This window comes from Panicum virgatum, chromosome 3N (assembly GCF_016808335.1).
Source record: "Panicum virgatum strain AP13 chromosome 3N, P.virgatum_v5, whole genome shotgun sequence".
In the NCBI taxonomy this organism is placed as follows: Eukaryota; Viridiplantae; Streptophyta; class Magnoliopsida; order Poales; family Poaceae; genus Panicum; species Panicum virgatum.
In genome coordinates this window covers 21,968,137-22,096,709 of record NC_053147.1, presented here as the reverse complement: position 1 = coordinate 22,096,709, position 128,573 = coordinate 21,968,137, and the positions used below count along the sequence as shown (strand labels likewise).

Here is a 128,573-nt window from a genome sequence, read left to right as displayed (position 1 = left end):
CTTTGGACGTCGTTATCTTAGAGATATCTTCGAGGAAAAGATAGGATAGGGAATCCATGCTTAAATCTTCATTTGCTTTGCTTAATTCCGAAGTATCTTGATCTCATCTTCGTGGGCTCGGTCCTTTGGGCTCTCTTTGAGGATGGATGTGCGTGAATGGGCTTCGAATCAACATGGGCTTTGGTCCTCCCTTTGGGCTTTGGCCTTCATCTTTCTCCGTATCAGCGCTCGATCACAGGCCTCGTCATTTCATGCTCCAAAATAGGCCAAAAACCTGCAAAAATGAAGTTCCTCCAAAATATATGTGCAAGTGTGAAAATGACCAATAATTAGGCCGGGGTTAGGACGGTTAGTGATTTTGATATTAAATTCATGCCATTATCAAGGATCAACAAAGGGATAAAAGGGGTACTTAAGGAGCGCCAACATAGGTGAACTACAAAGCCGGTGGCAAGCATTGGGTGCTTGATAGCGGATGTACACAATACATGACCGGCTATGTAAAGATGTTCACCTTACTAGATGAAGATGTGGGCGATCATGAACATGTCACCTTTGGTGATAACTCAAAAAAAAAAGTGGTAGGTTTGGGTAAGGTAGCCATTACCAAGGATCTTTCTATCTCTAATGTGTTGCTTGTTGAGTCGGTTAGTTTCAATTTGTTATCTATTGCTCAACTTTGTGATTTAGGACTAATATGCACCTTTAGTGATAGTGAGGTTGTAGTGACAAGCAAGGAGGACAAGAGCTTAATATTCAAAGGATTTCGACATGGTAACATTTATCTTGTTGATTTCTCATCTAATGATGCAACCTTGGCGACATGTCTCTTCTCCAAGAACTCCATGGGTTGGCTTTGGCATCGCCGCATTGCTCATATTGGCATGAGCCAACTCAAGAAGGCTTTCAAACAAGGTATGGTGGTTGGTGTCAAAGATGTTACTTTTGACAAAAACAAATTGTGTGGTGCTTGTCAAGCCGGGAAGCAATTTGCATCATCACATCCCATGAAGGCTTATTTGTCAACATCAAGAAGCTTGGAGCTACTACACATGGATCTCTTTGGGCCAACCACCTACAAAAGTCTTGGCGGTAATCTCTACTGTCTTGTAATTGTTGATGATTACTCTAGATATACTTAGACTTTCTTTTTAGAGGACAAGAGCAAGACTATGGGGATCTTCAAGATTTTTGTTAAGCAATCTCAAAATGAATTTGAGTCCAGTGTTGTGAAGGTCCGGAGTGACAATGGCACGGAGTTTAGAAACACTCAAGTTGAAGAGCTTTGTAACGACATGTGGATCAAGCATGAGTTTTCATCAACATATACACCCCAACAAAATGGAGTGGTGGAGAGGAAGTACAAGACATTAATCACTCTTGCAAGAGTAATGTTGGATGACTATGGCATCTCACAAAGATTTTGGGCGGAAGCCATCAACACCGCATGCCATGCATCCAACTGAGTTTATCTCCACCGCTTCTTGGGAAAGACACCCTATGAGCTTCTCATTGGGAGGAAGCCCAACATCTCCTACTTTCGGGTGTTTGGTTGCAAATGCTACATATTCAAGAAAAGGAAGCACCTAGGCAAGTTTGAAAGTAGATGTGATGTTGGTTTTCTTGTTGGTTATTCATCAAACTCCAAAGCATATCGAGCATTCAATAGTGCTACTAGCAAGATTGAAGAAACTTGTGATATGGAGTTTGATGAGACTAATGGCTCCCAAGGGGAAGTTTTCTCTTGTGATGATGTAGGTGATGAACCACTTCGAGAAGTCATGAAGAACATTATTATTGGGCAAGTCAAGCCAAAGGAGGAGGTAGAAGAGCTACAAGTCTCATCCACTCAAGTTGAAGTCACCTCTAAGGATGACTCAAAGGATGAAGACAAGTCTACACCACCACATCACCATGATGAGTCATCCGATGAAGAAGATGATGCCTCACCTCCTTTGCATGATGCCCAAGATGAACAAGTGGTTGAAGAACAACTTACATTTGATGACATGCACATCACAAGTGAACGAGCCCAAGCTCAAGATCAAGATGGCGAACCACTAGAAGAATCAACGCCTCAATCACAAGAGAGGCTTACAAGAACTTCAAGAAATCATCCCATTGACTTGGTCATGGGTGACCCCTCCGGTGGAGTAAAAACTCGTAGACGTCAATATGCCTCTTTTTGTGAACATTGCTCGCTTGTTTCTTGCTTGGAACCCACAAATGTAGATGAAGCTCTTGAGGACCCGGATTGGGTGATGGCCATGCAAGAAGAGCTCAACAACTTCACCCACAATGAAGTTTGGGTTCTTGAAGAACGTCCTCAAGACAAGAATATCATTGGTACTAAGTGGGTCTTCCGCAACAAACAAGATGAGCATGGTGTAGTGGTTCGCAACAAGGCAAGACTTGTGGCAAAGGGCTTTGCACAAGTTGAAGGGTTGGATTTTGGTGAAACATTTGCCCCCGTTGCAAGACTTGAAGCCATCCGTATCCTTTTAGCATACGCTTCACATCACAACCTGAAACTTTTTCAAATGGATGTGAAGAGTGCGTTCTTAAATGGCTTTATTAATGAGTTGGTGTTTGTTGAACAACCTCCCGGATTTGAGGAGCCTAGATATCCTAATCATGTGTATAGGTTGCACAAGGCGCTCTACGGGCTCAAGCAAGCGCCAAGGGCTTGGTATGAACGCCTTCGTGACTTCCTTCTCAACAAGGGTTTCAAGATCGGGAGGGTGGATACAACTCTATTCACAAGAATCATCAATGAAGAGCTATTCGTATGTCAAATCTATGTTGATGATATCATTTTTGGTTCAACTAACCCCACTCTTTGCAAAGAATTTGGAGAAATGATGGCTAGGGAATTCGAGATGTCCCTGATTGGTGAGCTCAATTTCTTCCTTGGGTTTCAAATCAAGCAATTGAAGGAAGAGACTTTCATCCATCAAGAAAAGTATACAAAGGATATTCTCAAGAAATTCAAGATGGATGATTGCAAGCCGATCAAGACTCCAATGCCAACAAATGGACATCTTGACTTGGATGAGGGAGGTAAATCGGTTGACCAAACTCTTATTGTTCCTTGATTGGGTCGCTTCTTTACCTAACCGCATCTAGGCCCGATATCATGTTTAGCGTATGCATGTGTGCCCGCTTTCAAGCTAATCCTAAGGAATCACACCTTAGTGCCGTTAAGAGGATCCTTAGATATCTCAAGCATACGCCTAGCATAGGCTTGTGGTACCCCAAAGGCGCTAGTTTTACACTTTTGGGATACTCGGATTCGGACTTTGTTGGATGTCGTGTGGATTGCAAGAGTACATTGGGTGGGTGCCACTTGCTAGGGCGTTCCTTGGTCTCTTGGTCGTCAAAGAAACAAAATTCCGTGGCCTTGTCAACCGCGGAGGCGGAATATATTGCCGCGGGGGCTTGTTGTGCTCAAATCCTCTACATGAAGCAAAGCCTCTTGGACTATGGTGTAGTATTATATAGGATCCCGCTCCTTTGTGATAACGAGAGTGCCGTTAAAACACTCTCGCACCAAGCACATAGATATTCGCCATCACTTTCTAAGAGATCATGTGGCAAGGAATGATATACTACTTTGTGGTGTTCGTTCTGAAGATCAATTGTCGGATATCTTCACAAAACCTCTAGATGAGAGCACCTTTTGTAGGTTGCGAAGTGAGCTTAACATTCTAGATGCTTCTAACGTCATGTAATTGCCTTGTCATATAGATGCATTTCATATGTACAATTGCTAGGGGCTTGTCTAACCTTGTCAAGATAGTGATGAACATGGGTCTTGCATGAGCCGGTGGTCTTGGTTTCGCTCATGGCATGAAGAATGGTTCATCATGAAGAAACTTGCCAAGGGTTCAAACTTGACAAGATAGATTTAAATTCTTGCAATGCATGTGCTTGTCATATAGAATGCATCCATGTTTAATTTCTAGCCTTGCATTGGCATTGCATCACGTTAGTAGCATCACAAGGGAGCAAATCACACTTCGAGAAAGATATTCATGCTAAATATGATATATCAACTCTACAAGAGTGATAAGATCAATATTGCACTTTTATGCCTATTGAGCCACGTCCTATCGAACTTAAAGTTTCAATCTCTAAGTTCATAGGCAAAGTGGCTCATACATTTGGTTTTTTTGTGTTTAAACCCTCGCTTGGATCTTAATTTGCCTATGTTTATGTAAAAGCTTGTGAGCACTATAAGTATGAGTTTTTGAGGGGTGAGGTTGTCTCTCGAAAATGGTCCAAATTGAGCATTTATGGCCTTGGTTTTGGATATTTGGATCAGAAGTAGAGTTTGTAGTTCAGCAGAAAAATTTCCTTAACCACCGGTCAAACCGACGACTTGTTTTCCCTGCATCGGTTCAACCGGTGCTTAACTCATGGCATGGTTTGTGCATCGTCTCTGGAACAACCTCCGACCGTTACACCGACAGTCACCGGTGCATCCGATGGTTAGCGGATGAACCGACGCCACAGCATCGGTTCTTCCGGCGCTACTGCGTGGAGTTTTGGCCCTTGCAACGTCTCTGGACCTTCCTCCTGCAGTTGCACAGACGCCCATCGGATACTCCGATGACCCAGTGGCGGTTCTTCCAGTGCCTTCAGTTGACCGCGTTCAAACTCTCTCAGATCTGGTCAAACTCAAACTGACGCTTACACCGATGCTTAAATCTCTGCACCATCAGTCTTTCCGATGCCTAGGGTTTGCGGGCCCGCACGCACCTTTTCTCTTTTTTTTTCTCACGGGCCCCACACGTCAGCGTCATGATCGTCTTTCTCTCTCCAAATCAAACCGCCACCGCCCCGCTGCACCCCGCGCCCGTGCTCCATGTCTCCACCCGCATCGCCGCCGCCGCCCGCATCCGCTCCGCACCACCAGCTACGCTCGCACTGCCGCCGCTCCACGCGCGCCGACACCGTTGTCGCGCACGCCCTAGTGCCGCCACCAAAACCCTAGCGATGCTGCCCTAGCGCCGCCGCCGTGCCGCAGCTGCCTCGCGCCGCCACCGCCGCATTCCTCCGACCGCCATCTCCATCTGCCCCCCGCGCAAGCAGTGCCCAGGCACCCCAGGCTCGAGCTCCACCAGGGCTCTGTTCCACCCCGAGCTCTATACATCGGGTGCTCGACAAATTGCTCCTGATACACTCTTCTCCATTCTTCTTCCGGATCCTCATGGTATGTTTTTAGTTCTACAGTTTGTTGCACTCACTCTAAATCATCTCTCACACACTTATCTCACACATAGAGCTTCATCTTGTCACATCTTGCTATCACTTGTGCACATTTTCTCTCACATTTAGGAGTATCTCTGCACTTGTTTCACTCTAAGAGCATATACTAGAAGCAAAATCATTTGAGACACGATGTCATCCCCTATAAGCACATATTTAGGCTTAATCAAATCCCTGCTTTGCTTAGGATTTCTCTCCTCTAGATAATGTTCTAGTACTATTATATACTTCCCACCTTAATTCCATTATATTCTATCGATTCTCTATGACAGATGGCAGGAGACAAGAAGGGCAAGGGCAAGCAGGTTGTACAGCAGAAGAAGAAGCGCACTCGTGAGGACCGAGAGCGAGAGAGAGCAGAGGCAGTTGCAGATGCAGCAGACAGGCAGGGTTCGCTTCGGATCAGGGATCCACAGGCTAAGGGGGAGTCACAGCAGCAGTTACGTCGCTCAGGACGTACTCGTCAGCCAGAGACAGCTCAGACCACACCCGAGTCCCGCTCTCGTCCACGGACTCGAGGTGGTAGTACTCACAGGGCAGCAGGCCGTGACAGTGAGAGAGAGGCAGCTGGACAGGATAGTGATGCAGAGTCAGAGCCACCTCAGGTCGAGCTGTTGGATCTCAGGGGGATACCAGGGCCTCGAGTGAAGAGATTGAGATACGTCACCCCTGAGACGTGGTTTCCTGAGCAGAGGGATATTGGAGTTGATCGTCGCTTTCACACTCTGCTCCAAGAGTCCTTTTACCACGCTTATTGCCAGATGGACATTAAGATCAGTGAGCACAAGATGCTTCACTGGGTGGCTATGCGTGTGGCAGCCGGTGGAGTTCCAGTACTCCCTTTCTTCGACACTATGATGGGCTGCCAGCACTACTCTATTTGTTGAGGAGGACCGACAGTTCATTGACTTCATGTTCCAGGAGAGGCACTATCATTTGACTCGCGCCAGATTGGCTACCCTGCTTGGAGTTCGGATTGCTGAGGAGCCCCACTATGTGCACTATCAGGCTTATGACAACACGGTGCCCCCTCGTCGCCCTCACGAGACCCACTTCCCGTCTGACGAGGAGGTCAGTGTGCTTTTCCGGCAGCCATTCTTGCCTGGCACTCCTAGGACTCCGGACAGGCTGACTCCCGTGGCACACACTATCCATCTTGCTCTGAGGAAGAGTTTGCTGTTCAGAATAGGCTATAATGAGGGGAACACAGCTCTGCAGCAGTGGCTATTACTGTACATCATGACAGGTCGAGACTTTGACCTTGTCGACTTCTTCATCTGCGAGCTAGAGGACGTGATCATGGATGGGATGACAGTTCACCGTCGCCACCCCTTCGCTCACTGGATCTGCTGGATTCTTGCCCAGCTCAGTCAGAATGCTCATATGGATGAGCTGGTACAGTCGAGGATGCACTTCGCAGTTTACTCACCTACTACTCCTCGAGATGGCCGTCGCGGCCCGAGAGGCCAGCGCAGAGCACAGCAGGTTTTGGATGAGCGAGCCTTGGCTGAGGGCCGAGTTGCAGATGATCCCACGGCAGCTGAGGACGCGTCACTCGCCGCTGCAGAGGCCCAGCTCCCGTACTACCTGGTCACTGATTCAAAGGATTCGGAGGATGACGAGGACTACATACCCACTGTTACCGTCCCTCGAGGTGCTCATGATGATGAGGCAGGATCCTCTGGTGCAGCCCGCACCCCTGCTCCTCCAGTTACCACTGCTCAGGTCACTCAGCCTGATTCACTCGCTGCTATTCTTCAGAGGCTATTTGACCAGCAGGACAGATTTGCTGCAGCTCAGCTGAGCATGCAAGCCGAGCAGGCTCGCCAGTAGGAGGCCCAGACACTTGTACTTGAGGGGATCCGACAGCAGCAGGAGGCCATGAGGTTACAGCTTCATCAGCAGTCCCAGATTCAGCAGCAGATGTTCACATTCTTCTCGGGATGCTTTGGTCAGCTGTACCGTCACACTGGACTGCCTGAGCATCAGCTCCCCACACCCCAGCAGCTCCAGTTCGACCCCATTGCTCCTGCTCCACCTATTGGCGGCTTTGTGCAGACACCCTTGGCGTCCTTCCCGGTGTCACCTCTTCTTCAGACCAGGTTGTTTGCCAGCCCTGCTCCTACTTCCACTCCTGCTCCAGCTCCTGCTCCACAGCCTAGTGTCTGGACTGCCGAGCAGCGTGCAGAGTTCCTCAGGCAGCAGTAGGTTCTGCATCAGCTACAGCACCCCTCAGCTCAGTCCCTCACGTTCGAGTCACCCTCACAGCCTGAGGTGCTCCATCCGTCCGTTGTTCGCCCTACTCAGCCAGACACGACTCCTATCACGTCTGCTCCTCCGACGGACTCCACGATCGTCACCGCGCTAGCTGCTACCTCTACTCCAGCTACTTCTGCTGTTCCGACGACTCCGGTCGAGCAGAAGTCTTCTTCGGCCGATGAAGACAAGACGGACGACGACGCCGACGACTCCGCCACTCAGTTCTCCACCGGACCGAGCATGAAGACCCCGCCTTCTCCAGCTCAGGACTAGATCGCCTTCCTTTTTGGTGCTTTGTTGCCAAAGGGGGAGATAGATAGGGAGAGCTTGGTGGTTTGTGGCGTGATTGGATCTTCATGGATTTTGTGTATAGACGTGTTATTTGGATATTGTGTATGCTCTGTGTTAACATGTTCCTACATGTGCTTATTTCTAGCAATGCATGCTTGTTTATCGCGTTTCATTTTTATATCTTTGTATCTCTACTTTGTATAGTCATCAATCACCAAAAAGGGGGAGATTAAAGCGCATCTAGGCTGATAGATGCAAATGGTAAGTTTCAGTGATTAATGACAACCGTATGCGACTAACATGTGTTTTGAAGGAAAAATCAATGATTGGATTAGTCTCATATGAAATATGAAAGGAGACCCTTCAATTCAAAACAATCATGCGTGCCAAGGACTAAATTTGAAAGATTAAGGATCTTTTTAGTCTAAGTGTCACAAGTAGATGAAGGACACTTGATTTAGCTAGGTTTTATAGTTTTTAGTTCTTGACCGTACTATTAAGAGGGGTTCGTGAGTTAGTAGCTTGACCAAAATTGAGTTGGCCTTAGATATCTTGCACACTTGCTCAAAAACAGCCCAATATGGTCAGTAGAAGTCAACACAACACTTGGAAGAAGAAACAATCGAAGTTACATTCAAATCCAAGTCAATTCAGTTGAAAATGAAGAAAAACAGCAACACCGGTTTAACCGATGCCCCTATCATCGGAACATCCGATGCTTGGCGGAACTTTCGATGCTCTGTCTGTCTATCTCTCTTGAAAGCAAGCTGAAATCAAGTCAAGTCACTCTGTATCACCGGTTGAACCGATGGTCCCAAGTAAAGCACCAGTGCATTAGATGTACTTTGTTCCAGAGAGCATGTTTGGTGGACCTCAACTCATCTTCAGCACCGGTTGAACCGACGCTTCAGAATTAACCACCGGTGCATTGGATGTACTATGTTCCAGAAAGCTTGTTTGAATTGATCAGTGAACCTCTTCAGCACCGGTTGAACCGACGCCCCTACGGATCATGCACCGGTGCAATGACGCAAGCCTAGATACTGTGTCAGAACCCCCAACGGCTATTATTTGGACACAGAGAGACCGATTGAACCGATGCCTTCAATTTCTCACCCGTCGGTTCTTCCGATGGTCACGATTTTTCTACAGTGGACTTTCAACGGCTATGTGACCCTCTCCACTCTATATAAGGGCACCCCCTGGCTCATTTGAACTGCCTTTGACACCTTGAATACCTGAGGCCACCCTTGAGAAGAAGAGAAAGTGCTTTGAGCAAAAGAGTGAAGATCTAGTACATTGATTGTGCTTCAACCTTGAAGAATTCAACCTTTGCAAGTGTAGCAAGTGTGTTTGAGCTAGGGCCAACTGAGTGTAGGTCAAGTGAAGGCTTAGGAGCTTGTTACTCTTGGTGTTTGACGGCACCTAGCCGGTCTCGGTGATCGGGAGGTTCTTGGTGAGCTCTTAGAGTTTGTGGGAGCCCCAAGACAAGAAACTTGTACACGGTGTGAAGCTCGTTGTTCCGAAGATGGAGAAGGAGCATTCTGAGTGATCACTTGCTCCTTGGTGAAGTAAGAGAGCTATACCCTTTGTGTGGGTGCTCCAACGTGGATTAGGGAGGAGCGTCAACTCCTCGATACCACGGAAAAAATACGGTTGTCTCGTGTCTCTTACTTTTATTTCAAGCAATTAAATCCATTTGTTATTGTTCTTGCTTTTGATTGCTTGTAGATTGACTAGGACAACTTGCATGGTAGTGTGATCTCTTGCTTAGGTTTTGATCTTGCTAGTGTGCCTCCATCTAGATAAAATGATCATGATAGTGTGTTTACCTACCTAAAGACTTTTTGCTAGCATGCTCTAGTGACTAGGTTTCAAATTTGTAGATTGGTCAATACTAGTCTAGGTTAAGGACTAGTTAGAATATTGAAAAAATCTCAATTCAACCCCCCTTCTTGGGCCTCGATCCTTTCATTGCAGCTTGTTCTTCCTCCGGCGTCAGCTTTGTGGAGTCACTGATGTATGGTGTCTCTAGACATTTGAAGGTATAATCAGCTATGACTCTGCATATTCTACTGCCCACAACCTTCCTATTATTTGGGTATGAAATAAACACATACACGAAACCTAGTTTCTTTAGATTTTTTATATCTTAAATCATCACTCGTGGCAGTATTTATATGAAGCAGGACAAAAATTCTTAAACATCAGCAAATTCCAGGCCACTCTAAGTCATAATTGTTGTTGATGTATGCCCATTTTATTGAATTTTTCACTAAATTACTAGAATTTTTGCCACTTCAAAAAAGATCTAAATCAGATCAGACACAAGCACAGACATTATAAGAGAATAGTGTAATACACATTTCCAATTAGCGTAACAAGTACTATGGAGAAAGCGTTCATCCAGTGATAACTTACAAAAGTGGCAAATTGATTCACCAGACTCATTCACCGCAAACTGATGCACCGACTACTCATACAGGGATACCAAGTGATTCACTGCTGCCTGCACATGGAGGGGAAGAAAAAAGGAATAAACGACTCTAAAAATGCTTTTTCACTCTTTCTTTAGTAAAGAAAAATGAAGCCAATTTTGGCTTGTGATACAGAGAAGATGGCATTACCCGCAAGAGGCGCCCAAAGCAAGTTTACACAAATTTCTTGATTGCAGGGACGTTTTCTAGTTCATTAGTCACAGTTACAGGTAACTCATCCCCATTTATCTATTAAGCACCGCATTCCAAATCACCAGTGGGGTTTAACAGTATAGTTAAGTGCGACATGGTCTTATTTTAACAGTATAGTTAACTTGCACCAAGCAGGTCACCTCCAAACAAATCAAAGGATAAGTAATCAATTTCTTATACCACCATTCTGGAATTCTATCCTAAGGGAAAGGACTTAAACACAGATTTGATCCATACAAAAATTTACATCGAAATTCGAACACTGACCTCATGCAAAGGTAGGAGCGCTTCACGCGATAACCGCTTGGGCAGCAGTCAGCGACCTGAAAGCAGACTTTCATGAAAGGTCTGCATTCTAAATCTTTCTGTAGACAAGATAAGAATGAGAGCAGCACCCACCAGACGAGCAAAATGCAAATATGGGATATGCATGCTTGCAGTTATATGAACTGCCGCAATATGCCCCAGTGGTATTTTTCCTTCCCGGGATCCGTGTGTTGGCCTCTGATGTTCTTCCTCGTCATACTCTGAGCCCAGCACCCCCTGTAATTTTTTTCTTTCCGAAAACACAATTAAGAAATGGAAAGAACGTAAAACCTGAAGATGGCACAATGGCACCTTGAACAAAGACGACCTGTCTCACATACTATTGTTTTCTAATCAACAAGACCTGACCTCCCTACAAGAGATGGAAAGGCAACTCACTAGCATGAATCTTTTTCTCTTGCAATACTCTCCCTTGAATCCTCCAAGAAAATCTAAGAATGGAAGAGAGGGAGTAAGAGAGCTTTTTCTAAGCTTGTTGGACTGTTTAGTTCGAAAATGGGTAAGAAAGTTCTGGATAGGGTATGGGGGGTATTTATAGGGTTTAGGGTTGGTGATGTGGTCCCCACTCTTAGAAAACTAGCCGTTGGTGAAGAGGTACCCGGATACTCCAGGTATATGTCTGGATACTCCGGATATTGTGTCCAGATATTCTGGACTGATGCCCAAAGTCTCCGGGCTCTGCAGAGACACTCTCAAAAGGACTTGAGGAAATTTTGAGTGGTATATGTGGTTCTCATGGATTTATATAGGTTCTCCAAGTCAAAATATGCAAATCGAACTCCCTCTTGATAATACTCCTATACTCAAATATAGAATAAGAGTATACTCTTTGAGTAAATTTTAACCACCATTTTTTATTTTTCCTTTTGATAGGATATGTTTCATCATATGTTTTGCATGTTCAACTTTAGCACTTGCACACATATTAGATAATGAGATTAAACGTAAATGTGTGTGTTCTGGTTGGTGTACGTGCGTTCATAATCATAAACAAATACTGAAGCTGTATTAGGATAAGTGAAACAAAAAGCATGTCCTCTTGTCCATTACAGAAGTATATGCTCCCTTCAAGTTGGTAAGGCCGATGCTAACCCAAAACACCACTAGTAGTTCTATACTTGCCATGTCATATAGACACTACTCATAGAAACTATAATTTTTAATAGATAGTTTCTTCAAAATAAATTACCATCCAATCATATCGCTTCTCTCTTATCCCTCTCCAATCGCCTCTCTTTTTGTCTTTGTTTTCGCGTAGACATGGTTTCTTGCATGAGACCTGATTTCTTCTTATTTTATCTTCTCTCATCATTAACTTTCCTATCATCTCAGATAACACATTTAATGCTATGGAAACTAACTGAGTTGGAGGGTTGTTACTGCTTTAAAGAAAATCGTTTTGGATATCGACACGGTCTTCAAAAACAACTTTGACCACTATTTTTTTCTAACAAAATATATCCAATACATACTTTTACAAAACTACATTTCAAGATGAATTTATTTACATCATTTTTATATTTTCAAATTTAATCTAAAAGAATTTATCTATAATAAAAAATTAAAATATTTAACTTAAAATAAAATAAAAACGACTTTTTTTTTACCAACACGAAGAAAGAGAAGGGAGTATCGACTTCCATGGACTGCTCAGCCGTTGCGCCGCGCGGTCTAGTAAAGGGAGTCATTTGCGTGGTCCAGGACGACTGGACGAGGGGCCCGTGTTGTCGCGCGAGGCGCAGAGAGGCAAGCTGAGCCGCATAGCAGAGATACCGCGGCCGGCCTGCACGTCCTCGCCGCCGGCCGCGCGCGGTGCGCCACTGCCGTCCTCGCCACCCGGCGATCCAGCCAAGAACGATGCCGTCCGCTGACAGCACTGCAGCAGCTGGTGTCTGGGGAACGGACCGAACCGTGTGGACGACCAAACAAACACCGTAGTATCTGGCTGCTTGTACGTGGCCGAAATAACGCGTGCGGCTTCAGAAACAGAAACAAAAAAGAAGAGGTGCCAACGCGGCAAGCAAGGCATCTGAGGACCAAGTCTGAGCGCGTTTCCTAACCAACCAACACAGCCGCCCGGGAGGGACACAAAAGTTCAGACAGAATAGCACGGCGTCAAAAAGTGTTCTGTTTCTCCAAGAAGAACAAAAAGAAAGACGAATCCCCGATGATCTACGGCGCCGGCCGCAGGGAGGAGAGGACGACGTCCTGGAGGGAGCTGTCCTTCTGCATCGCCGCCTTGAACTCGTCGAAGGTCACCTTGCCGTCGCTGTTGGCGTCCATCTCGTCGAACATCTCGTCCAGCTTCCCCGGCTCCGTGATGTCCCCCGGGAGGCAGTCCTCCGGCAGTGCCTGGGCAGCAGCATTTGCGTCGTCAGAACAAAAAAATAAATCCGAGCAGCAGAGGAAAGCAAACGTTTGGCTGGATTTTTAGCCCTTACTCGCAGCATTGACGCCAGCTCTTCCTTGCTGATGCAGCCTGACCGATCGGTGTCATACATCTGTGATATCATTTCACGTGTTCATGATCAGACATTTCTTTCTTTCCTTTTTTTTTGGCCAAAGATGTCGTGTTCAGACATTGATGACAAGGCAACACTGCCACATCCGTGTACCTGGAAGCAGAGCCGGAGGGCGTCGTCGCCTCGGGAGTTCCTGAGGCTGGAGAACCCGCAGAGGATCTCCCTCATGTCCACGGTGCCGTCGCGGTTGTTGTCGAAGAGGTCGAACACGCGCGGGGCCAGAGGGATCAGCGGGTCCATCTTCATCGCCTTCAGGACCTGCTCGAACTCCGCCAGCGTCGCGTTCTCCCCGTCTGCGCATCTGCACCATGATCACGTCCCTCAGCACACACTCAAACACACACATCCATCTCAGGTGTCCCAAAGGAATTCAGGTAGCAAAGACAATGAGGGTCAAGATCCTTATGCTCACATTCGGGCAAAATGAACCCGTAGATTGTCCAGCTCCTCTGAGCTGAGGTCATGGGTTCCTAAAAGGTTCCTCAGCCTCTTTGTCCTCAATGCCACCTTGCTGCTAAGGACGCTGGCTATCGCCGCCGCCCGCAGTTTCCTTCTAGCGTTGAACCTCTGCAGTTTTGATACCACTTCTGCATCCATGAGGTCTTGCTTTGCGCAGTCCCCTATTACCCAAGGATGCCTCAGAAGCTGGATCATAATGAGGTACATGGTATCCAAGTTAAGTGCAGTTATATATAGGTCAAGATGGCCAAGATGGAGAAAAGGAGCATTGAGACAGACATCACTTGCTGTCGGCCTCTTGTAAGGCTCCACAGAAAGAAGACTGGAAATCAATTCTTTGGCTGGTGAAGATATTGTTTTCCATGTATGGTCCTGAAAACTGAACTCCCCCTGAAAATGATAAGCACAGAATGTTAGAGCAAGACATCGCGTTATTGAAAGTCATTCTGTTGATTTTTGAGCCCTCGGCTTTTGAAGAACAAATGGCCGAGTTTCTTTTTGACAGGCCTTTGGCACAGTCTTCATCTAAACCTCATGTACTCCAACCTAACTCACCTTTTGGAATTTTTCTCAGCAATTTGATTGGAACGTTGTGAGGCTTGTACTGAGGAGAAAATATTTTACACCCAGGGGAAGGAACTAAGGAAGGCCCGTTAGGCACTGATGTTGAGAACTTAGCCATTGAAACGGGACCAATGATAGGACACATTAAAATTCAAGTGCCAACAGCTACCACAAGAAGACAATTCAGCACTGATTGACAGGCCTGCTACCATGCCTAATTGCCTATGCAGCAGTTGCTCCAAACCAGCAGATGGAAGGTTCAGAGTCATGCTTAAATTACCTAGTTCCTCCTAGGTGACCTCGTCTTCAAAATGCACTTTAGGTGGATCTACTGAGACAGCAGTGAAGTGATTCTGGTTTTGTTAGCAAATGAAGAGAGATTTCAAAAGAAATCGTTCTAACTCCCATTTCCATTACAAGTGAGCCAACGTGTTCCTTATTGTTACAGCAGGTTAGTTATATAAATAAATGATGGAAAAAATGTGAATTTATCGAAATACGGGTCACAAGATAATTCCAAACACCACGAAATCAAATTGAACAGCATTATATTCAGGGGTTAGCTACAAAAAGGGACTTACATGCAGGATCCTTTGCTGCTTTTCCCGATTCGTTGCGGCATGAAATGGTGGGCATCTGAAATACACGAAGTATAAAAAAAATCCTTCAAACCATGAACAGGAAATCAAACCAAGAGAGAATCACAAGCAAGTGTGGCCAAACATACCCAGATAAAAGAATATACAGGATCACCCCAACAGACCACATATCACTTGCAGCTGAAACATCTTGCCTTGAGAGAGCTTCCGGCGAGACGTAATCTATGGACCCGAACAGAGTCACAATCGGGTCGCTGAAATCCTCAACAGAGCTCAGCCCGAAATCCATGATCTTCAACGTGGAATCCTCATTTGCGTCAGAGAACAGGCAGTTCTCCGGCTTCAAGTCCCTGTGGATGATGTTCGCCTTGTGGAGAGCCTCCAGGCCTCTAGCAATCTGACGAACCACGGCCGCCGCGTCGAACTCCGAGTACCGGTCGCGCCCCACGATCCTGTCGAACAGCTCGCCGCCGGAGCACAGCTCGAGGACCAGGTGCACGCCGTGCGCGTCCTCGTACACGTCGTGCAGGCCGATGACGTTGGGGTGCGGCGCGACGTTCTCGACGATCCTCCGCATGACGAGGATCTCGTTGGTGAGCAGCGCGTCGGAGATGGACGCCTGCTTCCACATAGGGAGGCCACCCTTGAGCCCTTGCTTCGTCCCCATCGTCGCCGGACCGAGCCTGCGCAGGGTCTTGATGGCAACCTGGGCCTTCCCTTCCGACTTGCTCACCCCCCTTCTCACTATCGAGAACCCACCTCGGCCAAGAACATCCACGACTTCATAGTCGTCGGACAGCTTTCTGCTCTCGGTCTTGGACATCGGCCCAGCAAAGTTTATGCAAGGAACAGGAGCTGAATACTGGAAAATTGGTAGTAAACCTGCAACAATCGGAGTGTTTTGTGCAAGAAGAAACTAGAGCGGCATGTGCTTGAGGAACAACAACTAGACCATGTAGCTCTCTGGGAACAAGAAGAAGGAAGATTGGGAAACAGCAGGACAGAAACTCGGAGCAGCAGCTGGTACTAGAAAGGGACGTACCACATATCATATAAGTAGCTTGCCTATATATGATCAATGTAGGAGCATACTGAGAGAGGAGAGGGCTTATAAATAGAGTAAAGTGGGGTGCTGAAGATGGTGACGATAGAAGAAAGTGACATGCGCAACAACCAACACAATGGAATAAACTCATTGAGGATTTGTTTTGTGCTAACGGCAAAATGACAAGAATATAGAAATGGGGGTGATTGGCAGTGGGCGTCAGGCCGCAATGGTTTTTGTTGACCTGGTTGCTACTGCTCAGGGGCTGCTTTGAATCGGTCTTCACTCGGTGAGGCAAAATATTGTCAGTTTTGCGGTTGTCTTGCATCAGTGTAAAATTCCAGTGTGTATGACAGCATCACAATTCACAAACGTGCAGGGTTCCCTCTTTTGGGGGTAAGGAGCCCAAATCTGTAAATTTTCAAGTCAGATGTATGGATAAATTAATACTGTTTTCAACTTATTGGAGCTGGAGGATAGTTACAAACTTACAATAGTTGTTGAATTAATGACTCAATTTGGCCTGTGTGAGACATCTGATCCTGGTCACTTGCAAACTCACTATCAAACCTATTGTTTTGAAAGTGGGGGCGAAGAGAACAACCTTTGTCGGATGCAAAGCTGTGTTGAGCTGTTCGAGACACTCAACCCGATTGCAGCAAACTGAGCTCTGGAGCTGGCGGCCGGCGGACCATCACTGCTGGTTCTCAGCTTGGACATCCTGGAGGCTGGAGCTCTCTCCACTCAGGGAATGTTGAAACGCAAGGCTGAAAGAAATAGCATCTCTTCTGCTGCATAAGAATGGTCACGCCTCTTCAGTTGCAGGGGAGAGCACCAGCAACAAAGGAATTTGACTTTGTACACTGCATGGAGAGAGATACTAAGGCCTCAGCTCCATGAGGAGCTCACACAATTGCTGGTAAACAAATCTGATGGGATAAAAGTGCAACTTTTCCCTTAAGGTCAGCCTTTTCAATCAGAAATAAAAGAGTTGAATACTCTTCTCGATGCTTTAAGCCATGTTAAATGTGGGTTTTAGGTAGCGTGAAAAAAAATGTGAGTTTTAGGCTCTTTGCAAACCTTCTCATTTTACTTCATGTTCAACTATTAACAAAGGGATAGGCATGTGAAATAATCAATAAAAAGGTATATTGTTCAGTGGAATTCATCTCATCCATCGCTGGTAAAGGTACAATGTGATATATCCATTAACATACATAAGTGAGACGTAAATGACATGCAGATGGGCATGGCCAAGGCATCATACCATTAAAATTTGACAATAATAATAACATTAGTACGAGGCAAGTGTAATAGGCATATATGAGTTCATATGCCAATCGATCACCAGGATAGTTTGATAATTCAAGCAAATTAGAGAAGGAAATGACAGTAACACACAATGTAGTAGCAGCAAACAAGGCAATTAAATTATATGGTTCACGAAAGGAGGTGCAAACACTGTCTGCAAAACTCAGAGAAATGATTCTACTAGGATGACACTGGTTTGCAACTCCCAAAGAAGAAGCAAAGCCTCTGCTCAGATAAGATTCACCCCTTCCAAAATGCATAAAATGAAAAACAAAATTCCCTAGATGTACTTTGATGAACCTCCAAAGCTCAATTGCTCTTGTGACGCTTTGAATTTATCTTTCCATATGCCCCTAGACGACCACTGGATAGCTTCAGATCCTCTTTACGGCGCTTCCTTCGTCTGCTTCTGGTAGACTTTTCCTTGTCATCAGTTAACTCTTGTTCAACTGGCAGCTTGTCTTTCTCTTGTTTTGAAGAACTAGGGCCCCCTTCCGCAGACTTAGATTTCTTGCCAGATTTGTCCTTCCCTTCTTTCTTCTGGCCTCCAAGGATCAAGTCCTTGCTCAACTTCTTATGATGTGTTACCTTCCATTCACTCTCCCTGTAAGGAGCTAGCTTCTTCATGGAAACATACTGGTTCAGATCCTTGTCATCAGATGCCAATATATCGTAGGTACCCAGACCAAAACTGTTAGGATTAACCTTCTTATACTTGAACCGAGTCTTCAGATCTCCAATAGTGTCCTCATAGTCCAACTTGTAGTACTCTTCCATCTCTTTCTCAAGCTCGACCTTGTCCTTGAGAGAGATCTTCCCTTTTGTAGCTTTCCCATCTGTGGCAGTAGACTCTTCTTTATCCTTTTCACTAGCCCAGCCTTTAGGAAGCCCAAGTAATTCATCCTCCTTGTCAAAATCTGGCTTGTCCAAATCCATCTCCTCACCACTTCCAAACTCAGGATCAACATCATCAGCCTCATAATAACTGTCATCAAACATCTCTTGCATTTTCTTGTCATAATCCTCTGGATCAAAATCCTCCTCCAGGTCATCAGCACCAAGCTTACATGCAGCATCGCCTTCAATCCCGGCAATCATCCGGATCCTCTCAAGCTTCTCGGCAATCTCTTTCTTCTTCAGATTTTTGAGATGCTTCAGCTCCTCAGCCTGCTCTTGCTTAGCTCGGGCGATCCTCTCCTCCTTGCTCTTCCGCTGCTGCTTCCTGCTGCTCTCCTTCTTCCTCACAGACCCTTCAACAACCCTTGAATGTCCCATTACCCTGTCCGCCACCACTGCCCCTGATGCCTCAGCCTCCTCATGCCGGAAATTGTAAACATACTCATATATTTCCTGTTCAGTGACATCTTCTACGTCCGACAATTCCTGCATATCATCCAGATAGGACTTCTTCTTCCCCGACTCAAGGTACGGCCTCTTAAGGAAAAATTCCTTCAAGAACCTCTCGTTCTCGTCCAGCTCCTCATCTTTCCCAAAAACCTCACCAGCTAGCTTCTTCGTCTCGTTTTCCTCTTCATCCTCCTCGTCATCAGCGCCTGCTCCAGCCTTCGGCTTCTCATGGAACAAATCATCATCGTCGTCGTCATCACCTAAAACCTCCTTCTCTGCCTCAAGGAATGCCTGCAGACCTTTCTTCTGCTGCTCATTGTAGGCGATCCTATCGTACCTGCTACTCCGGCTGGTCTGAGATGTGAACTCAGGGCCCTCCTCGAGCAGGTGTCGGGCGTTAACGTCCTTGAGGTATAGAGGCTTCTCCTTCTTAGCCTTCTTTTTCTGCTTGGGCTCTTCTTTCTTCTCCTCTTCGCCCTCCTCCTCCTCCGAGTAAACCTTGGCGTCTTTGTCGAGGATGCGGGGGTCGCCGCTGCGGATACGGCGGATCACCTCGAACACGCGGCGGTCGACGCGGCGCGAGGCAATGGCGTCCTCGTCCTCCTCTTCGGACGACTCCTCGTTCTCCTCGCTTTCGTCGTCAGACGCCGAGACGATGCCCTTCTTCTTGAGCTCCTCGTAGCGCTGGAGCGCCTCCCGCCGCTTGTTGTGCTCGAAGCGGCGAGCGTACTCCTCGTTGATCTGGATCTTCGAGAGGTCCTCTCCGCCGCTGTCGGAGTCCTCATCGGACCCCGCGAGGATGTCCAGCGACTTCTTCTCCTTCTTCCATTTCCCCATCTTTAGCAATGTATTCACGGCGGAGCAGTAGGCGGCGGCTCGGCGGCAGCGGCGGCGGCGGGCTAGGTGCTCAGGTTAGGGTTTTCCGACTGGACATTGGAGGCGAGCCCATAAGCTAACCGTGATATGACCCCACCACCCCTGACAAAATGTTGGACGTATAGGCCCATCTAGAAATTTTGGGCTTGCCGAAGCCCAGCAAGGTCCAACCCTATCTAGGGCCAAGGACAACTCTGTAATTTCGGCCTACGGGGCCGCCCATTATATACTCCCTCTGATGCTAAACCCTAACGAGCCGCCCATTCGCGCCGCCGCCGCTCGCCGCCGCCCTTGCTTGTCGCCGCCCGCGGCCGCTCGATCCGATGGCTCCCACGAAGAAGTCGGTAAGATCCCTAACCGATCTTCTCGTACACTATTCCTCCCATTTCCTGGTCAGTTTTTCGCCCGTGTTATTGTTTTCCTGATGGTTTTCGATCTGTGCAGAAGAAGAGCACGGAGAGCATCAACAACAAGCTGCAGCTGGTGATGAAGAGCGGCAAGTACACGCTCGGCTACAAGACCGTCCTCAAGACGCTGCGCAACTCCAAGGGTATCGATCCCATTTCTTTTCCGAGCATAGCTCTTCATTTGTTCCATCGGAATGATACCGTAGTCTCCGAGGCGCTCTATGGATTTGTAGGCGTGAGAACATCTGAACCCTAGGAGTCTACCTGTTGAATTTCAAGTTTAATTTGTAATAGATTAGCTTATATTCGTGTCAAATCGTTTTGTGATGCATTTAGCAATCTGTTAAGGTGATTGATGGTTTAGGAATGGCAGCTGCTGTTTGCTTCCTACCAAATATGCTTTATTTATTTGTCGATAGTTGAATGTTTAGTAGGTTTACAAGTTTTTGAGTCACATTGCCCACTTGTTCCATTCATTGTAGGTCTTAAGGTTTTGTAGTTTTGAAGTGTAGAATGGGACTGAAGTTTGGCTCTTTGGCTTCCTTGTACCTGCCTTAGAGATGAATGCAGTACCCTAGAACGATTCCAACCTTTTGATTAATAGTTCTCTTTATTTCTTCTTATCTGGAGAACATATCGGGGTTGAAATATTTGACTATTGAGGTTATTTTCTTAATCTAGTTGGTTGTTTCAAGTGGTTTGACGATGTCTGAAAAGTGAGCTTTGATTTTTGTGATTTATCAATGATTTTTCTAGCAGGGTGTAACCATTGTATACAGGTGGTCTGTTTTGTTCCATAGCTTATAACTGGGACTGGAGTTTGGCTCTTTGGCTTAACTTTGCTGTGCCTTTGAGATGAATGCAGCGCCCTAGAATGATTCCAGCCTCTTGATTAAAGCTTCCATGATTTCTTTTAAATATGGAAGACAATTGTAGGTTGGGATATTTATTTACTTACATTCTTAGTTGTGTTTTGCTCATCTCAATGGACTGTACCATGTGGTTCTAGTATGTTCAAGTGATGGGCTTAGCTTGGTATAGGGTTGATCTATTTAGATGTAATGTTAAATGTAGTTTCTGTGATCTCTACTTCATTGGAGTTCATAATTTTTTAAAAACGCATTGTTGTTGAATGATGTTGTTTAATGGGATCTTGAGTTTGAACTGCAAAAGTGACACCTGAAATCCTTCTGATTTGCCTGCTTAACTATTACTCACTTTTCTTGTGCTATTGAATGTCTCTCATGTAACATTTTGCAAACAATATTGTTTTGACATCTAGGGTAACTTAAATTAGGTTCTAGTGTTGGTTTTCTAGTTCTTATTATTTTGAACTCTATCTAACTGTTGAATCTATCTATTCTATCGTTGCTTCTCTATTTCATATTATTTTGAACTCTATCTGACAGTTGAATTTGTCTTCGTTCAGGGAAGCTGATCATCCTTGCGAACAACTGCCCTCCGCTTAGGAAGTCTGAGATTGAGTACTATGCCATGCTTGCCAAAGTTAGCGTGCATCATTTCCATGGAAGTAAGATCATTGTCATTCGGTCTGAATAATATTTTTCAAGTTCTCTCCCCTCACTAGACTATTTGATGATGATTGGTATTATGTGCATTTACACATGCTGTTGCCCTTCTGTTTTCCAGACAATGTTGATCTCGGCACTGCCTGCGGCAAGTACTACAGAGTGTGCTGCCTCAGTATCATTGACCCAGGTTTGTTTCCCTTGTTCAGGCGAGACTTGGAATGCCTAACTTCAAACAAACATCTGCTAACTCTTTTGTGCTTCAGGTGACTCGGACATTATCAGCACCACCCCTGGCGCCCAGTGAGCAAAGAAGAGGAGCGAGCTTTGCCTATCCCTAGTTGAGATGAGATATAGGGCTCAGACCTTTGTTGCAGGGCCAATGGCCATTTCTTGTTTGTCTTTAGTCTATGATGAGTTGATCTTGCATACAGATTATACCTCATATGGTTGTTATGTAAGGCATATCTATGGTTTTGTTTGATGAGATCATCATAATTATTCCGTTGTCTCATAGATGTGGGTCACATCATATGAGATCAGTATGTCATGATCTTGCTTGGTGACGCTGGTTTGCTGTGGTTGCGTTGGCCAGTAAGCTTGGCATGATTCATTGATCGCCTGGTTTGTTTTTGCATCTTGTGATGGCGAGGTGTCATTTGTAGTTACAAGCACGCGTCCTTTTCATTTCTGCCAACATTTCTCCACCTGCTGTCTATTGTTTCGCTACTATTTTATCTGTCGCTATGACGTGTACGGTATGCTACCAGCATCTCGACAACGATGTCCTGTAAGCAAAGCCTTTCTTCTGAGTCCTGTGGTCTAAAAACAGACTAAATATTGAAGTGGATGAGAGAGAGAGATAAGACATTTTGTGAGATAGACAAATATGCTATGTATTTATAGTGGAGGGCTAAACCATTATACTAGTGAACTGAGATGATCTGCAAAAATTCTTACAGCCAGCGGCAGGCTAAATGATTAGCCTTTCTTATGATAGGAGTCGCTCGCTTTTGAAGCTCGCACATGAGCACATGCCGGGGACGCGAGAACAGGTCTCGGAACCGTGAACCGTCCGGCGCGCAGATGAGAATAGATCAACTTTGAAGGTGCTCTTTGCGTTGGAAAAAAGAAATTGCATGCTTTTGACGCGCTGTGGACTGCACCTGAAACGGGAGCTGACCTTTCCGAACCTTCTAGCAGCCCGGCACAGATCCACAGATGACAGGTCCACACCTAGCACGCCACAAACTGTTACAGGAGCCTGGTTAGCTCACCAACCAAAATCTCTCACCCGGAGTCCCAAAAAAACAAACATACCACCAGCTAACTGCCCAATAAGGCTAAGCTGCCTCATGAGCAGGAGTACAATTTGTTATATTCAAGTGAAAAAAACGGTATAAATTTGAATCTCTCCAACACCCAAACTTGGGCAGCCTATATTCTTCACACGAGCAAACAAACAAAAAAAAAGTTTCCGACAAACAAAACCACCACCCGTTAATCCCGTGTGCCAGCATGAATTCTCAGGGGGCGTTTAGTTCCCAAAAATTTTCACCTCGAAATTTGTGCATTACTCTTTGAATACATGTATTGAGCACTAAATATAGTTAAACAATAAAACTAATTACACAGTTTGGATGTACACGACGAGACGAATCTTTTGAGCCTAATTAGCGTATGATTAGCCATAAGTGCTACAGTAACCCACACGTGCTAATGATGCGGTTAAAGGCCTCAAAAGATTCGGCTCGCGGTTTTCAGATGAGTTCTAAAATTAATTTTTTAATTAGTGTCCGAAAAACCCTCCTGATATCTGATCAAAACGTTGATATTGACTACCAAAAAATTTTAGTTTGGGAACTAAAGCCCCTCAGTTTCCCCCGAAACCCGTCCGGCCGAGCGTCCCAACCGAACCGGGCCTGCCACGTCGGCGGAGACCAACGCATTCCCGCTGCCGCCGGCCAATCGCCTCCCGCCGCGTGGCACGCGTGCGTGGAAATTGTCCTAAATCCCACCATTACCGCGCCCGCGTAATCAATCTATTGACCGCCCAGAACCGAGCCCGACCCCGGCGGCATCGAGCGGAATCGCGGCGGTCAAAGCCCCCCGCGTCGCCGCGGTTTGCACGGGCTGGGCTGCCTGCTGCTGTCGGGAGCTCGGATCAGGGGCGCGGTGGCGAGCTAGGGTTCCACTGTTCCAGAGCGTGAGCTAGCGGGAGCGCGCTGCCGTCCTGCGCCGGCGGCGGCGGGTGGAGTCGGGGAGATTAGGAGAGATGGAGTCGTTCCTGCAGAAGCTCAAGCGGCTGGACGCGTACCCCAAGGTGAACGAGGACTTCTACAAGCGGACGCTCTCCGGCGGCGTCGTCACGCTCGTCGCCGCCGTCGTCATGCTGCTGCTCTTCATCTCCGAGACCAGTAAGTGCCCCTTCCGCGGCCGGCGCTGGTCCGAGTTGTCTTGTTTTTTTCCCTTCTAGCGTTTCATGGTTTCATTGCCTGGCATGGTTGTGGAATTCGGATTGCAAGTTTTTTTTTTCAAAAAGAAAAGTAGAAGTCTGAGGCGTGCTTTGTTTGGGCGGATTGCCTGTCTTCTGATTTTGGGGTAAGATTCAGTTTCAATGACGATCGTGATGATTGTGTTGGAAGAAAATAGGTTTGATTTCGAGAAGCTTCTGAGCGTGCGCATGCACTTCTAGATGAAAGCGGCCTTTTGGGCTTAGCTCTACTGCTTTTGGTGGGTGAGATCCGAGTTTTGGCAGACAGAAATTACATTTGGGCATTGCCACAGATCCTAATAATGTGTAATTGGAGTAATTCTTCTCTCTAGTTCGGGCGTGATACATTAGATGCTAAAGGTTGGATTTTCAGTTGCATTCGGTTTCGTTCCTGCGGTTGTGCCAGTTTGGTGGGGGACAATACTCAAAATTTCCGGTTGACACCTGGATTTATGTGCTGACGTATGAACTTTGGGTTTATATTTCTTTTCGTGTTCAAAATCACGCGTGCAAGCAATTAGGTTCTGAGGGTTAGCTCTACATTGCAGTTACTATTTGTGTCTCAGTAAACTCTAGCGGAGAGAAAGGTTCTATTTTTAGTCTGCAAGTTTGGACTGTCACGGACTCGCAACACCTTTTTGTGAACCTGAGGCAGTAGTACCTGTTTCACGTTTTGCCTTTTGTGGGTATCACAACAACAGTCAGTGCTTTTCTTAAAAAAAAAAAGGGTCAGTGTTGTGATGGCATCTGTCTGTATATGACATTTCACGCAATACTTTTTTTTTTTGCTAGTTGTTTCCCTCAAAGTGCTAGCTAATTTATCACTATGTCTTGTGGCATAATATTGTTCTGGCAAAGCTGCAAAGTTTAGGCCAAATTGACAATAAAAGTGAGGAATACGCCCATCATCCTAAAATAAGAACATCTTACTGCACTTGGTGTTTGTCCAAACCAAAATGGCCCAAGTAAGTTTTATGCCTAGCACTAGCATTAATGCAATTTGGATATTACGCCTTGTAGTTTTATGTGTCGTTTCCAAATTTCAGCATCCTGCCCCCCCCCCCCCCCCCCCCCAACCACCACCACACACACACAACACACTTCTTTATGTCTCTTTGAGACTTCACATCAACTTGTTGCCACCTCTGAAATATATCTACTGCCGATGCTGTTCCTCTTACTAACATGTCATTTTTTTAAGGAAATGTTGTTATGTTAAATATTTTGCTTAAATATAAGCAGAGTGAAGCAGCTACTAATGACTTTTCTGTGTGCATCATATTATCTTAGGGTCATATTTTTATTCGGCAACAGAGACTAAGTTAGTGGTTGACACATCAAGAGGCGAAAGGCTACGAGTAAATGTTAGTACTTCTTTTGTGCCAATTGGCAATTAGATGTACAGTTTATCAGTTGTTTCTATTTTGAATAGACATACACATACATTGTAGTGTAGTGTGTGCCTGGCAATTGTTAGTTATTACTATCTTTTGTAATGCTAGCTCTGTTTTGCAGTTTGATATTACTTTTCCAAGCATTCCTTGCACTCTCCTCAGCGTTGATACGACGGATATTAGTGGAGAGCAGCATCATGATATTGTACGTTCTGAAGTCATCTAACTATGTGATAATCTTTTAATTTATTTGTTGATCTCACATATAATGGTTCCATTGTTCTTTTCCCTGCAGAGACATGACATTGAGAAAAAAAGATTAGATTCACACGGTAATGTTATTGAAGCAAGAAAAGAAGGCATTGGTGGAACAAAGGTTAGTGATGTCTGTTTCAGACTTGCAGAAACATAAGGACTTGAGTGCCCTGGTCAGGCGATGAATACTGTATGTGCATGTTTCTGTGACTATTGTAGCAATTGTGGTTGATGAAGTACGAGTACAATTTCTACCCTTTCTTTCAAAAGTTGAGACAACCAACTGATATTGCTATTTCATTGCGCGTTTAGCTATTTCATGTGGCTTCATTGTGCGTTTAACTATTTCATGCATATCCTTGATTAAATCTTTGTATAGATCGAGAGACCATTGCAAAAACATGGAGGAAGGCTTGACAAAGGGGAACAATATTGTGGCACATGTTATGGTGCTGAGGAGGTATGCACACCTTTTTGTAAATTTTGTTTCTTTGCGCCATTTTGTTCGATTATAACTTCTATTTCAGCATTCCTTATCCATCTTTTGCTTTCTTACCTTTTAACATTGTGTTGCTTGCACCTATTTGGAGTTCAGTCAGATGAGCAATGCTGTAATTCTTGCGAAGAAGTCAGGGAGGCATATAAGAAGAAAGGATGGGCCCTTACAAATCCTGACCTAATTGACCAGGTATACCAGCTATATTTACCAGGATTTATTCATCAGTAGTTTTACATGCAGCTTTTCTTTGGGAGAATCTTACTTTATCAACTGTACAGTGCTCAATTTGTGCACTGCTTAAGAAATCACCATCTCCACGATGTCCCTTGCCAATATTTTGTTCCTTGATTCATCATCTGCCCTGAATAACAGAAATTGGTGCCTACAATGACATTTTGCATACTTGAACTATTTGTTTTTTTTTTCATTTGCCTGATACTAGCTCTAGTTCAGAATGAGCCTTAGAATCGTATACTTCATGTGTTGGTTTCTAATTAGCAAGCAACTACCTTTTGTGCTTTTGAGCTTTCCTGCACTTTCTTTATTCCTGAGATTCAATGGTGTTTGTGATTGTTATAGTGCACAAGAGAGGATTTTGTTGAAAGAGTTAAAACTCAGCAAGGTGAAGGCTGCAGTGTCCACGGCTTTTTAGATGTCAGTAAGGTTGCTGGAAATTTCCACTTTGCCCCAGGAAAAGGATTTTATGAATCAAACATAGATGTGCCGGAGCTATCGTTACTTGAAGGTGGTTTCAACGTAAGTCGATCACGAGAATGTTTTCCCCCTTATTTTTTGTGTTTCCATTCACTGTTTCTAATACATTAGCTTGTAACTTCACCAGATCAATCACAAAATAAACAAACTGTCCTTTGGGACAGAATTCCCTGGTGTTGTTAATCCACTTGATGGGTAAGTATTTACATTTAGCTCTTTCAGCACAAAATGGTGTTATTTTTTCCCAAGAATTCCTGTTATCCTAAATATGTCGTTTTCTTACCCACTTCACGATTCATGAACACAGTGCTCAATGGACACAGCCAGCATCAGACGGGACATACCAGTATTTCATAAAAGTGAGTCTTTCTTCATCCATGTTTGTTCCAGTTCAACGACTAAATGCTGCTCTTGGTCGAAGCATTTACTGGTCATCGTTGCATAAAAAACTTATGAGTTTCGTACCCAGGTTGTGCCTACAATATACACTGATATAAGAGGGCACAAGATTCATTCAAACCAGGTTTGTGGAATTAAGATTATATAGTTCCCCTCAACCAATAAATATCCTGATGTTACTTTCATTCCCAGTTCTCGGTGACAGAGCACTTCACAGATGGAAATATTCGTTCTAAAATCCAACCTGGTGTATTTTTCTTCTATGATTTTTCACCCATAAAGGTAACAATATGGAGAGGATAAAGATGCATATACGGTTTTCTGTATAGCATAAGCATTTTTATACTTGCATCGTTCTTCCTTGGCTTTGTCTTTTTTTCACGCTTTTAGTCTGTTAGTTCCAATTTTTCACCTATGTGCAGCTGTGCATAATAACTTCACATTCATGTACAATTTGTGGCTTTGCGCTTTCGGTTATTATCCAATTACACATGGGACGATGCTAAAGGCAATAGCTTTCTTTACCCTCTTTAATATTCTATAGTTGCATGCATGTGAAGTTGCATGCGATACTTGAAAAGGTCAAAGGTCAACAAAGTTTGTATTACTGGTCTGTGCATGAAAAAAAAATGAAGAGCAGCAGGACATGGTCCTAAGAACCTGTTTTGCTAATAAATTTCCAGACATACTTGTGCATGACCATCAGGAATCCTAATATTCTATGAGATAAATCACATGGGCAGTGTACAAGCAAACCTATGATTGTAATAATTGGTTCTGAAATTGATTTAATTAGTCTGGTTAGTATTTTTGTAGTCTTCTCAGATTGAAAGATACTCATTTCAGTTCTTCAGGTCAGTGACCCTATAAAACTGAACTGCCTGTTGTTTGTAGGTGATATTCACAGAAGAAAATAGATCCCTACTCCACTACCTGACGAACCTCTGTGCTATTGTGGGAGGTATGAGCATCAACTCTCGTTTATGCACAAACTTGTTAATTCTGTTTTGTTTTATTATGAACTCTAGTATCACTTGTCGAAAGATTGCTACCTTTTCAGTCTTCACTCCAACATAAATGAAGCTTTACAGTAATTCTTAGATAGTACTTTTGGCAAAACTTTTGTGGAATTAACTGCCCAAAGTTAATCTGTAGTAGTTCTGCATAAATCCCTGATAAAATAGTTTAAGCTGAGCTTTTGCCTGCAGTACACACTAAAGCTGAGATTTTGTGGAACCGGATTTTCGCATTCATAATCAATTGCAGTTCTGTATAAATAGCTTTAACTAAGATGTTTGGTGTGTTACACACTATACGAATGCAACTAACTAATTTTGGTCTGCATGATCCTCAGGCGTGTTTACTGTCTCTGGCATCATCGATTCATTCATATACCATGGACAGAAGGCACTCAAGAAGAAAATGGAGCTAGGCAAGTATAGATGATCAGCATCACCCTTATGCCGGCCCTCATGGTTTCCAAGTTCGGTGGCATGTAAGGAGGGATGACGAGAAGCCACTTACATTGCGGAGGTTGCAAGCCCAACAAACTGATCTTATTGCACGTTTGCTGATCAGATGTTACCTGTAAAAAATACAAGGAATAGCCTGATCCTGGAGAAGTGCTTTGATGTCTATCATCTTTGACTGTCCTTGATTGAATGGCCAGAACTGGGAGGTGGGGTAATTTTGAGGTGGATAGATCATAGATCGCACAGAATGTTTCTCGTGAAAGTCTGTTGAAGGAAACAGCTTCATTCATGGTGTCGCGCATAACTTTGTCCGCTGGTTGCTACTGCTTTTCAGGACGAACTATAACGATTCCATTTGATTATATTGCTTTGCCCTAATGGCCTTACACGATTAACTTTTTTCATTTTGTTTCCATATGAGCTCTCCAATAAACATATGATATATTCCGGTTAGTGATTATCAGATAGTTTCAATTAATAGAACAGTGAATTCATTCTATTGTTATCACGACGTTGATTGTATTTTCCAACATATGATCTTCGCGATGAACTGAGCATAAATGAGGGATTGCTCTCTAGTCAACTATGGGGTTGACTTACGATCTTGGTATAGTACATTCTCCATTGTCCTTTTTTTCTTTTGTTCTTGAGAGGCAATATCCATCGTTTTGATCCGATCATATTTCGATCTGAAGAGCTGAATGGATAAGAACAAATAAAAATAACTTCAGAGTTGGATGGTTTGATTACTTGTCAGACTTCTCATTGACTGATCTCTTCATTATGCGGGTCAACCCATATCATCCAGTACGGATTTCGCTGCAAGTGGCATCACTAAACTCCAGAGAAGGTTCCTCTGGAGAGTAAAACCAACTTAATGTGCCAAAAATTGTGCCCGCTAAATTCCTCACTGCCTTACCAAGTGACAAATGAGCAATCATGGCTGTGTCTTTTAGGTTAGTGCTTCTTGAAGTCACCGCTGCAGTCTGAGAAGAGAAACCTTTGGAAGCCCTTTCTTGAGGTGGGCTACCCTACATAATGAAATCTGCAAGGTGATGCAATCAGGCAAACAAAATCAGTCCCAGCTGGTGGGCAGTTTTTTTCTGGAAGCTCGCAGATTTGCAGGAAGAACATTCTAAAGAAGAGACAAGATGGTAGATTGGTAGCACCGTAGCAGCAAAGTAGCTACACAACTCTTTTTATGCCAAAGGTAACTTCATGATCGCAACAACAGAAACTAATATCACGCACCAGTTGTTCAGTTTATATTAAAATATAATATCTCTTAATCCATACATGTCAACCAGTATTAGCGAGAGAATATTCCCATCAAGCAAAATATTCGCAACTTGATATGAAGTTTACGCGTGAATGTACGATCCATTTTGTTTACCAGGAATACAAACGTCAAACTTAGGCACTATCCAAATATTTTCCAAGCTCTTCAATAATTATAGCTTGAAAAAAGTGCTCATGGCACTAAATACTAATACTAGTAGTGCAGAGGGATTTCTTTTGGGGCCAAGCTTATGTGTTACCCTTTCAAAGATCTGAAAGAAGTGTTCTCTTAAGAAGTGTTATCTCATAAGAATGGATATGAGAAGTGGGCACCATCCAAAGAACTTTTATAAGAATCTCCATTACCAAATTACCAATGCGCTTTAATGATCTAGATCATGATCCAAATCACATGGGGGTGATATTAACAAACTGATTTTTTTTTTGTTATGAAGTCTTCGACGTATCATTGAAATTGATGGTAGAGGTCATTGACCAATGATAACTAATTTGGAGTTGCAGGTTCTTTTGCCAAGCAGTAGGATAGACAAGATAACCCATTAGTGAAGTCAACTTCAGGAAAGCATCTCACAACTGTAACCTGCAATGACTAAGCATTAAAAACATTCGAAGAAGCGTGGGAATCTAACCGAGCGGAAGTTGTCCTCCTGCATGAATCGGTCAGTATCAGACCGGTCTTTTTCATTTCACAGTCCCAAAATGAATGTCATGTACCTGCAGGCATAATCTGGCTCCCCCTTTTGTCAAGGCTACTTTCAACTTCCACCAGACCACCAACAAAAACTGGGCGTGCAGCAAAATGTACACAAGAGACACACAAGGCTGCTTCATCACTGGAAAGAGTTGACAGAAGGATACATTACAGTATCACACATGGCATCAGGATGCAGAATGGTGAGCAAAAAAGGGATACACTAACTTATGTGATTTTCATATAGCCAAACGTCACCACTGTACAAAGAGCTAAAAAGCAGATAGGCACAATCTAGAGATCTAGAGATGGCGCCATCTTGGATATTACACAGATGGAAAGGTCAACTAAAGGTGCCATGCCTGGCACCACCATGCTAGATACCCCCAGAAAACTAGGGACACCTAGAAGCCATTCATCTCGAGAAGGTAAGTACGTCTCTTCATCAGCGCCTTCACAGCAACCTTGAATGGCCCATCAAATGCTCCAGAGATGAAAGCATCAGTTTCCTTACGGCAGGTATGGCCTCCATTGCTTCCCTCAGTTGATGGCTTGATAGCCACCAACGTAGCACCTTGCAACGCTATACCACCAGGCAGCTCGAGATATGGGGCATACTTAAGCTTCATGTTGCAGGCTGGGACCTGAGTCCTGTTGGAGCATGCTGAGGCTGATAACTGGTTCTCCCTGAACTCCTTCAGCTGTTCCGCCCCCATGCATAATGTGCCTTGGCCATCGGCGTCAGTTAGTACCAGGCTTGTAAGTGTGGGATGGTCCTTGATAATTGACCGGAGAAGATAGTGTCTCGTTGATGCCGCAATCAGAGAGCTGATTGTCCAGACGACACGGAGTTTCAGCCCACCATTGGTATAGAAAGACTCTGGCATGCTTCCATTATCCTCCAAAGATGGTTCTTGCTCTCCACCAACAGGCCTGCGATCAACTCGGGTACCGCCCAGAATCACGCAACTCTGAAGTGTACTCCCATACTCTGCCCGCCATTTCAGGAGCACTCCCTCCTCGGTACCCACATCCCCAGAGGGGAGCTCAACCCGAAGATTCCGGATGTGCGTGAAGTTCCAGAGCACCTGGGCTGGGGAGTGCTGTGAGAGCTGCGCGAACAGTGGCCTCCCATTACCATTCGGGTTGCGCATGTTGTGGAACGGCTTGATGATTGTGAAGAGCATCAGCTTCAGGAAGTGCGAGAAGATGTTCCGAGGCTTCGGCGAGGACAGGTTGAGCGTGTCCTCGGCGTCGCCATCGACCGCCACGACGCGGTCAATCTTGACATACACATCGTGGACGAGGGAGACAAGCCCGCAGAACCGCTTCGAGACGGCGAAGCACCGGCCCAGCGACCGCACGTCCTCCACCTTGTTCAGGATGTGCAGGACGAGCGAATCCGGCAGGCAGTCGAACTGGTCGACCTCGAGCACAGGGTCCGCGTGGATTCGAGCCTTGGGGTGCATCGCACGGCACAAAGGTCACGCCTTTCAGCCACGCAAATGGCCCAGGATTATCAAGAAACGCTGCTGCCTTGCGGCGAACCCTTCGGTCCCCCGAATGGCTCGCCAAAATGGCAAGAAGCACCCGTCAAATCGACGCGACTACCTGAAGAGAACGAAAACATCGGCGGTAAGAACAGGGGCAAAACAAAAACGGCAAGTGGTTAATCAAACCCACATGGCCACATGCACCACACGTACCATAAGAAATCAACAGGGCCTCTCAAATCAAGAGTTGCAGCAAGCAAATCCGAGAATGGTATACCTCAATCACCGCCACGGCAGCCGCGACCCAACTCAAGCGGGCGAATCGAGCTCGAAGCGGAACCGACCCCACGCGAAACCCGACCTCTCGCCGGAACACGCACGGATCCAGCGCCGGCGAGCACCGGAGAACCCGAAGCGCTCCGACGCGGCTCTGAGCGCGGAAAAACCTGGATTTTTCCACCAGATCGAGCACGGCTCAACTCCTGCAGGCAGCTGGAGCGCCGGAGGGGGCTTCGATTCGGGGGGCTTCTGGTGCGAATCCAAGGATATTAGGGTTTATGTGGGGAGGAGTTGGGGATTTTCCCCTTCTCTTTTCAGTTTTTTCAAGGATGCGATGCGGAAGCTTTCCCTTCCTTCTCTCTCAACACCGCCGTCCGACGCGGCTTTAATATTGGGCTCGAAGGTGGCGGCGCCGTTAAGTAACTAACGGCTCCGTGCCGTCCGTCCACGTCAGCGGCGGAGCCGTGATGGGGTTAAACACTCTGCTGCTGCAGTACAGTGTGTCCTTTCCCTCTAATCCAGTGCGTTTATTAATTTCGTATTCGAGAGCAGAGGACAACAGTTCAGCTTAAAGCAGCACGTTCTCCCGAGTTGTGTAGGCAACATGCCTAATCCCCATTCAGCTTATTGTGGTTGGTAGCTGATGCTGATTTGTTATAAAAAAAATATTACTAATTGGTTGGTGATTGATACTGATTTGATATGATAAAAAATTACTAACTACTCCCTCCGTCCCGATATGTTAGCATTTGAAGCATTCAAATGCAAGAAATAGTAGTCTATTAAAATGACGCATGTACCCCTAAAATATTCTATGGTCCACCGCATGTAAGAGTAAAGTATTCCATTGCACTGACAAAAGTACAACACACACTGTGGACCAGCAGTTCATCCATTCACTGGAGCGATGTACAGAGCGCCAAAAGGCATTCACAATTTATTGATGCGCCAAAACAGGTGGGTGCATGCGCCAAAAAAGCTGGCGGCAAGTTCAAACAACCAAAAAGCAAAATGACAGCGCAGGAGTACATAAGGCCTCTGGACCACCAACATTCTAGCATCACCACACAAACTCCATGCCCCCATGGCGGTGGACCTCAACATTCTAGCAACAGCAGATGAAGAAGATGGCCCTTTTGAGGGTTTACCTCACGTCCTGGAGCACCCACCCCTTGCTGGAGCCCACCCTATGGAAGATGGAGATGGAGCACATTCTTTTGACCTCAACCTGGCAGCATATGAATCAGGTTAGAAACTTTGGAAGACCACAAGACATATTTGTCATGCATGCATACACTTGGTTTGCTTTGGTTTCGGATTTTACCTCAGAGTTTTCTCACTCTTCCATGTAGAAGAAGTGGATGGGTTGTATGCAGCAGCAGCAAACTTTGATTCAAACATTGATTTGGAGGAAGAGGAGGCAGGTAGAGTAAATGCAAGGTTAAGAGTAATTTTCAACTAATTGATGCCATACAGTTCTTACATTTCTTGTTACTGCTACCATGTAGATGAAGATGCTGCTGTGTATGCATATGATTTTCATGTTACTTTCGAGGAAGAGGAGCGCAAGGGTCCAGCGATCAAGGTACATGCAAAGAATGAAAAATTTTAGTTTCAGCAAATTTAGAATTTGAGGCTTTATGTAAATGTTGTACCTCTGAAATTTTGATTGATTTGTCAATGTAGATGATGCGTTCAATGCCGCCGATGAAACAACCAGCTTTGATGTGAACAATGATTTGGAAGAAGTGGGTCTCGATGGGTTCAGTGATGAAGAACATGTTGAACAAGGTTAAACCAATATTGCAAAATAGTGTATTTTCAGCAATTATCACGTAATAACTTTGAAATGAAATTAATCTCATAGGCAACCAACCTCAACCTGCAAACATGGTGAATAAAAGGAAGAATCTGTCGGACAGAGAAAGACAAGAGATTTATGAAGCATTACTTTCTTGGAGTGTGAATGGCAAATTGAAAAGAATGACCACCACAATAGTAGCCAATTTGTTTGATGTTAATAGGTGTTATGTGCAATCTATATGGAGGACAGCAAAGGAGTGCCTTGCTGCAGGTGTATCAGTTGATATAACACGCAAAAGTAAAAAAAATTGTGGTCGCAAGAAGGTTGGCATTGATTTGGCTAGAATTGCAACAATACCTTTGAATAAAAGGACCACTCTTAGGGCTCTAGCTCATGAACTAGGTGTGACAAGGTCCACTCTGCACCGCTGCTTGAAAAAAGGCAAGATACGTCGACACTCTAACACTCTCAAGCCATATTTGAGAGATGACAATAAGAAGGCACGGCTGCAACATTGTGTAGCTATGCTAGACGGTGGTACTTTGCGGTTTATTGATATGAAAAATATTATTCACACAGATGAGAAATGGTTCAACACCACAAAAAAGCAAAAAAGTTCTACATGCTGCCCGAGGAAGAGGATCCGTTGAGAACAATCCATAATAAGAATTCTATTCCTAAATGCATTCTCCTATGTGCAGTAACTACTCCAAAATATGATGCTGAAGGGACATGCTACTTTGATGGCAAACTAGGCATATGGCCCTTTGTGAGACAGGTGTAGTCATAATGTTGATTGCAGACTTTCTTTGTTTTAGTTTAACCAAGGTTGACAATTTGATTCTGTTGTCCCATGTTTCAGGAACCAGCACAAAGAAGGAGAAAAAATAGAGAAAAGGGTACTCCAATCACCAAGCCAATCAATGTGACAAGGGATGTTAGTAGAAGCTTCCTTATCACAAAGAGAGTTCAGTAGTTATGATGAATCCAAAATTAGAAATGTCTTCTTGACTCTACAAGGGTGCATGATAGAAGTCATGAAAAAATGAGGAGGAAATGGTTACAAGATCCCCCATATGAACAAGGATGCGCTAGAGGCTGCAGGAATGCTTCCCAACAGTCTTAGTGTCGATCCAGAGCTATATCATGTTGTCCTACAACAACCGGCTATTGCATGATCAAGGAAGAGTGTTTTTTGCTGTAGATATATCTTTTGTTGTAGATATCGCTGGGACAAGGTGGGCTAGGAGTAGGTCTTTTGTTGGATATATTTTGTACATTGCAGCCTAGGCATTTTGGAAGTGGCTGCACAACTCATTTTGTAAATGACTAAACTATTCCGGCACAATTACCATGAATTATGTCAACTAAACCATTCCATCATGCATTTGAAAGAATTGAAATGAAGTCGCAGTTGATTGTATTGGCATACACATGAGTTAACACCATAGTCACTTAAACATATCAACATATATATAGACAAAAGCATGATCCAATCGGCTACAACATTCAACTATTCTTTCTACTAGTACTAGCACCATCCATATACAGAGCATCATCCGTTGCACAGAGCATCATTCAAAAGAGGTCACATTGCTTTGCAAGCTATGGCCATGAAGGATAGATGTAGTCGATTACCCATTTGATGAAGGCGCTCAGGCAGAACCGTCGTCGCAGCTTGGCCGGTTGCACACCGAGTCCCTGGAGGTCTTCTTCTTAGGCACGATATCGAGCTAGTGGCGGCCTCCAAGATGGAACTCCATGGCGTCGTGCATACTGAGCGCATCCTCAAAAGGAATCACTCGAGCACAATCCGAGGCCGGAGAAACTCCCATCGACTCTGCAGCAGCCGGGGCCGCCGCGCCTCCCGCCCCAGCCGCAGCAGCTACCGACGCCATGCCTCCCGCCGCCATTGCAGCTGCTCCCACACACCACCCGTCCTCTAGTCCCGATGCCACCGCGCCAGCACCGGTAACTCCCGCCGACGCATCCGCAGCAGCAACATCCGTGGACTCTGTTGCCGCTCCCACCGACGCCGCATCAGCTACTGGGGATGCAACCATCTCACCGGCCGCCACTAGCGGCGCTTCCAGATCCGGCGCTGATGGCACCTCCACGTCCTCGTCAGGGAGCCACGCCAACGCCGCTATAGCACGACGCATCGCCGCCTCATAACCTCCCCTCCGTCGCGACACAGCTTTGGTCCGCGCGCGCCAAAGGAATGCTCCGCCGCCGCCGCTCAAAAATTTGCCGCTGGTGTCTCTCAGCTCGCTGGCGCCTGCGCTGTTCAACACTCGTCTCTTCCATGGGGAGGGAGGGGAGGTGACTGGAGGGAAGGTGAGAGGCCAATAATGGAGCGGCGGAGGGTGGGGAGCTCCCGGGGACACCAGCGCTGAGCGGCTCTCGCCGCCGCCGTCAAGGAGGGCAGCACGGCGGGCCCCCGCGCGGAAGGGGAGGAGCGCGGGGCGGGCGTGCCTCGGCCGGCTGGAGCAGGGAAAGAAGGGGGCCGGCTAGAGCAGGGAAAGGAGGCACCCCCGCGCGGCTGACGGAGCAGGGGGAGGAGGCCGCCGCCGCCGCTCCCGCCTTCAGTGCGCGCAGCGCCTCCCGCCGCGCCCCTGGCCTCCTTCCATCCCCGTCACACAGATCTCAGAGGGCCGGCGGGGGCTGAGGAAGGAGACGAGTAGGAAATCGGGCCGGTCGGGGACTGAGGAAGGAGAGAAGGAGAAGATTGGGGATTTTTTTTCACTCGATGGATCAGCACGGCAGTGGAATCTATAGCTAGTGGGACCCACAATAGTCTAGGAATGCTTATATTGTGACACAAATTTTGAATGCTTGGAATGCCAGTATTGTGGGACGGAGGAAGTATCTAGCTGACAAGTCAATTGAATAGAGCGAATTTGGAACACCCAACCTCGGGCAATTCCATCCTCGTCTCTAACGGCTGACGCCGCGACAGAAACTAGAAACTTTTCACGAGCAATAAAATCCCAGCCGTCGTCCTCAACTAGAGCATCCCGACCAGTCAAGAGACAGAAAAAAAAAAGACAAGCAACTCGGGAGGACCATATCGGTATCGGCATGCTGAGACCGGCAGCCGTGGCGTGGCGGCGTCGCGAGAGGCCGCCATGCCGGAGGCGGGAGGCCCCAATCGGATGCGGCTCCTCTGCGCGAACCGGGGGCACCACGGCACGGCAGCGGCCAGCGCGTCGTTGCCCGCCATGGCGTCGTTTCTTTTTTTTTGAAAAAAAAAGTAGCAGGAGCACTGCCTTGTTATTCCACGGCGTCGTTTTCGACCGGCGATTCGCGCGGCAAGTGCGCCCAGGGGGTGCCTTCCAAAAGATCTACCGAGCCGGCGGGTGATTAGCAGCTGGGATCGGGCTAAACATTGTGCCATGGTACGTCTTCCTTCGACCCGTCTGACTACCTGCATTAAAAATAGAGTTGATGGAGGGCGTTGTCAGGCATGCTGGCTGTCAGTTGATGGGTAGGCTAAGAGCAAGTATTATGGCTATGCCGGCAAGCAGCGAGAACGAGCGCCGCGATGGTGGCCGGGCCCGCAAGATTTAATGCCCAGCAGCGGGGGAGGCCAATAAACAACGCACACGGTGACTCTCAGCCGGCGGGAGCGGGCACGTCGTGAGACACCCTCTCTCTCCTCCACGTCGGACTCAGCCGGTATACAGCCGCCCATAAAACTTCTCTAATTGAAACGGCACCGCAACCGCTGTCGCATGCCGATCGAGCAGCTGGTTCCAAAAAGGAAAGAAAACAAAATCTGAATTACTAGGCTACGATCTTGCTAGTTCCTCCTCCTATCAAGTGCCAACGCGACGCAAACCATTTCTGCCGCCGCCGGGCGCCGCGCGCTATCCGGCGGTGGTCGGCTTCGGATCTATCGATCGGTCGTCGATCGGTCTCGAAGCTGCCAAACTTTTGGGGGAAAAAAAGGTCGTGTCGTGGGCTCGCGGTGCCAGCACTGCTCGCGTCAGCATGTGCTCACTCTTTCCTGGCCGTTTTCCCTATATTGAATTCGGCTGTAAAAATTTAGCTGATTTCAGCTGATTTAATACTGTTTTGTAAGTAAGTATAAATTGGAATAAGCTGAAAGAAAATAAGTTGAACTGCAAAACTCTGATGATGACTTGACGAGGTCAGGTCGGTCAGCCAGTGATCCGCCACGGGTGAGGGCCGGGACCCGGGAGGCCTGCAGGGGCAGGTGGTGAAGGTTTCCGTCTACCGCCGAATTGAAGCCGGGGGGTTGGTGCCCTTGTCTAGCCGAATTGAGTTTCGGTTTCAAGTTAAAAAAAATTACTGCAAAAGTTGTGGCACACTGCACTGCTCTCGGCACACTGCTCTGCTCTCGGGCTTGCAGTAGTGTGCAGGCTGTAGCTAAGATTGGATAAAAAATTCCTAACGCGCTAGCTCGCTCGAATCGTTTGTTAATAGTTTGGCTCAAACTTGACTCATTTTATAATGAGTCAGCTCGAGCGGCTCACGAGCCATAACGAGCCGAGTTAATTTTCAAGTCTGCAACTGAAATTGGCTCGGCCAATATGACCATACGCTGAGTTCGGCCCAACTCAGTCGTGAAACTCTAACCTTATACACCACATCAATAGTCAGTTGACTCTACTTATTTTGTTTTGTTCTTGAATTCTGTTTGGACTGATGATGTGTAAACTACCGTAGACTCATCGTCATGGTTGTGGTGAGCTGGCCGGACAAAAACTTTGTGGAATCGTGGATCAATCGATGGATGGATTTTATTCTCCATTGCTAAGATTATAAATACTTTGTATTTGTTGCTTATTTGCTTCTAATTTCGTGTACCGTGGTTTTATGATTTGGCTGCAAGGCGGCAGGACCTGCTAGGGCTGTGGCCCCAGAGCTGGAGATATTTGTGAATACCGTTCATGACATCCCGGTCCCACATCCTTGGTCTGGCGGCAGGCCAGGGTAACCTGCCTTTGCCCTTGGATTACTTTCGAGTCACCGAACGGATTAGAGGATCCTACAAAGCTTAATCCCATTCGCCAGCGTAACGATGACAGGAGTCTCATGAACACACACATCCCCGATCAAAGCCTAAACACACCTCACGCGCTGCGGCTCCTGCTGCTGCGGTGCCGCCGAAAGAAAGACGCCAGGTCGCCACTGTCCAGCTCTGCCGCGGCATCCCACGTTGGTTCTCGGCTTGGGAGCAAACCAAACCGGCCGCAGCGGCATGTGTGGCCAGTGGCTCCGCTTCGCTTAAGATTCCGATTCCACGGCGCCTCGGCGGAAGCTATCAAGCTTATCCCAAAACAAAGTTCAGAGCAATCTCTGATCATGAAACGGGCCAGCCATCGGTCAAATCAGGCATGAATCTGGCCGGACCTGCACGCACGCAACCTGTGTAAGCACGGGATCCGCCAATGGTTCTGGCCGTTTCACCGTTCCTCCTTGAACCGTGTGGCTTGTTCAGGGAAAGCTTTTGGCATCTACAGCAAGGCTGTGCAGCGGCTGGAATCTGATGCGGAAGCTACTGAAATGCCTAGCCTTTTTCGTTGGCCCCACGCACGCTATGCTTCTAATCCAGCTTGGGAAAATAATCCTCCTCACACAAGACAAGAGTTTCAGTAACTGTAAGTCTGTAATGGATAGCTGCTGAGCTGGAACTTGGTCACTGGGAAACTGCCGGCAGGGCATGCCCAGGTAATTCAGAACTGAAAAGGAAAGTACAAGTGAACACACTGGGTGCAAGTATTCAGCACTCTAGGGGTGTGCTTAGATCCGCGAAAATCTGGTAGAAAAGGTCACACCGGACACTGTAGTATACTATAGCATTGCGGTAAATATTGTCTTATTATAGGCTAACTAGGCTCAAAAGATTCGTTTCGTAATGTATATCAAAACTATGCAATTAGTTTTTTTATTTACTTACATTTAGTACTCCATATATAGATTATTTGTTATATTTAATGTTTCGATGTGATTGAAAGTTTGGAAAGTTTGGAGGAATGAGAGGGGAGTGAACACAGCCTAGCACCTCATCTTTACACGCTATTACACGCAAGAGGCCTGTGCTTTTTCAACTGCGCAAATGTACAGGAAGAATGCAAACCCTGTCAGAACGGGTGAAGGAAGACGCACACGAAAAAAGTATGCGTCGTGAGCAAGGGCTACATCAAAAGCTCCTCCGCTCTTCAGTCGCATTATGGTTTTTGCTCCAGTGTAATGTTCTCCAAGAGACCAAGACTCCAGTGCCTCGTATCCATTCAGCAGATCACAGCATTCACAGTTTCGTTGTCCACAAAGCTGATCCCATCCGATCACTCGTTCCCAGCAAGCACAAGATCGCCATCCTGGCTTGGCAGGCTAGGCGATTCGCGCACGCCGCGGATGTAGTTCCTTATGAGGTCGTTGTGCTCCGGATCGCCGATCGAAGAGGCCGTGTCGCATTCGGAGACGACGCTCAATCTCGACACGCTCCTGTCGCTGAACTGCCTCTGGAAACTGCTCGCGCCTGCTTCCTCAGAGTAGAACTCCTCCAGACCAGAACATGGCTTGAATCTGGAGCCATGTCTCAAAGGCGGTCTGGCACAGTTGAAGCTTTTGTGCCTTGTGAAGAGGGTGTCTTGATGCGAAACCGCCATGGATTCCTGGGGCTCCAGATCGTGAAGTGCAGTGACACCAGTTTCAGTTGATTGTTCAGTGAGGAAATCGAAGAGGCTCTTTTGTGGATGCAGAATAGGAGGAGCCGAGCCAGGGGTTTCCGCATCATCAGCAAATGGGTTCATCTGCCGTTCTGAAATTGAAATAGGCTGAAGTTGTGGACGGAAACGCGATAAATCATCATCCATGCTGTCAGGATCAAATGTTATGCTTTTCCTTGATTTTCTCCTCACCATCATACTCTCCAACCTACGGAAGCGCTCCACCTCGGAGTACCCAAGATCCATGACATTCTTCTCGTCGTCAGCTGTCCACAGAAGTGCAGACTCAGGTCGAGCATCCTTCTCCTCACCATCATCTTTGGCCTTGCGATTGTCAGTCACACCATTGCTATCACTTTCGACTTGAGGATCATGAGGGGTGACGATGGAATGATTATCCGACTCATCGTTAGTGATGCGATGAGGACGAGAGCAATCAGCACCAAAAAGAGGTTCGGTCTCATCGAGCACGGCACCAGTGTCGGTCATAGAAACACCAGGAGAGTGGTGAGCATTATCAGGGTCAAAACCTGGTGAAACATCATGGCTGCCAACTCCAGTGAGTGGTGAGCATAGAGAATGATCTAATTGATTGTCCACAACAGAATTAATAGCCTCTATCTTTATATCAGCAAGCTTCTTCCTCCGACGCACAGAAAAAGCACGACCCCATCTGCATTTACCTGCTGCTCCATCAGCAGTCCTGTGTTCTGAAACATCTACCACCTCACCACTTTGTGAATCTGTACATACTCTCCCTTCATAGTTTGGACTTGCCACCATTTCAGCATCTTCCCTAACATTCTCACTTGAAGAATATACACCTAAGGCTGCTTCTTTCCCATCAACTCTACTCCGATGTACATCCTCGGACAAGTTGGCATACTCATTGCCATTATCCTTGCTCAAACATGCATTGTTGGACTCTTTCTCTGCATAAGAAGTGAGAACTTTCACGGGTCTACCACCTGCAGCTTCAACTCTCTCATCTCGTTGATCATGTCCCTTCAGAAGAGGAGCATTTTCATCCAGATCAATACACTTGTTACTGTCTCTTCTGCCAACACTTGCCTCCCTGATTATGTCCTCCTTCATTGCAGGCACCGAAAATCTCTGGTCTCCTTTAATATTTACATCTTCACGGATCTCCGGACGATGTGCGCCCCCATAGTTTAGCAGTACACCAAGGAGAAGGGCCGTGCATATAATGACAGGAGAATTGGAGAGAAGGAAAGCGAAGAAACCCGGTGAATACTTGTACAGCAGATAGGGCAGTAGCAATAGACTGAACAGAGCCCAATTTTCAGAGGCGCATCTACAGGTCGTTCTGACAGCAGACCTTAGAGTTTTCTTGATACTGCACAGAGCATCCTGCTTTGCCTCGACGCCCATGGCCTGCCCTCTCCCGGTTGTCTACACAAATCTAGCAGAAGAAAACACAAGCAACGTTAGCTCCGTGAATTTGATATGCTTGGCTAGCCCACAAATGAAGTGAACAATAACCAGGCTGTAGGTTCGCTGATGCCCAGATCACACCAGGCCGAGGCTAGACCAAGGCATGTTCAGGCAATCAGGCATAATAAACTAACAATAAATGCCAAAGCACAACAAAGAATACAACCCACATGAACCCCCTTGCAATCTTTGATGATTTATGGGTGCATCTAGTGTGCGTGCCCAGCAACAAATGCCAACCCCCACGTTGTTAAAAAGAAACAATAACGACATCGCCTACAGGCTGCAGATGCTGTGTGATAGATCGTACCTTGAGGCAGCCGGCGATCGGATCCGCGCCCTCGGGATCTGAGAAGCCGAAGCGCGCAGCGCCCCCGTGGAACGCAGCAAGGGGAGGCGTCACCGGCGGGCAGCGGCGGAAACCAGAGGCAGGCCAGGAAGGAGGCGGTAAATAACACCAAGGGATCGCCTCGCCCGGTCGTAATCGCCGTCGGCGGTGCCAGCCAGGGGCAGCCACCGCAGCAGGAGGGGGAAGGCAGGCTTAGGGCGCCGCGCACCGCTGGCGCGCGCCTCCAGTGCGGCGGGGCGGCAATGGCGGTGGCGGGGCGGGTGGTCGAGGTGAAAGGAACTAAAAGAAGGCGACAGCAGGGCAGGAACACGGCGCCACGGGGCGGGCACCAGAGTACCAGACAGGCACAGGCTCGAGATGGAGTGAGCGGGCGCAACGCACCGGCAAGGCGGATGGCATGGCATTGGCATGGCGGCACGGTGCACGGTAGTGGGGCGGGCGGCCCCCGGGTGGCGGTGGCACGTGCGTCCACGCCGCGGCCGCGGGACGGGGACGCGAGGGGACAGGGGAGGGGATGGGCGGGTGGGGTATTTTCCCGCGTGTCTGGTCTGGTTCTGGTATTGGAGGGAAGCGTGTGGCGATGGGTGTGGTGTGGGTGGTGGCCGTGGTGGCCGGTGGGGTTGGGGGATCCGCCGACCTGCACCTGATCATCTGAGAGGATGTTTAATTGGTGAAAAAATTGGGATTTGGTTACTGTAGTATATTTTATTGTTATTTAATAATTAATGTTTAATTATGAATTAACTAGTGTCATTAGATTTATCTCGTAGGAATCAGTTAGACTGTGTAATTAGTTATTTCTTTCAACTGCATTTAATGGTCCATGCATATGCATGTGTCAAGCTTTTTTTTGGAACTTCGTTGCGGCTTTTTCCTCAGGGCTATGTTTAGTTCCGCGAAAAGTTTCCAAAATTTTTCACTGACGCATATCACATCGAATTTTACGATACATGCATGAAGTATTAAATGTAGTTAAAAAATATAATTAATTGCACAGTTTGATTGTAAATGACGAGACAAATCTTTTGAGACTAATTACTTCATGGTTGGACAATACTCCCTCCTTCCCTGTTTATAAGGCATACACGTATATCAAGATTCAAATCTTGTCATCTTTGACCAATAATTTGACTATTAAATTTTTATTTTTATAATGCAAATTTCATATGATTGGATTCATAATCAAATATATTTTACAATGATTATAAGTTTATAATCAAAAGTGATATAATATATAATAAATAAATGGTCAAAGTGTTGTTTAGAAGACCGTGTCATGTTCCACCATGCCTTATAAACGGGGAAGGAGGGAGTAGTTACCAAATAAAATCGAAACGTGCTACAATAATTTTTTTCGCAAACTTTTCTCCAACTAAACACACCCCAGTATGGATGATGGGATGGGTCTGGTCCTGGACGGCGCCGAAAAGCGTCTTTCGGGGGGCGGGGGGGGGCTCTCCTCTTTCGCCGCCGGGAGCCTGTGGGCGCCAATGATGGCCACAGCTCAGATCAGGTGTTGGTGCGCCGGCTTTAGGAAGGCAGATCAAAAAACCCCGCCTTTTCTGGAGCGAGCGAACTATAGAGGCTGTGTTTAGATGCCTGGAAAAAGTGGGAAAAATTATATCGGATACTGTAGCACACTGTAACATTTTTCATTTATTTGTTGTAAATATTATACTACCATGACCTAACTAGACTCAAAAGATTCGTCTCGCAACATACATCAAAAATATGCAATTAGTTTTTTATTTAACTACATTTAGTACTCCATGCATATATCATTTGCTATATTTAATGTTTCGATGTGATGGAAAGTTTGGAGTTTTTGTGGGATCTGAACACACATTTTTGCCGTGCTGCCTCTTCGGCACAGCGCCGGATCAGTGCCGTGCTTCCGGCTCAAGAATGCCAGGTCGGAAAAGCCATGGCCCTCGGGAGGTTTTTCTGGATATTATTGCTCGTCCTGTGATGAGAACCGTGCTGAAATTGAAACCATGAGGTGGCGTGTCGGTCAGGCGACCTCAACGGCAAGTTCATGATGATGCTTGCACAAAATGTCTGGTCTGCCTGGGCTGGGACAACTGGGAGAGAAACCAGAAGCGCACATGTAGATGCCGAGGCGCATGTGACGCCACTCATGTACTCCGTAATAATGAAATACCATTCCATTTCATGCCTATTTTTCCCGCGCATACAAAAACCTGGCGCAGCGAAACAGGCCAAAAATCACACCAAAGAATTGACAGAGGGAGAGAAAAAAACACCTACTTGCATCTGTATGGCACCTCTCTACAGCATAAGCACTACAGAACCACGTGGACCGAATCCATCCATCCATCATCTGTACACATACTCATCGGACAGTACGATCCTTAGAAGCTCTCGCAGGTTACCAAATACGTGCCTCCCAGAGCTCTCTGCTCCAATGTAGTTGAGAAGCTGCTCCGTATCCTAATCATCCGCATGCAAATGAACACACAAGTCTCAGTTTGCAGGTGAAAACTAGATCAAACAAGCATTGCAGGAAAAAAAAAGAGCAGCAGCTATTATACAGGATTCAGAGGAAAGTGCAAACCTTGTGCAACAGATAAATGGCATAGGAGGCCCTAGCGGCGTCGTCTTCTTGGCATTCCAGGAAAAGGGGGTATTCTGTCAGTTCAGACTCGGCGCAGTGCGTGCTTGCCTGTTCTGCTGAAGCAGAGCATGCTGTTTCAGCTGCTGAAGGCAAGCAATCACTCACATAAGATCGGGATCCTCCAAAGCGTAAAGGGTATCGGAGGGGAACATCGAGATACGAGGCAATGAGCAAGACTGCCTACAACAAATAAAAAGAGATAAGCAACTTCTGATGGCATCAGGTACCAAACCAGACGTACATGCAGGTAGATTGTTTTTAAAATTTGAGATAAACTGAAAATTTGAAAGGACCATAGTGCCTTGTATCATTCCAAACTGAAACTATGAAAACTCAAATGTTCTTCAACTGATCTTCTCCAAAATTAGTATGCCGTGGTGCAATTTTTATATTTATTTTTTGGGTAATTATCTCCCTTGTGTGGGACAATAATCCCAGTTGGGTTGGGATACTTATGCTGCTCAGAGGACATCACATTATTATAATGAGTAAAAAAATAGCTAATACACAGACTTACATGTGCTGCATACCCCAGAACAGTTGCAGACCTCTGAAGCTCCTTGTCACTGTAATTCTTTTGCTTTCTTTTAGGCTTTAGAATTTGCCAGCCAAAAAGCGTCAAACCACGCACTTGAGGAGATTTAATGACGCTGGGTACATGAGTTCCATATGCTCCTGGAAGTGTTCTATTTTCCTCTGAAAGTGCTCCACACTCCCCTGAAAGTGTTCTGTCATCTCATCATAAATGGTTTCAAAAGGTGATTCTGGAATGTTTTTTTTTCCTTCAATTTTGTTGTAGGAAAAAGGCAAAAACACATAATGCAGATGTTTACCTATGATCCTTAAACAAGAATATCCTAAGCAAGCTGCATTAAAACTCAGATGGAAAAAATCAATGAATGTGGATTCTTTTTAAGCAGTGATGGTTGCAACCACTCGGTTCCCCTGGTCCCTGGAGCACAGAGAGTGATGCTCCAACTAGACTAGCATATCCAACACTGAACTGGATTACCACCAATGGCATGGATACCAAAATTTGTCCAGGGTGGAAAAATAATCATAGAGATGAGGTAAATTCAGCATTAAGTCATGGACTAAAATCTAAATGAAAACACTGCATTTCCATCATAACACCAAACATATAAGTCAGCACTAGCGTACAAGGAAAGTTTCTTGCTAACTTCATAGAGCTAACAGAGGGACTACTGAACAAACCAAGCAAAAGTGCAAAACTCATTCTTTTCTAAAACGATTTTTCTTGAATGAACAGGCAAATTCATTTAAGAATGTATGTTTCCTAAGAGAGATATCAAGAGAGACATATGAGTAATGGATTCTCACCATTAGTATCGGCAAGAGGGTTTTCTGCATGTCGTGGCAGATCATGGAAAACCCTGACAGGGTACAAAGCAGCAACCTGGCCAACCATGCACTGCTGCCTCGTCCTAAGCAGCCTCTGCAGATCCTCAAGCCTCGCCTTGTCCCCAGATAACGCCTGCTTCGCTGCCTGCAATCAGCGGGGGAATATTAGATTCCCGTACACAGGCGCAGACAATCCAAGTCCGAATCCAACATAGCTGCACTTGGCATTGACGCGAATCCGCAGAAGGATCGGTTCGAGTACCTGCACGCGCTGGTACGCGGCGGTGAGGGCCCTGGACAGCGGCAGCACCCGTTCGATCTGCTCCTGCACCCGCTCCTTCCCCCGCTCGACGGCCTCGGCCGCCCGCCTCCTGCCGACGACGGCCTCCTCCTCGCGCGCGCGCTGGAGGTCCAGCCTCCGCCTCAGGTCGCCCAGCGCCTCCGCCTGCCGCAGCGCCTCCCTCCTCACCTGCGGCACACCACATCGAAAATAATTTTCTAAACCAAAATTCAAACCACTCGGTGCCAGAATTGGGGGGGGGGGGGGGGGGGGGGGGGATTAGGGTCATCAGGCCATTCGCGGTCGTGGCAGGGCGGGCACGGACGCACCTCGAGCGCGGCCTCAATGCGGCGGGCCAGGGCCGACCGCTCCTCGGCCGCGGCTGCGAGCGCCGCGGCCCGGCCCCGCAGCTCCCGCCACGCGACCACCGCCTCCTCCGCCGCCGCCGCCGCCGCCACCCTGGCGCCCCGACCGGGCGCGGACGGAGCGGCCCCCACCCGGACCGCCGGGCTCATCGCGGCCGTACGGCCGCGGCGGACGATGACAGAGAGCCCGCTGCGGCGGCCATGGCGCGCTCCCGGCGACGGAGGCGTCGAGATCGAGGCTCGCTCAACAACTCCTGAGCCCCAAAAGGCGGTACCAGCCGTCGGAAAATCGAAAGGCTCGCCTCAAAAAAAAGAACGGAAGGCAACGGAGGTTGGAGGGGAGGGAATCGAATCCGCGGTGTCGTCACGCTGCGTTGCGGGGGGCGCAAGCCAGCGGTTGGATGTGAGCGCGACGCCGAGGCGTTTGCCGGCTGGTTTGAGATCGAGAGTTTGTCTTGGCGACGCGTCGCGACGCGTGGGGGGGGGGGGGGGGGGGGGGAGGGGGAATCAGACTCTCGTGCTGCACGCGAGGCCTGGGGGCTGCGGGTCTCGCTCGCCGCCACGGCGCGCCAGCCACGTCCGGGGCGCTCCTCCTGGCTCCCGTGGCCGTGGTCGGTCGAGACGCATCAGCTTACCATGATGACCATGATGACTACGATGCCAGGTCGCTACGCCAGGTGGGTGATGCGAGACGGGCGGGCCGTCGGCGCGCCCTGCCGCGACGACGACGGCAGCGGCGGCGGCGCCGGAGATGCTGCGAGGATGCGGATTCCTTCTCGTACATTCGGCTCGGCCCATCGCTTTTAGCGAACAATAGCAAGCGCACGCAAGCAACAGCGTCCCGGCGCCAGAGTCAAGACACCGGCACGCCGCTCCAGCCTCCCTCCATCTGTAGAACGAGAGAAGGGAGCCGAAACAGGACCCGGTCAGCGGCTCAGCGCAACACAACAACAGCATCAGGAACAGGTCGGGCTCACAGACTCCCTTGCTCCTCGAACATTCAGCATAAACCTGAACCAGACGGAAGTCAAGCCACAACGCTGCGCAAGACGAACGGCAAGGGAGACGACGAAATCAAGTCAAAAGCAACATGATCCTAGACCAGATAACTTCACATGACAGAATCTAAGGAGTCACGGCCAACAGCCAGGCGTCCGGCGCAAACAGGGCCAAGGACTACTAAAGCAGGTACGACTGCTAGACACGATTTAGCTGCAGCAGTAGCAGCAGCAGCAGCAGCAGCACATCAATCCATGCCCCTATGTATGAACATCGGAGCAAACGGCAGGGCAGCCGACACCAAGCAGTGCGAGTGTGCGGCACATGACAAAGGAAATGGAAATTCTACGGTTCGGCGATGATTTTCTGTCTTCACAGTTCACATTCGCAAACGACGGCATCTTCCGGTGCATCATCCTTGGGGCACAATACCTTATAGTAGCTCAAACTTGGGTCTGGTGGAATTGATCTACAAAGGAAATAACAGTGAAACAGAATATGTCAGGCAGATTTCACCCACCAACAAAGGATACAAGGCTAAAACCAAAACGTAGTAGTCCAATGCTGGGCGAAGAACAGGTAATTTGTGCAGCATTTTAGGGCCTGTTTGGATGGGCTAAAGTTGAGTGCTAAACTTTAGCGCCTATTAGCACTTACACTTTTGCTAAAGTTTTTGAATCTTAGCTAAAGTTTAGCCCACCCATAGCACTCCCGTTTGGATAGAATAGTGCTAAACTTTAGCACTTTGGGGCATTAGCGCTTGGATCCGAACATCTACTTACACTGAACAAAGAAAGGTCCCCCTACATGTGCAGCTCCAAAATTAGCTTGCACAATGTAAATAAAATAAAATTAACTGGTACTGAGGGAAGATAAATGCTTGATTCTGATACATATAATGAGCCAGAAAACTAGGAACTTAGGGAGCAACACGTCACAAATAATCTGAATTTGTTGTGTATAGTGCAAGGCGGCTTTGTTCTGTGCACTAGATGGACATGAAAAATAAAATGTTGTTCTTAGTTTACTCTACCTTGTACTCCTCAAACATGAAAATTAAAGATCCTGATAGATGATAAAGATATTGACAAATGTTACAGTTTGTAGAAAACTCTATTGTTTTTAAAAGGTGCTAAAAGCCTACAACACTCTTAGACTACATAACCATATTTCTCTTCCAGAATTTTCATGTCTACTGGTTTCCAGACAGAAGCCAGATTGCATGATCAGAAATATCCGCATGTATGATGAAACAAATAAACCAATCTGTAAAAGAACCTTACCTAGCAGAATCTGATTAGCCGCAACGCGTAAGTCTTGACAAATCAAAATAAACCCCGGCAGTTTCGTGATCCACACATGCAGTTCTTCGTCCTCCGAGAACCTGAACCACTAGACTCAGCTCCAGCAACACCATAGTCATAAGTCAGCTCTGTCATGGGAGGAATATGCTTCAGTGCAAAGAACATTATATGTGGATGCCTGTCATCTCCATGGTCATATTGAACGGGTTGCCAGAAGACATTCGGTGAGCAACTGTGGTTAATGAAACGTGAGACATTTCCCATGTTCTTTGCACTTATCTTGATGGGCAGTGGCTCAAATTCATCTGCTGTTACGTATGGGCTATCCTCACCTAACAGTTCAGGCCCACAATTCCATTTTAAAGTCTTATCACCAGGACATACAGTCTGAAAAATGTAATCATCTTCACTATCATTGAGATTAACTTTGAGCTCATCAATGACTTCACCGGCATACTCACATATAAACGCACCAGAACGAATAGGGTCCCAGCAGCGAAGACCCCAGCCTCGGTTGGTGGTCCTGAAGACCTCAAAATGTAACCTGGCTCCCTTTTGGGTCACTCTGTTCCGGCAATTTGTAGAACAGTTGCAAGAATCACCACATTCATAGATTATTGGTTTGCGGCATGACAACAATCCTGATGAACTGTAAGGTAAATCACCTCCATTATGTTGTCCACAAGCACAACTGGAATCACCAGGCAGGCAAACACTCTGGCACCCGCAGCCCTGCAACTTCTTCATAGAACTAAGGGGCCTCAAGTATTTGACCTGATTAGTATAGGTGAAATGTCCAGGTCCTTTATCATGGTCTACCTCATTGACAAGACAAACTGGCAACATTTCAGCCTTAGATGACAGATCGGCTAGTAGAACACTGCCTCTGGTAGCAGGATTAGTTATCCATTTCTGAGTCATCTTCCATATTGCAGCTCCATCACGCTGTCCAGGTTCACGCAGCAGCTTGTACTTGAAGCAATTGATACCAGACTTTGTTCTCTCCTTCCAGGACTCATGAATCTTGTAGAGGCCATCATATACGTAAATTTTCCCAGTTAAGCAAAATGGATCCTTGAAGCCCCGTACAACCCTTATCTCATTCTTCCTGTGCAAACTCCTCTCAAGAGCTAGGTTACCCCTCTCAAGCTTCTGATCATGCCTCTCTTCAGTATTCCTACTATTTCCCCCTTGACCACTGTACACCAGCACATCTGTGTCATCATCCACATTCTCATAACCGCCTGCAGAGACGATACATATCGCTACAGAATCCTCATCATTTCCAAACTTAGTAGTCATGTAATCAATGCCTCCCATACTAGGTGCATGCAACCCAATGACGCACAGCTCCATCCTGAAATAGAAAATATCACCTATCTCAACTCCAGGGACAGTTCCTACCCTCTTACCCGAATTGGCCCTGATGTTACTGGCCATCATGATGGCGCCAGCCTTCAGGTCTGCACGTCTGCTAGCATCCTGTGTTTCATCCATCTGCAGATGTCTTCGCCTGAGTGCCTCAAAGGTCATGTGAACTGCTTCCACAATCTCCCTGTTATCAGATGTCGATGGCAGAAAGGCAAGCTCCTTGCCAGCGACGAAATTCTTGTACGTTGGCTTAGGGCGCTTGAACTTACCATTTGAGCCATCTGCACGAGATGCACCAGAACCAGGAGGACGGCCTCTCCTCTTCCGTTCAGATGACAAAGTTTGGTTACCCGAGTAAGGATCGTCACCATCAACTGGCATGCCTGATCTCGTCTTGTATGCAGAGATAGGGGTGGCATCAATGGGGCCGTTGGCACTGGTGCCGGCATAGGAAACTCCATTTGCAGTGACACTGAAAGTAGCAAACGATCCAAAGGCAGGAAGGTTCCCCGCGCCAAACCCTGTTGGGAATTGGCCAACCGGAGTGACACAGACCAATGGCGGTGTACTTGACTGATTAACATTGACTCCCATGGGTGCTGGGAACATGGGAGCTAAAGACCTTAATGGCTTGGCATCTAGGAGCTCCTGATAAGGATCAGGTATGAAATTTGAGGCCCTGTACATCTCAGATGTATGAAAATTCCTGCCAAAGAAAGCAAAATATTAGTGCAGTATTAGAAAATGAAACTCCTTAAGAGCATTGCATTAGCAAAATAAATCGTTGAGCTGCACCCCAAAAAAAAATTAAAGCAGCTGTAATCAGCACATGAACTTCACGCACTATTCGACAGTCTGGCATACTTTTCTCATCCTACAAGTCACTTTGCATATTTTTTTTCTGAACAAATCGTGTTGTCAAAGTACTGTTAACAGAAATATTCACCAAACAAAAGACTTCACAATTCTATTATAAAGGTATTTTTTTGTTTTTCGAGGCACAGTTATTACAGTAGTTTTTCTTATATCATAAGTCACTCTGTACTACCCATTGACTGTCACAAACTCTATGTAACACAAATTAATTAGCCATTATGAGCGCATAATCGACGACGACGACTATGCCAAAACCAAATTCGTACAAGCAAGCCTCAGGCCCTTGTCGCCTTGTGCTATTCAATATGAATTATCGTGAATCCACCATCCAAACCAAATGGTTGACCACCATGCATTTGCCAATGATTGCAACAAATAAGGGGAGGAGCAAGGAGATTCAGAACAGAGAACTAGTAGTGAACTGGATATACATTTATGGACTGTGATCTGGTCTCCGACAGGCAACAGGGTGTCAATGATGTCAAGGAAGTTGGCTGGTGATCAGCTATGAAGTTGGAAAAAGGTGTATGAAGTGGGAGATAGAATGGCAGCAGCAGTGTATTGGCAAAATAGCTTGTACCAATCATTTGGATGGTTCCACTGCAAAGTTTCACCAGGGATTCTAACTTGCAGAAATCAATTGGGGGCGAGGAGCATCTCTCTTGTTATGCTTTTACTAATCACATTTCATACAGAAAGCTGAGAAGGTTCACCACACAGGTACCTTCATAAACAATTAAACACATTGGGTCTAACATGCATCAAGGCGCCAATCACCAGCGCAATCTCGCGGGACCTTATAGCAATGGTGTTTAAAGAAACGACCTTTTGAACTAGCCCCTGGTGCCACTGAGACGAGGCTTCTCCCCTCCGTCAAGCCCAACTCATATCAAAATGGGGGAGAAGTACCACAACCTAAGGAATCACAACCCCAAACGAACCTACACTAGAACAGCATGCCTGACTCCTAAAACATCAAGGCTAGTTTGGATAAATCACTCTGCTAGTGGCTTGGAGGGGAATGAACTAATTTCTCCCTCAATCCCCCACAGTCCCCTCCAGGGGCGGACCCAGTATAGGACATGGGTATACACATGTACACCCGATAATTTTTGCAAACGAAATCGAAGTTAGTAGGGAAAATATTGTAACTGGATTCAGATCCGAACACAGATAGTTTTGTTAGGGTTCGGGGTGCTCCGTCTCGCACAGCAGAAGGAAAGAGAAGGAGCGGGCATACCTGGTGGATGCTCGTCGCCGGCAAAGCGCTGAGCGAGGCGAGACGTGAGAAATGGCGCCGCCGCTCGCCCAGTCGTCGCCGCCAGGGAATGAAGAGCAAGGAGGAGAGAGCACGGGAGAAGGGAAAGGAGAGGAAGATGATGAACCCGAGGGCCTGAGCCGTGAGCCGTGAGCCCTGAGCGTGAGCGGGAGGGCTGTCAATGAGCCGAGCTTGAGCTAGCCTGCCACCTCGCATCCCGAGCCGAGGTTGATCTGAGTACGAGTTGTTTTTAATTTTTAATTGATTAAATTGCATTCACCATACAACAATTTGTTAGGTGGATGCAAATTGGTCCAACAATTTGTAAAATGCTTGATTTAGTGCAATAACTTGACAGGTGACTGCAGATCGGTCCAACAACTTGTAAAATGCCTAACTTGATGCAATAACTTGGCAAATAAGTGCATTCACAGTCCAAACATTACACGATAATGTAACTAATGCAGTCTCAATAAAGAGTATATTTATGTTAGGACAAATTATTAAGTATTATTTAACCATTGATTTTTGTGCTGCGCCTGCGTGGCAATGTATTTGACCAGGATAAAAACCCTCACTGTTTAGAAATTAATGTTATGTCTTTACATTAATTATTTTTTGTATAGTGATTTAATTTTAACTAAAACTAACTAATTTGATATTCAATATTGAAAAATTCACACTCACTGTTTTCGATATGTTTGATTATATGCACTGTTAAACTAAAAAAGCCAATACATTGATACAAACTATTGATACCTTTTAGGAGGTTGGTGCATATATTTTTAAAGCCTCATATATTCGTTAGAAAGGAAAAATGAGCTAAATAAATAGAAACAAACATGGGCATTGTTGAATACATGAGCAGAAGTGTAGAAGAAATCTAAGATTTCAGGGTCTCTATTATCAACTTCAGTGTTTGAGTGATAATAATAGTGTAATTCTAAAATTTGTTTGTATTTGAACTAATAAAAAATTGTACATAGTTGAAAAGCAACGACCAAATCACCATTAATAATTTTCATTTATAAAATTTAAGAATTATTGACGTTCATCTACTTTGCTTAGTATATTGCTATTATAATGGTGGTTAAATAATATATTATTTATAATAAATCATAATTAATTTATTCTGAGAATAAAATTATTGGTGTCCATTACGACACAAAAATCTACGGTCAAATAATACGTTCCGACATGAATATACTCTTTATTGTGACTTGACGTTAGCAAATATATAGTCGTGTAATGTTTAGACTGTGAATACACCAATTTACCAAGTTATTGCACTAAATTAAGTATTTTCTAAGTTGTTGGATCAATCTGCACTCAGCTATCAAGTTATTATTGTAATAAATTGAGCACTTTATAAGTTGTTGGACCAATTTGCACCCACCTGTCAAGTTGTTGTATGATGGGTGCAATTTACTCTTTTTAATTTTTACCAATGTTCCAAATTTACACCACGACAAAATGACTCGATACGACAAGGAGAGACGGATACCATGCAAGTAGAAAATTTTCTAAGAAAATACCATGTAAATAGAAATACTTGAGCTTTATCGAATAGCTCAATTTCGAATCGTATGCTAGCTTGATATTTAGTACATCGAGCTGGCAGCTTGAATTGAGATTTTAGCAAATTAAATTTAAATACCCGTGAGTCTCGAGCTTTTCTAATAGTTCTACTGAACAATAAGGATGAATCATGAATGCTCGGCTGGTAAACAGAATAGTCGTGACGCATTTTATTTTCTTACCTCTCTTTTTCTTTTTTTATACTACTATCTTTTCTTTTTAATATGATAGATAAAATAATAAAATCAGGTGACCATCTATTTAGTAATGCTCTACTTGGCAACATAAAATATGTTCTACCACTTAATAATTGGACTCTCCTATAATCATTATCATACTGGGACAATCTTTTCAACATTAGCTATTGATCCAAACCTTAGATAGGTACACACAACATCGAACTTTAGCAAATAAGATGAGAAAATAATATTCCATACAAATACTAATCAACAAAATTTCTACAAGTGAAAGGCTACATATACGCAGAACATAAATCTACAAACAAGTTAGGGAAGTGTCTATCTTCTCCAACTCGACTTTAGACGTGTTAACAAATGCAATCAAGAAAAATAATGGTAAGATGTTCAAAACAACAGTCTGATTTATAGTCTTATAATAGATGATGTTCCAATTGACGGTATGGAAAATGTTGAAACAATTGAGGTCTTATGATCCACTATTTGAAACATCTTGTTGGTATTGCTTTTTTTAGCATAGTGATTTGCAATGAAATGAATGTGTTCTTAAAATGGAGTATATAAAGTTATATTTTATTAACTTTTATCATATAATTTTATTAAGTACTATCTTCTAACATTTAATTAATATGCTTGAGGGGGGGGGGGGGGTCAGGGCCTCATGCAGCCCAAAGGCCTCTACCTATTTGTAAAGAGTAAATTGTTTTCTTAGTTCGTTATTAATTTTGATCATTATTTTTTTATCAGATACAAAACTGAAAGTGTATTGAGTCCATGTCCAGGTTGTAGTAACCTCCAACTTGGAATCGAGGCCAACATATCTTCTCTATAGACAGATAATTAGCAAGCAGGGAAAGGCAAGGTCATGAGTAGGATCAAGTACACTGCGCCATCAACATGGAGATGACCTTTGCAAGGTAACTATGCATTGCAAGGTAACCATGCATCCTATGGTAACCACGCAAGAAAACCGGTGGCAACATCGGCGAGCGAACAAATTGGCGAGAAAAAAGGGTTGACGAACAACTAACATAAGCTATAAATAAAATATTAGACAATCATACACAAGATATTTAAAATCTTTATTATTCGGTCTTGAGAATTTATCACCTAAAGAGGGATGAAATGTTGTGAACTGTAACTTTTCAGAAAGAATCAACATAAGGAAAACAACATAAAAAAAACTTCACAGAAGCAAAGATTCGAAAGAATAGTATACACTATATACAACATATATATTGACTTATACAAAATTTAAATGATCATATATGATTATAAATAACAATTATGTAATAATGCACAAAAGTCATAAGAAAAACAAGTATTTAATTTGTGAAATAATTTATATTTCAAACCGGTAATAATGACTTTTATTTAGAAGATGATGAAGTACAAAAATATTCTGAGAGATCATGCACACCTAATTTCTATAGTCTTGGTCGGCCACCGCCTCCAATGCACATGGAGAATTGCCACTGCCTCCAAGCACATGGAGAATGGCCAACAAGCCCAGCTATTCAGTAATCCTTAGGAGACGACCACAATAACTTAACCCCTAAATCTGCCCCAACTGCGGAGCCAATAGGAATGCAGCGGTCAAGTAAATCCTTGTTTTGTTCTCAACAAAATAAACTATACCCGCACCATGGTGTATTGATCTCGCATATAGGGGAGGACCAAAACCTAATCATGACGCGTCGATTAGCACGCGGGACCGCAAGTAGATTAACAGCTAAAACACTGGGGAACAGACGAAGATTTGGACTTGATTGTAGCAGTCGCAGCAATGACATGTTACCCCAAAAACACAAGCAACGCCTAGAGCAATACGCCTAGCAAGCTAGGGTTACTCACCAGCAAGAGGAGAGGTGGATCCAGGCTCAGAGTGGTCTCCGCTCCACCCAGCAAAGGGCGAGAATAGGAGCACGGGGTTGTCGGAGAGCGAGAGAGTAAGAGAGAGATCAGAGACACCACGAGAGAAAATACGAAAACCTCAGGTCCCCTCACTTGTGTAGTATTCACTATCCACGCCTAAAATCAGTGGCAATTCTTAAAGAACTTTGCCATTTTCAATTGAAGGTTCCCTACGCGAGGGCACAAAGCCACCCGGCTCAACCATAAAATCTGCACTGGTTCAGCAGGTTTAGTTCATCAAAACAAAAACCGTCCACTTTCAGACTCCGGCTAAAGAAAAGGTGGAGAGTGGAGACATGCACGGAACGGTGACAGAATGGTTTGGTTCAGTCTTATGTTCCCGTAGATCGAAGCACACAGACAATTTTATCATCTGCATATTTAACTAGAAAAAATAAAAAGGAAAAGACCATGTGGACAATGGATTTATAAAGTTTGGAGGGTTATATTCTTGGATAAAGGTAAAAACAAATAAATACAATTTTGCAAAATTCCCCAAGACACTATTCTTTTCATCAAGATTTATTGTATCCAAATAAAATTACTCATCTTCGATCGATTTATAGCTGATTATCCATCCGCCAAATTTTAGGAACTAGCAGTTTAGGTTAAGACAAGAAAATTTGGGGACTTACATGTGCTGGTGCTTGTAGTGGGAACACCAGGAGGCCACAGGATCAATGTCAGGTTGGATGGCAAGGCGGCGGATGGGTCGCTTGCCTTGGTTGTGGATGATCTCCGTTGGATGGATTTGCTGAAGAGGAACAGGAGCATCACACACCATTAGGGCTAGGGGGAGAGATGTTGGTGGGTCGTCAGCTCCAACGGGGTCCTCCGTGGTGGCGGCATCGCTTGCAATTGATCGGGTGTCGGATTGGGGTCCGGTGGCATCTGAGATGGAGGAGTGGGGATCCATCGGCACGGGGAAGAAGATTTGTGGAGCTGCGGCGGAGGTTCTCAGAGATGCGTGTGCTGGCGCAAGAGATGGTGGACACAAGGTAGTGGGGTGGCGGCGCATATGATGGAAACATTTGAGGGGTAGTGCGGCTAAGTATGGAAGGGTAGTTTAGGGTTGGGGTTAGGAAAGTTATATATGAAGCTAGGATCATTCTGAGGCGTTGGATCTAAATCATGTGTTGAGAAAAGATTGCTTGAATAGGAAATGTTAGGTGAACTAATCTGAATTGGTAAGGCGAGATATGACAACATTAATTCTAATTCATGACGTTGGAGAGTAAGACCCTATTTGTTTCTGCCTTTCTTTTGGCTTTTGATCAAAGCCCAGCTTTTGAAATTGGCTTCTCAAAGCTTATTAGTATGAGAAAAACCAAAAGTATGTCCCAAGGTGCTCTTGTTGGTTTCCATAGGATGTTGTTTTGAGAGGTATTACATTTATATATTTTTAAGGCAATGCGTAAACACAGCTTTTCCCGCACCCATAAAATCTAGACTAGATGTGAAAAGCAAACTCCTAAATGTACCCTTTTACAAATGTAAAAAAATCTCATAGACATGCTGGCCCTTATCAAAATGTTGTAAGCTCCCAATGTCACTGCACAAAAGTGTTCGATATCGTGCTTCATTGCCAACCGAGAAGTGCTTTGTATATTTGTAATTGTAGTCGCTCGCCATGGATCCATGCAGAGGTGGATCTAGCGTGAGGGCAGAGAATGAGGGAGAAAAGGAAAGAAAGGAGAGAAGAAAAAAAAAGAGGAGCTTGGAGGAAGAACAAGGAAGATGAACCCACTAAAATGCAAATTTTGGATCCGGCACTGGACCCATGGTGTATCCGATCTTCCCATCATGGCCTACCCACGATGACTCCAGCCCGGTCCTTGTGTGTGAGTGGTAACATCAAAAGGTGTCCTCTCTACCCGCCAAAAAAAAAAAATGTCCTCTCTGCTCGGGGGCGCGGGCGCAGGCGCGGAGGCCGAGCGGAAACGCTGTTGTTTGTTGCTATGGTATTAGCCCGTGCACGACCACCAACGGTCCTGGTGTCGAAAGTGACGGTGAGTCAGTGACACTGCAATCAGACACCAGACGCACTCACCTGAACTGAACCCAATGGCAAGGGGCAAGGGGCAAGGGGCAAGGAGCACGAGGCAGCCCTTAGCCGGTCTCCAACGAGCCGGCGCTGCAGCAGCGCTGCTGAGCCAGTTGAGCCAGCGGCTCCTGCGCCGGGGGTGCTCGTGGGCTCCCAGGTGAATTTGGGCTGCTCTACCAGGAGGACGCTGGCCTTTAGAGGAAGGCTAATGATTTAGACTGCTACTGACTGATTTAGACTGCTACTGACTGGACTGCTGCTCACTGTAAAAATCTTTACAGCTCATTTCTCAGCTCATTTGTATAATGATTTAACTCTCCACCATAAATATATGGTTCATTTATCTATCTCACAAAATATATTAGTTCTTGTGTCGAAGCTAGTTGTAAGATAACAACCCACTTCCCCTCTCTCTTCTCCACCTCTGCTTTTAGCCTACCATAATTGCTCCTAGACAGCAAAGGCGCCCTTCTCAACTTGGCTCTTCTCGATTCATCGCACTTCACACACCCACTCCAGCTCTCAGAAGCTTTGCCCGTGGCGTCGTCATGTACTCATGTCATGTATACCTTAGATTCAGAAAGAAGGAATAAGGTTCCAGAGCAATAGAGGAGTAGAGAAATCTCACCTAGTCGCGCTAATTGTGAATGATGCTGTCGGTTCTGGGGTAATTCTAACATGCCTGCCACTTTAATTAAGGTCAGTTGTCAACTGAAGCATACTCTCTGGGATGGAATGGAATCTCTCAAACAGGGCTGCCACTGGCTGACTGGCACCAGCACCTCGATATAACAAACCTACATCACAAGAATGCGTGCCAAGAAAAAACCTACAGTTATTATAATCTCACTTAGAGCGCTAGGCTGCTAGCCTATTGTATTCTGCTGCCAATTGGCAGCTCTTTCCAAAACCCCAAAGCCCCCCCTAGCGAATTAACAGATGAACCTAAGAAAATGGGTTGTATAGATGCAACCACATCATGTGAAATCTGTTCGTCGTCCTATGAACTGCAGTCTCATGCCAAGCTTGGTGTCGTGGCGCTACTCCAAAATAAGTAACAGCGAATTATTACCGTCATGGATACAGAAAAGAGATTGTTTCTTACTTAGTATTTAATAACATCAAAAAGGAAAAAAAAAACTGCTAAATAGATAGAAGTGTCATACATCAAAATGAAAAACTAAATCTATTCTGTTATGTGCTAATCCCAAATCCAAACATAAGAATATGAGCACCTTTCCCATTTGAGCTATTTGACATGGACTGCTACTCATTAAAACAAGCATATACACTAATAATAGCTGCAGAGGGGTCATTGCACAAGCACAAACACCTGTTATGATGGTACTTATGTGATAATCTAATTTAGTGCAATAATATGATACGAGTGTGGCAATACTAAATGTGTCCTAGTGAGAAAAAAGAAAGGAAACTGGGCGGAATCAGAAAACAAATAGCTAAATAATCCAAATTGAAATGATTGACCACGTTTTAGCAACTTATTTCTCTCTGCAGTGCAGCTCCAAAACATTTTAGTCAAATAACAAATGCGCAAGCCATGAAACAAGCACTGCGCATGTCTAATAGACATTAAATACAATATATACTCTTAATACAATCAAACAAAGTTGCGAATGTAAGTGAAATGCAAATCAACTCATCACATTCTTTTCAAAATAAAAAATAAAAAATCAGCTCATCACATAATCTGGTAAGTCCAGCCACTACCATGAGGCCTATATATTCTTATAAACTAGACAGTATGCCTTTGACTCCTTTCTTAATCCAATTAAATAAAGATAAAATGAAGGCAATCTCAAGTATTATGGTAAGAACTCGCATACAACAGCCCTGAAGACTGGATCATGTGGAGCTGCGGCCCATCTATGATAACCTCCAAGAATAGCTCACAGCCAAAAGGCCTGATCCTGAACCAAATTGCAACAAACATGTCAAGTAGACATATTATCAAAGCACACTACTAGGTCCTTGACTAATTTTATTTAAAAAATCTTTATTAAGACACCAGTAAAGTGTACATAGCTCGCGACACAATCAGCGAACTCCTTTACAGGCATGGGTTTTCCATACATCTGCTTTAGAGTACAATTCTGAGAAAGCAGTAGTATATAATCAAGATTTAATATTTTTTCACTTTTCATAATTGGTGGACTCTAACTTTGCTAGTTTGCTCTTGATACTATCTGCTCAGCATCTGCTAAACTAGCAACAGCCTAAAAGTAGAGGACAGGTACTCTCAAAGTACACAAATTTGCTAAAAAAAAGTACTGATCATCAAAAGTATCACAACGCAAGCAGCATTCGAGTTCTCAATTCCAAAGGTAAGTGCAATTTTACCCCACGTATGTTCTTATTGTCAGAGCTCAATGACTATAGGAATGCTTACTCCTATGAGAAAAGAAAGAAAGAAAGAAAGAAAGAAAGAACAATGAAGAACATAATTACCAGGCCAGAGTTTTGGTGCACCAAGTGAATTCTTCATTGGACCCCTCCGGAATCATCTTTGATGTTACCAGCTTCTCTACACCCTATAGGTGAACAGAAACATAACAGATTATTTAGTTATCACACAAAACAAGCAGCCAAAGAAAAAACTGAGTCAAGGATAAAAATCGAGCAATGACCAATTGACCACTCACCAGAATGATCACACCTTTGCATTTGATCCCAACAATAGCCTTACAAACAGAATCATACAAAGAACAGAGTTCCAAAATACGATCATAAATTACAAGAACAATGCAAAAATTGGAAAGGAAGCTTGTGGGGACTGAGTTCCAAACGTGCTGTTGGCAACACTCGACAACCTTGCCAGCGTACTCAACCTGGAAGACATGGCAAACCGGAGAGAATGTGGTGACAGACTACAGACAGAGCGTAAATATGCTACTCATTGTCAAACTGCTTCCATCTCTCTAAATTGCTTATACACATTCATCATCAAGACATCACCACTGGACACAATTTGCCGGCCACTGCTACAACCACGACAGCAACACACTAACATTGACGACGATGCAAAACCCTTAATGTCAAATGAGGGGGCAAAAGGTAGTTTTCAGCTAGTTTCTTTGGTCCCAATGCGACCGGCTTGAACTTGGAATTTGCCGGTATATTGGTATTTTTCCAGTTCGGCAGAAGTCAGAACTTGAGATTTCAAACTTCAGTCAGAATGTGACTGAAGATCTACCACAGTTGCTCAATAACAACAAATTAAATATACAGGGATATAGCATCTTTCACATCAAAATAAAATGCAGTACTAGTGATGGTGGGGTAATTCTAGAAGCAAGAAGCATTCAGTTCAAGTGCAAAACACATTATATTTTAAACCAAGGAAACGAATATTTTCCATTCATATGATGACACTCAAGACCTTACTCCAAGCATATAGAAAAACCCTCTTTAATCTGCACTTATTCTTTTTTTCCTCCGCTGCAAATTGATCAGCTCTCTTCAGTTCTAAAATACAGATACATTACATCAGCCGATGCAAAGTATGCCCGTCGATGTTGTGCTGCTCTTCTGCACCGGCAAATGAATTGAAGTCACAGGAATCCATCTCTGCGGTCTTGCTCCTCGGCCTCCCTGTTCGCCGTCTGCACAGCCTTGAACCACAGAAACCCCTGAAATTTGCACAGCAACTCTTCAGTCAGTCAGCCACAACCAGGCCCCACAATAGGAGGCACGGTGCCGGTGCGTATGTCGATACGTACGGAGGTCGGGATGCCGGTGAAGACGAAGAAGCCCAGGAGCGGCGCGTACAGGGCGCTGTCGGAGCCGATGATCCCGAACACCGGCCGCTGGTTCGTGTACTCGAAGATGGAGCCGATCTGTGGAGCCATTTCGTCAGAAAAGACGCCGAGCCAGGCGTCGGTGGGTGACGAGTGCATCGCGTGCAGGGAAAGGAAAAGGAGGAGTTTCCAAGAAACGCACGGCGGCGATGGCGGTGACCGCGGACGCGAGCAGGTATGCGTAGAACGGCACCTGTCCGGCTTCCTGCCCCTGCACAGCCCCGCCCTTGCGCTCCCAGGGCGGCGGCTCGTCGGCGCCGGGCTTGGCCCACGCGGGGACCTTCTCCTCTGCCTCCCCCGGCGGCTTGCGAGCGGCGGCCAAGACCGGCAGCCTTCGGCGCCGACATTGCCCGGCGATTCGCCCCCCGAGGAGCGAGCGGCAGAGATGGTTGTCCAGAGATGTCGACCTCAGAACGAGGTGATCTGAGCCGCTGCACAGTGAGGTGGAGACGGCCACCGCCATGGAGGCGACCCTGACGAACTCTCGCGCTCGGCGGGGTGTGAGCTGTGGTGCTGGATGGCGGGTGCAGTAGGGGGAGGCCGGGAGGGATTGTGGATAGGACGTGGTTGGGAGGGATTAGAGGGATAGGGCGAGGCTGACGTGGCGTGGGCGGGCAGAAGTCTGCGACCGCAGCACTTGTTGGGCCATCACGAGTCCATCAGGCCCAACTAAGCAGAATAGTAGAAGCAGAGACGTAATCAAATCCATTCATAAAAATTGAAAATGAAATTAAATTCAAATATTACAATTTAAAATTTAATTTAGATTTAGTTGGGGTGCGCCAAACCCTGCCAATAGTGCAACGGCTGGGCGACGCTCAAAACCCCAGTGGCTAGCCACTGTGGTGGGCCCTCCCCCCAAAAAAATAAATTTAATATCAAAGTGGACACTTACCCCACATATCAGATATTAAACTAATAAGAACAAATACTACACTTGATCTTAGCCAAAAGGCCGAGAAAGGTATGGGCCGTGTTTGGTTGCGGGGGAGGAAAATTTTCCCTGCAAAAGTTTTCACGTGTTTGGCAAAAAAAGTTGAAGAACTGGGCCCAAGGAGAAGGGCCAGCAGGGGGACCCATGGGCGACCGCGTTATGTGTCCCCGTGACCCTCCCCCGGCGCAACGCCCTCTGCCTCCCCGCTCTCCCGCCGCTCGCGTATCGCCCCGCCGCTGGCCCCAAATCCACCGCCCCAATCCGCTGCTCCCGCACCGAATCCGGCCAGCCAGGGCCCGCATCCGCCGCCGCCCACCGGAGATCTGTCCCCTTTGGGGCCGCGTCCGCTTGCGGCGGCGTCGACAACGGAAGGCCGCGGGGCAGGAGAGAGACGGGGCCGCCGACGCCAAGCGCGAGGGAACCGCGGCTGGTCGCCGGATCCGGCGGTCTCGAGCAGGGGATGCGACGAGGTCGGCCGGCACAGCGGAGGAAGGCAGGCGGCGGCGGCGGAATAAGGGCGCATGGAGCTTCGGCCGCGGATGCAATCAACGGCAGGGGACGGGCGAGCCGGCGGAACGAGAAGGAAAGGGGCCGGAAGCCGGCTGCTCCGTGGGACGCCGGCGCGAGCGTGGAGCCGAGCACCGGCCAGCGGCCGCCGGTCCGGCCCCAATCTTCACGCCGCCCGCTCGCGACGTCGACGGTGGGTGGGGCGCCAGGCGGCCCCAAAACCGGCGTCTCCTGCCTCCAGGCCGGCGGATCCTGCCGGCAAAGGCTCCTTCCGGCGGCGGCGGCGCCCGCGGTGGGCGCGGGTCCCGCCTGTCACCCCTCCTCTTCCAACCAAACACATGGAAATGATTCCATGAAAATTTTTCCCACCCCACAACCAAACACGGCCATGCTTTGGATCGGCGCCCAGGGTGTGCTTATGTAGCGAGTCGACGCCCTGGCTCTGCTTGGTTGGGCGAGGCGGGACTAAACAGCTGAACGGCGCTGCCGCTGGGTGCGCGTGCTCTGTGGCTCTGGGCGAGGTGGGCGAGCGCTGGCATATGTAACGGGCTTCGGCCCAACGACGAAGCAATCGCGATCCGCCCAGCCCACCTGATGGGAAGATTGGAACGGTGAAATTTTCAGGGCCCACGTAAACCTCGTGCTCGTGCCTAGTAGCTTGATTAACACCCAGATGAGAGGCGTCAAACAAAAAAAACAGCTTGATTAACACAAGATTACCCGGAAGAAAAGGTAAATTGGTGGTAATCGACTGTGCCAACTGGTACAAAAACCCAGGATTCATCAACACCGAGTCACTGACGAAGTTAACACAGACACACACTGAATAATCTTGATCCCCAGCGATCGCATGCACGCGCCCACCGGCGGCGACGGGCCACCGGATCATTTCCTGTCCCTGAGCAGCACCTTGACGTACTCCTTGTACTCGACGCGGCCCTCGCCTCGGGGGTCGGCCTCGCGGAGCATCGCGTCGGCCTCCTCCTCCGTGAGCCGGTCGCCGTGGCTCACCATCACCTGCCGCAGCTGCTCCGCGGGGATGGACCCGCTGCGGGCGTCGTCGAACACGTCGAAGCACTCGGCGAGGCGCTCCGCCGACGGCCCGGCGCCCATCCTGCGCGCCGCCACGGCCAGGAACGCCGCGAGGTCGATGGCGGCGGCGCCCGCGGGGACGCCCGCGTCCACCAGGAAGCGCCGCGCCTCGGCCTCGTCCACGTTCTGGCCCAGCGAGCGCAGCGCCGTCACGAGCTCGCCCGTGGCGATGCGACCTGCAGCGGGGGTGTTGCCAAGGAGACGGAGAAAAGATTAGTTTTTTTGTGCGTGGCGGCAGAGAGAGCTAGGGCGCGCGTGAGGCGGGTGCGGCGTCCTTGCCGTCCTCGTCGGCGTCGAACAGGTCGAAGATCTCCTTGCACTCGTCGGCCTGCTCCGGCGTCAGCTTCTCCGCCATGCCCGCCCGAGCTGCTCGCTCTCCAGCACCCCAGCCGCCTCTTTCTTGCGGTGGATGCAAACTGTTTTTCTCGAGGAAGAAGTGCAGAGTTTTTCTATGGTTCGATTCCGACAAGTCAAAAGGGAAAGGCCAAACTATCTCCAATCTCCGATCTGGCATGAAGCCACTGTTTCTTGGTCAGGTAGGAAATAGCCAAACTTAATCGATTCAGTGGCGGCACCTAGTAATCACAAAAGCGACGTTTCATCCACCCCTGGCGTGATCCAATCTGGCCATCTGGTTGCATGTAAAGATAGGCCATGCCGCCATGATCCTCACCAAACCATCACGATTAGCACTTAGGCCTTGTTTTGTTTAGTTCCCAAAAATTTTCCAATAGTACCCATCACATCGAATCTTCGAACACATGCATGAAGCATTAAATGCAGTTGAAAAAATAACTAATTACACAGTTCAACTATAAATGACGAGACGAATCTTTTAAATCTAATTAGTCCATAATTAGACATAAATTGTCAAATAACAACGAAAATACTACAGTAGCCAAATCAAAAAAATCACGAACTAAACAGGCCCTTAGCAGCAACCGATCGAGATCCGGCAGCTGACACGAGCAGTATTAAAAGAGGTCTGCCAGAATCAGAGAAGCCAAAAGAGGGGGGACAGAGCTGAAGATGAACCATGACCGGATTATTAACAATTAGGAGCAGCTGAAATCAAAAGGTTAGCAATTCAGTTTCATCACCACTCAATTCCTATTTTGCCACACCTTGATTGTTCTTCCCCCATACATACCAAGTCGTACTGCAGCCATGGAGGCAATGGTGACAAAACTGTCGTTTTAGAACAAACTTGTTTGAACAGCCTGGAACCACACCTAATTGGTTCCTCCTGTTCAACCACACCTAATTGGTTCCTCCTGTTTCATGATTCATTCATGAATAATTAGCTGGAACAGCACCGCAAGAGATTTGCTGTCACGAGTCATGGGCGCTTTCTGGAACGATGCATTATCAAAGGAATCACCGGACTTCCTTTTCCATCCTAGTGCAACGTCTCTGGACCGGCATACTTCGCAAATCATATCGCAGCTGCAGTGCGACTCTGGACTGGAAAGATTTTGGCGCGGCTCCTCAAGAGCACAACGGCCGAATCAAACACTCACTCATACAGATTTGTCCAGTATAACCAACCCAGAAACAGCATCAACCCCCACATAACATGCACGCAAAACTAACAATACCATGCAGATCGATTGAAAATGAAAGCCAGGGCTTGCGCAAAAAAGAAAAACAATACACACGAAAATATGAACTTCAGCAAATCCTAAAGCTCCAACAGGCGCAATAATGCAAGATAACATCGCAATCAAAAGAAACAGGTATCTGATGTCGCGTTCCCATGACTACACCACCTAACCCGACCACTACTCAACATTACCACCTGCATGATACTGATACGTACTCATCAATGGGACATGACAAAGTACAGCTTGTGAGCCTGATAATTCGGTTTGCTCCTGACAGACTTATTTATGGGGGACCGCTCCTCACTTGGCCATCATGACCTTGACAAACTCCTCATAGTTGATCTGCCCATCGCCGTCCACGTCAGCCTCGCGGATCATCTCGTCGACTTCCTCATCGGTCAGCTTCTCACCAAGGTTGGTCATGACATGGCGGAGCTCAGCAGCCGAGATGAAACCGTTCTGGTCCTTGTCGAAGACACGGAAAGCCTCCTTGAGTTCCTCCTCAGAGTCAGTGTCCTTCATCTTCCTTGCCATCAGGTTCAGGAACTCTGGGAAGTCGATGGTCCCGTTGCCATCAGCATCAACCTCGTTGATCATGTCCTGCAGCTCTGCTTCAGTAGGGTTCTGGCCAAGGGAGCGCATCACAGTTCCAAGCTCCTTGGTAGTGATGCAACCTGCCCAAGGAAAAATAAATCAAGCTTAAGATTAGTATTAGAAAACATGCAGTCTTCTCATAAAGGGTTTATAAAGTCATAGAAGTCCTAGCTTGTTCAATTTGAAGCCAAATACTACACAGCTGTTAAGGCTATTTTTAGCTCACATTATTATAACAATACAGAGCACATAATAACGACATGATCACTTTCAGCATGCCAAGGACTTCCATTCACCCATCGAAGTACAATAAACTTGCTGTAGCAGGAAAGAATTGATAAACAAGCATTGCTTGAAAGAAAAGCCACCTAAAGGAGCAAAGTATCACCTCAGAAGGATGGAAGTTATGTCAAACAAGTAACATGACAGGAAATAGTAAAATGCCAGTCGCTATCGGAAAATATCAATGATGTTGGTCATCAACATCTCAATACAAACAGTCAAGTTATGGATTTATCACATAACAATATAAATAGTGGAAATAAGAATATAGCTGACCATAATCCAGGCAACATGAACACATTAATGCAGTGAGTTTCCTGCCACTTTAATAAAGAACCATGCTCCACAGCTAGTAATTTGCGTAATCAAACCCAGCTCTAGCATGAAAGTCCAAATATATATTCAACAGAACAACAAAGGACATTTAGAAATAAGCTACAATGTGAAGTGTGATAAAGAGTGCCCTACTACTATGCCTGGTCTAAGACTACACAGTAAACATTATATGACCAACTTGTTGGATCATAAACAGGCAGGACAAATGTGCTACAAGGCAATCATGTAAGCAAAAAAATCAAAGTAAAGTATGTTTATAACACTTATTCTTCCAAGCTAAAACGACCACTGCTTAACATCACAAGACCGTACTAGAACAGATTCACACCTTAATTTCTAGGCATAGCTCAAAGCCAACACCCTTTCTTCAAAATCATGTGCATACAGTCTCCATGATCTAAATCCAACCAACCATTCCCTAAGATACCCCCAGTACTTGATGTGCAGATCATGCAACCATGTGTTACCTGCCTCACAAAGTTAGATGCTCGGATCATACAATGTTCACTGTCCATTACTCCATGAATGCTCCCCTAGACACTGGAATTCCGATCCTATCTCCGAAAGTAAATACGATTCACGGTCCCCAAATCGTTCTCCCCTCGATAGCACCACAAAATCATAACCATTTTCAATTGTTATCCCGCCTTGCGAGCAAAATCCTAGATAATAAACAGCTGGTAGCTGGGAATGAACACGTCACTAGATGGCTCGAATCTCTGGGAGCAAAAAAAAAACGCGCGCAACCCACGCCCAAAACGGCAGAGAACCACCGAATTACTTCACAGATCACCAAACCCTAGGCACCACGTCACGCGGCCGGCCGGATCCGGAGCCGTACCCCCGACGGCTCCGACATAATCCCTATAATTCGGGCCGGATCGGGCGGGGCTGAAAGCTCGATCCCGATCCGGCCGCCAGAGATCGGGGAACCTAGCCGGGCAGAGAGAGGAGGGGAGGGGGGGTAGGTGAGGCGGGTACCGTCGCCGTCCTTGTCGAAGAGGCTGAACGCCTCCTTGAACTCCGCGATCTGCTCGTCGGTGAGCTGATCCGCCATGAGGATGGGCTGCGGCGAGGGCACGCGACGCGGAAGGAGAGGAGAGGGGGAGGGGTGCCCGTGATCGCGTCACTGTTGGTTGGCCTGCGCGGATGGGGAACGGGGAGGCCGGCCCGCGGGCCGGTTTTATAGGCAGCGGTGAGGCGACGGGAGGATTCCAAGTTCTAACCGTGGTTTTTGTATCCGGTTCTCCACCCCTTTAACCTTTTTTCCTTTTGGCTTTTATTTTTTTCCTTTTTTCCCCTTTCTTTGGCGCTAGGCAACCAAAGATTCTATATTATGTCAATCCTTCTTGAGCTTGACGTTATGACCAACGATATGTCGTTTTTTTTCAAGGATGTGGAATGTATGGGGTGTGTGTGTTGTTGTTGAGTGGTGTCAATATATTTTTTTTAAAAAAAGGTCGGGATGTGTGGCATGTGGCAAGAGGAGGTAAGAGAATGATCATCGTGGACAGGTCTTTGGACTATTCGTTTTGTGGTTGTAGAGGTTACTAGGTGGTGTGTATCATGTGTTATCGAAGATAAAATCTACAAGAAAAACTAAGATAAGAAATTGACTTGACAACTCGTATATAAATAGTGAGCATATACATAATAATAAGTGGGAAGATAAGAAAGATATAAGTATAATTCGTGAAGAGAAAAAAAACCTAGCATCTAAACAAATAATATTTAAGCTAGATATCCAACATTCTTTATACCACAAAATGCACCTTGCACAAATTGGGCTTCTGCGATAAATGGGTTAACTGGATCATGCAATGTGTTACCACTGTTACTTATCAAGTAAGTCTCAATGGTGTTTTACAGAGGACTTTTAAGCCGACACGTGGCCTTCGGCAAGGTGATCCACTGTCCCCATACCTATTTTTATTTGTGGCTGATGGTCTTTCTTCTTTGTTGAATAAAGCAATAGAATCCCAACAAGTGCAAGCTCTAAGCATATGTCATCAGGCACCTCCCATATCACACCTTTTGTTTTCTTTGTTGAATAAAGCAATAGAATCCCAACAAGTGCAAGCTCTAAGCATATGTCATCAGGCACCTCCCATATCACACCTTTTGTTTGCAGATGATAGTCTACTAATTTTTAAAGCGAATTCAGAGCAAGCAAGTCGCATAAAGAATATTCTGCAGTTGTATTGTAGCTGCACAGGTCAGTTAATCAATACCCAAAAGTGCTCTATTATGTTTGGGACCTTATGCTCTGATGAGGCTAAGGATTCTGTTCGAGATGAGCTACAAATTGAGAAAGAGGCTTTTGACGAGAAATATCTCGGTTTGCCCACCCCGGAGGGTTGTATGAAGAAAGATAAGTTCCAACTGATTAGAGCACGCTTTGGTAAAAGATTGGCTGACTGGAGTGATAAAAATGTATCATTGGCAGGAAAGGAGGTTTTGATAAAATCAGTTGCACAAGCTCTGCCCACATACATTATGAGTGTCTTTAAACTTCCTAAGGCTATCTCCAACCATTCCCCCTCTCCAACTCCCCCCAAACGTACTATTTACTATATTTTACTACCTCCCTCCAAAAGATTCCTCCCCCTATAACTCCTCTCCAACCATTCCCCCATATTTATTCCCCCTATATACTATCACTCATTAACTAACTATTTATTTATTGTTTTTGAATTTTAAAAAAAATCATACAGTATTTGTACTATCATAATACGCATTATCATCATATTACGGGGCTCAAATGAGATTAATATCGCTAAGAAATAGTGTGATTAGAATATAGGCGGTAGTCCCACGCGAAGGCGGACGCAGATGGTACAAGCACAACGAATACTTGAAAATACAACACGTGACATAATAGGATAAAACACACTTTTACAAACCAACTTCGAATACAATAATTTTACAAACCGGGTCTAAATACATACTTGATATACAAGTCTTCCAACTATTAAAACTAGAAATTTATGCCAAGGAGAAGACTATACTACACTACCCCTAGAGGTTCAGCCTGACACCACCGGTTAGACCGGTGCATCCCACCGGTCAGACCGGTGTGCATGGGTTCCCCACGTAGACACCGGTCAGACCGGTCCCTCCGACCGGTCAGACCGGTCCCAGCAAAACAGAGGAGTTGCACACTCAGCCCCAAGAGTGCAACCCGCCAAAACTCTAGTCTAGGGGTCTCGCTCCACCACTTCCCACCCCTCTGCATTTCTGCGGATAAATTTAACGCAGCAGGGGCGGAAATCCACGTCCGAGTGTCCTGGAATAAATTGGATAGTAACAAACCCTGAGCAACTAATACTCCGCAAGACTTACCCGACCAGTGGGTATAACTTAGCCCACATATCTAGACATGTAAGGCGTTTGGCTGGTGGTTATTTTGCAGAAAAAGCGACTAAAATAGTTCCTTACTTTCATTATTTTAGTCTCAGATTATATATGAATTAACTCTAATCTAATATTTGCAGGAATCAACTATAGCAAACATGGTGGTGCAATCCAAATATCTCAATGTGTTCAAGATTTTATATATATATATATATATATATACATATATACATAAACAACTTACCTTCTAACATTTTACTACAATGCAGCAAAGAGATCAAGGCCCTCATATCCGCGAGACACGGTGAATCGATTCGATTTAACCTTGCAAGGTAGACCTAATCAACACGGCACGCGTATGCCCCGTCGGACCACACGCACCAACCCTTCCCCTCCCCGTCTCGAACTACAGAACCGCCCCACCTGCATATAGTCAGCTGAGCCCTACGAGAGACCACCAAAAGTAAACATATGCATCCCAATTCTTCGCGGCCACTCGACTCACCCTAAGGGGTGGGTAGAAGTTCTGTACTTTCGAAACAAGGCAGTACTCGGCTTACCGGTTTCAACTACCTCCAACTCCCGGCATGTGGTTAGTACAATTCAATCCCTGATCAGCACTGCCGACAACGATCGGTCCTTAACCGACTCAGACGGGGCTAAGACAACCAGGAACCCGGTCCTGCTGTCATACCTATACATCATCATCACTCCTCGTCCGGTCTCACATTTCCATATCACATTCAATAACTTAGGGACTGTAATATAAATATAGATAACATATATCTCGCGAGTAACCGGAAATTACTCGACTTCTAAATATCCTATATCTCGCGAGTGACTAGAAGTCACTCGACTTCTATCGTGAACTTATTAAGCATAGTATTTCTATCGTCCTATACATGCTATTATAACTCAAGGAAACCTAGAGATCATGCAACTAGGGTCCAAACAACTCCTAAACGTAATGCACAGTTAATAGATACATATATAGATGTCATAATTTAAAATAATAGGATGTGCACCGGGGCTTGCCTTGCGTCTGCTGCTCAGTACTGGGGTGAGTTGGGCCTTGGACCGACTCCCCACGATCCTCCTGCTGTGGGGCTTGCCCCTGTGGCCCCTATGGCTCCGCAACCACCTCGTACACAATTTCCTCCGCCGCGGCTACTACACGTATGCATATGCATATGGCATGAGAGAATGCATGTATGATTTATAAAAATTACAAGTAATCAATAACCAAATTAATTTCTATCTATTTTCACTAACAAACCCTAATTTAACCCTTTCAGCCCTGCTAGCACCGGTCAGACCGGTATACCAAACCGGTCAGACCGGTCTGGCCTGTGTGCGACTCGAGACAAAAAATCCGGAGTATCCGGATGTATTCTCGGAGTATCCGGACTCCCAAGTCCGAAGAATCTGGACCTAAATCCGGAATGTCCAGACTACCACAAACTCGGAGTATCCGAACACATGGCCGGACTGTCCGGACCCCTACCGGTCAAACCGGTCCCTCCGACCGATCAGACCGGTCCTACCCAGACCAAAACCTAGGATTCCTTGGCGCGGCGAAAATCGCCCACCAACTCCAAACCCTTTCTAGGAACTAGTTCAAGGGTACATGCGAATGCTTTTGACCAGAGGAAATCACCCAGAACCCCCTAGGAAAAGAGATCGGCCGACACAAGTGTATATACCTTGAGTGAGCTCCTTTGTGCACAAGAACTTGAATCCCGGCCACCCTAGGGAGGAAATCGTGGAGAGAGTGACCCACCACGCCGATTTGATCATTAAATTGGACTTGGAATCAAGTGGAAAGGGTGGATTTGGGAAGGTTTGGGTTTGGGTGAGGGGGAGCTCGGGAGAGAGCGTGACCTGAGCGTGGTGAGGATGAGTGAGTTGTTGGGAGAGAGAGAGATGTTTAAATGTTGTGGGGCCCCTCAAAATGGTTCAGCCTAGTTCAACCGGTCAGACCGGTTGGTCCGACCGGTCAGACCGGTCCAGCCTGGGCCATCCCAAGTTTGGCAAAGAATTCAACTATTGGTTTGTCATATCGATTTGAGATTTATGTGTCGTGATTAGCCTTAAGTAAAGGTGATTAACACCTGGGTGTTACAAGCACCCTTGAGACGTATGTTTCAAGTAGCAAGAATAAAGATGGAACATGTCTGTGGCAGCATATATGGAAAGCAAATATCCCTCCAAAAGTCAGAATTTTTGCTTGGCGCTTAGCAAGAGATGCTCTCCCAACTAATAAAAACAAGAAAGCTATGAATATCTTGAAGGACGATACGTGTAATATTTGTGGTATGGAATCTGAATCAACTTACCATGCAGTGGTTGCCTGCCCTCATTCTCGTGCTCTCTTGGAAATAATGCGTACAGATTGGCCTGTGCCGGATGGCTCTCTACTTCAATTCTCAGGTCCAGACTGGTTTTTACTCTTGCTAGATCGGCTGTCTGAGGAAGAGCGCTCTGTAATCATCCTAATCTTTTGGCGCAACTGGAGTGACCGCAATTCTATAACCCATGGAGGAGGCCGACTTTCTATTGATGCATCAGCTCGTGCTTTAAGAGCCCTGCAAAAAACTTTTTCTGGAAAACAACTTAACATTATAGATGATGTGAAAGGAAAATTCCCCCTTAATGTTTTTGCAGGAAAACAAAAACAAAAGGTGCCTCTGGAGAAGCAAACACCCAAGCTCTTGTGGCGACCACCAGAGGAAGGATGGATTAAAATAAATGTTGATGGAAGTTATGTTAAGGCGACGGGAGAAGCCTCTGTAGGGGTCATCATTCGGGATCACAAGGGGAGTGTCCTTCTCTCTTCATGGAGATACATATTTCAGTGCACCTCGGCGGAAGAAGCGGAACTTCTTGCATGTAAGGAAGGCTTGTGGTTGGGTCATCAATGGTGTGACAGCCCAGTGATTCTAGAGTCTGATTGTTCTAGTTGTGTGGCTGCTCTTGCTAAGCATGAAATTAATCGCTCTGTTTATGCTAGCTTGGTAGAAGATAACAAAAACATCATGAGAATGCTGGAAAATGTTCGTTTGGTCAAGATCAATAGAGAGCAAAATATAGTAGCACATGAATTGGCACAACATGCTAAACGAGCTTTTCAGCTCTGAGGTTTGGTTATCATAAATTCCTAGTTGTATACAACATGTTGTGCTTCTAGATTGTAATGTGACCTAATTAAGCTTAATGATCAATCTTTTTTTTCCTCGCAAAAAATGTATTATTGGGATATCCCAATACCATTTTCATATGTTGTTAGGGGAGATACTTGTATAGTTCCCCAATAATCTCATCTGAATCAACTAACATATTGGGAGAGCCAAAATTTTTCCTTTATTTGTGGAGAGTTGGGGTGAAATATTAGGACAAACCAATAATTATCAGGGAAAGGAAGAGGTATTGGAAAATTGCTGGAGCACATCTTTTCCTAATATTGATAGATTATTCGGCAGAGAGTGGCTGCTGGAGATGCTCTTATGATCCTTTTATTTCATTCTTTATCTGCTTGTTTCTTTTTTCATAAAACTAGTTTATAGAATATATGGTAGTAGTATTTATCCAACACGGTGCTGTCCCAAGTTTTGAGCGACACACATGCATGGGAGAGGAACCTATCGATTTGTGTTTTTCTGAAGCTGCATCATACATAGCTCGGATCCCCAACTCCTCACCTAATGCTATCAGGAGTACTTTGTTTTCTTCCTTTTGATCTAGCTAGTGCAAACTAAAAGGAAAATAGTACTTCACGAATAGTGCTGTAGCGGTATAACCCTACCGCAAACCGTGCCAGCTACAGATTCATTCCCTCTGCCAGGTGCCCAGGTCCATGCGCGAAACGAACGTTGGCTGTTTTTCCAGCTCCCCGCCCGTGGTGACGCGCGGCATCTTCAGCCTTCCAAAGAAGCGACGAAACAAGTCAAGCGACGGAGTGCGATCGAGCAGCTTCCGTGACCGCACGCGCAAAGACCAAAGAGCAGGACGTGTCTTTGTACAGCTGTTGTACACTTCGACATGGGTGCTTTGCACTTGCAGTAGTGTTGTACACCGCGACGCAGATCGCTCGCAAAACTGGATCGGATCATCCATCGTACCCTGCTGGGCTTCCCTTTTTGGTTCACTCCTGGCCCAAGCCCGGCAAAGGAGGGCGACTTCCGATGGGCTGCCTGATTGGCGGCACTGTGGTAACGACTAACGAAAGGGGGGAGATGAAGAAGATGAGGCGGCGGCAGCACCGCCAAATAAACTCTGTCCTATCCTATGATGATTTCAGATGATGAAAATAGGTAGGTATTGGATGTGCAGTCATGTAACTACGATCAGACTCAGAAGCAAATCATGGCATCCGATCCACTGACGCATCATCATGTACATTATATTATGACGCAAGAAACTGAGCTGTTTACATGACTTCACTCTGCACTAATACGACTCCTCAACCATCTAACTTAACACTCTCTACGACGACTTCAATTTCTAAACTGGAGTATCCTAGATTCGTAGTAGGCCAGTACCATCTTGAAACTAAGAAGACACAAACTAGCCTGAGTAGTATGGACAGAAACCTCGACGGCGGCATCTACGGTGACAATGGAGGAGGTGTGGCCGTGGGCGGCATTATCGGCGGCACCTGGTTCGCTGCCAGATCAAATACACACATGATCGTCAGGTCAATCGATCGACAGATCTCATTGCAAGGAGAATCATCATCAATTCTGTTGAAAAATAAATAACAATGCAGGATATTGTAGTAACTTACAGTTGCACATGAGGAGCGTCTGGATCGGCAGCACGGCGCCGCAGGCGAGCGGGAGGACGGCCATGCGGAGGGGGTCGACGGGCCTGGGCAGGAGCTGGTTCATGCCGCCGTTCGTGCCGTGGCAGAGGCAGATGGGCGCGTCCCGGACGACGGCCCTCAGCCCGTCGCAGCACTCGCCGGGGGGAGTCGCCACGGCGGTGGCGCTGGTGAGGTAGTCCGTGCACGGCGCCATGGCCGCCAGCGGCGTCATGCACTCCGTCTGCGGCGGCGGGGAAGGCGAGGCGCCCGGCAGCAGGCCGCCCAGGGCGCCGCCCTGCTGCGGCGGGGAGCCCGGCGGCGGGAGCAGCGGCTGGATGATGCTGATGATGCCGCCCAGCGGCGGGAAGAGCAGGCCCAGGATGGCCGGCAGCAGCCCCGGGGGGGAGCTGGACGCCGGCGGGGAGGCCGGGCGGGGTCGGCGCGCCGCCATCTTCTTGTACGGACACCTTCTCTGCCGCGTGGGCGTGGCTCGCAGCCGCTGGCTTCAACCCTTGCTGGGCTTGGACTGGCCTCGCCGCTTCCGAGGGCTGCAGCGCCGCCGCCGCCACGGCGAAGGCGAGGAACAGGGCGATGATCTTGGGCGACGTCATCGCTAAAAGAGATGGCGGAATTGGAGGTCTCGGAAGTAGGATGTAGGAACTAGAAGGATGCTATGGCGCTTTGCCTGATTCTTGCGGATGTTGACGTGGGTTTGGTCTTCAATTTATAGTGCTGGCGGCGTCGAGATAAAGCATTCAAACATTCCTGTAATGCTATCGGACTGTCTCTTTTGCCTGTGGTGTGTACGACCGACGAAGCCCTGCTTGCAGTCCTGCTGATCTGAAGCACGTAAAATCTGCGTTTGTTTTCGGGATGAAGTTGGACGCGATACGGATGGTGCAAGCCAGATGAAGTAGCGCTGTTTGTTCTAGTCGCAACTACGGTGAATGCGTAGGATTCTGGAGTCCTGATCCCTGAACCGCAGAAGAGATTCCTGACCAAGTAGGAGCTACTCCCTCCTTCCCTGTTTATAAGGCATATACGTATATCAAGATTCAAACCTTGTCATCTTTGACCAATAATTTAACTATTAAATTTTTATTTTTATAATGCAAATTTCATATGATTGGATTCATAATCAAATATATTTTACAATGATTATAAGTTTATAATCAAAAGTGATATAATATATGATAAATAAATGGTCAAAGTGTTGTTTAGAAGACCGTGTCATGTTCCACCATGCCTTATAAACGGGGAAGGAGGGAGTACTTGCTAGACACTGCTAAGTTCAGACATTGTTACAGCTTGCAGGAGTCCGATGTTTCTCAAATTCAGAGCCCGGTGCTCAATGTAAAAAAGTTGTTGCCGTCGATATCTGAAATTTGAAGCTTGCTGTAATGAGATATGGCTCCTTTTTATTGGATCATCCTTACAAAGATGGGAACATATCTAGTGCAAACCAAGGACTTCGTGCAAACCCGTGCAAACATACTAAAAAAAGTTTCAAAAAATTCTGAAAAAAATCATGAATGTGCTTCTCAGATTACATCATCCATATATAAAATTTCATGGTCAAATTCGTTTTACTCTAGAAGTTACAAAAAAGACAAATTTGAGATGCATTTGAACCATTATTGTTGTCAGAAAATTTGTCTTTTTGGTAACTTCTAGAGTAAGACGAATTTGACCATGAAATTTTATATATAGATGAGGTAAGCTGAGAAGCACATTCATGATTTTTTTCAGAATTTTTTGAAACTTTGTTTAGTAGGTTTGCACGGGTTTGCACGAGGTCCTTGGTTTGCACTAGATACGTTGCCTACAAAGATTGGGTTTTACACACCACACTTATCCAGTAAAAAAAAGTGCGAATGTTTTGTGTTTCAGAATGGTCTCTACGGCTTTAAGTTCCAAATGATTAGCCCGGATTTAAAACATGGTACCTATCGGCGGCGTTGGGGCCTGGATGACATGGGCTTGGAAATTTTGTCTGGAAAGCTAGGGCCAGACCTAGCCCAGCCCAACAAACGTTAGCCGTGATTCCTGAAGCATGGAACTATGGAAGACCCGAATTTTTTTTTATTTTTTATTTTTTGCAAACGTACTACAGTATCTTGGAGAACCACAGCTACTGACAAGGAGCAGCTCTTTGATCGCCACTGTCACCGTCGAGCCTTTTTGACAAATCCAGGCAGCTTGTGATCGCACAACGTTATCTTTACCTCTTTGTTCGTATGGTGGCCATCAACGTCAAACATCGACCATTTCCTTTCCCTGTCCTTGTTATCTACGTCTCCAGCAAATCGACACATCAGCTTTATCCAGGCGATACAACCAAGTTGCTAACTGATTTGCTGGTCTCACTATCTGCTTTCTTTCGTTATCTCTACAGCACAGAACAGAGACCAGATATCTGCACAATTCAATGCATGACTCCAACAATTTTCAGACCACATAAATTTTCACAGCTGCAAGAAGCGCCCATGGAGGAAAGTCCTTTTCAGACTAATAATTTGCATTCTCTCGAACAGCACAGGCGACGAAACCGGTTTATTACTTTCAGAAGCGTGATAAAACAGCTAGGGGCTCCTGCAGTTCCCCTCTGTACAATACTACCATGTCAGCTACACTCTAATTATTCTTCGATCAGTCCCTGGCCAGCACTCCTTTGTTCTTCAGCAGTATCACCTCCTCAGCGGTTTGTAGAGCACAAAGCTCACATACTTGGATTCGAACCGGTGAGTGACTCCAAGGGCGAGCAGCGACTGCGATCCCCACCCTTTCTCGATGAAAAGATGGTTGAGGACGACATGCTGTGGCTTTGGAGCTTGATCATCAATGCTATCAGTATCACCAAGGACAGACATGAGAAGCTGGGGAGGGAGGGTGGGTGGCTCCTTGGCGAATTCCTCATCTCCCGGATATTGCAGGTCGTAGCTGTGCTCCGGTGATGGAGGTGCTTCAAATTCAGCTACGCTGTCGAGACTGTCGGGAACATAATCCTGTTCAATTCAAAGATGTTTTTCAGGTTAAATGGGAAACAAAGTTATGTTATGGACCACCTTTAGATGGCATAGAGAAAAATACCCCCAGTAATTTTCTTGCTTTGCTGTTTAGGTTCTCACAAGTTTGAATGATGAAACAGAAATATAGTACTGACATGGACATCGAGGAGGTTGGCCAGTTGTCCTCTCTCATCAGTTACACAAGGTTGCTCAGGGATGTATCTCAATGCCCCGTCCACAATGATCCGGTAATGATATACTCCAGACAGCAGAACCAGTAAGATGGTGTGATCTTTGCCAGACCTCTCTAATGCTCTCCTGAGATTAACATGCCGAGTTTATGAATTTAATCCTGAATCTGAGATGTAAATAAGGTTTCTGAAGACACAATGTCTGATTTTATCATATACCTCGACGTCCAGTTATCCCATGATCCTTCCAGAAACACCTCATTTCCTCCTTGACTCCATGTAATCAGAGTTGGAATCCCCTTCTCCGAGTGGTTGGTGGTGGATTCGTCTGTTCCATTTATCGGTGAATGGTTGAAAACAGGAGAAAATTCAGTAGGTCTCTGAAGTGGAGTCACTGGAACCTGCAAGGTACAGTTACCTGTCAGTTGAAGCAGGACCAGCAGCAATGAAAATAAATGCAATTTGCCCCAGCTGAAAATGAGTTAAACAATATTGAAATATGCTTAGAGGTAATACTCCTACAATAAAAGGATTTTACAGCAATTCGTGCATAATTGCATATATCTCCCAGCATTACAGGAGTCTGATAGGATTAGCAATTCCTTTCAGAAAAGTGAAGGGTTAAAACTTTACATAACTTTCATAAGTTTAATAAAAATTACGAGAAGAAAGTCAAGTGGATCAAGCGTATGGTTATGTCTCTGTACATTGGTGTGGGAATACTCTATATTGAAATATAAGATGAGTCTGGTGAAGAATTCATAGGTCGATGGGAGGCTTATATACTACTAATAATAAGATGACTTCAAAGTTACTATAAACACAAGTGGAAGTTATTAGGAGTATGAACTGTTACATTTTTTTTGGACCAAATTGCCCAAACATCTGCTTTGTGACACATCTTTAACATTGAAACAAACAAATACTTCAATAAAAAACTTCATCCAACTAGACGTACTAGCTTAATGCTCCAAGCGGCAGCCATCTGTGTCTCATGTAAATTAAAGGTGAGGGGATAATCAAATGATGCAGTCAAATACTACAATGTGCAGTTGCAGGTCTAACTAATGATCACATTTAAGCAGCCTCGAATAAAGTACTGTACTTATGTTGAATCAAATGATTCTTTTTGAGAGCTGTTCTGATCGTGAATCACATTTCTAGATCATGGCGCCTATCATCTCCCCCTTCTAGGGGGACCATCCAAGAACCAAGAGCAAGCAATCTGCTCTACAATGTAAATCGTACTGTCGAACCTCAGTATGCATTCAAAGAGACCACATGCCCTCAAACCAAGACCAGGTGGTAACAATTTTGTCACAGTGAGGTGTGCAGTGATCGAGGACGAAAAATGGAACAATCAAAAAGACTTGCATCATCTAGTCACTTTTGCCACCAGAGCTAAATGCCTAACAGAAGGATTAAATAAGTATATGTGTGGACCAACTTGTCCACTGCACCCAACCCAATCCGAGATTCAGAACTACCAAATCCGTTTGCAGAATCCAGGTGCAGCCAAATCCCTCTGTAATATCTTTGTTTCAGTGCCTATCTCTTTATCTTTCTTTTTTTTTCGATCCCTTTTTTTCTTTTGGTATGTTTGCATGGTGCACTGTCATCCTGAACAAGAATCCATTCTTTGAGAACATCACAAAGATCTACAAGTTGCAGTCTTTCGACAGATCTGCCAGATACATCCAATTACACGCATCGCTTCTACAGCCGAAACAAATTTAATTAACAATGTTGGATTACAAAAGAAAAGAAAGCACGCAGGTTATGTCACCAACAAAAAAATAAGCAACTCCACAGCGAGCAAAACTGAATTTGTCCGCGAAGCAGGAGCAGAAAGCAACCGAGCAGCAATATTCGTCTTCGAAATTGCTAATCTGCAAGACCCTAGGACTACCACAATCCGCACGAAGCACCAACAAAACGAGGCAATGGAACAATTCCATCGCGCGAAAGTGTCAAGAACATCAGAAGAGGGGGTTTTTTCCCTCTCGAATCATTCCTTCCTTTTGGGGTAACAATAAATCATCATCAGTTCATCACCTGCGGCACGAAGAGGTAGGGCACGGGCGGTGGTTGCTCCAGCATCACCGCGTCCGGCGGCGACAACGGCGGCGGCCTCGCAGCGGTGACCCCTGCCGAGCTACTCCCGCCGCCGTTGCGCGCCGCCAGCTCCGGCGACGACGCCATCTGGCCGTTCTCCCCTTCCTTGGCGCTCGTGTTCCCCATGCCCGCCCGGCCGCGCGGATTGCCGCCGCAGCCGCAGCTACTCTCTCCCACTTCCCGCCTGCACCAGTCAAATCCTCTCGGCGAGTAGCAGTACTACGCCCACCTCTTGAAAGTTGAAACCGCCGCTCTAATTGAGCAAGTGTTATGGCGAGGCAAGCAACTAGGCGGAGGAGCGAGGGACTACGGCACTGCGCGAGAATGCCACGGGGGTTTGGGTTAATTTACGCCGGCGAGCCACCGGGCGCCCCCGGAGCCCGGAGCTGACACAGATGGCGCGCACAACCACCGGTCGGCTCGCCGGAGGCGGAGGGGGGACGAGATATAAAGTGGCGGGTCACGTGGCCCGCACGCTGCCTCACGCGAGTTTTTCTGGAGCTATCCCCGCGAGTTTTCTCCGCCGTCGGATCAGATGGGTCGGGCCGTCTCGGCCGTTCAGGTGCGTCCGTGCATGCATGCGTCGTGGACTCGTGGAGGCAAATTACCGCGATGCCCCTGGAAATCTGGGGCCTGCTTGGATTGGTGCTAGCCAAATGTTGGGCAAAAAATTTGCCCACATATTGATAGAAAAAATGTGAGAGTTGGGAAAATTTTGACACTCAACCAAATAGTGGCCAAGCATGCCAAAATTTTGGTATGAATCCAAACAGGATTAGGCCGACGGGTTATATTCTGGATTTCTGGTTGTGGTTTCATTGTCGTTGGGTGGGTTCTGGTGGTCTAAGAAGTCAACATTGGCCGGTTATTTTTCTAGAAGGATAAGTTCTGCCTTCTTGGATAGGGACCAAGAAGACCTGTGTTGATATGGATTGGGGTGCTTTATATCTCATCGCATGGCTGGTGTAGAGATGTCAAAGACGTGCACTACATCTAAAAGGAAGCGTGTTTATTATGGAACTACATTTTCTGTATACATAGGGCACAGGATTTTCGCAATTGCAATTGTTTTAAATAACGAGGTTACCTTGACATGAACCGTAGCACTATAACAGTAATAATTGAGGAAGGACAAAGATGTAGAGAACTATTTGATATCTTGCATTGCCAGGTTGCTGAATTATAAGCAATATGATAATCATCTCTACATTCACAAGTGACACACTCTTACCTTATGTAATATGGTATTTCTAGTTTTAAATAAATCATATTGTCATTAAGAAAAACTGAGTTGCACATGATTTATAAAATTTTGAGGTTGCAACTCATCTGAGTGCGGTAAATCAACTCGACCAATTCAGATCTGGGTTCGAATTTTTAGCCTGTTGTGATTATAGGGGTTTGGATTTTTCAACCTATACTGGAATCCCAGTTACCCTCGACCTAGCAGGAGAAACATGAGCTTGATACGTGCATTAGGCCGGTTGGTCGGGGGCGTCTATTTTCCACATATGCGAGTGGAAATGTTCCCTTGACTCTGGCGCCGCCTCCCTCCACTACTGCCAACACTAATCAGTTCGGATCTGAATTCCCCCGCTCGATGCCTCGCCCACCACATATCAACTCGTCGCCCCCGCTCGACCGCCGACGCCTGCAACCAGGCCACCTCCACCGTCAGACTTCCCTGTCCCCCCTTCCCCCTCTTTTACAACCATCAGAGGCCTCCCCGAAGTCTAGCCACCTGAAAGTGATCGGGTGCTCTAGCCTAAGAGGGGGAGGGGGTGAATTAGGCACTAATAAAAACTTTGACCTATGGCTCCAACTAGTTTGCACAAAACTTAAACTAAAACAAGCTATCTAGATGTGCAATTAGGTTGTTCTAGTGTGAAACCCCTGTCCCAAAAGAGTTATGCACCCTATAGCCTTTCCTAACAAGAAACTACTCTATGAAAGTAAAGACACAAAGGTTGCAAGTAATAAATGCAGAAGCTTAAAGAGCGGGATATGAGATAGCAAACTCTTGACGCGGGTGTTTATCCCGTGGTTCGGTTAGCCACAAAGGCACACCTACATCCACGTTGTTGTAGCACTCACTAAGAGTATTGCTACTCGGCCACCAAGTCTCTTCCGTGAACACAATCACGGTCACCTTGGCCCCGGGTTCCACTAAGGAGCTTCTCCACAAAGGATGGGGGTCTCCACGTCCCCCGCACAAAGATGTCGTCGCCGCTCCACACCAAGTCGGAGGGTCGATGACGTTGCCGGCGAGCTTCACGCTCCAAGGTGCCGGCGCACCAAGCTCTTGTTTTGGTTCACTAGAGAACCACAGCACAAAGGCTCAAGGCCTTGCAATCTCACTCACTAAGAGCTAATCCTTTACACAACACTCTCAAAAGTGTGCTAAGGGCTAAGGATATGATCTTGATGCTTTTGTATGGCTTGGAGATATTCTTGGGTGTGTGTGGGATGTCCAGCAACTCCAGCAATCTTCAAATGGCCGGGGTAAGGCGTATATATAGGTCACCAAGTCTTGTAGCTGTTGCTCCAACGGTCAGCAAAAAATCTACGTATCATCGGATGAACCGATGCCTTTGGCTGAGGTAGCGTCGGTTCTTCCGGTCACTCATAACCCGAAGTAGCCGTTGAACTTCTAGCAGCTGACGCGGTGATCACCGGTTGAACCGATGCTTTGTACCGATGCATCACCGGTTCATCCGGTGCTCAAGGATCTTCTCCTGGGCACTGACGTCATTACACCGATGTAATACTCCAATGCACCGTCGGTTGAACCGGTGCTGAAGAAACTTCTCCTGGGCACTTAACATCGTCTCTGGTACACAGTACGCCCAATGCACCGATGCCCTTTCTTGGACCGTCGGTTCAACCGGTGCCTATAGACTGACTTGGTTTCGATTCCCTTCTGCACTAGAATTCAATAGCGTCGGTTCTTCCGACTACCATCGGATGCACCGATGCCCTTGGCGTCGGTTCTTCCGGTGCTACTGACTGAAGAGCTTTCAGGGCGCTGCCCCTGAGACCCGCGAGTGGCGGCTCCCCCTCGACCCCCGTCCGCTAACCGGGTAGCGGAACCCCCGTAGGGGCGGCCCTTCGGGCCTCACTTTGCCTATCTTTTCTTTCTCTTGTCATCACTTGAACCTAAAAGCCTGAGAATGGTCATCTTAACAATCATATTAGTCTAAGTGTTGTGTTGTCATTCGATCACCAAAATCACTCGAAATGACATAAATAGTGCCATGTTCGTTTCACCACCGGAGCTCGTCGGGGAAGATGCATAGTACATGTACGATATAGCGTCGATTCCTCGCATATGCGGTGAATAGATTTTCAGAGTCTCTAACTTGCCGAAAGGTTTCATCCCCTAATGTCATTTTTACCAGGTCTACTCAAGAGATGTATAGAGTACACGTTGGAGCACGCAAGCTAATCAAAACCAATCGAGAAGAAGAGAACAGCAAGGGTAAAACGGTAACTCGGACACGGAAATCCGATTTGAGAAAAAAAATGGAGGCCCTCGTGCTTTGAGCTCGGATCGAGCAGAGTAGATGAGCCGCGGCGCGGCGCGGCGACGATAAATTAATTTAGGTTGAAGAAGGACCACGATGACGACGACGAGAGGCGCCGCGCCGGCGCGCCCGGGCCGGCGGCGAGGGAAATGGATAGGCTGGTAGGCCCGTGCTTATCCTCTGCGACAGGCTGCCGCGACGCGATCCTCTGCGACGCGTGTCCGTGTTGTACCACCTGTCTCCGCTATCGTTGTTGGTTTCATTTTTTTTCGCGATCGTGTCTGAACACGTTTTTCATTAAAAAGAAAATTGGTTTCACTTCTTGCAATCAATGCAAGCAACGTTCTTTAGCTAGTTTAATTAATCCGGCCATTAGTCTTGGTCTATCAGCGTGCGTTGGGACGCTGGTAGTCTTGGCAAGAAAGATGGGTGGGTGACGGCGGCGGCAGGCAGAGCAAAGGGCAGTCCCAATGGGCATTAATGTGTAGTTTCTATCTTCATTAAATTAAATGTCACCTAAGCAAAAATGCTGACGTGGGAATTCAGTTAATGAGAAAAGAGAACCAAAACACAAGAAATCGTTTTTTAGATGAGAAACGAGTCTTCACTCGACCCGATGAAGAAAGAAACCATCAAAACGCCATTGTGAAGAAACCACCGGTTTCTATGGTGGGACCTTGCGTGCTTGCCTTGCGCGCTCGCCGGCGCGCCCTCGCCACCCCGCGTGCTTGCAGGCGCGCCCTCGCCAACGTGCGCTCGCTGCTGCGCGCTCGCCCAGCGCCGCCCCGTGCGTCCTCACCGGCGTGCTCTCGCGGCTCCGCGCTCGCCCAGGGTCCTTGCCGCTCAGCGCCGCCCCGTGCGTCCTCACCGGCCTGCGCTCGCGGCTCCGCGCTCCCCCAGCGTCCTCGCTGTTCCGTGCTCGCCCCATGCGCCGCCGCTCCACTCCACTCTCCGTCGGTGCCGCAGGAGAAGGTGCCGGAGGATTCTGTGGAGCAGAGCGTCCGGCTTCAAATGCGACCGGACCACGCAGAGGCACAACGGTGACCACGAGGGTCTGGCCCGGGGGCAGCCCGAAGCCGGTCGTGGCACCGTCGTTGGAGAGGATGCCCGGCCACACCGTGTAGTCGTAGCCCCGCCCAGCTCGGCCGGCGACGCCCCCCAGCCCTGCTCGGCTACGCCGCTCACGCCCGCCCGTCCGCGACTGAGCAGAGGAGATCAGGAGAAAGAGAGCAGAAAGAGAGAGGGGAGGAGATAAGGGAGAGAGAAAAGACATGTATTAGGCTAGACACTTGCATTGGAGATGATAGTTTCTATGGATAATTTTTTGCTGACGTGATCACTATGAAAACTGTGCATAGTTTTTATCATTGGGGCTGCCCTAAGCTTTCTCTCGCTCCCCTCCACCGGCCAAAACAAGACGCGATCCCCTCCCCTCCACATGGCCCATGGCCGCCGCCATTGCTCAGAATTTGAGATGCATGCTCGCGCGGTCGCGCGACGGCGGCGAGGCGACGCGGCGATCGGCCGGCCGAGTGCATTGAACCTTGTCCGTGCCGTGCGTGGGACGATGGGTCGGTCCTTGGCTCCTTGCTGCGCCGTGCATGGCATGCATCTGGACCAGAAAGGCTTTGGTTCCCCGGTCGTCACGCGTCCGCCCGATGGATCCGTTCCGTCCGCAGCAGTCAGAGTGTCAGACCGCGGCCCCGTTTGGATGACTGCTAGCGCACCTAGCACAAAACAGAATCTTCAATCATACTAAACGAGCTTATTTACAAAATCTTTTCACGAATAGGTGTAACTTTGTACGATCAATCTAATGACAATAATTAATAGATGATTGGTTACAGTGATGCTACAGTAATCAACCTCTAATCGTGCGGTTAAAGATCTCATTAGATTCGTCTCGCGAAGTAGCGTAGGAGTTGTAGAGTTAGTTTTTCAAACTGATTTTATTTAGTACCTCTAATTATTAAGTGCTAGTTGTGGTACAGACCAAACCAAACTGGCTGCGGCGTTGGCGTGCTTATCCTCGCCCTCGCGGCAGGTATCCTTGTGGTTGTGGGCGGGCCGAACCTATACCGGCCGTGGAGACGAGCATCACTAACCGAGCACGAGCAGACGTTACCCCCGTTCGGATGGCTTGAACTGGCTGGGTTGGATGGGCTTATCAGCCCAGCAGTTCGGAGGCACCGGTTCAGCCGAAAGGCTGGTGAACAAGCCGCTGGCGGTTCAGGCGCTCAGGCTCCTATCGTCCTCTACCACGCTGGAATGGCTGATCAGACAGAACTGGTTGCTGGCTGGACTGGAGCAGCTGATGGTAGCCCTGCTAGTGGGCTGGGATCCGAGCTGAAGCCAGACCGAACCATCAAATGCATACGGCGTACACCAATCCAGCCCGATTTGTTTGTCTGTTTGAAAAAACTAAACCACCCCGAACCATACTTCTGCTCACTCCACACCAGTCCAGTCCAGCGGCCGATCCATGGGTTCAACCCATTAAAAAACCATTTTCCAGACTACGGTTAGCATGCATGCACGAGTAACCAACAGCATCACCATAGAATGGTACATAAGATTTTTGAATGGTACATAAGTTCATCGATTAACAGTGATATGGACCTAACTGGACATAAGAATTTCACTGCATCACCATAGAATGGTACTTAAGTTCTACAAGATACCTCTAAATAAATAGAATCCTCTTTTCTATCAACTCATACACAAGCCAACTGAGATATGCAAGAGAACACATGATATAGAGCCAGATCGTTCCATGCCAATGTGATTGTCACCGCGACATTGTCTTTCAGCATGCAAACTAGAGCACCAACATCCAGTGGAAACAGCCAAACAGGGGATAGCCAAGAAGACTAAGGTTTTGAAAGAAGATGTGTCCACCCTGAAAAAAGGAGATTCAATAAATAATTTCGAAACATCAGGAAAAGTACTTTGATTAGCAGTGGCAGTTGATTACATTACATGCCAAATCAAGAAAACATGAAAAAATCAGTATTTGACTAGCTTAACTCTTCTTTTTAAATTCTCGCTGGAATGTTATGTTCTTGTGACATAAAAGTAATAAGTTTGCAAAAAGCAGTGCTTGTGATGGGAGTATAGAACCACTATTCTATAAGCTAAATGAAATTTCCATTACAGAATTGTCATGTACTACATATTAGCTAGATCTATACTCAACAGAGACAATATTACCTTGCAGCAAAGTTTAATAACAAAATTTTTATTTTTGTAGGTGTTTTGAGTATTTTTTTTTAAAATCACTGGCAAGAAGGAGGGAGCACTAACCTGAGATGCCCTCCTCTTACGTCTTTCACAATGAATGGACACCCTCTGCACTAGAACCTGAAATGGGACATACACAGGACATACAGAAACCAACCAAGCATGTAAGAGCAAAGCCAATACGATTAGTCGATAGATAAAAACATAGACAACTAGTGCCTGCAGATCATTGGCTTTGGAAGTGGCTTACCTTGATTGGAAGGTGGATCTGTCCCGTGAGTTGCAATGTAAGTGGCTGGGGTGACATTCTGATGGCAAACACAAGGAAAGAAAGAGAGAACAGAACTGAATTAGCACCAGGTCAACTGAATATGTCATTCATAATAGTATATAATAATATTCATCCATGATAAAACCAGGACCAAAACTACCCTGTCATGCTCACACCAACACCACAAAGCTGCCCAGCATGAACCTATTCTTAGAAGGGTAGAAGCACAACATGCCAAATCAAGAAAACAAGAAAATTTTAGTTTTCTGATCCTAGACTAATCAGAGCAAATGCATTCAGTTTGCTTGTTCTAATGCATTCAAATTGCTTGTTCTAATGCATACATAAGCGATATATAACCAGAAAATATGAACAAACTGATTATCACCCAACAAGCTCAAGGTTCACTTAACAAAAACAGATATAGGCATATAGCAAGTCTAGAAAGGAGATTTACCAAGTTGTTTTCATTGTCCATAATTTTTTCCATGTACAGCCAATCTTTCCCACACACCAAAGCTTCCAACGTCTCGGGGGTCAGTGAGCTTCTTGCATCTCCAAGTAACCTACCTCCCAAACTGAAGGCTGATTCTGAAGATACTGTACTGAGAGGAATTGCGAGAAAATCTCGAGCCATGGTTGATAGCATAGGAAACTTTTCTGTGCGTGCCTTCCACCATGCCAAAACATCAAAGTTTTCACTATCCTCCTCGGTATCCTCTTCCAAGTATGTCTCAATTTCAGACTTTGTTGCACGGGTCATTCTCAAAAGTAGAATACTCTGCTTCAACTTGCCTCTTTCCAAGCATGGGTGAACCCATGGTGCGACTCCCATCACTTGAACATGTCACTTGGTGCGAAGTAGCTCTCCTCACACGTCGCTCATACTCTTGATAGTACTTCCTAATCCATTCTAGAGCTGAGTCAACACATTTTTCAGCCTGGTCTTCGGTGTTACAAATCTTATGATAAAAGAACTCCAGGTAGTCACTTTTTCTTCGGGGATCCAACATTGTGGCAATAACAATTGCAAGGTTGAAGTCATAATCCTTTTTCTTGTTGCGAGGATTAGACATTTCAGACTCATCAGAACCCCAATACTTCTCAAATTTGAACTTCAAAGCTGCAGCCAAGTCTTTCATAAAATTATTTGTTTGCCACCCAGGGTCATTTAAGGCATGCTGAATGCAAAGCACTAGTGGCAAAAAGGCATGGGCTGTTGGTTTTCTATCAGCAGATACGACATTTGTTGCCTCCTCAAAAGCCCTTAGGAATTCACATATTGTTTCCGCCTTTTCCCATTCTTGTTCACTTGGGGGAAGTTCACCATATTGATTTTAGAATGTTATCAACTGCCACTAAATTCTGCTCATAGTATTCCCAAACTTTTGACCTTCTAACACGTGTTAGAGATGATTGAGACACATCTAGTGGGGATTCTGAGCTTTCAGAAGTGTTTGATGTCTGTCCAAACATGTTGAAGTTTGCTGAATTCCCTAGGTATCTGTAATTCTAAACATTAATTATAGACTAATACAATGTATGCAACATTAAGCAATAACGAGTATAGCAAACATGGACAGTAAACTAGCATAGTCAAACAAATCCGTCCATAAACAGTACAAATCCATCAATGAGATTCATTGTGTGACATAGCATCAAACAAGAATAATTTCTTTGTTATGCCGCAACTAAATCCAACTCAAATATCTGACATTAATTAACTGCAGAGGCTTATTTTCTTTGTACCTTCCGACTCCTTGTGCTACTCAATATGTCACTCCCTCACGAGCAGATTAATGCCAATTCCCTAGCAGCTCGAGCAGAGTGATTAAGAATAACCAGTCGTGTTCCTCCTCCTCCTGTCTTCGTCTCTTCCCTCTCACACAAATCTAGCAGAATGAAGAACCCAATCTAGGGTTAGAGAAAAAAAATCCAATTTGTGCGTATCGAGAGGGAGAGGGGAAGGGATAGGGGAGGAGAAGGTTCACCGCTACTCGGCGCCGGGGCTACCGACGGAAGGGAGAGAGCGCAGCCGCGTAGGAGTACATCTTGGCGATGGCGTCGACACTTGGTGCTGGTGGAGCCATGTCGGAGCGCCGAAGCCTTAGGATGTGGAGGTGTGGCGGCGTGCTGGCGAGGTGGAGGCGTGACGAGCTCGGCATAGGCGGCCGACAAGGCACCCTAGCGCTGGTAGAGGATGGTGTCCATCGAGAGCGTCTCCACCCGATGCTGCACCACGGAGTCCCGCGTGCGCAGGCGTGCGGGCAAGGCGGAGGCGTGCGCAGCGATGGAGGCCGTGGCCGATGAAGAGAGTAGCAGGCGCAGCGACGCATACCCGTGGAGGCGTGTGTGCGGCGGCGGGCGAGGCGGAGCTGCGGAGGCCAGAGGCGAGGGCGTATCGTGGATGTGAAGTGGAGGCGTGAAGCTGTCGTCTGCAGCTTGGTTTGGAGCCCATGGTTTGAGCCCGTTAGAAACAGGCCAGCTACGAACCGTACCAAACCAATCCAAACCGAAAAGAGGAGCAACCCAAACCAATCCAACTCATTGATATTGACAGACCGTTAGCGCCCAGCCCACGCAGAAAAGTTGGGAGCCCAAACTATTAAAACCATTTTAATCCAAACCGTTTGCAGGGCTAGCGGATGGACCAGCCAACCAACCAGCGCCAGGCAGTTAAGGCCAGCCGAAGGCGATGAAGGAAAATGAAGTTGCATGAATGAACCTGCTCGGATTATGAGGAATCTCTCCCTCCGTTAACGTACGACTGCGATCCACACGGCTGTGGAAGCACATGGACAGCGCAATGCAAGGTGTCTCGGCACGGCTGTGGAATGTGGGCTCGATGGGCCAGCGAGGTGTCACTCTTTCGCTGGGCCGGCCGCCCAATGTAGTAGCAAGCGCGCTTTCCCTGGGTCGTTCCATTTCTGGGCTTGAACCAGGGGTGGCCCATTCGAAACCGCGGTTTGCGCCGTTGGGCGGCGTTTTTTTTCCGTTATTTACACAAATATATTTTCGGTTTGGAAATTTACAGAAATATACACCATGGCATTATCAGGATCCACCTACATTCTATGGAATAAGGTGACGAAAACAGTCCCCCAAGGAGTCCAGGTGCCTATGTGTTTTTGCGGATCCTTGTGCAAACTAATGAAATCAAGGGTTTTGGGGGACGATTTTGGCAAGAGATTCTTCATGTGCGAGAATTATGAGTACGACCCGCCCAAGCATTACGGCAAGGACCGAGCAAATGTACTACAAAACACTATCAGAATTTGTCACTTTTAGATCTAGTAATGACTTCTAACATGATTTGGGGAAAGACTCCACCGCCTCTATGTGATTTCGTGCAGTGGTTAGACGCCGAGCAATCTCCGCAGGATAAGGACCGCGTGGAGCGTCAAGCAAGGTGGGCTGCACAAAGGTGACAACGAATGCTGCATGAAGAACAGATGGAGGAGAAGCGCAAGAAAAACCAGGAAGAGATTCAGAAGAGGATTGCAGAAGTGGAACGTCAGACGGCAGAGGAACGTGAAGCTGATAGGGAGAGGAAGCGAGAGAGGGCCCGCCGTGCTAAGGAAACAGGGTCTGAAGCTATTAGGAAGGGAAAATATCCCCGGTGCACTCAGTAAAGCACCACAATGTAATACCGGCATTTTACATTTTCTAAGGCATGTTAGGTTTACATTTTCTAGTAGTACGAACGCCTTAAGCCTCTGCTTTGTAATCGTAGCATTGTTTACAAAATTGTATTGCAAATCGAAAATTTATGATTCGTAAGTACCCTTCTATTTTCAGTACACTACATTCAGTGAGCAATATAATTGAACCAACCTACACATTTAGAACTACAACCAAGAAATCTTAATATACAAAAACCTTCGTAATATTATATGAGATAATCTGGTGCAAATACATATCCATACATAGCGAAATGTAATTATGACATACAGGTCGGAATACATATCCATACATCTAGTTCAAATACATATGCACACATAACGAAATCTAGACGCGACGGGCTCCAAAATCCGGAGGCAATCCATCGGTGGGATTTCCAAAAGGTCCAACCTCAGCACCAGCATTATCTTCTTCTTGTAAGTGTGACCATCTGCTCCACACAGGTTGCATCTTTTTTTCTTCTTTCCTGCCTCAGACTCATCCATTCCGTTACGGATACGAAGTGTCTGCCGTCGACCTACCCCTCTCCTAGCATCTAAATTGGGAATGTACATTGGAGAGATATTTGGTGTAGTGAATGATCCCAGACTGCCTATGCCATATATCTCATGGCCCCAAGTGTGCACAGCGGTTTCTTTTCTGTAATATTGTGAAACAAAAACCTCAGGATCCAACCCAGATTCTGAACATGACGCAATGACATGGGAGCATGGTAAGTGAAGAAGCTGTGGCTTGCATCTGCAAAAACGTTGTCTTCCGGCGTTATCAAGCAATTCTCAACGACCCTTTGTATGCGGACACCCTGTCCTGTCATGTCCTTGCATGAAACCTCAAACCTTTGATCCTTTGTGCCCATGGAGACCACTCTGTGATATTGAGCCTTTTCAATCTTTTCTTTCATGTAGTTAGTGACCCTATTACAAAAAATCACACCTGAATCATTAAGTAAGACAGAAGCTGCCTGGTACCGCTCTCTGAAGTACTTTATGCATCCGTACATGATGAATTCAACTATGCCAACAAGAGGAAATCCACGAACATGACGCATTACCATATTGTAACACTCTGAGTGGTTGGTTGTCTCGATCCTATATCGACGACCACCAGTGTCGTATAGAATTGACCACTTCTCCTTAGGTGCATCCTTAATCCACTGTGTGAAAAGGTCCGGCGCTGGAACGTCTCCGGCTGGAGGTTGAGGCATGTTCCTTTATCAGCTCGGCGAACATGTTATCTAGCACCTGCCACAATGCATCAAACTTCCGCTGCTGATTCTGAGTGCACAATCTCTTGAACAAATTCATAAGTTCCTTATTCTTGAAGTGCTCATAAAATTTTGCACCCATATGCCTTATGCACCACCTACTCACAATATCTGGCCATAGAGGAGGTTGTTCTCGACTTCCTTCATGTAGTTGCCTTATTGCTGCTAGAAGACCAGCATGTCTGTCACTGATGAGGCAAACATCAGGCCTTCCAGCAACAACGTGAATCTTCACACGTTCAAGGAACCAGTACCAGCTGTCTGTGTTCTCATTATCAACAGAAGCAAAGGCGATGGGAACCACCTTCTTGTTGCAATCAACTCCAATCACTGTCAGTATTGTCCTCTTATATCTTCCTGTCAAGAATGTGCCGTCAATACATAGAACAGGAAGACAATACATAAATGCCCTCACACATGCACCAAGGCAGAAGAAAGCACAAAGCAGAAACCCAGGTCCCCCATCTAAACTCTGTACAATGTAGGTATCAGCCGCGCTTCCAGGATTTCTCTGCACAATTGCTGACAGCATGTGAGGCAGGTTATCATATGATGCCTCATATGTGCCAAATCTCATCTCAAACACTTTTTGTTTTGCCCGCCAAGTCTTTGCATAGCTGATTTTGCATTGAAAACGGTCGTCGATGTCCATAATTATCAATTTTGGCTCATAATCAATTTTGTCCAGAATCACCCCATACATCTTCTTGGCAACGAAAGTGGATGTGATGTTACGGTGAGTTTGAGTAACAGCAGTTAATCTATATGTATGTAGTGTAACAATTGAACACTCTCAGTGTGTCTTGTACTCGCCCTTGTAGGCATGTACTCGCCATGTACAATCGAAATTGACATACTTCACCTAATATTCTTTGCTGCTAGACTTCACAACTCTGAATTTCTTTCTCAACGATATAGCCCAAAGCTTCACAGCATCTTTCACAGCTTCAATGCTAGGATACTTTGCCCCCTGCACAACCTCATTCTCTCTGTATTCGTACTCATTACTTTAATATCATGTATCTCTGGATTTCCAAAACCCTTGCCTCGCCATTCACCTAGCAACGGGTACTCATCATCGTCTGATGAATCCCCACATTCTTCCATCATTCGAGCCTTTTGGTCTTCATTCTGTACAGCTTCCACTATTCCAGGTATTTGCTCCCCCTCATCAGCTAAACCTTGCGGCTCAGCTTGAATGACATGCACGTTCTGATCTTCTTTTTCTCCTACCTGATTAGATATACCTTGCGGCTCAGGTTCTGTGACATGAATGTTCTGATCTTCATTTTCTTGTTCCACTGCTTGGTTCATATGAGATGATGTACTTTTTGACCCTTCACCGAAATGAGCTGCCTTCTGGTGAATCTGAATTAGCATTGCAAGAGGCCACCCGCGGTCAAGAGCTGCTTGCATGTAAGTCCGCCATTCTTCAGTGTTTACTATAAGCAAAAACTCCCAGAAATCCTCTTTAGTTCTCCAATTTGTCACAGTCTGAACGGTTAGTAAATGAGTTTTTGTATTCACATTGAATTTCTCGTGAAGCCATTTGCATATGGAACCAAAACTCATCTCTAAGGGTTTATCTATTCCGCACTCTCTTCGTTCAAAAGCTGATAGATCTACTCCATACGCATCATGAGAAATATATTCATCACCATAATGAACTTGAAAACGAAGCTTACTCGACATATCTGGACACACAATCATGATATTAAATTGATTGCTAATCTACTGTTTCAACAAAAATAATTACAACAAAAATAATTGCTCGACATATCTGGACACACAATCATGCTATTTGTAAAGCGTAGAAGAATTTTGGTTACCTGCAGTCGCCGGCACGAAAATCCGGCAGGGCTTCGCCTCTCTCCCTCCCTGTCTCTTTTTTCTTAGTTTCTGGAATTTTAGTGATGCAAATGAGGGGTGGGGGGACCAGCCATCCCTTATATAGAGGCGGGAGAGCCGGTCGCCCAGCAGCCGGGCGGCCAGGCCGGCCGCCCCGCTGCCGGGCGGCCAGTGGGGGCCGGCCGCCCAGCCTCAGGGACCTGTCTGCAATTTTTTTCATCTTTTTTTGCGGATAAACCCCTGCCGCCCGGCTGCCGGGCGGCCAGGCGCCCCTCTGCTGGGCGGCCGGGGTATGTTTGTGTAAATTTCCAAACCGAAAATATATTTTTGTAAATAACGAAAATAGAAAATATAAAAATAAAAAAACCGTCCGTTGGGCGTCCCAACTGCTTTCGTCCCGGACTACGCACCTGTGTGGTTCTGTCTAGAAGCATTTGATTAGGACGGAGGGAGTACGTTCGAAATCGCAGAAACTGCTGACCTCAACCCGGCCTTTTACTGCTCTCGCTTTCGCGAACGGCAGCGACGCCTTCGGAGACGGATTTTCCAGTTGGTAGTGCAGGGGTAGAAAAACCATTCGCATGCCCCATATCTTAAGCATTATGGAGTCCGGTCTAACTCACAAGGCGATGGACCCTGTGTACGGGTGGGACAGGGATTCGGGAGTTTTTTTGGCCTGCTGTGAGAAAGTCATTTTACCTCTCAAACAATGTCGTGGGGGTAGTTTTACCCCTTGCAGGTCAAGTTTTTTTTACTGCCCTCGTTTTCCTGCTCTCGGCCATCGACCGTCCGTCTAAGTCCGTTCATCCAGGGCCGCCAGGACATATTTCTTCCGTCCAAAATAAATACAATTCTAGAACCAAACACGCAAATCAATAGTACGTGTAAAATTACCAAAATACTATTTGTCTTTTGTGATGAGTGAATGAGATGTTAGTTGTATTTTATGAGAATCTTCTGGAAACTGACTTGTTTTTTGTGGTAGGTAGATCAAAGTTATATTATCTGTGGGACAAATTTTAAACTATAGAATTGTATTTATTTTAAGACATTTATTTTAAGACCTAGGTACTACGTCCAAACGCACCACCAGTTCCGCCAAAGACCCACCAGTTCCGCCAAAGACTTCACAGTAGTCACAAGACGCGCGCCCGGGCGTGCCAAGTGGCGCCGCGCCGCGCCGCGCGCAACGGACGGCAGGCCACCCGGTCGCAAGGCAGCCGACGATCTCGCCACGGCGGCCCCACTACCCTTAGTACCCTACGGCGACCGACCGGCGACCGCAGGCCCCGTCTTGTATCGTAGCGCGACAGAAACCGGACAGCTCCGATGAACATCGTCATCATCATAAGTTCATCACCACCAGAATATTTTTTTTCTCTCTCACGCGCTCGGGACCAGGTGCAGAGTACGAAGCGAGCCCCGTCAGAGGCGGAGGTTTTACAACGAGAGGAGCGAGGCCTCTGCTCTGGCATGCTGCTGGCACACAGCCCGCGTCGTCACCGATACGATCCGAACGAACTAGCTAGTTGCCTCGGTCTGTTGTTATTCATAGCCATGGCGCTGGCAGCCAAGCAGCCAGTCTAGCAGTGGGCGTCGTACGCGCCGGGCCCCTGCTTCAGCCGCGGGTTGTTGGAGAAGCTGCAAATGGACAAGACACGAGACGAGCACCGCACCGTTAGCTGTTAGCAGAGCCGAGCACTTGGACACGGTGACAGTGCCTGGACATGACATCGTGAACCCATGGAAGAAGACGCGCCTACCTGCTGAGGGGCACGTTCTCGAACGGCCCGGACGTCGGGATGGTGCCGCAGAGGTCGTTGCTGGAGAAATCCCTGCATTGCATCAGGAAAGGAAGAACGGAACAGTGTTACGGCCGGCCGGCGACGAACAGTTCGAGCTCGGGCAGAGATCGAAGCGATGCGAAACCTACACGGACTCGAGGTTGGGCAGCCCGGACAGCTCCCTGGGGACCGGTCCCGTCAGGCGGTTGTGGTCGATGCGCCTGTCGAAGCACACGGCCAGAGGCGTTCCCGTGATTCACAACGCGGTGCGTGCGACCGAAAGCATGGAAGGGTGGGTTCAGAAACAGCGCGGCTCCGAGACTTACAGGAACCGCAGGGACTTGAGGTTCCCGAGCGTGCTGGGCAGGTGCCCCGAGATGTCGTTGTTGTACAGGTCCATGCTGATCAGGTTCCTCAGGTCGCCCAACTCGGGCGGGATCGGGCCCTGGAGATTGTTCCCGCTCATCTCCCTGCTCGATCAGATGCCAAAAAAGATGTCAGCACACACTACGTTCACCACCAACATGGATAACTGACAGGGATGTTTCGGAGCCAATGAACAATGGATGCGTCAGAATTATTCAGAACGACCACGTACATGTAATGCAGCTGCTCCAGTTTCCCCAGCTCCGCCGGCAGGGGACCGGACAACCTAAGCTCCGTCACTCCTAATAAAAAACTAAGCTGCCTGCGCCCAGCCAGTCTCCTCTCAAAAAAAAAAAAAAAAAACTGCGCCTAGCCAATCTGGCATGGACGACGTTAAAGCGCGACCCGTCGCGCGGAGAGCGCAGCGCGCGACCTCTCCCACGTGCTTTTGCCTTTCACGTGTACTGCATCTTGTCCATGCGCGTGGAGCATTTTCTTCCTGCGCTTGTGTCTCTCACGCGCAGTACTCATTACTCAATGCCTAGTTTCCCCCTGATATCTGATATCTGATATCTAGGTGATGTCATTTTCAACCTTTCTAGTATAAAATAACTTTCTAAAAAATACTTTATCTCCTTCGTACGAGCTCTGTTTTGAATACCGATTGCACCATTGTGTTTTACGTGATAAGACGGTCAAAACTAGATCCCATTTGCATATATTTTAATGATGTTTTCAACTGGTAGCAAGTTGCTATATGTTATAGCCACAAAAATAGAAGTTTTCATACACATAAGTTGCCACACAAATAAGGTAAAAATTGCCATATAAAATATTTATAAATTACTATATAAATAAAGTTGTCACAAAAGCTTAATCTGTCATAAACATAAGTTGCCATAAATAAAATCTATCATATACATAAGTTGTTACGAACACAAAATGCCATACATATAAGTAGTAAAAAAAAAGTAAATATCAAACTCATAAGTTTATATATAAATTGTCATAGAAATAAAAGTTGTCATATACATAAAACAAAACTTGCTAAAAGATAAAATTTATTATGTACATGAGTTGTCGCATATGTAAGATATAAGTTACCAGACATATAAGATAATAGTTAGAAAAATATTTGTAAGTTGTTAAAAAATAAAGTTGGAATAAAATCATAATTTGTTATGAACATAAGTTGTCACAAAAATAAAACCAATATCATACATAAATTGTCACAAACATAAAATATCATATACATGAGTAGTATTCCTTAATCTAAAAAATGCCCATGAGAAGTAAAAAAAAAGTTATTATACACATAAGTTTATATATAAACTGTATAAAAATAAAAAAAATCACACATATAAAACAAAAGTTGTCACAAAACATCATTTATTATACATTGCCACACATATAAGATATAAATTACTGCAAATGAAATCGATCATAAACTCGTACATATAAGTTGCTACAAAATAATAAGTGTTGTACACATAAGTTCTTATTACTAAATATGATATAGCACACATAAGTTGTTACTAAAGTAATATGATATACACATAAGTTGCTAGAGAAAAGAGAGTAAGTCATCACATAAGTTGCTACTAGTGTAAAATATTGTTAAAACATATGCAAGTGAGATCTAGTTTTGTTCGTCTCGTTGAGTAGAACACATTGGTGAAATCAGTTCTCAAAATGGAGGTAACACGAGGTAGATAAAATATTTTTAGAATAGATTCATGTAAGAAAAAGTCAATTTCTTCTCATGCTTACTTGCTGTGCGTGGATATGAAGGTTGCCGAATCTAGGCAGATGCGTAAGAAATCGGTGGGCCGTAGACGTTGAGCGCAAGACAGAGCAAAATTTAGCACATAGGTTTGTTGGGCCGCGGATACAGACTCGAGATGGGCTGACGCGTCGCGCGCTCTCACGTGGTCGCGACGGGGTCGTCTGATAGTTTTTTCCATCTGGCATGCCCAGCGCTCTCCGCGTAGCGGGCCGTGTACTAACCTCCAATCCTACTTGCCAGGGCTCGATTCGTACAAGAAGTAAGCCCAGCCCATGGATCCCCTCCGGAAACCAATTTAGCCGGCAACAAAGGCGGGTAGACGATCACACTCACATGCGGTCGATGCGGTCGTCGTCGTTGCAGCTGACGTGAAACCAGGTGCACGGGTTCACCAGGTTCGGCTCCCAGCTCGCGAGCACGCCGTCGGGGTCCTCGAGGCCATGGCGCAGGGCCATCAGCGCGTCCCCTTCCTCGTTCGCCGCCGCCGCCGGTGCCAAGGACACGACCACCGCCACGAGGACGGCGGCGCACGCCGCCAGGGACAGGGTTCTTGTGGCTATGGGCGCCGCCATGGTGGTCATGGTCGACGATGTGGGGTGAAGAGAGAGGCGAGCAATGGGTGTTGCCAGACAGAGAGTGTTGTGGTGTTGTGTGCTTTGAGGTGTGCTCTCAGGTGGTTTTTATGGTAGGAGGAAAGGCTTTCCAGCCAGTGTGGACAGTTACGGAACTGCGTGCTTTGAACTGCGGTCTTTGGTGGTTCTTGAAAGTTTGAGGGAGGAGGCATGGGAGCCAGGGCGGGTGGCTTCAGTTACCACTCTAGCGGAAATGCTATACTTACAGAAAAACATACATAACTTAAGCAGTGTAGATTTTGTTGCGTCACTGGTAGTGGACCATCGGCTACAGTTACAACACGCCGATAGGTTGCTGAGGTCTATGTGGTATACTATATGTGCATTTTGTTCATTTCTATGGTAGCTTTTGGTCCTTACCGTCCAAAACTCATATAGTTTCGTAAAAAAAAAGAAATTATGGACGACAGCTGCGCTCAAGGTCATAGCCCGTGACAGTCGATACATGCCAAAATACTAGTCGTTCGATGTAGGAATGACGTTTGCCAATCAATTGCGCTGGAAAAACACCATAAATAACTACATATTTGTAGCTACAAATATATGTATTTATTTACAGAAATCTGTTCATGACCACAATATGCCATTAGCCAACTAGCTAGTTCTGTAATTAGTGGAAAAAATTTCAGCTTCTAATGAATTACGGAGGTTATGAGTAGGATTCGTGTGTGTGCGTAGTAACTCTAGTTTCCTTTGACAAACTACATTTAAAATCTTAAGATTTTGCGTTACAAGATTGCTGCAATGGGCGTGTGTTTTCTATTGTCCTGGTTGTATTGCCGCGTAATGAAATGATGAACACTAATAAATGGTTTTCAAGGCTTATTTTGTATGCCCACTTCTTTATAAAAGGTTTTCAAGATTTATCTTGGATGCCACTAATTTACATGTGATGTAACTACGCTTCACATTTATGCAAGACATATCTCCATTTCTTAATCAAATAACTGTATAAAATAAATATATGGATGCAGATTTATCGCAGGCTTGGTGTTGTGTGCCTTGAACTGCAGTCTTAGGATCTTTAATTTTTAAATGGAAGGGAGGTCCAGCCAAGGTAGGCGATTTCAGTTACTGGTCTAACTAAAATGCTTTACTTGCATAACGTTCCAAATTACAAGTCGTATATAGTTTTTATATGTATTTAGATATAACTTATACTTAAGTGTGTAGCAAGAAAACAAACTAGTAACAGGATCAAGTACATAGCGCGCGATTGTTTTACACTTTGCTAGCTTATCTTTGTGGCGGTTTCCATTCTCTAACATTCAAGAGACCCACCTATTCTCGTCAAGAACTGTGTGGGCGGCAACTCACTCCAGTCCAGGTGTCTTTTCGGACTAAAACAACAACTGTGCTCAAGGCCAGAGTGCGGGCACAATGTGCGCGCGCGCGCGCGCACACACACACACACACCAAAATATGTGTTGTTGCCAATCAATAGCTAGCCTTGTTCTTTTGAAAGAACAACGTAAATAACTAGATACCAGTTCTTTACGCGTTCATGTTACGAAATGCATTTTCACCGAATTCAAATCAAGATTTAGGCTTGGCTAGCATTACATCAGTTCCAACTGATAGTAGTCATCTTATCACAAGGATTTTCCCTATGGAGGGGGTGTTAAAAAACATAGTAAGTTCTAAAAAATTTCAAGTAAACACGTTTAAATCATTGTTTTACAATCCACGAACCGGTGCTGTTCGTGCATCTTGGCAGCTACTAGTTCTATAATAACTAGCGGGAAAATGCTTCTCTTCTAAGGAATTGTTAATAATGTTACTCGCACGATTATTTTATATGCATTTGCATACCATACGTCACATTTATACAAGTAGCACCTCTATCTATTAAACGAGCGTATAAGCTAAACATGCTAGGTTATGCACTGCTGACCTATCGGATATTTGTATCAAAGCTGGTGCAACGTTTTTTTTTTCTTCTCCAGAGGAGCCGGAGCCAGTGGACCACCACTGCGATGTTTTCCTGACTCTTGCCTAGCTAAGCCCTACGCGACGTGCGTATATTGCTTAGGGAGTCTGGACAAGGGGTCTTCTGCAGGATGAGATCCGCTTGGTCTTGTGAAAGAAAAAGAGAATGAATTTTGAGATTTAACTCAAATCCGAACTAAATTATAAATCTGGATCCAAATCCCCCAATCAAGTAGTCCCTTAGTGTGCAGCATCAATGCTTGTCTGAAAGTATTTTACTGACATGAGAAAGCGAAACGTTTCAGCAAAATAAACGAGTTTTGTTTGCCAATTGCCGCTTGCGACATGTACCGACGCGCAAACTATTTGAGTGCTCCTTTGCAAAATGTCAAGGTAGAATATATCCTTTGCTTTTGTTCTGCAACTCCTTGGGATTCTCTCTCAAACAAGTTCTTTTGATTCTGGGTAGCACTACAACTGAAATCTTGTGTAGGACCTAACATATTCAGTATTCCGTGCCACCGAAACCTGCACCGGTAACAGTAAGAAAAAACCCAACTATCCAGTCCAGTGGAATGCAGAGTTGCTCAGGCAGTCAGGCCTACAGATGACTGACCTCTTGAAGTGTTTGCTGGCTGCATCTTGTATACATGAAACGAAGTCAATACGTAACAGTGATATTTAAAAAAAAAAACTCAACCTGTAGGGAAGAAAGCCAAGCATGGAACAAGATCTCCCACGCGACTGAGAAAATTCTAGAACCACCACCCCACCCTTGTACAGGGGCTAAGGGCGCCATTATCTGAGTGATTACGGGCTGGTATCTTCCTTTATGCTTTTGCATGGTGGCAAGCGAGAGAATTTTTTTTTAACCCAGGCTAAAATTTGCTCCCACGGGGAGTTAAACTCAGACCCTAGGAAGTGCTATTAAGACCATCTAACAGTGATACTAGAAACGATTCCAACACACATCACCATCACATAGCTTCAGGTAGCTCCAGGGGCACGCCCTCTTCACAGCAAATGTATTGCGTGTAAACATGTGCTCTTTCTTGCTACATGGTTCAACTCAGGGCTAAGGAAATGCTGGCTAGAAACTTTGTAACACCATCCTCATAATTACAAGAGTTGTATGATGAATACTACCGTGACAACAACTGGCCATGGCTGCAAGGATCAGGTGCGGATCCAGAAGATCCGAACAACATTCTGTTGTTAAGATGATATATATTCACATGCGAATGAGATCATCTAGTGGAGAGGTCAACTATGACGAATGCCCGTCAAGGAAGGCTTTGCTTTATGATTTGCTCATACCAGGGTCTGCTTTGAACTCCTCCGCTGGGAATGCAACGCCGCATAGATTTTTCCCGCAGATTTCTTGATCCCATGGACCAATCAGATGGGATTCGAATTCTGCTTGAGTCGTATCGCGCTCTGAATCCGGTGACAACGCATCTATCCTTGGTTTCTTGGGAGAAGGCTGCGTGCTCTCAGGGTACTCATCTAAGCTTGGAGGTGAATGTGAAAGCTTCTGATCCTCTGAAGCTTTGAATGATCCCCCAAGCTTTTGTTGCTCCTCTATGATCATTTGCAAGTACCTGCCTTGAGCTTCAATTCTCAGCTGCAATTGCCTTTGAACCTGAAAAAAATAAAGTACAATGAATTTCATCAAACTGAAAAGAGACTTCTCAAGGAAAATTTAGATTGATCTTGAAGCTAAAAAAAAACTCACAAACTACAAAAAATAAGCCAAAATGGAATAATTATCAATAAGAAGCAGTTCCCGACTAAACAGCACAGCCTTGAGAAGGAAACACGCTAAGGTATAACTTGACAGAGAATAAGTGAATAGTAAGAATGGACCAAAACATCAGCTTGTAGAAGTCATCCCTAGCAAAGTAGGATTGGTGGGTAAACTGAAAACATTAAAACAAACTGTATGATATAAATTTGCCAACATCTTTCAATAACAGACCTCGAGCTGCTCATGTAGCCGCTTCTGAACCTCCATTTGCATCTTTAATGCTTCATTGATTTGTAATCCTCTAAAACACATGTAAGAATATTTGGTCAACTGCATAATTCATAAAAACTTGGCACACACGATGGGTAAAAAGATAACTTACGGTGCAGAATCCGTGTTAGAGAGGGAATCACTTGAATCCTTTTTTTCGTCCTTGGAACCTAAATAATATTCCATCATAGCATAAAACGAATAGCTGTTTACTTGCGTTTGATATTAGGGAAGGGGAACGGGCTGCAGAAAAAATTGAAGCAAAGAAATATATTCACCTTCAGCAGGAGATTCTGGTATATACTTTGCAAGGCGATACTTCTACACAAGCACCAAGGAAAGAGAAAGTATTAGTTGCAACGAATCATTTTGAAATCTGTTTCCTTCAATGGAAATTCTTCACCTGCAAATGGCTCTTTACATGATAAATTGTGATCCCTGGCACACCCATCACAGTGAGCACCCCTTTAGGTGTAGCTCCTGAATAAATATGATAAGAGTCTCAGATACAGAGTACTTGCAGTTGCAATCCCAAAAACATCAAGTACTCTCGTGATAACCTGCTAGCTTATCCAGACTAATAGAGTCAGATAGACTGCACATGCAATACTCAAAGCTGTTTCCCCATTTGACAAGGACCACAGTTCTCAAGGCACAAACATTTTCCAATGTGATTGGATTTAATAACATGGCAGACACAATTACAGAGGGTCTAAATAACAAGTTCGCATGAGTTTTGAAAAGCGTGCAGCAATCTGATCCTAAACATTGGCACGGTCGATTTAGTTAAATGTCCAGTTTGCTACGCATATATGACATGTGCAATGCGATCAATTAATATACTCCTTGATTTTTAAACCATCAGTACAGAACATTTGTGCAGATGGCAGTTTATGCAATGCATTAACACCAACTACAATGTCTAATACTCAACAGAGAATAGAACACCCACTATCTGGTCCACCAAGCTGGGCGATGGCATCCACAAAGCGATTATGGAGATCTGAAGTCCATCTTAGACGTTGTTTCCCACTTCCTACAGGATTAGCAGGGTTGCTTATGTTGGTTCCACCAATAGCTCCAATATTACTTGCATGCTCATTATTCTGAGCCCTCTGCGGAGCAAAGGGCACAGAAAAATTCTTAGCATGATACATCATGTGAACACTGCAACAATTAAAATGAGATGTCATTCACATAAGGCCAAGTATAGAGGGAGAAACTAGGATACTAAGCTATATTAAAATTCCCAGCGTTTATATCTCATCGAACATATCAAGTTGATGCTAAAATGTCAGAAAAGCAACTGTAAGTCTTACATAATTTCACTGTATAATTGCCCTTAGCACAGCTAAAATACTCTTTTTTTTTGTACAAGTGAATGGGAAGAGCAACATCAACACATCTGAGCATTATAATTCGAAATCAAATCAACATGTTTCAATCCTAAGAGTTACTGCTATATTAAAATAACTGCAATCATAGAAATGAAACAAACATTTTTAAACCACCCAGGAAAAAAGACTACAAAGAATCCAAGACAGCCTAACAACTGAGCTCCAAATGGCAGGCAGACTAAATTTTAGCAGGAGTTAGCTTCTGCAGCTTGGTGTCAATGGACCAGTAAAGACGTGTGTGGCAACTGGCAACTGAAATTATGACTTGGACAGAAATAGAACTAGTAACAGAATACTTGAGAACTTTTTTTTTTGAAATAAAACAGAATACTTGAGAACTGCCAGATGGCTACAAGGCCAGAATTACTTTTGATGGCCCCAAAATGACCATAGAAGTCTTGAACACCCACACAGGGCAGGAGGCCTTGAGCCCATCCAAGCTGTGGGTTTCAAACAAATTATAATCGCTAAATGTTTGTACAACAAACACAACAGGGGCACCAGAGCACAATCACAGTAGAAATTGAAGTGGATCGGAGCGTGATCACAGATCCTAAGCAAACACATACCGCCAATCCACCCTTTTTTACCGAAATTCACGAAAAAGCCTCGACTCCGCAACAACACGCAATACAAAACTACAGCAAGTAGAGAAATGTAAGAAGAGTCGCATTCGTAACCGTTCCCGTAGAATCAAGCTCACCGGAGAAGGTTCATGGCAACCACCACCCAAACGATCCTCACTACTCCATACCCAGTCCAAAGACTAACACACGCCGAGCCTCACACTAATTCAGACCAAAATTAACCCCTACCCCACCACCACATAACAATTCACCAAAGCTATAGCTAAAAAGGAAAAGCAATCCACCAATCTCACAAACACTAGCGAAGCATAGCACCCTCGGCGCCGCGAGCAGCTCGCGACGGCCGGAGGCCACACCGGATTCAGCAGCAAACCATTCCACCCCGAACGGAAAACCAAGCGGCGAACCTGACCGAGCGAGGGGACGGGGGGACGGACGCACCGGCGGTCCCGGGAGGGAGCCGGGCTTCCTCGCCGGTTCCGCGGGATCAGGGCGCCGGGCGCGCGCCGGGGGGCGTGCTGGCGGGGGGCAAGCCAGGGGAATTGAGTGCCGCCGCAGGGCCGGATGCGGATTCCCAATCGGGGTCAAAAAGGGGCGGAGGAGATGGGCGGGGCGGGGGAGGTGGAGGCGCGCGAGGGGGGAAAGCGGCAGGTGGTGGTGTCCGGCGAAAGCGACGCGGGGGCGAGGGGAGGGAAGGAGGGAGGCCTGGGAATTTGGGGGAATTTTTTTTTTTTTGGTTCTTCTTCTTCCGGTCCGCCCCGGTGGTGGTGGTGGTGGTTCGGGTTCCGCGCGAAACGAACCGAGCCCAGAGAGCGGGACGGGGCGAGGAGGGGAGGGGGAGCCGGCTCCGCCCGCAGCGCACGGCGGACCGGGTCTACCTGGGAGCGGAGCGGAGTCCAACCCATTCCGCAGCGGTGAGGAAGGAAGAACTGACTGGAGAGGCAGCAGGTGGACAGAGGCGGGGCAGAGCAAGAGCGTGGCTTTCAGAGCAGAGTGCAGAGCAGGTGCCGCGCGTGCTCCTTTCCGATTGACCCCTGTCAAAGTCAATCCCGTCCTCCATTTTTTTTGGCAGCTGATGCGGCGCGACGTGCCGTGAGATCCTGCGGGTAGACTAGACCGCCGCTACTCGCCGAGGAAAAGGAAAATGCATGGGAACGGCCGAACGGCATTTTCAAGTGTGGGGGGAGGGAACAGGAGATGCCCTCCCTCGTCGTCATGAGCGCTGGAAACGACCGATGAAAGTTACCGGCGGCCTGCGCTGCAAAGCAAAGCAAAAAAGCGGTGGCGCCCGAGCGAGATCTAACAAGAATTAGGGGCGACGCAAGCCATCTCGGGACAATCATGGTCATGGCCTCGCTCGGAGGAAAGGAAAAGCATGGTCATGGGAATGGGAGAGGGAGAGGCCGGAGCCCAGGCCATCATCGCCGGCAAAGGAGGGAGGGCGGGCCGGGCGGGGGTGAAACGTCCCGGTGGAATCATTGCGAGTGCACCGGGAGCCTGAGGACACCTGCTGCCGACTCGTGTGGTCGTGTAGGTGTAGCCACGGCCCGGTTTGGATACTAGCAGCACAGCTGGTCTAAAACGGAATCTTCTATGCATGATATACTAAACGAAGTTTATTTACAAAAATTTTTTACGGATGAGTGTAATTTTTCGCGACGAATCTAATAACGGTAATTAATCGATGATTGGCTACAGTGGTGCTACAGTAACCATCCTCTAATCGTGCGGCCAAAGACATAATTAGATTTGTCTCGCGAAGTAGCACAGGGATTGTGAAGTTAGTTTTATAAACTGTCTTTATTTAATATCTCTAATTATTGGTCAAAATTTATGCTATTCATGCCACATACTAAACCAAACAGAGCCCACGTTTAGCACTGATCCATCCATCGTTAACGGCCACAGGGGCCGCCGGGGGGCCTAGGGAAAGAGATGAGGTGTCAGTGCAGAGCAGAGGCAGAGCAGCTGTGGATTCTGTGTAGCCGGTGTAGGGGCCGGCGGGGATGGCGAGCCTGCGGAGAGCGCGGGAGGCCGGCGGGACGAGGGGGCCCCGGGCGCGGATTCGACCGGTCGGGCCGGCGACGTTATTGGTTGGAAAAGCGTCGTGGAAAGCCGCCCCCGCCGCTGGACGCATCCTGTGGCAATGCCCGTCTCCACTCTCCCGTTGCATTGTTTTCTCTCTACTAGGCCGGAGCATGCGACAATACGCGAGGGGAGGGACGAGGCTCCGCTGCAGTTGGCCGCCGTGTAGTTGAGTCACTGTGTGTGGAGCCTGCACGAGTAGAGTCCACGTGGCAGTGACCCAACTGCAGGGGAGGTAACTGCAGCGGATCCGGTTCCCGAGAGGAGGGACACAGACTGCTCCAGCTCCAGCTCCAGCTGCCTTGGCGCTTCGGATCCGCCGAGAACAGCAGGCGAGCGGATCGATCACAAACCGAGCTCCGATCCATCACTTGTTGCTTGCTCGAACCGGAGAGGGGTAGTAAACTAGTACGTAGATGAGATCTAACAAGTGAGCCGCGGTGGCGGCGGCTGGCGGCTTTTGTTGTTTATGTCGTTGCAAAGCTGAGGCCAAAAAACATCGGCGAGGGAGGCTGGCGATCACTCCTCGTTTTTGTCTTTTCGAAGGGGGCCTGGATCGGCGTGGCGGGCGCGGGGGAGAATCGTTGCATGCGATGGGGGCGGAGCACGGACAGCAACGGTGGGTGGCGGCGAGCTCGTCTTTTGTTTTGGAATTTGGACTTGGAAGGGACGGCGACCGCGAGAGGCTATCTAGCTTCTCCGTCCCATGGACGACAAAGCGGGCTAGCTGCAGGGAGCACCTGCACAGCACGGCCCAGGAGCACATGCGGCACCAGCGACGTGGACGCGGCCGATGCGCCTGGGGCTGCAGCTGGGGGGGGGGGGTGTCGTTGTCATCTCTCAGCTGTACAAGTCAGCAGCAGCCCTGCGACGACCCAAGAAAAAGGCCGTCGCCCATGCCATCCCGATCGAGTCTCACGCGATGGCGTCACGAGAGCTGCTGCACCTACTGCGCCCATCTCTCCTCCCACACGGACTCTGACTCACCCCGGTTTCCAGGGACGGCGCCCACACGGATGGCGAGACCGCGAGAATGGCTGCCCCGCATGCGCTGAACTCCACAGAACTCCACAGAACTCACGCGACGAGGCCAAGTTCAGAACTGAGAGTAGAGCAGCTGGAATAAGCGCTGTGTCACACCATGGAAACCAAGGTCATGTTCCAAATTTGCTAGGCCGTTCCGCTGTCCGCTCTCTTCTCTTCTTCCATGGAGCATGGGATCGAGAAGGTCTGAATGGCTTTATTCTGTATTGTATCAGGTTTGTTCGAGCAGGGAGTTATTAGCTGAACGGCAGAGCCAATGAGACATCCAACCATACGCTACAAGGTACAAGCTCTCCTCAGACCTCGGATTCCTTTTTTCTCTTGGGAGCTTGAAGGAGCCTGTCTATCCCCGTCCTCCCGTGAACTCTGGTATCACTACTCCCGAGGGAGTTCCGACGGTGCATCTCCTCCGTTCACGTCGCAACGGAACGGTACTTGACCTGTACCGCGACGTCCCCGTCGCCGACCGCCACAGCCAGGGCCCAGGGCCGCAGGGCGTGACCTGCCGTGCAACCAACCGAGCACGCTGGAGTACCCAAGAGTCCAAGAGACCAAGACCCACCCCCCGCGGTCCGCCGCCGCGGCAGCCCACCAACGACACGGGCAACGGCTCGGTCGCTCAGTTAGTAGGCCGTAGGCGGGCTGTGGCTCGTGGGTTGGGCCCCCAATTCGTCTATCTCCATCGGAAAAATACAGAAAAAAAGTCCCTTTTTTTTCCTCCCTCAATTTTGAGCTAAATTTGCTTTTCCTTCCTGAACCACAAAACCGTCCGTCCAGCCTCCTCAGACTCACAAAACAGTTTAAATAACCTCCCTGAGCGGTTTGAGGGTGAGGTGGCAGCGGTTTTTCTATTTTTCTTTTATTTTTTATTTTGACTAAATCTTTAAAAAACACAGTAAATCACCAAAAAAATCATAAAAGAGAAAATCTAATTTTGTTGAACTCCACGTAAGTAGATCTACGCATTGAATATATTATATGATATATTTTAATACAATTTTTTTTCTGTAGTTTTAGATATATGATTTTCTGTAATTAATTTATAGTTATAGTCTCCATCATCAAATTATGATGAAAATTTTGTGGTGGGCTAATCATTATATGATTGAGTTATAGTAAAAATTTTATAATTATTAGATCATGTTTGACTGAGCTATAGATTTATCTATATAAATCTAGATAAATCTGGACCAATCTATAGTTAAACCTAGATAAATCAATAACTCAGTCATACATGATTCGATAATCATAAAATTTTTACTACATCTCAATAATATAATGATTATACCACCATAAAATTTTCATCGTAATTTGATGATGGAGACTATAACTATAAATTAATTACAGAAAATCATATATCTAAAACTACAGAAAAAATTGTACTAAAGTATATCATATAATATATTCAATGCGTAGATATACTTACGTGGAGTTCAACAAAATTAGATTTTCCCTTTTATGATTTTTTTGTGATTTACTGTGATTTTTCAAAGATTTAGTCAAAATAAAAAATAAAAGAAAAATAGAAAAACCGCTGCCACCTCACCCTAAAACCGCTCAGGGAGGTTATGTGAACGGTTTTGTGAGTCTGAGGAGGCTGAACAGACGGTTTTGTGGTTCAGGGAGGAAAAGTAAATTTGGCTCAAAGTTTTTTTTGGGTGGAAAAGGACTTTCCATTAACGAACGGACTCAGCGCGATCGCTGGCCACGAGGTCCTCGACAAAGGTCGGAGTGCTCTCCCACCGGAGGCCAGCACTCGAAGGACACTTACAACCAATTGCCGCTAGGGCATGAGCAACCCTATTACATGATCTAGGAGCATATTCAATAACAAAGGAACTAAAACTTGTAGCTAACAGAGCTTGTATCTCATAGATCACACCACCGATGGACGCCAGACGATGTGTCGAGTTTTGCAAAGCTTGTTTGAGCACCAGGGAGTCGGTTTCCACAACTATCCGCTCAGCTCCCACCTCTTCTGCCAACATCACTCCTGCTAAACACGCTTCCACCTCAGACTAAAAGGCATCTAAAAGTCTTGTTAATTTTCTGTCCGCTGCTTCCATGACCTCTCCCCTCTCATCTCTTATTATTACCCCCCAGCCTCCCTCGCCCGTCCTACTGGAAAAAGCACCATCTGAGTTGATCTTTACCCAGCCTTGTACAGGTCGTTTCCACACGTGTTTGGTCGCCTGCACTGGCTGCGGATTCTGCTTACAAATGCTCAGGTATTTAGATGCATATTGATTGCACATAAAGGCCATATCCTCCACAGATTTCCTCCTCTCCCCTTCACGGACTCTATTTCTCTCAAGCCACCAGAGCCACAGTATGGTAACAACTATCATTTGCTCACCTTCATCTAGACCCAAGATAAATTGCATCGCTTCAGCAGCAGACATTTTCCCTTCCAAGATACAGCGATATTGCTCCATACCCAACTCCCTCCAAACTTTCACTGCCCATTTGCACTTGAAAAAAAGGTGTGCCCTATCCTCATCTAGCCTGTTGCACATTACACATTTTGTATACAAATCCATACCTCTACGAGCCAGCTCTTTTCTGATTGCCAAACTGTTATGGGTTAGTCTCCAAAGATGATGTTTGATTTTCCCTGGACACTTCAACGCCCACAATTTCTTCCAGGGGAACTCCTCCCCCCGCTGCTACTGGCCCTGGATGAAGAAGCTGCACCCCTTGTGTACGATCTCTTGTCATAAGCTCTCTGGACTTTATAAGCTGATAGCACACTAAAGACTCCCCTATTATCATAGTGCCACGCCACCACATCTTCCATATCAGCATGAACTAGAATCGCCAAGATAAGCTCAGCATCCTGTGGCCAGAAAGTATCCCGTACAAGTTGCTCATCCCAATTTCCTCGACTCTGATCAATAAGCTCATCTACCCGCCCTAGGAGATTGTTCCTTCGGGGGGTAATTGGTTGCCTGGTCCACTCCCGGGGTATCCAGGGATCCTCCCATATCCTGATGCTTCTCCCATCTCCAACACGCCATATAATTCCATTTTTCAACACTTTCAAACCTTTTAAAATACTCCTCCATGTGTACGACATATTGTTGCGTGTGGTCGCTGATAGAACATCGCCATTTGGGAAGTATTTGGCTCCCAAAATCTGGGCACACAACGAATTTGGGTCCTGCACAAACCTCCAACTTTGCTTTGCTAACATTGCCAAGTTGAAAACATGTATATCTCTGAAACCCAGTCCACCTTCTCCTTTTGGTTCAGTTATTTTTTCCCATTTCACCCAATGCATCTTGTTCTCCTTCTCCTGATTACTCCACCAATACTTACAAATCATCGCACTAATCTGGTCACAAATCTCCTTTGTGATATCAAAGCAACCCATAGCAAAGGTTGGGATAGCTTGAGCCACGACCTTTATAAGAGCTTTCTTCCTCGCCCTCGACAACATCTTCTCCTTCCACCCCTGGATACGAGTCCAAATAGGTTCCTTCAGGTAAGCAAACACTTTGGTTTTGCTTCTTCCCACATAAACCGGAAGCCCCAGATATCTTTCATTCATCGTTTCTTTTACAATTTCCAATTCTTGCTTCACAACATCCCGCTCACTTCTCCTTGTATTTGGACTAAACATTATAGCCAATTTGTCTCTGTTTATCATCTGGCCAGAGCACTCCTCATAAAGATCAAGGATTCCCTGCAGGTGCTGTGCATCACCCCCATTCGCACGGAACAAAATCAAAGAGTCGTCCGCGAACAGCAAATGTGACACACTGGGAGCCCTTTGGCACACCTTAACCCCTTTCAAACTTCATTCCCTCTCAGCCCGGTGAAAGGATCGATGGACCAAGAGGGGGGGTGAATTGGGCCTTTTTCAATTTCTAAAACACAATTAATCAACCTTAACCTATGCAATGCTAGTAAGGCACCAATTCACCAACCGAAAAACTAAGCTACCTACACAAGCTATGAGAGATAAAATGAGAAGTAAAGCCTAGCAAGGTAGAGCTAAGTTATGATCTCTAAGTCAAGCACATGAATAAATTGCATGAAAGAAAATGCTTGAATAAAGAGAGTGGACAAGAGACGACCGGATTTTTCCCCGTGGTATCGATGTGTTGGCACACACCCCTAATCCACGTTGTGACACTCACAAAGAGTCTTGTCACCTCCCAAGTCACCGAGACGAGGGCGCTCACTAAGAGTCTCCGTTCACCATCCCGGCGTGGTGGAGATCAAGCCACGTACAATCTTCTTCTCCGGGCTCCCACAATCCTTGGCAAGCTCCGCGAGAAACACCTCGATCACCAAGATCGCCTAGGTGATGCCAATCACCAAGAGTAACAAGCTAAGGCCTTCACTTGAGCAAGAACCGATCACCAAGAACGGATGCACACAAGCTTCTCTCTACTCAAGTCCTTAATCTTGCTTCTTGATTGATTGAATGAACAAGTATGTGAAAGATGAAGCTCAAGGTGGCTCTTGACTATAGTATGAGTGTTTGGATGTTGCCTGGTGTCTAGAGTGGCAAAATGACCCATTGGATGGGTATATATAGGCAGCTCACACGGATAGAGCCGTTGGAGAAAAAGCTGCCAGAAGTCTGCGTAGCGCCGGTTAATCCGACGATCCTCCAATAGCTAGCGTCGGTTTAACCGATGAATGTAAACTGCCCCTTCTGAAAACTAGCCGTTACAACTTGGGCAGATTAACCGATGTATCATCGGTTTAACCGGTGAGTGTAGTTGTCCACTGATCAGCTGAAAAACCAAGTCTCTGGACAACTGCACCGACGTTAACTCAAACCTATCGTCGGTTTAACCGGTGAGTACAACTTCTGAAATCCTTGGAAAAACCATCTCACTGGTCAATTGCACCGACATCTCAATTCAAACAGCGTCGGTTTAAACGGTGTATAGAACATGAATCACCCTAGAAAAACCAACTCTGGACTAATGCACCGACGTTAAATTCAAACACGTCGGTTTTACCAGTGTATTGACTTGTCCAGACTCTGCTGACTTCGTTTAACCGACGTATAGAAAATTTGAAGCGTCGGTTAAATCGGTGTTAAAGACTTTTTCTGATTTTGTCTTTTCTGATTCGAGTCTTGAATGAAATCCAAATATTCTTGAGATATAAGTTGAAAACCACTTATTTGAACTTCTAGGAACCTGAGTGACCATAGTGTGCATCCATTTTTGATTGATCATGTCCATGCTCAAGTTACTTGGCCTTAACCCCTCTTAATAGTGCGATCACTACAAAACTATAAAACCTATACTAACCTAAGTGTCCTTCTCAACCTTATGACACTTAGGACTAGAAAGATCCTTAGTCTTGACATATAATTGAGTTGAAAACCGAGATCGCCTTTTTGAATAATCAAATTGAGGGGCCTCTTTTGACATATGACCAAATGAGCGATAATGATCTATTAAGCTGCACAAACTCATTAGTCACAATAATGGTTGTCATTAATCACCGAAACATACCTTGAGGGCCTAGATGCTTACAATCTCCCCCTTTTTGGTGATTGATGGCAACATAAACATAAATAACGAGAGAGCGAGAAAGATAAAACAAGATAAACACAAGCAAACTCGAAAGAGAACCAAATAGCTCAATGGCTCAAACGAAATCCATAGATATGTCTCAAAGCACGGCATACTCAAGCGACAAATGTACATATCCATGAATTAACACCAAATGTGATACAAAGCATCAAGGTCCTGATAACTACGAGCTCTCTCTAACTCTACCCTCCCCCTGACTCCAACTCCCTCTCCCCCTTTGGCATCAAAGCACCAAAAAGGCGAGCTACTGGTCCGGCTGTCGCGGTACGGCGAGGAAACGGTCCGGGTGTCTCTGATCTTTGGCATGAGACTTTATAGGGACCGTTCGATTACACTTATCCTCCGATAGATATGTGTAATTTTATGTCAGGGGCACGGAATAAGGGACTATGGAGTTAATGAAAACTAGCAAATGGAGATGAGCAGTGCCAAAATGAATTTGAACAAGGAGCTAGCACCCCGAATGTTAAAGGTCTCATTTTCATACTTTATGTTTTCCATTCAAACAATCAGAGATTAGTTTAGGTTTCGAATAAGCCTTTAATAATACAATTTGCTATGGAAAAGCTGCTGATGTTTCTTGGGTATAGTTTGCATGAACACTACTAGAAAACGAGCTTTCAGAACCGGTTGAAGAGGTGCTTAGGCACCGGTTTTGCAACCGGTACCCCCAAACAGAGACCAATGGCCTCAGTCTAGGACACCGGGTTTACCAACCGGTGCCTTAGGCCTCCATTGGTACCGGTTGTGTTGGTACCCTGTAGCAGGGATACCTACTTCTACTGTAGCAAGGCAGGACCCGCGTAGTCATCCGTAACTACGCGGTAAAGGGCGGAGCAGCCGGGGCCCACAGGACAGGCACTTACCTCACCGGACCAACGGCCCCGGACCCCGCTCCCCGCTCAGAGATGGGTCTGGAGACGCCATGTATCCCCGAGGAAGGGAAGCTCCGACCCAGCCACCGAGATCCCGGACCTCCTATGGGGGTCCGGGACCTTCTCACGACCGTCCGGACCTCCCACGCGTGTAGAGCTAATACACCTCCGGGGGGGGGGGGGGGGTCCGGAGGCACCACGTGTTCCGTGGGCGTGGGCGTGAGTCTTCCACTGGAAGACTCATGCACCCACCGCATTCAATGCGAGTGGTTGAGGCGTGCTCTGCCGCCGCGGCACGCCGGGCAGCCTTTGTCAGGCCTCACTGTGGACCGCGTATTACCAAGGAACACAGTGCAGCCGCCTGTGCCGCACCCACGCAGAGCCTGTCTGCCGCATTAATTGGATACGACGACTCGGTGCTTTTCCATAATGCCGCCTACACCGCAAGCTATACAACCCGTTCAACAACGTGGCGGGCGGCGCCGCTAGCTACGTCTGGCACCGTTCCGACAAGACACCGCCTGGACACACTGAACGGGGGATTCCAGGAACAGGCAAGGAAATCCAGGAGAGAGATCTCCTTCGCCTGCAACGCCATAATGTATGAACAGTATGTTATTGTTTACTGCACCGGTTGGGCCCACCTGTCGGGGACCCAACGGCCATGTACGCGCCTACCTTGAGATATAAAAGGGTAGCGCTCGCTGTACACCACAAGCTCTCAAGGGGCACTGACATAGACACGCTGGACTCAGTGCCAACTCTTCAGTCTTGAGCAATACAACACACAGTGGATGTAGGGTATTACGCTCCGGCGGCCCGAACCACTCTAACCCTGCTGTGTTCATCGCGTTCTTGAGCAAGATCGAACTAGTCGCAAGCCAACCCCCGAGTACTCACCCTCTGGGCTTAGGCGGGTGCATTCCGCCATCCGGCTGTGGTTTGCCACACCACGACATTTGGCGCTCCAGGTAGGGGATACTAGCTGGTACTGGTTCATCTCTTGTTCGTCTCCATGGTTCTGGTGGACGATGTGGAGATGACAGAGGGTGTGGCGTCCTCCACGCCACACGCCTCTCGCGTTCCTGCTCTAGTGGAAACTGTGCCTGTGGAGCAACCACCGTTGGCGGCGGCGCGCGCAGCTCGCCGGCAGGAGTCAGGGCGCCCGTCAAGGGCCCCCTCACAAGCTGCGAGCGGCGGAGCGCTGGCGGCAGCCAGGGAGTTGCTCCGCAACCCTCTGGCTGCTGCAGCCTCGCCAGACGCCCTGAGGTAGTGGCTGGACGACGTTGACCGTCTCCTCCATCTGGCTCAGGCCTCCCCCAGTTCTGCAAAAACTGGGCAACGACCCCCGCCTGGCAATGCGGTGGTACCCTACCACCGGCGCCAAGGCGGTGTGTCGGCATCCGTGCACTCCCCCACAGTGAGGGGTGCACGAACAGAAGACCTGCTGGCAGAGCTCAACCGCAGGCGCATGGGTGAGGATGCCCGCATCTCTGTGGAGAGGGCGTGAGAGCGCCGTCTCAATATTGAGGGCCGCAACCTCAATGCTGACTTGGACGTGGCAGCACCCAATCTTCCGGTGAACGCCCGGATACAGGCGGGCACCCCGGTGGCGGGGGTAGGCTGCGCTGCACTGGCGGAGCACCTCCGCGCGGTGGCATGGCCGTCCAAGTTCCGCCCGCACCTGCCGAAGAAGTACGACGGTACTACTAATCCGTTGGAATTCCTGCAGGTGTACGTTACCGCCATCACAGCATCTGGTGGTAACGACGCCGTCATGGCGAGCTACTTTCATGTAGCCTTGTCTGGGCCAGCTCGGACTTGGCTCATGAACCTCACCCCTGGGACGATCCAGTCCTGGGAGGAGCACTGTGCGAGGTTCACTACGAACTTCGCCAGTGCATACCAGCAGCATGGTGTGGAGGCCCACCTCCACGCTGTGAGGCAGAGACCCGGAGAGACGCTCCGGGCATTCATCTCGCGCTTCACCAAGGTACGGGGTACCATTCCTCGTATCTCTGATGCATCTATTATCACTGCTTTCCGACAGGGGGTACGTGACGAGAAGATGCTCGAGAAGTTAGCGACGCACGAGGTGGAAAGCGTTACCACGCTTTTCTCCCTGGCAGACAAGTGTGCCAGGGCCGCTGAGGGCCGCGCATGGCACTCAGCCCCCCAAGATGTAGACACCAAAGCTGGTGGCTCCGGTGCTACCGCCCAAGGCGGTGGCAAGAAGAAGAAGAACAAGAACCGGAGTCGTGGGGAGCCGCAACCCGGCGGCCCAGCAGTTGCAGCAGTGGCACCAGCCGCTGCGGCAGCGACTGGGGGCCAGAACGCGCATGGCAAGCGTCCGTGCCCGCTGGGTGGCAGCGGAGGTTCATGCTCGGTGCATCCCACTGCTCACCACAGCGCCGCTGACTACCGCGAGATCCAGAAGCTCGCCAAGCGGGTCAATGGGAGGCGTGAGCAGTCCTCCAAGGACGGCTCACCCCCTCCTCAACAGCGTCCTGGCAAGGAGAAGGCCTCCGTCAGCGGAGCCGCGGCCGAGGAGGAGCTGGGGTACCAATCCCCCGCTCGGGGAGCTGAAGGGTGTGTACCACGACGATAATTCCGACTCCGACAACGACGACCGCCACAAGAAGCTGTACGTAATGTACGGCGGAAGCTGGGAGCTTGTCTCCCAGCGGGACGTGAAGACCCTTTGCCGAGAGGTCCTTTCGGTGAAGCCGGGGGTCCCGAAGGCGGCGCCGCACCAAAGGTGGATGAACACCACCATCTCTTTCGGGTCATCCGACTGCCCGGAGAATATGGCTGGGGCCGGTGTACTACCTCTAGTTACCGCCCCTGTCATATCCAACGTGAGGCTCTATCACATACTGATCGATGGTGGGGCCGGCCTCAACGTCATCAGCTATGCAGCATTCAAGCAGCTGCAGATCCTGGAGTCCAAGCTGACTCCCTCTCGCCCATTCTTCGGAGTGGGCCCACACCTGGTGTTCCCTCTGGGGAGCATCACACTGCCGGTCACGTTCGGGACCGAGGAGAACTTTCGCACAAAGAGCGTCTAGTTCGATGTTGCGGAGGTGAACCTCCCGTTCAATTCCATCATTGGCCGGCCGGCGCTCTACCGCTTCATGGCCATTGCCAATTACGGGTATTTGGTCCTAAAGATGCCTTCCCTTGCCGGTGTCCTCACCGTGCGGGGTGACCGCACCGCTGCTGTCGCTGCAGTTGAGAGACTGCATTCTCTAGCAGCAGAGGCTGCACGTACCGAGGAGGACCCATCCACCTCGCAACCCAGGGCGCTTGCAAAGGCACCCAAGGTTCAGCCGTCTGATCCGGACGACGTTCTGGTGAAGACTGTGCAGATCGGAGCAGACTCCACCAGGACCACCTGTATCGCGGGGAACCTGGAGGAGAAATAGGAAGACGCGCTCATCGCTTTCCTCCGGGCAAATGTGGATGTGTTCGCCTGGGAACCGTCACAGATGCCCGGGATCCCCAGGGAAGTGATCGAGCACAATCTGAGGATCTACCCCGACGCCACGCCGGTGCGCCAGAAGCCTCGGAAGCAGTCCGTGGAGCGGCAGAACTTCATCCGTGATGAAGTCCGCAAGCTCCTGCACGCTGGCTTCATCGAGGAGGTCCACCACCCCGAGTGGTTGGCCAACCCGGTCGACGTCCCAAAGGCCAACGGGAAGCTTCGGATGTGCATCGACTACACCAGCCTCAACAAGCCATGTCCTAGAGACCCCTATCCTCTTCCACGTATCGATCAGATCGTGGACTCCACCTCCGGGTGCGACCTTTTGTCTTTCCTAGATGCATATTCTGGTTTTCACCAGATTCAGATGTCTAGAGAGGATAGGAAGCATACTGCTTTTGTAACAATAGATGAGCTTTATTGCTATATTATCATGCCGCATAGTCTACGGAATGCATTACCCACGTTTGTACGAGCTATGAACAAAACCTTCTATAATCTAATTAGAGATATTGTTGAGGTGTATGTTGATGACATTGTGGTCTAGACTAAGGTAGGGTTAACACTAGTTGAGGACCTGTCCCTCGTCTTTGACCGGCTAAGCGCCATGCGCACGAAGCTGAATCCCGAGAAGTGCATCTTCGGCGTTTCGGCAGGAAAGCTGCTGGTTTTCCTGGTCTCACATTGAGGCATTGAGGCAAATCCAGCCAAGATCAAGGCGATCGAAGCGATGAGGCCTCCTTGCCGCATCAAGGTCTCACATTCTCTTGGACCGAAGAGGCTGAGCAAGCCTTCCAGGAGCTGAAGCAGCATCTCACCTCACTGCCAGTATTGGTGGCACCAGAGCCCGGTGAGACGTTGTTTCTGTACCTTGCTGTGTCTGCAGAAGCGGTCAGCATAGTGCTGGTCGCCAAGAGGACAGAGCAAGCTCGCCAGGAGGACGCCAGGGTCTCTCCGGCCAAGGATGGTGAGCCGGACCCCGGACACGGGGGCCCGTCAGCCTCACCTCTGTCTGAAGGTCCGGACCCCGGACAAGGGGGTCCGGAGGAGCCTCGTCCCAGTGGGAACCCAGAACCGCTGGGGACCCAAGGACCTGGCATGGTGGATAAGGGCGAGTCGGACTCGGCCACCAGGGTCCGGACCATCCAAAAGCCAGTCTACTACGTTAGCGAAGTCCTCCATGAGGCGAAGGCCAGGTATCTTGAGACGCATAAGCTTATCTATGCAATACTTATTGCGTCCAGGAAACTGCGCCACTACTTTCAGGCACACCGAGTTGTCGTAGTGACCTCTTACCCACTGAGAGCGATCCTGCACAACTCCAATGCCACGGGCAATATCGCCAAGTGGGTAGCAGAATTGGCTGAGTTCCAGCTGGACTTCCAGCCTCGCCATGCAGTCAAGAGCCAGATCCTGGCCGATTTCATAGCGGAATGGACTCCTTCCCCAAGCAATTCTGGGGGTCTGGACTTCAACGCCGGACCCCCGGAGCCGGAAACCAGGACACCAGTCTTCACCGAGCCCCACTAGACACTCTTCTTCGACGAGTTCGTACGCAAGAAGTGGGCTGGAGCTGGTGTGGTCCTCATCGACCCAAATGGAGATCAGCTAAAGTACATGGTGCACCTTGAGTTCAAGGCGACCAACTACATGGCGGAGTACGAAGCCCTGATCTTTGGCCTGACACAAGCCCTGTCACTGGGGGTCCGATAGCTTCTGGTGAAGGGGGACTCTCAGCTAGTCATCAAGCAGGTCCTAGTAGCAGATGATCTCTCCACGAGAGCATCTACCTGGGCATCCGTGCCCGAGGGCGTTTTCGAAAGACGGTTGCTGAGACCTACCACCCAGCCCCCTGAATTGGGTGAAGGGGATCAAGATAGCACCTCGAAGCTAGCGGTCCCGGTGGCATTCCACCTGTGGTGCCCGCCCTGGGTTGTGAGCTCTGTCGAGGATCCTGGAGACCTCATAGAGCCACCCCCACCTGCTCGGGGAAGCCCCGATGCATGGATCTCCAAGATCCGGGGCTACCTGAAAGACAACATCCTCCCTGATGACGATGTGTCCGCTAAGCGCATAGTCCGATTGGCTAAACGCTACGCGGTGGTAGAAGGGGATCTCTACCACCGTGGCGCCAATGGTATCCTCATACGGTGCATTTCCTAGGGAGAGGACCGCGAGTTGCTCGCGGAGATCCATGGAGGCGAGTGTGGAAGTCATTCCTCATCTCGCATGCTTGTTGGCAAGGCCTTTCAGCATGACTTCTACTGGCCGACAGCACTCCAGGATGCGGCTGAGCTGGTAAAATCCTGCAAAGCATGCCAGTACCATGCAAAGCATGCCAGTACCATGCAAAGCAAATACACACACCGGCTCAGGCTTTACAAATGATTCCGCCCTCATGGCCATTCGCTGTGTGGGGCGTGGATATCCTGGGGCCATTCCCTCGGGCTGTCGGCGGGTACCGGTTCCTCTACGTCACCATCGACAAGTTCACAAAGTGGCTGAAGGTAACCCCTGTGGTGAACATCACCAAAAAGTCAGCAGTCGCATTCCTCAAGTCCATTTTGTGCAGATTTGGCGTCCCAAACCGCATCATTACGGATAACGGGACCCAATTCAAAAGTAGACTCTTCCAAGAGTACCGCGAGGACATCGGCATCCAGTTATGCTTTGCGTCCGTAGCGTACCCCCGCAGCAATGGAAAGGTTGAGAGAGCGAATGCAGAGATCCTCAGAGGACTCAAGACCCGCACCTGCAACTGTTTGAAAAAGCATGGTGCCAAATGAGTTGATGAGCTTCCATGCGTACTATGGGGCAACTGAACCACACCCAGCCGAGCCACCGGGGAGACTCCATTCTTCCTGGTCTACGGGGCTGAAGCATGACTTCCCCCATAAATTCACCTGGGCTCACCACGGGTCCAGGCTTTTGACGAATCCATGCAGGAACAACAGCGGCGTGACGATGTGGACTTCGTCGACGAATGAAGGTGGCAAGCAGCAATCCGAAATGCACGCTACAACCAGGCGCTCAAGCGCTATCATCAACGATTCGTGCACAGTAGGGAGCTTCGGGCTGGTGACCTCGTCCTGAGGCAGATCCTGAACCGAGCAGGGCTCCACAAACTCTCCCCCAGCTGGGAGGGGCCCTTCAAGGTCACAGAGGTGTGGCGGCCCGGATGCGTCCGCCTTGCCACAGAAGATGGAGTGCCGCTGCCCAACACATGGAACATAGAGCATCTGCGTAAGTTTTACACTTAGGCAGAGCAGGGAAATAAAATTTTCCTTTGTAATAAGATAGAATCAGTGTGCGGCCCAGAGCGGTTGGGGTCCGCCCCCGTAAACCCGACCTCTGGCATCCATCGCACCAACGGCTAGCATTAACGCGTGGCCCAGAGCGGTAAAGGTCCGTCCTCGTAAACCCGGCCTCTAGCATCCATCACGCAAGCCATGTATATCAAGTTGCAAAGGAAAGATTTTCTCTCAGTTCTGCCTTTGTGTCAAAATCTGATTTCGCATTCCGATTTTCGAAATTTTCCTTTTCTAACCCCGTGCGGATTTTCACTCTGGTCGCTACAACTAAGATCTGAATTGAGTTGCTGGACTACCGTACAGGTCTGGACTCTCTTACTGCTGGGAGAGGGGTCCAAACCCCTAGAGACCTGATCTGGAGAGGGGGTGTTCATTTCCTGGGGTGGTCCGGAGTCCTGTGTAGCTGCTTAGCCGGTTCCGTACCCAAAGTCTACACACTCTACCACCCTGTAACTAGTACTCTAGTACCTGGAGCTGGGTAATTAGGGACCCGGACCTCGCCCTAGCTCAAGAGTTGGCTTCCTAAGTCCTACACGGCATGTCCAGCTCCATATCTCAAAGGATCGAGTACGACTAGATGACCTCACCCACTGCTAGGAAGGGTCTGGAGCTTTGGAACCAGGTCCAAAAAAGTCGTGTTGTTTCCTGAAGTGGTACGGAGCCCTGTGTAGCGCCTTAGCCTGGTTCCACAGCCTAAGCCTACACACTCCACCACTTTGTAACAAGCACTGAATTGCCTGGACCTGTGCATCTAGAGCTCCGGACCGCATACTAGCCTGGGGGCCGGTCCATAATAGGTTCCGCGGGCCTGCTACTAAGCTGTAACTTTGAAGTGATACATAGGTTGAACCTTGACTGGTGGTAGCCAGCCTCAAACCATTGAGCCTACCTACCAGGGGGTCCCGGCATCCACTTTAAACGTTTCATGCAGATCGAGGTCCAGTCTTGGTGGTAGACAGACTCAAAACAACTGAGTCTATCTCCCAGGGGGCCCGGGGCGTTTGCTTTGAGCCAGACACCAAGGATCGACCCTGCATGCATCAAATAGCTAAGTCGCAGTATCATTACTACCATACAAGCGAGTTTGATTTTCCTCTCTGTAGTTCTTCTCCTACACAGGGAATAAGACGCTTGCTCGGCTTGCAAACTATGCTACACCTATGCCCATGGACACTTGCCCAAGGAGTGTCTTCTACGACTCAGGTGGCAGATAGGTCCAAACAACTGAACCTATCAGCCAGGGGGCCAGGGCGCCGGGGTACTGCATACCGCAACCACAGTAATTGACAAACAGCTAAGTTGAAATTTCCTTCTATTTTAAATTTCAACTAGTAAAATATTTGTTACATAATGCAAAAGAAAAACAAAGGTACAATGCCCAGCTCAAGGGTCTGCAGGCTCCCGCTTGAAGTAGGCGGCGACGAAATCGACGACGTCCCGCACGCCTTCCCGGGCGGCGGCCTCTGTCTCCGCCACAGGACCATCGACCACGGGCGCTAGTGAGATGGCCGGGTCGTGGCTCCGGAGGCAGGTCAGGATGTGCTCCGCCACCATCCAGATCAGCTCGCGGCCCTCGGCTTCAAGCTGACCAGCTAGGACCGGCTCTAGACGCCGGAGCCTATCCGAAGCGGAGTTTAACACTGGGAGGGCGTCAGCAATCGAGGCTGGCGGCTCCGCCACTTGGATTGGGCTCATTCCAAGTGGCACCAGTGCTAAGCTCACTTCGGTCGCCCAGTCAGCAATTCGTTGGGCCCCCATGCACTGGTCCTCCTAGAGTTTCCGGACCGCCTCCTGGACCGCCTCCTGCACCCGGGTGTCCAGAGCCGCCTTGGTCGCCTCCACCTCGCGGGACCTCTCCTCGAGCTCGGCCTTCCTCTTCTCCGCCCACTCCTTCTGCTTCTTGAGGGAGTCACGCTGGCGCCTAAGCAGCTTCTCCATGTTGGCGGCGAGGGACTCCCGCTTATCAAGGGACTTCCGGTCCTCCTCCAGCTCCGCCTCGGCAACAGCCAGCTTGCTGGCCCTCTCCTGCAGCTGCTCACGCCATCCCTGCAGAGTCGCAGAGAGACTGTTGAGCTCCTGCTTCCGGACCTTGAGACCCTGGCTGCGAGTCTCAAGCTCGGACTACTGGGCTGCGAGGCGAGTCTCGAGTTCTGACCGCTGAGCCGCGAAGCCGACAACCTCCAAGGCGAAAGTCTCCTCCCGCTGCGCCAGGGTTTTTTCCCGGCTCGATACTGCGAACTCCCGGTCAAACACCTTCCGAAGGTTGGCCCGGTAGGCCTCTTGGTCGGCCTTGAGTTTGGACCGGGCTTCCACAGCATGGGAGGCTTCAGCCTTCGTGTGCGCTTCCAGGCGGGTGTGCCAGTCGGAGAGGCGCTGGCGTTTTCTCTCCAGGGCGGCCCACTCCCGTCGGAAGGCTACTTCGGCGGAAGAGGTTGCCTCCATTATCGACTCCCGGACCTGGACCAGCACCCGGGGAAGGGGAACCGTTTCCTCCTCCGGGGGACCCTGCAGGAGCTGCCTGCCAAAGACCACCTCCAACTCCTCCTCTGCAACAGGATCGGAGCTGGAGGTGGGGGCTTCCGGCGCAGGCATCGAGGCCTCGGTAGCCTTTGTGCTTGCCACTGCAGCACTTGTCACCGTCGAGCTCACTGCCGCCAAATCCGGTGCCGGCGCAAATGTCGCCATGACCGGGGTCTCGAGGGCCTCTGCGTCGGGTGCGGCTGCACCCAGCACTGGCGCATCCACCGATGCTGCGTCGGGTGCGGCTGCGCCCAGCACTAGCGCATCCACCGCCACTGCATCGGGTGCGGCTGTGCCTAGCACTGGCCCATCCGTCGCTGCTGCGTCGGGTGCGGCTGCACCTAGCACTGGCACATCCGCCGCCGTTGCATCGGGTGAGGCTGCGCCCAGCACCGGCGCATCTGCCGCCACCACATCGGGGGTGGCTGCGCCCGACATCGACGCATCAGCAGCCACCACGTCCGGCACAGGCGCATCCGCCGCCGCTGCGTCGGACGTAGCCGAGCCTGATGTTTCCGCGGCCGCCGTCGCTCCCGCTGTCGCCGCCGAGGCCCCGGTCGCCTGGGCACCAGCCGACGAGCCAGCGATGGTGGAAGAACTGCTTGGGCGAGGAGCCCTGGCAACAAAGAGAAGAAGCCTTCAGCAAAAAACAGAGCACCTAAGACAGGGGGAGTGAGCAGAATAACACTAACCCAGAAGCGCCGGGTATCCAGCGACCGCGGAGGCTCGACGACTGCTTCTGTTGCTACCGCTGCTCCCGTGGTGGCGACGGTGGCGCAACCCGGGACTGTTCCTGCTGTTGCTATTGCTGCTGCTCCTGCGGCTGCTCCTATTGTTGTTGCCGCTGCTGCTCCCGTGGCTGCTGCTGCTGTTGTTGCAGCTGCTGCTCCTCCTGTGGCTGCTCCCGCTGTTGCTGCTGCTGCTACTCCCGTGGCTGCTGCTGCTGCCGGAGGGAGCTATCCCTCGGCGGTGATGGTGGCAGCACGGTCGCCCCGGAGGTCCCGTGAGGACCGGAGGCCCGGGAGCTACCCTGGCCTGCGCCCCCAGCGGTCCTCTAACGCTTCGCAGCGGGCTCCGTGACTGGGGTCCTGTCTCCCCTGAGTAACCTGCGCCGGCCCGCGTCTCCCGATGACGTGCCAGAACTGCTCCGGGCCTGGCTGGGACGTCTTGTGGTGGTGCTCCCGGCCACGGCCTGCTTTCCCTTCGTAGTGGGGCCGGACCCCGCGGCGCTCGGAATAGCTTGATCTCCGGATGCGCCAGGGATCCTGAGCCCACGGTTCGGGTCGCCTCCGGTCTGGCGTGCGGCCAGCCCACCGTCATCGAGAGTTGGCAGGGTAGCTAGTATCGCCGTCCTCAGGCGCGAGTCCTCGCAGAGGGGGACGATGCCCTGGGGAAGGATCAGGTGCTCCAGGACAAAGACTTCTCCCGTCACCGCCCGCACTAGGACCTCCAGGGCTTCCTGGGTCAGGTCGCTCCCCTCTCCGCGGTGCGTCCTGCTGCAGTCGTTGAGGCCGGTGAAGCTCCAAGCAGGACGTGGCCGCTGCTTCAGGGGGGCGATCCAGCGCTTCAGGAAATCTCCGAGTACGTGTAGTGAGGTGAGGCCGCTCTCCGCCAGCGACCTGATCTTGCCTAGCACAGAGTCGAAATCCGGCGGCAGGGACGGCTTGGCCCTCCAGGATGAACGGTCGGAGGCGGGTCCCTCGGTCGGCATGACCAGGCGCTCGTTGGCGTCTGTGGTGGCGATGACCCACTCCTTGCGCCACTCCTCCCACTTCCCGCCATTGAGCCCGGGGATGTACGGCGACTGCAAGTCGCTCCTCGTTTGGAAATAGTAGGCCCCCACTTCGTCTTTGCTCTTCCCGGACTTCACCAACTGGAAGAAGTAGCGGAAGAGGATGACGCAGGGCCGCACCCCCACGAACATCTCGCACAGGTGCACGAAGATGGCCGTCAGGAGGATGGAGTGCGGCGTGAGGTGTTGAAGCTGGAGGCCGAAATCTTCCAGCAGCAGCAGGAAGAAGGAGGAGATCGGTAGCCCTAAGCCGGTGGAGATGTGTGAGATGAACAGCACAAAATCCCCGGTGCGCAGGTTGCCGAGGGGACCCGAGCCAGCTCGGATCCCCCAAGCCGTCTCCTGTGCACTCCATCCAAGCAGGCGGCGCACCGTTCTTAGCTCCTCTTCAGACTGGAAACGGTGGGGATGAGCAAGGGATGCCATCTCACTGCGGAGGAGAGGAGCAATCTACGCGGGGGAGCAATGACGAAGAAAATTGAAGGCAAAGGGGCGCAAAGGTTGGAAGGAAGAAGGCGAATACGGGAAAGTAACCGCGGTATGCGGTTCACCCCTTTATGAAGCCTGACCCAACCTGCGCGCCCCGGAACCGTCGCTGGAACCCAAGCGACGCCCGCACCTGGTGTTAACTGCCCAGTCCATGACTAGGGGGTCTAGGCCCACCTGTCAGGGAGGGCGGGTAACGAACAAAGGTGTGAAAAGGCGGGATCTGAACCGTCGCCCGCGCGCGAAGGAAGGCGGAAGCTAAGCTAACGTGCGCGAATTAAGCGCTGGCATGGCCAGGCTTTTCGGGAACTACGCCGGTGGTAAATATCCCGTTTACTCCGGCCGCAGCAATGCCGAGCATCGCGCGCGTGACTAGGTGAACCACTATGCATGGGGGCCACCAGTCAGTAAGCCATTGCGGAGCGATGTGGCAGCAAAAAACCCGATGGATGGTCAAAGCCGGTCAAGACCTCTGCAACAAGGGGCTTCAAGTTATGCAGGGCCAAATCGCAGTAGTGGCCAAACCTGCGGGTTTGTACCTCCCCCGAGGTGGGCCCGGGGGCCACTGTCGGTACCCTGTAGCAGGGATACCCACTTCTACTGCAGTAAGGTAGGACCCGCGTAGTCATCCGTAACTACGCGGTAAAGGGCGGAGCAGCCGGGGCCCATAGGACAGGCACTTACCTCACCGGGCCAACGGCCCCGGACCCCGCTCCCGGCTCAGAGACGGGTCCGGAGACGCCACATGTCCCCTAGGAAGGGAAGCTCCGACCCAGCCACCGAGATCCCGGACCTCCTATGGGGGTCCGGGACCTTCTCACGACCGTCCGGACCTCCCACGCGCGTAGAGCTAATACACCTCGGGGGGGGGGTCCGGAGGCACCACGTGTTCCGTGGGCGTGGGCGTGAGTCTTCCACTGGAAGACTCACGCACCCACCGCATTCAATGCGAGTGGTTGAGGCGTGCTCTGCCGCCGCGGCACACCGGGCAGCCTTTGTCAGGCCTCACTGTGGACCGCGTATTACCAAGGAACACAGTGCAGCCGCCTGCGCCGCACCCGCGCAGAGCTCGTCTGCCGCATTAATTGGATACGACGGCTCGGCGCTTTTCCATCATGCCGCCTACGCTGCAAGCTATACAGCCCGTTCAGTAATGTGGCGGGCGGCGCCGCTAGCTGCATCTGGCACTGTTCCGACAAGACAGCCCCTGGACACGCTGAACGGGGGATTCCAGGAACATGCAAGGAAATCCAAGAGAGAGATCTTCTTCGCCTGCAACGCCATAATGTATGAACAGTATGTTTCTGTTTACTGCACCGGTTGGGCCCACCTGTCGGGGACCCAACGGCCATGTACGCGCCTCCCTTGAGATATAAAAGGGTAGCGCTCGCTGTACACCACAAGCTCTCAAGGGGCACACACACAGACACGCTGGACTCAGCGCCAACTCTTCAGTCTTGAGCAATACAGCACACAGT

At 47.6% G+C, this 128,573-nt stretch overlaps 15 protein-coding genes, 2 long non-coding RNA genes and 1 other non-coding gene across 24 annotated transcripts; 2 read left to right on the top strand and 16 right to left on the bottom strand.

Annotated features, from left to right (window-relative positions):
- Window positions 1-12,868: 12,868 nt before the first annotated feature.
- On the bottom strand, window positions 12,869-19,654 carry LOC120665101 (calcium-dependent protein kinase 1-like). The gene is made up of 10 exons (XM_039944531.1): window positions 17,927-19,654; window positions 17,821-17,839; window positions 15,661-15,665; window positions 15,111-15,625; window positions 14,965-15,019; window positions 14,099-14,209; window positions 13,773-14,005; window positions 13,454-13,661; window positions 13,280-13,339; window positions 12,869-13,190 (listed from the first exon to the last, which is right to left on the bottom strand). The coding sequence occupies exons 1-10, from the start codon at window positions 19,520-19,522 to the stop codon at window positions 13,011-13,013; spliced, it is 2,982 nt and encodes a 993-aa protein (XP_039800465.1). The 5' UTR covers window positions 19,523-19,654; the 3' UTR covers window positions 12,869-13,010.
- Window positions 19,655-19,754: 100 nt separating this feature from the next.
- On the top strand, window positions 19,755-22,106 carry LOC120665100 (60S ribosomal protein L30-like). Its single transcript, XM_039944530.1, has 5 exons — window positions 19,755-19,905; window positions 20,006-20,111; window positions 21,398-21,499; window positions 21,619-21,687; window positions 21,764-22,106. Exons 1-5 carry the CDS (start codon window positions 19,885-19,887, stop codon window positions 21,802-21,804), a joined length of 339 nt encoding a protein of 112 aa, XP_039800464.1. The 5' UTR covers window positions 19,755-19,884; the 3' UTR covers window positions 21,805-22,106.
- A 1,426-nt stretch (window positions 22,107-23,532) lies between these two features.
- LOC120665099 (endoplasmic reticulum-Golgi intermediate compartment protein 3-like) lies at window positions 23,533-29,128 on the top strand. The gene is made up of 13 exons (XM_039944529.1): window positions 23,533-23,914; window positions 25,282-25,355; window positions 25,507-25,590; window positions 25,681-25,761; window positions 26,020-26,100; window positions 26,236-26,328; window positions 26,719-26,895; window positions 26,981-27,048; window positions 27,161-27,212; window positions 27,323-27,376; window positions 27,445-27,534; window positions 28,147-28,213; window positions 28,607-29,128. The coding sequence occupies exons 1-13, from the start codon at window positions 23,773-23,775 to the stop codon at window positions 28,696-28,698; spliced, it is 1,155 nt and encodes a 384-aa protein (XP_039800463.1). The 5' UTR covers window positions 23,533-23,772; the 3' UTR covers window positions 28,699-29,128.
- A 1,721-nt stretch (window positions 29,129-30,849) lies between these two features.
- Window positions 30,850-32,862, bottom strand: LOC120665098 (F-box protein At4g18380-like). Of its 2 annotated transcripts, none has more exons than XM_039944528.1 (2): window positions 32,421-32,862; window positions 30,850-32,325 (listed from the first exon to the last, which is right to left on the bottom strand). In XM_039944528.1, the coding sequence occupies exon 2, from the start codon at window positions 32,181-32,183 to the stop codon at window positions 31,119-31,121; it is 1,065 nt and encodes a 354-aa protein (XP_039800462.1). In that variant the 5' UTR covers window positions 32,184-32,325; window positions 32,421-32,862; the 3' UTR covers window positions 30,850-31,118. The 2 variants fall into 2 exon arrangements, with proteins under 2 accessions (XP_039800462.1, XP_039800461.1); XM_039944527.1 differs by having other exon boundaries at window positions 32,485-32,862.
- A 7,476-nt stretch (window positions 32,863-40,338) lies between these two features.
- LOC120665096 lies at window positions 40,339-43,165 on the bottom strand. The gene is made up of 2 exons (XM_039944524.1): window positions 42,754-43,165; window positions 40,339-42,411 (listed from the first exon to the last, which is right to left on the bottom strand). The coding sequence occupies exon 2, from the start codon at window positions 42,378-42,380 to the stop codon at window positions 40,605-40,607; it is 1,776 nt and encodes a 591-aa protein (XP_039800458.1). The 5' UTR covers window positions 42,381-42,411; window positions 42,754-43,165; the 3' UTR covers window positions 40,339-40,604.
- A 964-nt stretch (window positions 43,166-44,129) lies between these two features.
- On the bottom strand, window positions 44,130-47,853 carry LOC120665097. Of its 3 annotated transcripts, none has more exons than XR_005671103.1 (7): window positions 47,399-47,853; window positions 47,052-47,258; window positions 46,769-46,934; window positions 45,945-46,144; window positions 45,368-45,607; window positions 45,061-45,243; window positions 44,130-44,391 (listed from the first exon to the last, which is right to left on the bottom strand). XR_005671103.1 is itself a non-coding variant. In XM_039944525.1 (6 exons), exons 1-6 carry the CDS (start codon window positions 47,582-47,584, stop codon window positions 45,130-45,132), a joined length of 1,113 nt encoding a protein of 370 aa, XP_039800459.1. In that variant the 5' UTR covers window positions 47,585-47,852; the 3' UTR covers window positions 44,884-45,129. The 3 variants fall into 3 exon arrangements, 1 of the variants encoding a protein (XP_039800459.1); XR_005671104.1 differs by lacking the exon at window positions 44,130-44,391 and adding an exon at window positions 44,793-44,993; XM_039944525.1 differs by lacking the exon at window positions 44,130-44,391 and having other exon boundaries at window positions 44,884-45,243; window positions 47,399-47,852.
- Window positions 47,854-48,496: 643 nt separating this feature from the next.
- On the bottom strand, window positions 48,497-53,389 carry LOC120665095 (histone-lysine N-methyltransferase, H3 lysine-9 specific SUVH1-like). Its single transcript, XM_039944523.1, has 3 exons — window positions 53,225-53,389; window positions 49,717-51,814; window positions 48,497-48,902 (listed from the first exon to the last, which is right to left on the bottom strand). Exon 2 carries the CDS (start codon window positions 51,793-51,795, stop codon window positions 49,759-49,761), a length of 2,037 nt encoding a protein of 678 aa, XP_039800457.1. The 5' UTR covers window positions 51,796-51,814; window positions 53,225-53,389; the 3' UTR covers window positions 48,497-48,902; window positions 49,717-49,758.
- A 5,855-nt stretch (window positions 53,390-59,244) lies between these two features.
- Window positions 59,245-61,629, bottom strand: LOC120665093. Its single transcript, XR_005671102.1, has 2 exons — window positions 61,442-61,629; window positions 59,245-60,903 (listed from the first exon to the last, which is right to left on the bottom strand). It is a non-coding gene; the product is annotated as an uncharacterized LOC120665093 (long non-coding RNA).
- Window positions 61,630-62,294: 665 nt separating this feature from the next.
- Window positions 62,295-63,391, bottom strand: LOC120665092. The gene is made up of 3 exons (XM_039944522.1): window positions 62,933-63,391; window positions 62,713-62,829; window positions 62,295-62,622 (listed from the first exon to the last, which is right to left on the bottom strand). Exons 1-3 carry the CDS (start codon window positions 63,251-63,253, stop codon window positions 62,545-62,547), a joined length of 516 nt encoding a protein of 171 aa, XP_039800456.1. The 5' UTR covers window positions 63,254-63,391; the 3' UTR covers window positions 62,295-62,544.
- A 171-nt stretch (window positions 63,392-63,562) lies between these two features.
- LOC120668174 lies at window positions 63,563-63,758 on the bottom strand. The gene has a single exon (XR_005672274.1). It is a non-coding gene; the product is annotated as a U2 spliceosomal RNA (small nuclear RNA).
- A 1,152-nt stretch (window positions 63,759-64,910) lies between these two features.
- LOC120665091 (probable calcium-binding protein CML9) lies at window positions 64,911-65,872 on the bottom strand. The gene is made up of 2 exons (XM_039944521.1): window positions 65,603-65,872; window positions 64,911-65,499 (listed from the first exon to the last, which is right to left on the bottom strand). Exons 1-2 carry the CDS (start codon window positions 65,835-65,837, stop codon window positions 65,117-65,119), a joined length of 618 nt encoding a protein of 205 aa, XP_039800455.1. The 5' UTR covers window positions 65,838-65,872; the 3' UTR covers window positions 64,911-65,116.
- A 1,081-nt stretch (window positions 65,873-66,953) lies between these two features.
- Window positions 66,954-69,356, bottom strand: LOC120665087 (calmodulin-2). Its single transcript, XM_039944519.1, has 2 exons — window positions 69,121-69,356; window positions 66,954-67,601 (listed from the first exon to the last, which is right to left on the bottom strand). The coding sequence occupies exons 1-2, from the start codon at window positions 69,194-69,196 to the stop codon at window positions 67,228-67,230; spliced, it is 450 nt and encodes a 149-aa protein (XP_039800453.1). The 5' UTR covers window positions 69,197-69,356; the 3' UTR covers window positions 66,954-67,227.
- A 6,516-nt stretch (window positions 69,357-75,872) lies between these two features.
- On the bottom strand, window positions 75,873-76,980 carry LOC120665086 (non-specific lipid-transfer protein C6-like). Its single transcript, XM_039944518.1, has 2 exons — window positions 76,277-76,980; window positions 75,873-76,155 (listed from the first exon to the last, which is right to left on the bottom strand). Exons 1-2 carry the CDS (start codon window positions 76,743-76,745, stop codon window positions 76,097-76,099), a joined length of 528 nt encoding a protein of 175 aa, XP_039800452.1. The 5' UTR covers window positions 76,746-76,980; the 3' UTR covers window positions 75,873-76,096.
- A 1,776-nt stretch (window positions 76,981-78,756) lies between these two features.
- LOC120665084 (SNF1-related protein kinase regulatory subunit beta-1-like) lies at window positions 78,757-82,054 on the bottom strand. Its single transcript, XM_039944515.1, has 4 exons — window positions 81,549-82,054; window positions 79,713-79,894; window positions 79,458-79,620; window positions 78,757-79,299 (listed from the first exon to the last, which is right to left on the bottom strand). The coding sequence occupies exons 1-4, from the start codon at window positions 81,732-81,734 to the stop codon at window positions 78,982-78,984; spliced, it is 849 nt and encodes a 282-aa protein (XP_039800449.1). The 5' UTR covers window positions 81,735-82,054; the 3' UTR covers window positions 78,757-78,981.
- Window positions 82,055-87,672: 5,618 nt separating this feature from the next.
- Window positions 87,673-89,406, bottom strand: LOC120665088. The gene is made up of 5 exons (XM_039944520.1): window positions 89,101-89,406; window positions 88,804-88,847; window positions 88,623-88,680; window positions 88,436-88,492; window positions 87,673-88,031 (listed from the first exon to the last, which is right to left on the bottom strand). The coding sequence occupies exons 1-5, from the start codon at window positions 89,404-89,406 to the stop codon at window positions 87,951-87,953; spliced, it is 546 nt and encodes a 181-aa protein (XP_039800454.1). The 3' UTR covers window positions 87,673-87,950.
- Window positions 89,407-89,994: 588 nt separating this feature from the next.
- Window positions 89,995-90,904, bottom strand: LOC120665089. The gene is made up of 3 exons (XR_005671100.1): window positions 90,635-90,904; window positions 90,393-90,535; window positions 89,995-90,147 (listed from the first exon to the last, which is right to left on the bottom strand). It is a non-coding gene; the product is annotated as an uncharacterized LOC120665089 (long non-coding RNA).
- Window positions 90,905-97,019: 6,115 nt separating this feature from the next.
- Window positions 97,020-99,944, bottom strand: LOC120667663 (leucine-rich repeat protein 1-like). The gene is made up of 6 exons (XM_039947692.1): window positions 99,706-99,944; window positions 97,819-97,908; window positions 97,547-97,690; window positions 97,370-97,441; window positions 97,200-97,271; window positions 97,020-97,077 (listed from the first exon to the last, which is right to left on the bottom strand). The coding sequence occupies exons 1-6, from the start codon at window positions 99,942-99,944 to the stop codon at window positions 97,020-97,022; spliced, it is 675 nt and encodes a 224-aa protein (XP_039803626.1).
- A 2,971-nt stretch (window positions 99,945-102,915) lies between these two features.
- LOC120665082 (myb family transcription factor PHL7-like) lies at window positions 102,916-106,549 on the bottom strand. 4 transcript variants are annotated; one of them, XM_039944514.1, is made up of 8 exons: window positions 106,464-106,549; window positions 106,376-106,419; window positions 104,903-105,117; window positions 104,354-104,430; window positions 104,229-104,271; window positions 104,063-104,120; window positions 103,912-103,981; window positions 103,139-103,575 (listed from the first exon to the last, which is right to left on the bottom strand). In XM_039944514.1, the coding sequence occupies exons 3-8, from the start codon at window positions 105,108-105,110 to the stop codon at window positions 103,234-103,236; spliced, it is 798 nt and encodes a 265-aa protein (XP_039800448.1). In that variant the 5' UTR covers window positions 105,111-105,117; window positions 106,376-106,419; window positions 106,464-106,549; the 3' UTR covers window positions 103,139-103,233. The 4 variants fall into 4 exon arrangements, with proteins under 4 accessions (XP_039800445.1, XP_039800448.1, XP_039800446.1 ...); XM_039944512.1 differs by having other exon boundaries at window positions 106,342-106,419; window positions 106,464-106,537; XM_039944513.1 differs by having other exon boundaries at window positions 106,347-106,419; window positions 106,464-106,525.
- Window positions 106,550-128,573: the final 22,024 nt, after the last annotated feature.

Bases quoted from the DNA above. Each gene is read 5' to 3' on its own strand.
- LOC120665101 (XM_039944531.1), bottom strand. From the start codon at position 19,522: ATGGGGAAATGGAAGAAGGAGAAGAAGTCGCTGGACATCCTCGCGGGG. The intron at 14,006-14,098 runs GTCTGTCTCAAT...ATTATGATCCAG, and splicing joins AGAGGCCGACAGCAAGTGAT to CTTCTGAGGCATCCTTGGGT. The intron at 13,662-13,772 runs GTGAGCATAAGG...ATCATGGTGCAG, and splicing joins CGGGTTCATTTTGCCCGAAT to ATGCGCAGACGGGGAGAACG.
- LOC120665100 (XM_039944530.1), top strand. From the start codon at position 19,885: ATGGCTCCCACGAAGAAGTCG. The intron at 20,112-21,397 runs GTATCGATCCCA...GTCTTCGTTCAG, and splicing joins GACGCTGCGCAACTCCAAGG to GGAAGCTGATCATCCTTGCG. The intron at 21,500-21,618 runs GTAAGATCATTG...TCTGTTTTCCAG, and splicing joins CGTGCATCATTTCCATGGAA to ACAATGTTGATCTCGGCACT.
- LOC120665099 (XM_039944529.1), top strand. From the start codon at position 23,773: ATGGAGTCGTTCCTGCAGAAGCTCAAGCGGCTGGACGCGTACCCCAAG. The intron at 26,896-26,980 runs GTAAGTCGATCA...TAACTTCACCAG, and splicing joins TACTTGAAGGTGGTTTCAAC to ATCAATCACAAAATAAACAA. The intron at 27,377-27,444 runs GTTTGTGGAATT...TTTCATTCCCAG, and splicing joins ACAAGATTCATTCAAACCAG to TTCTCGGTGACAGAGCACTT.
- LOC120665098 (XM_039944528.1), bottom strand. From the start codon at position 32,183: ATGCACCCCAAGGCTCGAATCCACGCGGACCCTGTGCTCGAGGTCGAC.
- LOC120665096 (XM_039944524.1), bottom strand. From the start codon at position 42,380: ATGGGCGTCGAGGCAAAGCAGGATGCTCTGTGCAGTATCAAGAAAACT.
- LOC120665097 (XM_039944525.1), bottom strand. From the start codon at position 47,584: ATGAGCCCGGCGGTCCGGGTGGGGGCCGCTCCGTCCGCGCCCGGTCGG. The intron at 46,145-46,768 runs GTGAGAATCCAT...GAACACTTTCAG, and splicing joins CCCTCTTGCCGATACTAATG to GGGAGTGTGGAGCACTTTCA. The intron at 45,608-45,944 runs GTAAGTCTGTGT...TATTTGTTGTAG, and splicing joins TTCTGGGGTATGCAGCACAT to GCAGTCTTGCTCATTGCCTC.
- LOC120665095 (XM_039944523.1), bottom strand. From the start codon at position 51,795: ATGTACAGGGCCTCAAATTTCATACCTGATCCTTATCAGGAGCTCCTA.
- LOC120665092 (XM_039944522.1), bottom strand. From the start codon at position 63,253: ATGGCGGTGGCCGTCTCCACCTCACTGTGCAGCGGCTCAGATCACCTC. The intron at 62,830-62,932 runs GTGCGTTTCTTG...ATGGCTCCACAG, and splicing joins CGGTCACCGCCATCGCCGCC to ATCGGCTCCATCTTCGAGTA. The intron at 62,623-62,712 runs GTACGTATCGAC...TGCAAATTTCAG, and splicing joins TCACCGGCATCCCGACCTCC to GGGTTTCTGTGGTTCAAGGC.
- LOC120665091 (XM_039944521.1), bottom strand. From the start codon at position 65,837: ATGCCAGATCGGAGATTGGAGATAGTTTGGCCTTTCCCTTTTGACTTG. The intron at 65,500-65,602 runs GCAAGGACGCCG...CCCCCGCTGCAG, and splicing joins GTTCGACGCCGACGAGGACG to GTCGCATCGCCACGGGCGAG.
- LOC120665087 (XM_039944519.1), bottom strand. From the start codon at position 69,196: ATGGCGGATCAGCTCACCGACGAGCAGATCGCGGAGTTCAAGGAGGCG. The intron at 67,602-69,120 runs GTACCCGCCTCA...TTCCTTGGGCAG, and splicing joins CTTCGACAAGGACGGCGACG to GTTGCATCACTACCAAGGAG.
- LOC120665086 (XM_039944518.1), bottom strand. From the start codon at position 76,745: ATGGCGGCGCGCCGACCCCGCCCGGCCTCCCCGCCGGCGTCCAGCTCC. The intron at 76,156-76,276 runs GTAAGTTACTAC...TTGATCTGGCAG, and splicing joins GACGCTCCTCATGTGCAACT to CGAACCAGGTGCCGCCGATA.
- LOC120665084 (XM_039944515.1), bottom strand. From the start codon at position 81,734: ATGGGGAACACGAGCGCCAAGGAAGGGGAGAACGGCCAGATGGCGTCG. The intron at 79,895-81,548 runs GTGATGAACTGA...TGTACCTTGCAG, and splicing joins CCTACCTCTTCGTGCCGCAG to GTTCCAGTGACTCCACTTCA. The intron at 79,300-79,457 runs GTCAGTACTATA...TGAATTGAACAG, and splicing joins CCAACCTCCTCGATGTCCAT to GATTATGTTCCCGACAGTCT.
- LOC120665088 (XM_039944520.1), bottom strand. From the start codon at position 89,406: ATGACCCGTGCAACAAAGTCTGAAATTGAGACATACTTGGAAGAGGAT. The intron at 88,493-88,622 runs GTAAGCCACTTC...GTCCCATTTCAG, and splicing joins AGATCCACCTTCCAATCAAG to GTTCTAGTGCAGAGGGTGTC. The intron at 88,032-88,435 runs GTTAGTGCTCCC...TCCTTTTTTCAG, and splicing joins GTAAGAGGAGGGCATCTCAG to GGTGGACACATCTTCTTTCA.
- LOC120667663 (XM_039947692.1), bottom strand. From the start codon at position 99,944: ATGGCGGCGCCCATAGCCACAAGAACCCTGTCCCTGGCGGCGTGCGCC. The intron at 97,909-99,705 runs GTGAGTGTGATC...GGCTGGGCGCAG, and splicing joins GACGACCGCATCGACCGCAT to GCAGCTTAGTTTTTTATTAG. The intron at 97,078-97,199 runs GTAGGCGCGTCT...GTCCATTTGCAG, and splicing joins GAGAACGTGCCCCTCAGCAG to CTTCTCCAACAACCCGCGGC.
- LOC120665082 (XM_039944514.1), bottom strand. From the start codon at position 105,110: ATGATGTATCATGCTAAGAATTTTTCTGTGCCCTTTGCTCCGCAGAGG. The intron at 104,121-104,228 runs GTGAATATATTT...AATATTATTTAG, and splicing joins ACCAGAATCTCCTGCTGAAG to GTTCCAAGGACGAAAAAAAG. The intron at 103,576-103,911 runs GTCTGTTATTGA...TATTTTTTTCAG, and splicing joins GGCTACATGAGCAGCTCGAG to GTTCAAAGGCAATTGCAGCT.